This window comes from Pholis gunnellus (genome assembly GCF_910591455.1).
Source record: "Pholis gunnellus genome assembly, chromosome: 8".
Lineage (NCBI taxonomy): Eukaryota > Metazoa > Chordata > Actinopteri > Perciformes > Pholidae > Pholis > Pholis gunnellus.
In genome coordinates, this window is record NC_136534.1 from 19,324,901 (window position 1) to 19,452,697 (window position 127,797).

The 127,797-nt window shown below is 40.6% G+C and overlaps 11 protein-coding genes and 1 long non-coding RNA gene across 14 annotated transcripts in view; 9 read left to right on the plus strand and 3 right to left on the minus strand.

Moving 5' to 3' along the window:
- Nucleotides 1-15,721: 15,721 nt before the first annotated feature.
- Nucleotides 15,722-20,388, minus strand: LOC306700507 (meprin A subunit beta-like; the record flags this gene model as incomplete). The annotated part of the gene is made up of 10 exons (XM_079165538.1): nucleotides 15,722-15,759; nucleotides 15,927-16,100; nucleotides 16,203-16,256; nucleotides 16,353-16,790; nucleotides 16,900-17,130; nucleotides 17,788-17,946; nucleotides 18,969-19,187; nucleotides 19,491-19,672; nucleotides 19,957-20,074; nucleotides 20,298-20,388. The coding sequence occupies 10 exons, from the start codon at nucleotides 20,386-20,388 to the stop codon at nucleotides 15,722-15,724; spliced, it is 1,704 nt and encodes a 567-aa protein (XP_079021664.1).
- Nucleotides 20,389-27,423: 7,035 nt separating this feature from the next.
- LOC306699939 (uncharacterized protein) lies at nucleotides 27,424-28,891 on the minus strand. Its single transcript, XM_079164754.1, has 4 exons — nucleotides 28,837-28,891; nucleotides 28,680-28,731; nucleotides 28,378-28,528; nucleotides 27,424-28,266 (listed from the first exon to the last, which is right to left on the minus strand). The coding sequence occupies exons 2-4, from the start codon at nucleotides 28,717-28,719 to the stop codon at nucleotides 27,690-27,692; spliced, it is 768 nt and encodes a 255-aa protein (XP_079020880.1). The 5' UTR covers nucleotides 28,720-28,731; nucleotides 28,837-28,891; the 3' UTR covers nucleotides 27,424-27,689.
- Nucleotides 28,892-30,441: 1,550 nt separating this feature from the next.
- On the plus strand, nucleotides 30,442-31,853 carry LOC306699659 (uncharacterized protein). The gene is made up of 4 exons (XM_079164356.1): nucleotides 30,442-30,537; nucleotides 30,645-30,695; nucleotides 30,814-30,964; nucleotides 31,082-31,853. Exons 2-4 carry the CDS (start codon nucleotides 30,656-30,658, stop codon nucleotides 31,656-31,658), a joined length of 768 nt encoding a protein of 255 aa, XP_079020482.1. The 5' UTR covers nucleotides 30,442-30,537; nucleotides 30,645-30,655; the 3' UTR covers nucleotides 31,659-31,853.
- A 4,256-nt stretch (nucleotides 31,854-36,109) lies between these two features.
- On the plus strand, nucleotides 36,110-38,332 carry apoeb (apolipoprotein Eb). The gene is made up of 5 exons (XM_079165292.1): nucleotides 36,110-36,145; nucleotides 36,449-36,514; nucleotides 36,606-36,759; nucleotides 36,896-37,183; nucleotides 37,268-38,332. The coding sequence occupies exons 2-5, from the start codon at nucleotides 36,472-36,474 to the stop codon at nucleotides 37,611-37,613; spliced, it is 831 nt and encodes a 276-aa protein (XP_079021418.1). The 5' UTR covers nucleotides 36,110-36,145; nucleotides 36,449-36,471; the 3' UTR covers nucleotides 37,614-38,332.
- Nucleotides 38,333-42,876: 4,544 nt separating this feature from the next.
- Nucleotides 42,877-44,256, plus strand: LOC306700064 (uncharacterized protein). Its single transcript, XM_079164956.1, has 4 exons — nucleotides 42,877-42,900; nucleotides 43,292-43,361; nucleotides 43,476-43,851; nucleotides 43,964-44,256. The coding sequence occupies exons 2-4, from the start codon at nucleotides 43,307-43,309 to the stop codon at nucleotides 44,010-44,012; spliced, it is 480 nt and encodes a 159-aa protein (XP_079021082.1). The 5' UTR covers nucleotides 42,877-42,900; nucleotides 43,292-43,306; the 3' UTR covers nucleotides 44,013-44,256.
- A 1,467-nt stretch (nucleotides 44,257-45,723) lies between these two features.
- On the plus strand, nucleotides 45,724-49,815 carry LOC306700065 (uncharacterized protein). Of its 3 annotated transcripts, none has more exons than XM_079164957.1 (4): nucleotides 45,724-45,801; nucleotides 48,841-48,910; nucleotides 49,025-49,388; nucleotides 49,503-49,815. In XM_079164957.1, exons 2-4 carry the CDS (start codon nucleotides 48,856-48,858, stop codon nucleotides 49,549-49,551), a joined length of 468 nt encoding a protein of 155 aa, XP_079021083.1. In that variant the 5' UTR covers nucleotides 45,724-45,801; nucleotides 48,841-48,855; the 3' UTR covers nucleotides 49,552-49,815. The 3 variants fall into 3 exon arrangements, 2 of the variants coding, with proteins under 2 accessions (XP_079021083.1, XP_079021084.1); XM_079164958.1 differs by lacking the exon at nucleotides 45,724-45,801 and adding an exon at nucleotides 48,434-48,448; XR_013767190.1 differs by lacking the exons at nucleotides 48,841-48,910; nucleotides 49,025-49,388; nucleotides 49,503-49,815 and adding exons at nucleotides 46,200-46,269; nucleotides 46,384-46,452 and having other exon boundaries at nucleotides 45,740-45,801.
- A 1,460-nt stretch (nucleotides 49,816-51,275) lies between these two features.
- LOC306700548 (apolipoprotein C-I-like) lies at nucleotides 51,276-52,476 on the plus strand. The gene is made up of 4 exons (XM_079165587.1): nucleotides 51,276-51,352; nucleotides 51,766-51,835; nucleotides 51,950-52,085; nucleotides 52,194-52,476. The coding sequence occupies exons 2-4, from the start codon at nucleotides 51,781-51,783 to the stop codon at nucleotides 52,240-52,242; spliced, it is 240 nt and encodes a 79-aa protein (XP_079021713.1). The 5' UTR covers nucleotides 51,276-51,352; nucleotides 51,766-51,780; the 3' UTR covers nucleotides 52,243-52,476.
- Nucleotides 52,477-55,807: 3,331 nt separating this feature from the next.
- LOC306700325 lies at nucleotides 55,808-56,390 on the plus strand. The gene is made up of 3 exons (XR_013767203.1): nucleotides 55,808-55,855; nucleotides 55,961-56,045; nucleotides 56,195-56,390. It is a non-coding gene; the product is annotated as an uncharacterized lncRNA (long non-coding RNA).
- Nucleotides 56,391-57,537: 1,147 nt separating this feature from the next.
- On the plus strand, nucleotides 57,538-59,145 carry apoa2 (apolipoprotein A-II). The gene is made up of 4 exons (XM_079164430.1): nucleotides 57,538-57,593; nucleotides 57,821-57,865; nucleotides 58,277-58,508; nucleotides 58,715-59,145. The coding sequence occupies exons 2-4, from the start codon at nucleotides 57,823-57,825 to the stop codon at nucleotides 58,869-58,871; spliced, it is 432 nt and encodes a 143-aa protein (XP_079020556.1). The 5' UTR covers nucleotides 57,538-57,593; nucleotides 57,821-57,822; the 3' UTR covers nucleotides 58,872-59,145.
- Nucleotides 59,146-63,540: 4,395 nt separating this feature from the next.
- On the plus strand, nucleotides 63,541-65,517 carry apoc2 (apolipoprotein C-II). Its single transcript, XM_079164148.1, has 4 exons — nucleotides 63,541-63,626; nucleotides 63,928-63,990; nucleotides 64,113-64,269; nucleotides 64,360-65,517. The coding sequence occupies exons 2-4, from the start codon at nucleotides 63,942-63,944 to the stop codon at nucleotides 64,445-64,447; spliced, it is 294 nt and encodes a 97-aa protein (XP_079020274.1). The 5' UTR covers nucleotides 63,541-63,626; nucleotides 63,928-63,941; the 3' UTR covers nucleotides 64,448-65,517.
- A 1,325-nt stretch (nucleotides 65,518-66,842) lies between these two features.
- Nucleotides 66,843-70,525, plus strand: LOC306699450 (trypsinogen-like protein 3). Its single transcript, XM_079164064.1, has 5 exons — nucleotides 66,843-66,965; nucleotides 67,056-67,197; nucleotides 67,941-68,194; nucleotides 69,674-69,810; nucleotides 69,984-70,525. Exons 1-5 carry the CDS (start codon nucleotides 66,926-66,928, stop codon nucleotides 70,167-70,169), a joined length of 759 nt encoding a protein of 252 aa, XP_079020190.1. The 5' UTR covers nucleotides 66,843-66,925; the 3' UTR covers nucleotides 70,170-70,525.
- A 13,224-nt stretch (nucleotides 70,526-83,749) lies between these two features.
- bcam (basal cell adhesion molecule (Lutheran blood group)) overlaps nucleotides 83,750-127,797 on the minus strand; it is a 45,014-nt gene continuing 966 nt past the window's right edge. Inside the window, exons 2-16 of the mRNA XM_079163952.1 lie at nucleotides 98,702-98,829; nucleotides 98,244-98,457; nucleotides 96,365-96,438; nucleotides 96,139-96,235; nucleotides 95,823-96,005; nucleotides 95,021-95,142; nucleotides 94,696-94,837; nucleotides 94,028-94,143; nucleotides 92,673-92,814; nucleotides 91,832-91,956; nucleotides 90,927-91,068; nucleotides 90,054-90,077; nucleotides 87,998-88,139; nucleotides 87,108-87,207; nucleotides 83,750-85,725 (exon numbers count right to left, since the gene is read on the minus strand). Of these exons, the coding sequence (XP_079020078.1) occupies nucleotides 85,723-85,725; nucleotides 87,108-87,207; nucleotides 87,998-88,139; nucleotides 90,054-90,077; nucleotides 90,927-91,068; nucleotides 91,832-91,956; nucleotides 92,673-92,814; nucleotides 94,028-94,143; nucleotides 94,696-94,837; nucleotides 95,021-95,142; nucleotides 95,823-96,005; nucleotides 96,139-96,235; nucleotides 96,365-96,438; nucleotides 98,244-98,457; nucleotides 98,702-98,829 (1,754 nt within the window). The 3' untranslated portion in view covers nucleotides 83,750-85,722. The remainder of the gene's footprint in view (nucleotides 85,726-87,107; nucleotides 87,208-87,997; nucleotides 88,140-90,053; nucleotides 90,078-90,926; nucleotides 91,069-91,831; nucleotides 91,957-92,672; nucleotides 92,815-94,027; nucleotides 94,144-94,695; nucleotides 94,838-95,020; nucleotides 95,143-95,822; nucleotides 96,006-96,138; nucleotides 96,236-96,364; nucleotides 96,439-98,243; nucleotides 98,458-98,701; nucleotides 98,830-127,797) is intronic.

Genomic DNA, 127,797 nt, shown 5'->3' on the forward strand with positions numbered 1-127,797 from the left:
GGGCCACGAAGGGCACTGGCACAAGGGGGCTGACCTTTAAAAATGTTTTTGAAAAAACCCTTTAAAAAAATAAAAAAGAAAAGAAAAAATGGGGAAGATAAAATGGACCATAAAAAGAAGGGGGGTGGTAAGTAAAAATAAAAATCGGTTACTAAAAAAGTAAAAGATAAAAAACGAACTATAAACTGTCTTTAAAAAAAAGGAATTGTTAAAACAGCCTGGCAACAGAGCAACAAACAGCGGGACAGTCGGAGAGAAAATGTTAAAAGGGGAAAGGAGGTTCAAAAGATCAAGGTTCCATGGTTCACTCCGGGGGATACAGGTGAAGAAAATAAAATTCATAAAAACGGGCAAACAAGGAGATAAGAGAAATCAAAGCAAAATAATACATAGTGTTTCCTTAATAAATATATATAAATAAATAAATAAGACAATAAAATGGGACATGAATACACCACCTCTAAAACTTTAAAAGATAAGTGCTTTGAAAAGGTAAAAACATGCAGATAAGAGAAATAAGGAAACACTGGTTAAAGGATAAGTGCAAAAGGCATGTAAGATTATGCCCAATAACCCTATCCACGTGAGCCGTTAAAAGAGAGGGGGGGGGCCCTCGCCTGCCATCGGGGGGAGAGGGGGGCTGCCTCAGGGGAGTGTCTCCACCATGGAAGGAATTAAATAAATAAATAAAGACTCAAGATAAATATAAATATAAATAACAAACATAAATAACAATAAATAACAAATATATATATATATATATATATATATATATATATAAAGATAAATATAAATATAAATAAGAACATTAAAACAGGAATAATTAAAAAATGAAAGGCAATTAAAAGAGTTAAAGAAAGTAAGTGATAACATGCATAAAATATTAAAATCACACGTGGACAAAATTATAAATAAACATGTATATAAGAGAAATTCCATGGTGGAGATATCAGAGGATTAGAGAGGGGGTTAAGGTATGACAGGCGAGGCTCCTGGGTAAAGAAGGGAGGGGAACCTGAAAGGGTGACCCATGGAGACCAAGAATCCCTATTAAAACCTTAAAAACCCTGGAGGGGGAGGGAAGGAAATAAAAACCGACTGGGCTAATATTTCTCGTTCAGCCCATGAGGGTCTATGGTGCCCAGTCGGTGGATCCATTTCCTCTCCGCTGCTTGCCGCTGCGTCCTGCTCCACCGCCCGCAACTAAAAAAGTAACTTTAAAAGTAAAGTAACTTTAAAAGTAACTACAAAAGTAAAGTAACTAAAAAAGTAACTTTAAAAGTAAAGTAACTTTAAAAGTAACTAAAAAAGTAAAGTAACTAAAAAAGTAACTTTAAAAGTAAAGTAACTAAAAAAGTAACTAAAAAAGTAAAGTAACTAAAAAAGTAAAGTAACTTTAAAAGTAACTAAAAAAGTAAAGTAACTAAAAAAGTAACTTGAAAAGTAAAGTAACTTTAAAAGTAACTTTAAAAGTAAAGTAACTTTAAAAGTAACTAAAAAAGTAAAGTAACTAAAAAAGTAACTTTTAAAGTAAAGTAACTAAAAAAGTAACTTTAAAAGTAAAGTAACTTAAGTAAAGTTATGACTTTTCGACATGGTACACTGACTTTTTCATGACTTTTTTCGACATCCTATACTATGCTATTTATAACTCCGCAGCAACTCCCTTCATCAACATCGATTGTCTTCCTTCAGACAATAATATAAAAACAATAAAGGAAAATATTTAAATTGCAGTAATTACTATTTACAAAAGGCATTTTCTTTTAAAAGGAACTTTTACAACTTCAGTACCTAAAATAAATCAAACTATATGCAGTAGTACAAAAAGGCTTTGATATCAGGAGAGTAAGGTGACAGTTTTACAGCAGGACAGAAAGGCGGGATAAGGCCTGATGAACATTAGGTAGCCTGGAGGAGTTCACCAATGAGGAGCGAGTGCTTTTCCTCCGGTTCGTCTCTGGCCGGTCCAGGTTGCCTTCCAACCCACCTGATATCACACAGAAGTTCCAAATCATCAAGGTTGATAGGGTGAGGTCATCGCTAACGGAAATAACGAGCCTGTTGACATATAGACAAACATATCAATAGTACAAACTACTAAACTTTTTCCCCCTATCATGTCCTACAGCCCATCAACGGCCTCCCTACTGCACAGACCTGCTTCTTCCTGTTTCGCCTGCCCCCTTACACGAGCCAGGCCATCCTCGCTGAGCGTCTGCGTTACTCCATCCACAACTGCCCCTCCATCGACAACTACATGCTGACCCACAACACCGACGCAGCAGACAGCTCCGACACAGAAGCGGCCAGCTGTGGTCAACCTAATGAATGTATCTTCTCCCATGCCATGCACATTATGCACTGAACACAGACTTTTATTTGCCAAACCTGTAAGGTAGTGTACTGTACTGTTTATATGTTGGTTGAAATTAAAGATATGTGTAGTTTTGGTTTTCCAAATGTGCAAGGTGTAATTAATGCAGTATTTATTCTGAATCAACACTACAGGGATACGGAATAAGAGTTTTTCAAATAAAAATAAAGTAACTAAAAAAGTAACTTTGAAAGTAAAGTAACTTTAAAAGTAAAGTAACTAAAAAAGTAACTTTAAAAGTAAAGTAAGCAAAAAAGTAACTTTAAAAGTAAAGTAACTAAAAAAGTAACTTTAAAAGTAAAGTAACTTTAAAAGTAACTAAAAAAGTAAAGTAACTAAAAAAGTAACTTTAAAAGTAAAGTAGCTTTAAAAGTAACTAAAAAAGTAAAGTAACTAAAAAAGTAACTTTAAAAGTAAAGTAACTTTAAAAGTAACTAAAAAAGTAAAGTAACTAAAAAAGTAACTTTAAAAGTAAAGTAACTTTAAAAGTAACTAAAAAAGTAAAGTAACTAAAAAAGTAAAGTAACTAAAAAAGTAACTTGAAAAGTAAAGTAACTAAAAAAGTAACTTGAAAAGTAAAGTAACTTTAAAAGTAACTTTAAAAGTAAAGTACCTTTAAAAGTAACTAAAAAAGTAAAGTAACTAAAAAAGTAACTTTTAAAGTAAAGTAACTAAAAAAGTAACTAAAAAAGTAAAGTAACTAAAAAAGTAACTTTTAAAGTAAAGTAACTAAAAAAGTAACTTTAAAAGTAAAGTAACTTAAGTAAAGTTATGACTTTTCGACATGGTACACTGACTTTTTCATGACTTTTTTCGACATCCTATACTATGCTATTTATAACTCCGCAGCAACTCCCTTCATCAACATCGATTGTCTTCCTTCAGACAATAATATAAAAACAATAAAGGAAAATATTTAAATTGCAGTAATTACTATTTACAAAAGGCATTTTCTTTTAAAAGGAACTTTTACAACTTCAGTACCTAAAATAAATCAAACTATATGCAGTAGTACAAAAAGGCTTTGATATCAGGAGAGTAAGGTGACAGTTTTACAGCAGGACAGAAAGGCGGGATAAGGCCCGATGAACATTAGGTAGCCTGGAGGAGTTCACCAATGAGGAGCGAGTGCTTTTCCTCCGTTTCGTCTCTGGCCGGTCCAGGTTGCCTTCCAACCCAGCTGATATCACACAGAAGTTCCAAATCATCAAGGTTGATAGGGTGAGGTCATCGCTAACGGAAATAACGAGCCTGTTGACGAGGGCAAACATATCAATAGTACAAACTACTAAACTTTTTCCCCCTATCATGTCCTACAGCCCGTCAACGGCCTCCCTACTGCACAGACCTGCTTCTTCCTGTTTCGCCTGCCCCCTTACACGAGCCAGGCCATCCTCGCTGAGTGTCTGCGTTACTCCATCCACAACTGCCCCTCCATCCACAACTACATGCTGACCCACAACACCGATGCAGCAGACAGCTCCGACACAGAGGAGTGAAGCGGCCAGCTGTGGTCAACCTGGTGATGAATGTATCTTCTCCCATGCCATGCACATTATGCACTGAACACAGACTTCTATTTGCTAAACCTGTAAGGTAGTGTACTGTACTGTTTATATGTTGGTTGAAATTAAAGATATGTGTAGTTTTGGTTTTCCAAATGTGCAAGGTGTTGTAATTAATGCAGTATTTATTCTGAATCAACACTACAGGGATACGGAATAAGAGTTTTTCAAATAAAAATAAAGTAACTAAAAAAGTAACTTTAAAAGTAAAGTAACTTTAAAAGTAAAGTAACTAAAAAAGTAACTTTAAAAGTAAAGTAACTAAAAAAGTAACTTTAAAAGTAAAGTAACTTTAAAAGTAACTAAAAAAGTAACTTTAAAAGTAAAGTAACTTTAAAAGTAAAGTAACTTTAAAAGTAACTAAAAAAGTAAAGTAACTAAAAAAGTAACTTTAAAAGTAAAGTAACTTTAAAATTAACTAAAAAAGTAAAGTAACTAAAAAAGTTACTTTAAAAGTAAAGTAACTAAAAAAGTAACTAAAAAAGTAAAGTAACTAAAAAAGTAAAGTAACTTTAAAAGTAACTAAAAAAGTAAAGTAACTAAAAAAGTAACTTTAAAAGTAAAGTAACTTTAAAAGTAACTAAAAAAGTAAAGTAACTAAAAAATTAACGTTAAAAGTAAAGTAACTTTAAAAGTAACTAAAAAAGTAACTTTAAAAGTAAAGTAACTTAAGTAAAGTTATGACTTTTCGACATGGTACACTGACTTTTTCATGACTTTTATCGACATCCTATACTATGCTATTTATAACTCCGCAGCAACTCCCTTCATCAACATCGATTGTCTTCCTTCAGACAATAATATAAAAACAATAAAGGAAAATATTTAAATTGCAGTAATTACTATTTACAAAAGGCATTTTCTTTTAAAAGGAACTTTTACAACTTCAGTACCTAAAATAAATCAAACTATATGCAGTAGTACAAAAAGGCTTTGATATCAGGAGAGTAAGGTGACAGTTTTACAGCAGGACAGAAAGGCGGGATAAGGCCTGATGAACATTAGGTAGCCTGGAGGAGTTCACCAATGAGGAGCGAGTGCTTTTCCTCCGGTTCGTCTCTGGCCGGTCCAGGTTGCCTTCCAACCCAGCTGATATCACACAGAAGTTCCAAATCATCAAGGTTGATAGGGTGAGGTCATCGCTAATGGAAATAACGAGCCTGTTGACGAGGGCAAACATATCAATAGTACAAACTACTAAACTTTTTCCCCCTATCATGTCCTACAGCCCGTCAACGGCCTCCCTACTGCACAGACCTGCTTCTTCCTGTTTCGCCTGCCCCCTTACACGAGCCAGGCCATCCTCGCTGAGTGTCTGCGTTACTCCATCCACAACTGCCCCTCCATCGACAACTACATGCTGACCCACAACACCGACGCAGCAGACAGCTCCGACACAGAGGAGTGAAGCGGCCAGCTGTGGTCAACCTGGTGATGAATGTATCTTCTCCCATGCCATGCACATTATGCACTGAACACAGACTTCTATTTGCTAAACCTGTAAGGTAGCAAAACTGTACTGTTTATATGTTGGTTGAAATTAAAGATATGTGTAGTTTTGGTTTTCCAAATAAGCAAAGGTGTTGTAATTAATGCAGTGCTTACTCTGAATCAACACTACAGGGATACGGAATAAGAGTTTTTCAAATAAAAATAAAGTAACTAAAAAAGTAACTTTAAAAGTAAAGTAACTTTAAAAGTAACTAAAAAAGTAAAGTAACTTAAAAAGTAACTTTAAAAGTAAAGTAACTAAAAAAGTAACTAAAAAAGTAACTTTAAAAGTAAAGTAACTAAAAAAGTAACTTTAAAAGTAAAGTAACTTTAAAAGTAACTTTAAAAGTAAAGTAACTAAAAAAGTAACTTTAAAAGTAAAGTAACTAAAAAGTAACTTTAAAAGTAAAGTAACTAAAAAAGTAACTTTAAAAGTAAAGTAACTTTAAAAGTAACTCTAAAGGTAAAGTAACTAAAAAAGTAACTTTAAAAGTAAAGTAACTTTAAAAGTAACTAAAAAAGTAAAGTAACTAAAAAAGTAACTTTAAAAGTAAAGTAACTAAAAAATTAACTTTAAAAGTAAAGTAACTTTAAAAGTAACTAAAAAAGTAAAGTAACTAAAAAAGTAACTTTAAAAGTAAAGTAACTATTGAAGGTGTTTGATCGTAATAATACAGGAATAATCTGTAAAATAACAGTGTTTTACTGCAAAACCTTTAATGAAAATTTCCGTAAATTTATGGTTTTCGCCCTTTATTTGAATTAAGATATTTTACCTTAATTTGACGGTTTTTGTTTGGCAGCCATTGCTGCCAGTCATTTGACCTTTTTTTATGTTTTTTTTACAGTGTAGACACACGTGGGACACATATTCAACCGGTAGATTTTTGCAAGTTCTCTTTTGCATGGACCATTACATCAGACGAACAAAGTTAGCAACCAGTTGGTGAAAATGATGGAGCATTTAGTGGCTAAAAAGATTATTGGATTTATTTAGTCGGGACCAAATCCAGAGCTAAGAGTACAGTGAATGCACATCTGACTTATATTCATCAGAATGACACACTCCAAATTAATGCTAATGTCCCTCCATATCTGCTGGGTGTAGTGCTACGTTAATGCTGGTCAACTGGGATTTCTGGGATTGACTCATTGAGTGAGAAATATCCTGCGACGTAAGTCACATTTAAAAACAATATTTAACACACACCCTATGTTTCTTATTTCCCACCTTTATGTGTCAAAGAAGACTACCTTCCATCCAGGGTATCTGCATACTTCTGATACAATCCAATCCAAAATACCAATGAGCATTGTCTTATGACCACAAACAAAACCATCTTGTTAGATACATTTTCTTTATTAATCAAATATGCTATTTTGGTCAATCAAGAACCACTGTAGCTATACAATTCCACGTCATACTGTAAATCTACAGTATTATTAAAAAAATATAAGGGCTCACAGCAACCTTGCCTTTTCATTAGCCAGTTATAAAAGCAGTGATACTTTCTTTTATTTCTTCGAAAGACTGCAATACCATAAGAAATAGAAGTACATTTTTAAGATTAATGCAGAAAAGATAATCCAAATACAAAAAAATATACAGTCACGCCACCAAACACCACAGACATGTACTTAATTGTAACATATGATGATATAATTATGACTCTACAACTATTCCCAAAATACAGTATCCACCAATAGTTATTTACTTATTACACCTTTTTTGTATTAGTCGACTATATAACCACATAAACAAATAAAGAAATCTAGAATAAATTTAAGAACTGCTGAATTACTCAGCCAGTGGCAAATTTACTGGTGATATCCGAAGTGAGATGTGCGCAGGTGGAGACGTACATCAAGGTGTCAAAACCATCAATGCTAGCAGGAGGGTGAGGACAGGAGAACACACCAAACCGGCAGAGAAGCCAAAAACGCTGCAGCAGGAAGAAAGGAGTGGATTAACAAAAATATTTTTCCATTTACACTACCGTTCAAAAGTTTGGGGTCACCCAGACAATTTTGTGTCAATTTTCAGTTTCTTCACAATTTCTCGCATGGAATAGCATTCATTTCTAAGAACAAGAATAGACTGGCGAGTTTCACATGAAAGTTCTCTTTTTCTGGCCATGTTGAGAGTATAATCGAACCCACAAATGTGATGCTCCAGATACCCAACTAGCTCAAAGGAAGGCCAGTTTTATAGCTTCTCTCACCAGCATAACTGTTTTCAAGGGTTTTCTAATCATCAATTAGTCTTCTAAGGTGATTAGCAAACACAATGAACCATTAGAACACTGGAGTGATCGTTGCTGGAAATGGGCCTCTATACACCTATGTAGATATTTCATTAAAAACCAGACGTTTCCACCTAGAATAGTCATTAACCACATTAACAATGTATAGAGTGTATTTCTGATTAATTTTATGTTATCTTCATTGAAAGAAACAGTGCTTTTCTTTGAGAAATAAGGACATTTCTAAGTGACCCCAAACTTTTGAACGGTAGTGTATATATTTATGAATATACAGACCTGTATATGTAACTAGTCTATTAGCCCCAACAGCATGATATTAAGCTTTTTGAGCCAACTGTTTTTACAGCTAACAAATTAACATGCATAGTAAATTGTATTACCTTTTGTCATCTGTTGTATTAGGAGGTGGACGGGTGGTGGTTAAGATCCTAGGAATTGCATATCAAAAAGATAAATCATTAAAAAAAGTCATGGTATAGCGTGTCAAATAGTCCTACCACTGCTGCTAGAAAAATGTTGGCCAAAATGAAAGGATAAGGCAGCTGGAGTAACAATAAGCCAACAATAAGCCACATGTATTGACAGTGATGAGTAACAGAGTCCCAACAGCATGATATTAAGCTTTTTGAGCCAACTGTTTTTACAGCTAACAAATTAACATGCATAGTAAATCGTATTACCATTTGTCATCTGTTGTATTAGGAGGTGGACGGGTGGTGGGTAAGGTCCTATGAATTGCATATCAGAAAAGATAAATCATTAAAAAAAGTCATGGTACAGCTTGTCAAATAGTCCTACCACTGCCAGTATAAGTAGTGCTAGAAAAACTTTGGCCAAAATGAAAGGATAAGGCAGCTGGAGTAACAATAAGCCACATGTATTGACACTGATGAGTAACGGAGTCCCAACAGCATGATACTAAGCTTTTTGAGCCAACTGTTTTTACAGCTAACAAATTAACATGCATAGTAAATCATATTACCATTTGTCATCTGTTGTATTAGGAGGTGGACGGGTGGTGGGTAAGGTCCTATGAATTGCATATCAGAAAAGATAAATCATTAAAAAAAGTCATGGTACAGCTTGTCAAATAGTCCTACCACTGCCAGTATAAGTAGTGCTAGCAAAACTTTGGCCAAATTGAAAGGATATGGCAGCTGGAGTAACAATAAGCCACATGTATTGACAGAGTGATGAGTAACGGAGTCCCAACAGCATGATACTAAGCTTTTTGAGCTTTTTGAGCCAACTGATTTTACAGCTAACAAATTAACATGCATAGTAAATCGTATTACCATTTGTCATCTGTTGTATTAGGAGGTGGACGGGTGGTGGGTAAGGTCCTATGAATTGCATATCAGAAAAGATAAATCATTAAAAAAAGTCATGGTACAGCTTGTCAAATAGTCCTACCACTGCCAGTATAAGTAGTGCTAGCAAAACTTTGGCCAAAATGAAAGGATAAGGCAACTTTAAAAGTAAAGTAACTAAAAAAGTAACTTTAAAAGTAAAGTAACTAAAAAAGTAACTTTAAAAGTAAAGTAACTTTAAAAGTAACTAAAAAAGTAAAGTAACTAAAAAAGTAACTTTAAAAGTAAAGTAACTAAAAAAGCAACTTTAAAAATAAAGTAACTTAAGTAAAGTTATGACTTTTCGACATGGTACACTGACTTTTTCATGACTTTTCGACATCCTATACTATGCTGTTTATAACTCCGCAGCAACTCCCTTCATCAACATCGATTGTCTTCCTTCAGGATGGAGTCCAATCGCCAAAGACGTTGCACTATTCACATTTGTACAATGTGTAATAAATTATTGTGAAATTCTAATGAAGTCTCTCCTGATTGAATGACTTTTTTGACTGTTTTTCGACTTGAACCCCAGTAGAACAAACTGAAAAAACACAATTGGGTTTCATCATTAAATTCTTTTCTTTACTGCATTTGCACATAATTCACTGAACACACGGAAGTCCAGAAGCATCCAATACATAAACTGACCGATGAAAACAAGGTAAAAACAATATGTCTGTAATAAAATACACTTTCATGTTCTTATATGCATAATATAAAAACAATAAAGGAAAATATTTAAATTGCAGTAATTACTATTTACAAAAGGCATTTTCTTTTAAAAGGAACTTTTACAACTTCAGTACCTAAAATAAATCAAACTATATGCAGGTCAGGTGCAGTAGTACAAAAAGGCTTTGATATCAGGAGAGTAAGGTGACAGTTTTACAGCAGGACAGAAAGGCGGGATAAGGCCTGATGAACATTAGGTAGCCTGGAGGAGTTCACCAATGAGGAGCGAGTGCTTTTCCTCCGGTTCGTCTCTGGCCGGACCAGGTTGCCTTCCAACCCAGCTGATATCACACAGAAGTTCAAAATCATCAAGGTTGATAGGGTGAGGTCATCGCTAATGGAAATAACGAGCCTGTTGACATATAGACAAACATATCAATAGTACAAACTACTAAACTTTTTCCCCCTATCATGTCCTACAGCCCGTCAACGGCCTCCCTACTGCACAGACCTGCTTCTTCCTGTTTCGCCTGCCCCCTTACACGAGCCAGGCCATCCTCGCTGAGCGTCTGCGTTACTCCATCCACAACTGCCCCTCCATCGACAACTACATGCTGACCCACAACACCGACGCAGCAGACAGCTCCGACACAGAGGAGTGAAGCGGCCAGCTGTGGTCAACCTAATGAATGTATCTTCTCCCATGCCATGAACACAGACTTCTATTTGCCAAACCTGTAAGGTAGTGTACTGTACTGTTTATATGTTGGGTGAATTTAAAGATATGTGTAGTTTTGGTTTTCCAAATGTGCAAGGTGTTGTAATTAATGCAGTATTTATTCTGAATCAACACTACAGGGATACGGAATAAGAGTTTTTCAAATAAAAATAAAGTAACTAAAAAAGTAACTTTAAAAGTAAAGTAACTTTAAAAGTAAAGTAACTAAAAAAGTTACTTTAAAAGTAAAGTAACTAAAAAAGTAACTTTAAAAGTAAAGTAACTAAAAAAGTAACTTTAAAAGTAAAGTAACTAAAAAAGTAACTAAAAAAGTAAAGTAACTAAAAAAGTAACTTTAAAAGTAAAGTAACTAAAAAAGTAAAGTAACTTTAAAAGTAACTAAAACAGTAAAGTAACTAAAAAAGTAACTTTTTATATATACTGTTTATATGTTGGTTGAAATTAAAGATATGTGTAGTTTTGGTTTTCCAAATGTGCAAGGTGTTGTAATTAATGCAGTGCTTACTCTGAATCAACACTACAGGGATACGGAATAAGAGTTTTTCAAATAAAAATAAAGTAACTAAAAAAGTAACTTTAAAAGTAAAGTAACTTTAAAAGTAAAGTAACTAAAAAAGTAACTTTAAAAGTAAAGTAACTTTAAAAGTAAAGTAACTAAAAAAGTAACTTTAAAAGTAAAGTAACTTTAAAAGTAAAGTAACTAAAAAAGTAACTTTAAAAGTAAAGTAACTAAAAAAGTAACTTTAAAAGTAAAGTAACTTTAAAAGTAACTAAAAAAGTAACTTTAAATGTAAAGTAACTAAAAAAGCAACTTTAAAAATAAAGTAACTTAAGTAAAGTTATGACTTTTCGACATGGTACATTGACTTTTTCATGACTTTTTTCGACATCCTATACTATGCTATTTATAACTCCGCAGCAACTCCCTTCATCAACATCGATTGTCTTCCTTCAGGAGTCCAATCGCCAAAGACGTAACTATAAAAAAGTAACTATTCACATTTGTACAATGTGTGAAATTATTGTGAAATTCTAATGAAGTCTCTCCTGATTGAATGACTTTTTTGACTGTTTTTCGACTTTAACCCCAGTAGAACAAACTGAAAAAACACAATTGGGTTTCATCATTAAATTCTTTTCTTTACTGCATTTGCACATAATTCACTGAACACACGGAAGTCCAGAAGCATCCAATACATAAACTGACCGATGAAAACAAGGTAAAAACAATATGTCTGTAATAAAATACACTTTCATGTTCTTATATGCATAATATAAAAACAATAAAGGAAAATATTTAAATTGCAGTAATTACTATTTACAAAAGGCATTTTCTTTTAAAAGGAACTTTTACAACTTCAGTACCTAAAATAAATCAAACTATATGCAGTAGTACAAAAAGGCTTTGATATCAGGAGAGTAAGGTGACAGTTTTACAGCAGGACAGAAAGGTGGGATAAGGCCTGATGAACATTAGTGCTTTTCCTCCGGTTCGTCTCTGGCCGGTCCAGGTTGCCTTCCAACCCTGCTGATATCACACAGAAGTTCCAAATCATCAAGGTTGATAGGGTGAGGTCATCGCTAATGGAAATAACGAGCCTGTTGACGAGGGCAAACATATCAATAGTACAAACTACTAAACTTTTTCCCCCTATCATGTCCTACAGCCCGTCAACGGCCTCCCTACTGCACAGACCTGCTTCTTCCTGTTTCGCCTGCCCCCTTACACGAGCCAGGCCATCCTCGCTGAGCGTCTGCGTTACTCCATCCACAACTGCCCCTCCATCGACAACTACATGCTGACCCACAACACCGACGCAGCAGACAGCTCTGACACAGAGGAGTGAAGCGGCCAGCTGTGGTCAACCTGGTGATGAATGTATCTTCTCCCATGCCATGCACATTATGCACTGAACACAGACTTCTATTTGCTAAACCTGTAAGGTAGTGTACTGTACTGTTTATATGTTGGTTGAAATTAAAGATATGTGTAGTTTTGGTTTTCTAAATGTGCAAGGTGTTGTAATTAATGCAGTATTTATTCTGAATCAACACTACAGGGATACGGAATAAGAGTTTTTCAAATAAAAAGTAAAGTAACTAAAAAAGTAACTTTAAAAGTAAAGTAACTTTAAAAGTATGGTAACTAAAAAAGTAACTTTAAAAGTAAAGTAACTAAAAAGTAAAGTAACTAAAAAAGTAACTTTAAAAGTAAAGTAACTTTAAAAGTAACTAAAAAAGTAAAGTAACTAAAAAAGTAACTTTAAAAGTAAAGTAACTTTAAAAGTAACTAAAAAAGAAAAGTAACTAAAAAAGTAACTCTAAAGGTAAAGTAACTAAAAAAGTAACTTTAAAAGTAAAGTAACTTTAAAAGTAACTAAAAAAGTAAAGTAACTAAAAAAGTCACTTTAAAAGTAAAGTAACTAAAAAAGTCACTTTAAAAGTAAAGTAACTATTGAAGGTGTTTGATCGTAATAATACAGGAATAATCTGTAGAATAACAGTGTTTTACTGCAAAACCTTTAATGAAAATTTCCATAAATTTATGGTTTTCGCCCTTTATTTGAATTAAGATATTTTACCTTAATTTTACGGTTTTTGTTTGGCAGCCATTGCTGCCAGTCATTTGACCTTTTTTTACGTTTTTTTTTACAGTGTAGACACACGTGGGACACATATTCAACCGGTAGATTTTTGCAAGTTCTCTTTTGCATGGACCATTACATCAGACGAACAAAGTTAGCAACCAGTTGGTGAAAATGATGGAGCATTTAGTGGCTAAAAAGATTATTGGATTTATTTAGTCGGGACCAAATCCAGAGCTAAGAGTACAGTGAATGCACATCTGACTTATATTCATCAGAATGACACACTCCAAATTAATGCTAATGTCCCTCCATATCTGCTGGGTGTAGTGCTACGTTAATGCTGGTCAACTGGGATTTCTGGGATTGACTCATTGAGTGAGAAATATCCTGCGACGTAAGTCACATTTAAAAACAATATTTAACACACACCCTATGTTTCTTATTTCCCACCTTTATGTGTCAAAGAAGACTACCTTCCATCCAGGGTATCTGCATACTTCTGATACAATCCAATCCAAAATACCAATGAGCATTGTCTTATGACCACAAACAAAACCATCTTGTTAGATACATTTTCTTTATTAATCAAATATGCTATTTTGGTCAATCAAGAACCACTGTAGCTATACAATTCCACATCATACTGTAAATCTACAGTATTATTACAAAAATATAAGGGCTCACAGCAACCTTGCCTTTTCATTAGCCAGTTATAAAAGCAGTGATACTTTCTTTTATTTCTTCGAAAGACTGCAATACCATAAGAAATAGAAGTACATTTTTAAGATTAATGCAGAAAAGATAATCCAAATACAAAAAAATATACAGTCACCAAACACCACAGACATGTACTTAATTGTAACATATGATGATATAATTGTGACTCTACAACTATTCCCAAAATACAGTATCCACCAATAGTTATTTACTTATTACACCTTTTTTGTATTAGTCGACTATATAACCACATAAACAAATAAAGAAATATAGAATAAATTTAAGAACTGCTGAATTACTCAGCCAGTGGCAAATTTACTGGTGATATCCGAAGTGAGATGTGCGCAGGTGGAGACGTACATCAAGGTGTCAAAACCATCAACGCTAGCAGGAGGGTGAGGACAGGAGAACACACCAACCCAGCAGAGAAGCCAAAAACGCTGCAGCAGGAAGAAAGGAGTGGATTAACAAAAATATTTTTCCATTTACACTACCGTTCAAAAGTTTGGGGTCACCCAGACAATTTTGTGTCAATTTTCAGTTTCTTCACAATTTCTCGCATGGAATAGTCTTCATTTCTAAGAACAAGAATAGACTGGCGAGTTTCACATGAAAGTTCTCTTTTTCTGGCCATGTTGAGAGTATAATCGAACCCACAAATGTGATGCTCCAGATACTCAACTAGCTCAAAGGAAGGCCAGTTTTATAGCTTCTCTCACCAGCATAACTGTTTTCAAGGGTTTTCTAATCATCAATTAGTCTTCTAAGGCGATTAGCAAACACAATGAACCATTAGAACACTGGAGTGATAGTTGCTGGAAATGGGCCTCTATACACCTATGATATTTCATTAAAAACCAGACGTTTCCACCTAGAATACTCATTAACCACATTAACAATGTATTTCTGATTAATTTTATGTTATCTTCATTGAAAGAAACAGTGCTTTTCTTTGAGAAATAAGGACATTTCTAAGTGACCCCAAACATTTGAACGGTAGTGTATATATTTATGAATATACAGACCTGTATATGTAACTAGTCTATTAGCCCCAACAGCATGATATTAAGCTTTTTGAGCCAACTGTTTTTACAGCTAACAAATTAACATGCATAGTAAATCGTATTACCTTTTGTCATCTGTTGTATTAGGAGGTGGACGGGTGGTGGTTAAGATCCTATGAATTGCATATCAAAAAGATAAATCATTAAAAAAAGTCATGGTATAGCTTGTCAAATAGTCCTACCACTGCTGCTAGAAAAACGTTGGCCAAAATGAAAGGATAAGGCAGCTGGAGTAACAATAAGCCAACAATAAGCCACATGTATTGACAGTGATGAGTAACAGAGTCCCAACAGCATGATATTGAGCTTTTTGAGCCAACTGTTTTTACAGCTAACAAATTAACATGCATAGTAAATCATATTACCATTTGTCATCTGTTGTATTAGGAGGTGGACGGGTGGTGGGTAAGGTCCTATGAATTGCATATCAGAAAAGATATATCATTAAAAAAAGTCATTGTATAGCTTGTCAAATAGTCCTACCACTGCCAGTATAACTAGTGCTAGAAACACTTTGGCCAAAATGAAAGGATAAGGCAGCTGGAGTAACAATAAGCCACATGTATTGACAGAGTGATGAGTAACAGAGTCCCAACAGCATGATATTGAGCTTTTTGAGCCAACTTTTTTTACAGCTAACAAATTAATTAACATGCATAGTAAATCATATTACCATTTGTCATCTGTTGTATTAGGAGGTGGACGGGTGGTGGGTAAGATCCTATGAATTGCATATCAGAAAAGATATATTAAAATCTTAATTCTTTATTTAATTATTGTTTAACATAATAGTTGTATTCAGTGCTAAAAATGTACTTAATTGATCACATAATGTCCCACCGTGATGAGCATGGGCCATTATCCTGATATCTAGGAGGGTGTCTAATCTTCACTGGTTCCACTTTAGGACATGGTAGAGTATTTCCACTAACGAGAGGAGAGATATCTAACAAAAGAAGAAAGTTTCAGTAATCATGTACAACAAAACTTCATGTTAGGTGTAAAGAAATATTTAAAACTAATTTGTTGTAGAATTCCAAGCAGAGCAGCGATACAGTCAAGTTAAGCAGTAAAAACAGTTTTTATCAACCTACCTTGGAAGCTGAACACAAAAATTGCACTTCCTCCCTTGATGAAGTCTCTGGATTTCATATCTTCGTAATAGGCAAAGAAACGTTTGCCAAGCGGAGGTCCGACAAAAATGGTCTCATTTTTCTCATCTACGTATGGAGTTCCAATCATACGAGGATTATCCCATTGATAGCTACCTGTTTATAGAAAGCAAATAGATCATTAAGGGCAAATGGGGTGGCATTTTGAACGAGTCGTCTCTTAACCCAAAGTCTGGCAGTTCAATCCCTGGCTCCTACTGTCCGCGTGCCCCCACTCCAAATGCTTAGGATGGTCAAATGTTATGTAGGTACCTGTAAGTATGTCACAAGTCTAAAAAAGTAACATATAGTGTGCTAAAGTGGTGACTTTTCATTCAAGGATTTCTTTATGTTTTTTTTTAAACTTACCATTGATACTGGATGTGCTTAGATCACTGGTGATACTCCTTTGCTTGGACATCTGCAGCTGGATGTTAGGGTTCTGATCCAGCATTTTAAAGGTTGTCTGCCTTTGTGGGCAAGGCCACTCCAGCTTGTCATCATATTCACCAGACAAGAGTTGCACAAACAGTCCGAAAGATCGCCTGGCCAGCGCAATCCCAACCCTGTAGGCATAGCCTCCACTGGAATACTGCCGTGGACTGTATAGAGTGGTTGACCTAGTATTCTCAAAATCATCGATCTGCATGGTAACATGTGGACAATCGGTCTCGGACAGATTGATGTCGTCGATTGAGAAGCCACCTGAAGAGTTTCCTGCTCCTTTACGAACCTCAAACTCCACCTGGAAGTGCTTGGTGACATTCAGGGAAACATGCTTGAGCTGCCAGTAAGATGTTGGTGGACCTGGAGGAAAAGTTTCGGGATGACTTAATTACATTACTTCAATATTAATACGTGCAGTATGAGGTATAGCTTTCAAACATTTGAGTTTGAGTCTACAGTTTGAGATTACCAGTGATCTGTCCCATGAGGCGGCGTGTTCCTGAGAGGTCCCATTCATCTTGAAACTCTCTGATCCAGATGTTGAGGTGGTCTGACTTGTGTCCACTGTGGTAATAGTAGAACTGGAGACACTGGACATGACACTCCCTATTGTGTCTCATTTTGTGGGTCTCTAGCCAGGCTGAGTCTCCTTCTTGACCTGATGCTGTGCTGGCATGCATGAAGTAACCTGCATCATGACCTAGAACGTTGTAAATGTGTTATGATGGGCCTTCAAATGTCATATCTACATATAAGCTCAATCATTTCAATAAATGATATAACAGCAAGATTTACGTAAGACTTTCTTCAAAGCCATTTCTTTTTTTTTTGTTGGTAAAAATCTGTTTAAATGTAGGGCTGGCCATTGGTACTTAATACATTTCAGGTATCGACCGAAATAATGAAGTACCAAGTAGTATCAAAATGTCTCCAGTCACACGATACCTGTAATCGATCCTTTTTGTGTCCAGATCTAGAATAAAATGTGTATGGTTTTGTTTGCAGTCAATCATCATAAGGGTTCTTTGATTTAGTTCAACATGTATAACACTACCGCAGCAGCTACAATGTCCATGTCCATACCGATGGCTCTGAATACAGCGATGTCAAAAACGTGATTAATGCTTAGCGCATCCGCAAGAGTCGGAGTGTGTGTTTTCGCCTGTCTGTGCGTATCCAACATGTTATAACTATGCGATGGGTGGGGAACATGGAGAACTTTGAGGAGCTTTGACATACAGGAGGGGCACAGCTGGATAGGAACAGGGAATATTGTGGTTCATGGTCAATGCCTTAACGACCTGTCATGGAACCTCAACAATTGTATTGCATTAAACTTTAAATTTAGAAACCTTACCATGATCCCCTCCACTTGATAAATTGGTGTGGTCAGACCTTGGACCACCGGAAACATGTGTTACCATTTCCCAGCCACTGCCACCCTGTGAACAGCGATTCATTTGACACATGGTCCCATTAGAGAAGCCGCAGTACATCTTGAATGCAATGCTGGAGTCTGTAGAGGTAAACGAACAACACAGGATTAGTGATTATTAATTAGCTTTAGGATATCAAATAAAAATGTAAAAGATTCTGTGTCAAAGTCTGCAGAAGAAGCATCGGTTATAGTTGAATTTTAACCAGTTTTGTAGGTAGTAAGTGTTAGTGTAGTGTAGCGTTAGTTCAGGGTTGTATTGTAACAATACCAGGCTAGTGGTTTTGCCCTGTTCACTAACCAGTAACCAGTTGTAGCATTCCATTTAACGATATTGATCTTCTCATCTAATTTTTGCATTAAGCATTATATATTTTGGGCCACAGTTTCCTCAACAATTCCTGCCACTGAGGTTTTTCTATTTAGGAACTATTGTAATTGGCCGAATGTGTAATATTAGTCAAATACATGCCTTGCAACTGCTGCAAGGGCAGTAAAAAACAATAGTATTGGTTGTTTTTTGGAAATCTTGTATAAACCTGTAAAAATGACCAGTGTCTGTGCATTTCCTTGACTAGGACTTCTTGTGGCTTTTTGAATAATGGCTGTTGTCTGTCAGGTCCAAGGATGAAAAAACCTTGATGTTTTCGTGCACTGCAAAACCTCTTGGGAGTGAAGTCGGAGCGGATGGGAGTCTCTTTCGTTGGTTTTGGTTAACCGTGACCACAATCTTTCTCTAACCTTAACCAAGTAGTTTTAGTTGCCTAAACCTGCTTCAAACCTTAACCACAGAGGTGACAAATTGGAAAATGGGCATACAAATTGTCTTATTATAAAGGCAATTTTTTGCTATTTTATTAAGTACTGACAAACAATATTCAGCTGTTGATTATGGGGCCAGATCAATAAAACGTGTATATTAGTCATTTTGGAAGGCAATTTAGACTCTGACTACTCTGGTTGAAACACAGGATAAGTTCCTGAGTTGAAACAGGAGACTGTTTGCAAACAATTACTTTTCTGTGTATTACGTTCACACTGAGTTGACTGATTTTGTAGTCAGAATAAATATTGGTGGGTCCCTTTAAACTCCAAACACTTACTGCATTTGTAGAGGAGGTTCAGCTCCAGAACATCACTGGGACTCATTTCCCATCTTTGACCGATAACATCCTGAAATGTTGGGTCTTTGGTGATAATTGTTGATCCATTGCCATTATTGAATGCATTTTTTCCATAGTGCATCACTGACCAGTAGTCGTACGGGACTCCCTGGGTGGTGCTGGTTTCGTTGCTTTGTTTTCGAAAATTATTCTCAAAACCTAGATGACACATGAAAGCCAACCTTCAATGAAAGCATACAGTATTAAAAAAGACCTTGAGAGCAGCGAAGATGGTTAAAGCATAATTCACAAATCATTGATTTGACAATAAAATGAGAAGAAATTAAAACATACTTGCATTGTTAATTGTTAGTTAATTGTTGTTTTCAGGTATTTTTGGAATAATGTAAAGACTATTTTTCCTTTAATTTAATTTATTAATGTAGTTTTCACATCAAAAAACGTGTTTTGGCATGACACATATAAAGAACTGGAATGTTATATGGATAGTCTTAATACAACCTTCTTTGATGTTCTCGAATGCAATATTCACATAGTTGTCTCTGTCATATCTGGATTGTTCATGGTAGAAGCCCAACGCATGGAGGAACTCATGTTCAACGGTGGAAACCTCATCACAAAATCTCCCAATGGAAACGACCTGTCCTTTCTTCTTTTTTCTTTGCCCAACAGATGAAAAACATCTAAAACAGGAAACGGCACTCATCAACCAGGGGTCTCATTTATCAAAGCATACTGTACGAAGAGCAAGTTCAATTCACATCTGTGCGTATTAGAAAAAGAAAAAAGATTATATTCATCAAATGTGCAGAAACAATAATAAATCTCAAAAGCTCTGTTACATACTGTGAGATATGGGCAAGTATTAGCGGCACAAATGTTGAGTTGCTTGTTATGGACAAAAGTAGCAAACAAGAAAGAGAAGGACAAAAAAAACATAAAAATTAAGAAAACCTACAATACATACCCGTCTAACTTTTTGACAGAAATGTAATAGTCTTCAGAGTCCCTTGGTTTGAAGTCAATGCATGACTTCAACCTGAACTGGTCAAAGGCTTTCATGATGACTCCTTTAGCATTCATCTCTTCCAATGTGCATGGTAGTTGTGTAATAAGGAAGAACCAAAAAAATGACAATGTAAGTATGGATGAGTTATTCTTGCTCAGATCAGGTTCAATAGTTTTGTTCACGTCAATGTTCTGCTGCTATGCGGCTCCTACTCTATGTGACAAAAGCCTTCCAGTGGAAGTTTTTTTTTTAACACTGACTAATATTCGGGGTTATTATACAGGAGAAAATATATTTACCTAGGTCTTTTTCCAAAACATATGGTACTGGAGATGTCCACAGTCTGCTCTCATCAAGAATTGCACTCCTTGAGTTCGGTGACTGATTCATAAGAAATGTATTTGGTGACCCACAATAATTCAAACACGCATGTTTATCATCTTAATATTTGACCACAAAACTCACCTCCAGAATATCATCACGTAATAAATCTAAGATAAAAAAATCAATAATTAATAGTTGACGACAGTATGAGGCCACAACAAAGGTGCTCTGCCAAATATGAACTAGACAAAACAATCCCACCACAAAGCCTATTTAATGAATGAAGAGGTGTAACGTTACCCCTGTTTGCATCTGCAATGTCCTTGTCTTCACCAACATCTACAAAAACAGATGAGATGCTGCCTTATAAAGTAGCATTGATTCATTGAAAATAATTATGTTAAATTAATTCTATCAAATCAAATTAAGAATATAACTTACCCACTATCTGCACTTCATTCTGTAAAGAATCATATTTACATATAATTACATATATATACAAGGAATTTGCCTTGATGTTTTGGTGCATAACAATGACCATAGTAAAAGATGATGAAGTAAAGATAAAAAGCCAGTATGGCAAAAGTCAAGAAGTCCAAATTCCATCAGAATAAATACTTAATTATTTAATTAATTAATTAAACTTTAGGTAGTTAAACTCTTATGTCAAATGACATACATCATAATTTGACAAAAAATATAAAGATAAACTCTTACTGGGTTTTGGGAGAATGCTGATAAAACTGCCAAGTTCACAATGAGAAAAAAGTAGCCTCTCATCCTGGTAGTGTGTCTTGGACCAAACCTAAATCATCAACACACATCACAGAGATTATATGAAGAAGCATGAAAGTTTCAAAGATGTATGTACACTATAAATGAAACAGTAAAGCAGCTATACATTTCATTTTATATTTAATTAATTTGTTTAATTTGTACCTAAAGAGGATGGAAAATGCTCATCTGTGCTTACCTTCTGCGATGATCTGTTCCTCAGCTGCAGATGAGATGCTTTGGCAGCAAGAGAAGAGTTTTAAGCGAGTGTGACGTCAAAAAAACAAAGAAAAATTGTAGTCTTGCAACATACTGTAGTTTGAATTCCTTTTGTCATTGTCACATGGATTGTCAATGCCTGCACATGACAGGTCATTTATCAGTAACAAACCATCTGATGCAACAAGTTAGTTGTTTTTTTAGCATCACTCTGATAGAGGAGACAGTGCGTATTACTATGTTGTGGAGGTCCTTTTGCTTCACTTAATAAAGTTCAATGCATGAAGGAATCATGATGACAGAGACCAGGTCTGAACTTTGACTCAAAGATGATCAGTTGGCATTAAAGGAAACACAAGTTTGGTGAAGGTCTTGCTTCATTTTAGCAATGCTAAGGACTCTAGACAAGGCATTGTAGTAGGTCATAAGTGATGATTAAGAGGGATTATTTTGTATCAGTACAATATTACCTTTATTGTTGTATAGGAAATGCCTGAACATTATTCCTTTTACCCGCCAAACTAAGATGTTAAACTTGGTAAACATTATACCATGCTGAACATCAGCATGTTTATATGGCATTGTGAGCATGTTAGCAATGCTGTGCAAAAGTACAGCCCTTGTAGTCTTGTTTAAACATAGTGGACCAGTTCATGAAGAAAAGTGGAAGAGCAGGATGAAGCAAGTGTAAAAGCACGCAGGAAGGGTTTTTGAGTATCACATTTGTACATCACGCACCATGTACACAAAGAAAATAGAAAAATATATAGCTACATCCTTTAATTATATTTACTATTTCTTTTTTTAATTTGCTTCCTAGTTTTCTCAGTTTTTGAGGCGTAGTCTCAAAGCAAACAGAAATAGAAGCTGTTTAGAAAACATGTCAGAAGTTAATTTAGTTGTGGTTAAAATTGTTATGTGCAACAGTGATAAGTTTATTGTCTATATATATATGTATATGTATGTATGTTTATATACATTAGGCAACTTTAAAAAAGGGTGACCCTAAAATTATAACTGCACACAGTACTACATATCTACACAAAATGTCTTAAAGAGTTATTGTACTTATAAGCAACCGAAAAAGTTATAACCTTGTTGAGATGCAACTTCAGATATGAACAGCTTTAGTGTGACAGAAATGGAATGATGAGGATGAGGTTTCCATTATGTAATGGTTTCCATTATGTAAGAAGAGGTAAGGGGCCTTTTGTAAAACACACTTTTCACATTCTGTACATACAGTCTCCTGTGACAATGTAAATCTTTCAACATATTCATTTTGGTTTTGTTTAGTTTTTTCCACCCAGCTGGTTTAGACAGGTTCCCTTCTCATCTGTCCACATCGTCACTGGGCTCAAGTTAGATCACATCTGAAACTCAGGCAGGTCTCAGTCGTTCAGTCGAAGACTTGTTACATCTATAAATCAAAATGGTGTTTAATATTTCCAAAATTATATTTATAGGTTTTTGCTCTGGCTGCATATCATTTTATTTTTCTTTTTTTTTACAATAATCACTTGAAATGATGAAGGCACTTGCAAATCACAAGGTATTAAAAAATGTAGACCATACTTTGGTGTTTCATTTTTACCTCTTTCCTTAAGATTTTGTTAAACTTATTTTCTTTTTCTTTTTACAAAATGTACCAAAGCACACAGTAAAGTAATAATATATTTACAAAGATCAAACATTTACCAAATATCAAGGTACCAACACACTCAACTCAAATCTCACACACCTAATTGAAAGCAGAATAAGTGACATAAGAGGTTCATCACTGGCTACATTTATTTGAAATGTCTGCACCTGCAAGCCTGTTTGTTTATGCACTATTTCAGTTGTTCTTAAACTTGTTCTGTTTTTTTCACTTTAGATATATTTTTCTTTTTTTCTACTTGAATGGAAAAAAAGTATCAAAAGTTTCATCTTTCATGTCTTTGAGCAGAGGGATTTGTTGTGAACAAAAAGGAAATGTTGTATTAACAAAAAATACATTGCTTTTAAATGCAAAGAAATTAATTTACAGACAAAGAAATGTCCAGTATTATTGTTATAAATACCGCAGAGAGGTATAACGCCCTTTTAGATCTATGTTACGAACATAGTGATATAAAACTCCAATAACATGAATCTAAATAGACTAATCACAGAAATAGAGCATTTTAGTCCGTTGTGAACAAGTATATTATTTTCTATAGCCGACCTCTGAACATGTCAGAACAAAATCATGTTTACAAGCAATCACAATAAAATTAGACCCGATAAAGAGGTTTTCTCCAGGACCACACAGAACATCGAGGGCTTACCACATTCACACAAAAAAATGAACAAACTGATATATTATGCTTTTTAACTTCATTCATCTTTTCAAATTGACTGACGTGTATGAAACAAAAAGGTAAAAGGTTACGCTCACATGGAAAGGTGTGTCAGGACAAACCAGATTTTTTTAAAATCTGTGTTCCACAATCTTGTGACGTCATTCATTTGTGAAAACTTGACATTTGGTTTGTCTCAGACAATAGCCTGTTGACAGGCATGATCCTCTACCTTACACTTGCTTTGACTACTGGTTAGACTTCTCTTGTGAACACACGCGATCTTCCGTTCTTTCTGTACATATAACTGAACACTATTGTTATGTCTTTTGCAAACTGCAGTGCCATTGTTGAGAAAACTTTGAATTAAATTTTGTATGGAAGTAAAGCACAATCTTTCCTTGAAAACGAGAAACATATGCAATCAGTCTTTTTTTTTTAGATATAAAGATGCCATGCAGTCACATATTTCTCATTGTACCCTTCACGCCCTTAAAAACTTGGCATACAAGCAACAACCAAAGTAAAAGCTGAGTTATAAATACATTCGGATTGTTTATTAAGAGTTTTAAAAGAAATCTCAGCTCATCTGCTTCACCTGTTTGAGTGTGGTTTGATAAACAAGTGAAAACAACCCAGCTCACCAAAAGAGGAGTGCAGACAAAAACAAATAAAGAAATCTTTTATGTGAAATTACTAAACCGGTTCTGACATTGGCAGGTAGGACCATATCATTCATAGTAAGAAGCCGATGGGTGTTTTTAACCTTTACATCAGTGTCACGCTGTATTGTACCTTGTGTTTTGTCGGCCAAAATTCCTTTTACAGCAAGTGTGACAGAATAGAAACAGCCAAACATAAACTCAAGAGCATTTCTAATGTGAATATAACTGAATGAATGATGAACACGTGCTCTAAAGTCAAAAGTACCAAGGTAAATGAAAAGTAAATAACAGGAAACAAAGAATTATGTTATTATTGAAAAAATATGAAAATATTATCATTCGTAATCCTGACAGTGAGTGATACATTATATATAATAAAAGTCAGATTATTAATCTAACATATTAACTATATTTTTTCATGTGATCTATTTTTCTGGTCTTGTGTATAGTTTTTAGAGAGAGTACTTTACAGCATATTTTTACAAGATGGTCAAGTGGTTAGTGAGTTTGAATAGTATTAATACAGAACACAAAACCTCATACCATAAACTGTTTCTTCCCTTACTGTGAACTTTTGTGAATTCCTTTTCACATTTCTGCACAAAACGTTTTGTGCAAAAAGATTCTTTTCTATTCAATATATATTTGTGTGAATTGTTTTATATTTTATATTTTTATTTTATTTTATATATTTTTATATTTTTATTCTAATATATATATATACAGTACATTTTTTAATTACAATTCTTAATAAATGTATGTTATTTCTGTGCACCAATACACCAAAGCTAATTAATTGTATATAAAAACCTACTATAGTAAAATAAATAAATCTGATTATGAATACAAATTACAACAAATAAATCTGAAATATCGTATTCGCACTGAAGCTCTGACACTGCCCTGTCACAGTTTCACCACTGGGTGGCAGTCTAGCCTCTTCTACTGGCACAGATGACACTCACGTCCTTGTGTTGCATGAGTCAGAACTTTAACACTCATTTGGCAGAAGCTTCTGTCTTAAGGCAACTTACATTTCCCCCACACAAACACACAAAATGGGAGTTTAGTGTCTACAACCAGGTCGTGGAACTATAGTTTTAAATACTTTACTTAAGTTAAAGTAGCAATACCACCATGTAAATGTAATCCATTACAAGTACTAGACCCCTATTTAAAATATTATGTTAAAATAGTAGCAAAAATGCTCACTATGCAAAGTCCCCCTCTATTATTAATTGTATTATTATTATTATTATTGTTGTTGTTGTTGTTAGTTATAGTATTATTATTCTAAAACAATGTAACACATTTTATAAACTGATCATATATTTAGTATGTAAAACCTGAAAAGTAATTTAAGCTGTTAAATATTTTCAACACAATTAAAAAGTATTCCCCTTTGAAATGTAGTAGAATTGGAGTATAACGCATACAATGGAAGTACTAAAGTAAACTACAAAACCAAGCTGTGGAATTCACAGACACCACTCTTTATGTATGATTTACCCTTACTTTAATATGGCCACATACAAACACAGTATACTTATTTTGCAGTCCAATACAATTGCTCTCCAAAAGATACCACCTTTTTTAGACTAATAGTAGTACATTTTAGTTTGGACTGGAGCTGTTGATTATAGGTGGAACATTTTTCGGCAATGAGTGAAAAGAAAACCTCCCAGAGACCGTTTTAACAAAGTAAAAACAGTAGCTTCAAGTATTTCTTACGGGGCTGTTGGATTATATTATATCTGAGGTGTGCACCTCCCCAAGATCATCTCCACATAACAATCCTATTCTAAAATCAGTCCAGCTGATGGGGAACAACAAGGTAGAGCAGACAACACAGCCTAAGTGCATTTACAATGTCCCATGGACACAAAACAGCCATCTTTTCCTCTCCACAAGATCCGATCTACTTATCAAACCAGCAGCAACAGTCTAGTAACGACCTCGTGTCTATATCAAAACAACAGTAAACCTCTGTTTGTCACCACGGTGATTAAAGCAAGATGTGTCTTGTTCAAAGGAACTTGTGTGCGTCACAGAACACCTCCCTCTTCTCAGTGGTGTGAGTTCTAGTTTGAATGGAACAGACATGCGTCTAGCTTCCTGTATTAGAAAGTGGCCGTTGGGATCAATGCCTTAACGATGCCTTAACGATGCCTTTTGGCTGTTTTGACTGATAATGCAGTGTGGGTAGTTATTCTGGGTTCCCACACAAATGCTAATTAGGTGTTGAAACAGCATGGAGCATGAACATGTGAGATCAGACTCCCATTTGTAAAGTCTCTCAGAGCTTTGCAGTAGTTTGAAAAGCAGCCCTTTAAATAGCTGCAATTACAATAAGGAGAGATTGAATTCTACGGACTTGTAGGTGAGAAAAAAAGTACAATTTTAGGCTTTATCTTAACTATTACTCACTGCTGCCCCCCCACACAGTTTATAATTTGTGACATCAAGAATGAGTCACACTTTGTTGTTTTTGTCCAGTGCAGTGGTATTGTCATTGGACTCTGACCCTCCACGTTGGATGCTGGCACTGTCAATGGTTGGAGGGTCAGGCTATTTACAACAATGAGAGATTGTGCAATTCTAGGTTTTTATGAAATAAATAATTGTGTGGTTTTCCATCAAAACAAATCTGGAAAATAAGAATGCATCTGATTTTTAGGGCAAAACACTTTTTGGGATAAATCCACAACTGACTTGTCTGGGCCTCTCTCACATACAAATGGTCAGCCACGCGTCTCACAAACATTTCTCGATTTTAGTGTTGACACCATCAAGGTGCAGTTTTATGGCAAGCGTTGACAAGTACCCGATTAAGAACAACAGTCTGCATCTGGATTAAGAAAGAGACGAGGACATGTTGGGACACGGGATAAATACCAGTTGTCTCCTGCAAAAAAAACCACCACTTTTCCCACTGCGGTTGTTGTCCATAGTAGTCCCTCTGTATGTTTTATGTAATAATCATATTCTGTCAGTGCTGTGTACTTTCAGGATGGCTTGTCAAAACACTGTGCTCTTAAACAGATGTTGTCGAAAAAAACATTTCCTGTGATTAGATTTCTTGCAGATTCACATATTCTATGAAAGACTATTAAATACAAAAGTACATTTTCCAGATTTTTCAATTTATTTGTGTCAACTTACAGAAATTACAAAAAAAGTACATTACAGTCTCCAAGTTCATAACCCACAATAACAACTTAGTATTTACATATTTGATGAGTGCAGAGGTTTGCTTCGCACCTAGTAATAAATATGAGTTGAATTTTGTTTACAGTATAATTCAGATATTTCATGCTTTAAACAGTGGTAGACCAAACAAGGCCAGCCTCTTGATAAATTAAATGATGGAGCAGGTGTTGAGGTTGACTTAGTTTGCTTTGGCAAAGGACTCGTAGAGGGACATGAGCTGTGCCTGGAGGTCCTGAGCGTAGGGGTCCAGCTTTTCCCTCAGGTCCTCAGCATAGGGGGCTACCATCTGTTTCACCACATTAGCTCTCTGACTCAGCTCAACCTGGACCTTCTCAGTCATGGGGGCCACGCTATCCTGGAAGTCCTGCAGGTGCTGGTCCACCTTCAGCTTCAGGTCATCGGTGTACGGCCCCAGCTGAGCCTGCAGATCCTTCACACTCTGCTCCAAGTTGGTCTTAAGCTCCTCACTCTTCTGCATCAGGGTGGTCCTCAGGGTCTCAGAGTCCATGGACTCTGCAAAGGGGGCCAGCTCCTGTTTGAGCTGCTCCACTCTCTGCTGGATCTGGGTCTTCATGTCTTCAGTGTAGGGCTCCAGTTTTTCCCTGACAGTGCTCAGCTCCTGGGTCAGCACATTTCTCAGCACATCGGCCTCCGCTGTGATCTTGGTCATCAGGTCCTGGGCTGCAGGGGGAAGCTGCTCCTGCAGGGTGAATGCATACTTGCTGGCTATGTCAGTGCTGTCTGCCAGGCGGGCACTAGAAGACAGACAAAGTAATGGTTAGACCATCAGAGGTTTGTGCAATACCGTACTGATCTTAATCACCATGTGGCCAAGTCATCATGGTCCTGTGTGTCACACAACTTACTTGACTTCCTGTCCAAACTGTGATTTCCTGATCATCTGGAGGGTGTCATCAGCTGTTTGGGTGGCCTTGGCAATGTAATCCCAGAATGCATCCGTTAGCACTTCCAGCTGTGGCTTGGGTGCATCAGCATAGAAGAGGTTGGCGTGACAGCCTGAAGGATGGACACAAGCACAGCTTGAGAACAGTGCAGATTTTCAGCCATTTAATTTATTTGGACTCTTTTTAGTTGCTGAAGTAATGTCATATTGTAGCTTTGACTAGACAGAAAAGACAAGTCAAAAACAGAAAAGCTTGCAACTTACCAGACAGCGCTGCAACAACTAGTACAACAAACACCTTCATGACTGCGTCTTGCTGAAAGAAATGTATGATCCAGTTAACTCTCAAGAAGCATTAAAAACGTTGCAACAATTGTATTTGTTCCCTGAAATTTAGTTCGGAATGTAATGTGATTCTCACCTGCTTTTGGCGTGTTCGACTCTCAGAGTTAAGCAGGTTTGTGGTTCCCTCAGACTGGCACTTCCTTGTATATATACTGAAGCCACATGACAATTGTAGTCAAGAGCCCAAAGTCCAGGAGTCCCTTCCATGTTGTCACCATGGCTCTCTTCCTGTTTCTGGTGCTTCTCAGGGCTACTATCACATGACCCCTGAAACTACAATGCAGACACACTGACACAACCGCTACAGTATAAATTGGTTATGTGGCTTTTGGTAATGTTTTAACAATAAAACCTGTCTTACGCCACAATAATGATTGCCTAGTCATCCTCTGACCCCTCTCTAGAAAGCATTTAGTAAATAGCAATTAACTACCCATGCAGTCCAGTGTAAACAGCCTGCAGATAACTCCAGATAACCGTGACATGCTTACACTGGTGGACTTTGTATGAGGGTTAAGCAACATGTATAAAATAGCACAAGGCACCAAAATGTTTTGTTTATTCTCAATGTAACTCAATTTGGTAAATCTCAGTGTGCAAATTCAACTTCACAACACCGTCTGTCTAACTGCTGATTATGGCAATCCATCTTTGGAGGTCCCAGTATAGTGCTTTATAGTGTACCTACATGCATAGTCAAAGCAGAGGAGTAGGCAGAATATGTTAAGTTATGGTAATATCAATATTAATTGGTCATGCTTAGTGTTTTGGTTGTTTTATGGCAGCAGTGAATCAATTAGTGCTGTTTTTTAATACAAGTACAAGTCTATTTTGAAAACGGCTTCATATCCTTCAAACTGTTAACCTGTACAAATTATTACTGAGAGGAATAACTGGCATAAGTAGTTTGGAACAATTTGACCAAACTACATAATATAATTTAATTTGAATACACAAATAAGCAGGAGGTAAAATACATAAAGACTCTCAGGGCAGAAATGATCAAATATTTTCAATCAAATGTTCTAGTTTCAAGTCTCAGAAACTGTGTATGATCTTTTCCTCTCCATCGGATAGTAAACGACAATAAAATGTTGTTTAAGAGAAGTGGACCATGATATGTCTGGTGTGAATCAGCAGCTACTTTGTCCTTCAGGTGTATGAGTCTGCGAACCTTTGGCCAAATTGACACATAGAGTAGACACATGCTAGAACCATAAGCTACTGTGACGTAAACTGGTGCATGTCCCGCTAATAGAAACAATAAAACATTCACTGTGTATCTAATCAAATCTGAACATCAAAGAAATTAAGGAGAGGTCTGTCTTGGCAGGGAGTTATCTGTGGCTACGAAAAGCAGCTAAGTGATTACAGACACGCTTGTGAGGACAAAGTTCATCTCTGGTTAAACTTACGGATTTTGTCAGACTCTTAACACTGAAGAATTACACATACATTTAGGTTTTATACATCAAGTAAAGCAAATAAAAAATAAAATCAGGCATGCGGTCATTTACATTATTACGCTGTCGAAAATTGATTATGTACTCATCGTGTATGTGCATTGATTTAAGAGTTTGGGCTGGTGCATGTGTGCCTCATGGATTTTCTGGCACAAAGTTTCGGTGAGGACAGCAGGGTGAGTCAAGGTGACAGCAAGGCACTAGCGCCTGGACTTTGGGATCATTACAGTCTGACATGCTATAAAAGCTGTAGAACTTCATCAGCTGAGCACAAGCGCTGCTAAGTGAACTTCCAGATACACTCGCAAACTCAGGTAAGAGGATGAAGAATTGGCTCGGAGTAGCAGCTGAGCTTTTTATTTCAGAAGTACTTCTTGCTGACCGCACTGTGCTAACCAGCTTTGTATCTCCTTGTTATAAGGTCTGAGAACCATGAAGGTCCTTGCTGTGCTCGTCCTAGCCGTTTTCAGTGGTGAGTATGATAACAAATTACCTTTATTCTTTTTTTGGAGCATGAAAAAACGATTTAAATTCAAATTGAGCTGAAATACTTTGAGCTGTTCTTCAAACTGTCTGTGTCTATCCAACAGGCTGTCATGCCAACGTTTTCTATGCTGATGCACCCAAGCCACAGCTGGATGTGCTGACTGATGCCTTCTGGGACTATGTTGCCAAGGCCACCCAGACAGCTGATGACACCCTCCAGATGATCAGGAAATCTCAGCTCGGACAGGATGTCAAGTATGTCGGACAAGACCATTGTGAACATTGTTGAAATGCTCTAGGACATGCATTAACTTCTCACAATGAAATGAAGTAAAGGTAAAACTTGATCTCACTCTTCCCTCTCTTGTCTAGTGCCCGTCTGACAGAGAGTGCCGATGTGGCCAGCAAGTATGCAGTCACCCTGCAGGAGCAGCTTCCCCCTGCAGCCCAGGACCTGATCACCAAAGTTACCACAGAGGCCGATGTGCTGAGAGAGCGTGTGAACCAGGAGCTGGCCACTGTCAGGGAAAAGCTGGAGCCCTACACCGAGGACATGAAAGTCAAGATCCAGCAGAGAGTGGAGCAGCTCAAACAGGAGCTTGCCCCCTTCGCAGAATCCATGGACACCGACGCCCTGAGGACCCTCCTGATGCAGAAGAGTGAGGAGCTTAAGACCAACTTGGAGCAGAGTGTGAAGGATCTGCAGGCTCAGCTGGGGCCTTACACCGATGACCTGAAGCTGAAGGTGGACCAGCACCTGCAGGACTTCAAGGAGAGTGTGGCGCCCGCGACGGAGAAGGTCCAAAGTGAGCTGACTCAGAGAGCCCAACAGGTGAAAGAACTGGCTGCCCCCTACGTCGATGAGCTGAGGGAAAGGCTGGACCCCTACGCCCAGGACCTTCAGGCCCAGCTCACCACCCTCTACGAGTCCTTTACCAAAGCCAACTAAGTCAACCTCCACCTCATGTTAAACAGAAAAAATGCATTAAAAAAACACAATTCTCAGATCCAAAGAACTTGTTCATGTTTTAATAATACGACAACAAAAGTTTGTTAGTATTAAAGGTTGAAATGGTCTTAAACTATATATATTTAAAGTATGAAACGAAAAGATAAATAATAAATATTGAGTGTTTATCTGTGACCAGACACTGTGTTCTCTTTCTATATTGGGAAAATAAAGGCAACACATAAACTTGTGAGTCTGTTGGTTATATACAAAGTCCTGTTGAAATTTTAAAGAGTGTTAGTGAGGTCTGAGGATGCCAAATGTTTCATATTAAATGAAATAAACAAAAGCACAAGAAAAACAACAGGTAACAGGAAATAGAATAACAATATCTCCAACGTGGTTACTCATATACATGAATACATGGTTTGAACATTTTAATCAGCTTTAAAAGAAGTATATGTTGTTCATCGTTTCATACGCGAACATAAAAACAAACACTTTTGGACATTTTTGATGAGAATTAGTGCCACCTGGTGAACATATAGAGTCACTACATTATACAGTATATTGATGTGCAGATGAGGGCTACATAGCGGCCATACATTTTCAATGCAGATACTTCACTTTTGGCAGTAGTAAGAAAGCAATAAACTTTAGCTCCACATAAAAATAAGTAGTTATTCAGTTGTTCAGTTCATGTTGCAAAATCTTGCCCCCCGCTGCCCCGCCCCTGTAGGATTAAGTTGTGGGTCCTTGATAAGGCATGTTCAGGTTTGCCTTTGCGAGTCTGGAATTTCACATAAACAAGTCCTGCTTCCACCTTGTTTTTTAGTTTTCCTTTTGTGCCTCCATCCCCGCTGCCAGGTCGCTCCCACGCTGCCTTACCCAGTGGCAAACAACATTCCTCAGTTCTGCCCCCATTTGTCACTGACTATGCTCACAATTAACCCTCCAAGCGCACACACACACAGCTCTGATTTCCTATTATGTCTGATTATGTGAAGGTTTCAGGTTATATTTTGAATCTGCATGTTAAAAGTTGTAATACCTTTCCTGATTTATTAATACAAATACCGAATGGGTTTGTTGTTCTACACTATTACAGTTATTTTGTCTTGATACGAGTTTGCTCTTTGCACCTAAAGCTTTAAAAAAACTTTGATTTGGGCTTTATGAACCCAGTTATTACATAATTATTTAAGTAAATGAATGACAAAGAAAACCCCCCCCCGAAAAGCAACAACAAGATGGTATTTTCCAGCATTGTGCAATCAGACAGGAGATAGGATAGAAAAAATGAAACTGCAGATCACTTACGATTACTTTCTATGGCAAGACAGGTGATCATTTTTGGTGATTAAAGCAGACTGAGTAGTTGTGCAATGTGTATTCTCAAAGTAAGAAACCAAGAGTGGTATTAGGCTTATTATCCAACTCTCAGCGTGAAAGTGATCAAACATATTTCCTAAAATGTCAAGCTAATCCTTTAATTAGATGTAATTCACTCTGATTTAAACTAATACTCGACCAAATAAAGTATTTGTGATCATTAAGAAACATGTTGCCAACCAAGCAAGTTTCTGCTCTGCTTGAACATGAGGCTTTTTTATTCTTCAGTCTAAAAGGACAACATCAGCTTATCCTCTGACCCTGAGCATTAAAAAAAGGAATGACAGCAGGCAGCAATGTGACTCAGGGTTACTTTTGTTGATGGACACGCATGTGACCCCTTCATTACAGTGAGACGGCGCTATAAACACAGCAGCCCTGCTCAGACAATTGGCTCAGCCTGCACACGTCCCACATCAGCTGACTCTGAGATAAACGGGGGATATGCTGCAGAAAAAACACTCTATTCTGAATTTGAATGCCCAGTTTAGCAACTTTTAACCCAGAGACTTAACTGCAGTAACCTCACTGATTCGTTTCTACAGATTTTTGCCTGTTTGGAGGGGTGAGATCATCCGGACTTTAACAAAAAACCTAATTAACAGAAACCATCATCAGGCTGGGGTTACTTTTGTTCATATAAAGATGCCCTCTCACACATTTGTTCTTGGTAGACATCAATCATTGCCTCTGTTATTGTGGAACAAAAGGAGAAGCCACTGTAGTTTCGATGACTGTGGCAGATATTTTACTGTATTACCTCATGCTTCTTCTTGAATCTCTCTGTTTCACTTCCGCGCCTCTGACTCTTTATCCCGGAGGTTCAGCAAAGCCAGGCACGCCATTCTGGGTTTGTGGTGTCTGGTCTGTGACCTGTGTGTAGTTTGGTCACTGTGGTCCATCACATCTGCAGAATGCAAGCACAAAATATGTAGTTTACGTCTATTATTGCCATACTGGAAATGCATCTTAGAAGTGTAAGTGAATGTTTCACAAGAGATCAAACGTGTTCTTAAAACAAAACAAAAAAAGTAATTGCGTAACAATGTTTCAGGTGGAATTATATTATTCATCTTGATTTGTTTGTGTGTTTGAACTGGACTGGACTTGTTATCTAGCTGAACATACAGTATCTTTCTGTGTGTGACACACCTCCTGCAGCGACACACACTACACACTATTGTTGTGGAATATCAAGGTCAAAGGTTTTTAACAGAAAAGTGACGCCTAAACATACTGAGTTCAATCTTATCGTATCTTACTTCAGATTTTATCAACCGGTTCTAATCTCATTGTCGTTTGATTAGCGTTTAAACAGTGAACATTTTCATACATTACACAACAGCTGAACTATACATTTAGGCACAGTCTTCCGTTCGATCAACACACAGTTGACCCCTTTGGGTTATCACACACTAATGTTATCATGCTCTCACACTAATTATCTGACCAAGCCAACCCATTCAAACTTTGTTCCTGTGTAAAGTTGGGTTTAAAAATATTAGGTTGACAACACACAGCCCAAGTCCTAAAGGGCTAAGGTCATTAAACACAGTCATTGATAGAATCAGAGCAAAACACTTTTTTATATCATAACTAATGGCAGCAAAACACACTGATGACTCATGACAGTTATGCTCGGCCACTGAACATTTGTTGCTCAATAAGCTGAGGTAACCACCTTCTTTCTGTATCAAACATCCCCTTTTTTATCTACCAATTACAAAATCCTGTGAATTTCTTGTCCTCTGTACTAACCTACCACAGAAACAAATATCCTTTTTTCCCTCCATGGTTCCTGTATAATCGACTTCTTTGGCCCATTGTCCAGTTCACACTTAATACAAATAGTTCATGTTCTCTGTACTTTATTACCTGTAATCCTTCTTTTGTAGAGTGGTTTTACTGTACCTGAGAGGGATTGACTTGGGGGGTTGTGTGTCTGCAAGGGGTAGATAGGTGGGGTGTCAATGGTCAGCAACGGCATACCATTTAGATTGCAATGCAAGTGTGAAAGGCTTATTTGCATCCTGGTGCCAGGGGGATTTATATCATGAGAACACTTGGTGATAAGGATCAAAGAAAAACCTGCAAACTTGTGGTCACTTGACTCAAAACCAGCAAAACCCAGAAGTGGAGGAATTACTAAAATATGTAGCCTACTTGAACAAAAGTAGCAATACCATTATATAATAAAAGTAAAGGTGCATACAAATAATGGAATTAGCAACTACATATACTGAAGAATCAGAAGCACCCATTTCACTTGTTCAATTACAATTATTGGCACACACTGTTGAGATGTCGCCACATATATAACTCTTCATATACTGTTGCAGAATATATTAAATCATGCCATCATGCTTCGTAGTTCCTCTTTCTAAGTAACTAAATGAGCTGATAAATGCTTTTATTTCCGTTTTCAGTGGCGGAATTTAACGAAGTACATTTACTCAAGTATTGAACTAAAGCACAAATCTAAGGTAGATACATTTTTTATGCTTTTTTTCTATAATTAAAACTTAAACAAAACAGTATATAAATATGATTGGTATACTTCATCTCACCAGCCTTTACTTGTATTGGAGTATATTACAATATTTTACATTGTAGTGAGACTACTTGAGTAAAAGATGCAAAACGATTCCAACCTCTGAGAATAATGAAAAAAGTAAATTAGCCTCACCAAAAAACTTGTAACTTGTAATTTGCTACTTTCTACGTCTAACAGCAACACATGTGAGGTTCACTGTTGTTCAGGCTTTGTAAGCTGTGAAAAGAAGACGCGTATTTTTCACGATGATCGTGAAACTTTCACCTTGTTATTCTCGTGGCATCCAGATTGCTTAATCAACCCCTCACTCAATGCAAACCTGTGAGAACTTCGGACGCGGTGTTGGTGAAAAGTTGCGTGGAGGGAAAACAGGAATCTGTGCAGACAAATCATCATCACCACGTGAATGCTCGCGGGCATCCACCCCCCTCCGCCTCCCGACTCCCCCCTCCCTCCCCCTCGCTCGCGCAACAGTCTCCTGCCACTGTATAAAAGCCCGCAGTCACCGTACAGGGAGCACTGAGGAAGCTCAAACTCTCAGGTGAGTGGCAGGACCGCACGGCGTGCAAAGAGATCTAGTGTTCTCATTTAATACCCGTTTATAGAAACGTCTTTCTGATTATTCTATCCATGTTAGAATTGGAGTATTTCTCGTTTTAAATATTTATACTGCTCAGATATACCATATGACTATATTTATTTAAAACAGTGACTTTTTTCTTAAAAAAATAAATAAAAAAATAAATTTCCTGCTTAAATTGTAGTCTTGCTGTATTATCTAATGGCGGAATTTCTGCCTCATGCCTTTGCATTGTTGCTTATCCTTCCCCTCTTTAATTCACAGGAGTATCTATCTATCCAACAACCATGAAGGCCGTAGCTCTGATCCTTGCTCTGGCAGTCATCACTGGTAAGTGCACTGACTTGGTCTAGGATTGACAACACTAATTCTTTTATCAGATTTGTATATTTATCCAACCTTTCCACTGTGCCCATGACAGGCTGCAATGCCCGTGTTGTGCGCCAGGCTGATGCCACCACATTAAGATGGGAGGAATCTGTGGATCGTTTCTGGCAGTACGTCTCCGAACTGAACCAAAAGGCTGATGGAGTTGTGGAGGACCTCAAGGCCTCTCAGCTCACCAGGGAGCTAGAGTAAGTTAACTTTATCATTCTCTTGCCATCTTGTTTTCAATAGGCTGGGATTTGTTCACTACAACCCACAACCTTGAACTGTAGTTACAATCCTAATTTGTCCTCATGTCTGACCATCTTGTCCCTCTGCTTCCAGCACTCTGATCACCGACAGCATGGCAGAGCTGGCAGCATACAGAGACGACATCAATACCAAGCTGACCCCCTACACCGATATCTCCACCGGACAGCTGTCTCAGGACCTGCAGCTTCTGGCCAACAAACTCCAGAAGGACATGCTGGATGCCAAGGAGCGCAGCACTGTGTATCTGGGTGAGCTCAAGACCATGGTGGAGCAGAACTCCGATGATGTTCGCGGCCGCATCAGCACCTATAGCCACAAGCTGAAGAAACGCCTGAACAAGGACACTGAGGAGATTCGCAAGTAAGTGGGGTGAAGGGTTTTACACTTTATCAAACTTTTTTTCTTTGCATGAAATCTAAATGTCTCCTTCTTTTTCCCCCTAAGCACCGTGGCCACCTACCTGGGTGAGATCCAGTCCCGCACCTCCCAGAACCTCGACACCATGAAGGAGAATGTTGAGCCCTACGTCCAGCAGGCCAGTGACACCGCCAACAAGAAGCTGAGCGACCTCTCCACCATTCTGAAGACCCAGGCCGAAGGCTTGGGCCAGCAACTGGAGAGCCAGGCCGAGGGCATCAAGACCCAGCTGGAGGCCACCGTCCAGGAGCTGCGCACCTCTCTGGAAGGCAGGATCGACGATCTGACCGAGATGATCTCCCCCTATGCCACCCAGATCCGTGAGCAGATTGAGAACATCATGGAAAAGGTCAAGGCGACCGCCAGTTCTTAAAGAAAGACTCTGATTTCTTAATACCCTGGGGGAAAGGTGGGAGTTGAGAGTTACTGATGATATCTTCATACGGGTGCGCTATTGTTCAGGATAAGGGGATGATGAGATGAAGGAGGGGGATGAGATGCATCTTTTACAGAACAGATAAACGTCTGTTTGGCTTCTTGACTGCATAGTCACCCTTTCTTCTCTCATGACCTCCCTTGATCACTGAACCCAAGCACCCCAGTCAGTAACAGCATTTAATACACAAACAGGAAACAATTTTTGGTAATATGCTTTGCTTTTCTACTGGTAATTAACCGTTATAGCTGTCAACCCACCACCCAGCGTTTTGTATTGAGCTTCCTACATTTCGTTTGGTTGTACACATAACTGCTGTCCTCATAGGCAGGAATGGTATATCATTCCTAAATGCACCAAGCACAAGTGTCTTTCTTTTCACTAAATGCACTGAATAATGATTATGATCAAAAGATGAGGGGGGGGGGGGGGGGGCACTTTTAGGTGAAGTGTCCTTCTGTATTCTCTGCATTTCTTGTTGTGCTTGCACCAAAGAAGAATGTACAACTTGATGCATCAGTTATTGTAATGCTGCCTGTCTGTTCTTTAGTCTGACTTTAGTGTCCCTTGTGTGTCACATGCCCACCATGCTGCTCACTGTAAGCACACTGCCTGTGTGCTGAACAGTGCTGAGTGAATAAAGAACTTAGAAAAGATGCTCCGTTTCCACTGTTCTGTTCCACTGTTCTCTGATCAAACACAAGTGTAATCTATTATTTAAGAAGAGGTTCAGTGACACTAACAAGTGGAGACTTCACAAAGAAGTCTTAGATAAACTGAATGACTAAATAATAACAATATTATCCTGAGCAACTTCTAATACACTTTTTCATCTTTACCCATTACATTAGCAATTGCTGCATAAGGCGACAGGACTAATTATACAACTGCATTTATAGGACGTTATTGGCCTATTTGACCACACCCCTTGCTGAATTGGGTCTTTCCGTTCCCACAGAAGTCATGAATCTTAAATCATTTTTCTTTTTTTTTTACTATTCGTGCTCTCTGTACTCCACCCCAATCCTCCCCCTTTCTCCATTAGCGCTCCTCACGCAGCCAAACCCCACAACCCTCGGCCTGCACTTTTGCTCGTCCAGACTTGTAAAGATCTGTTCCCAGATTCCTTTCTCTTGATCCAAGCAGGAATTTGGGAACACACTGTGCCCTTGATTGAATTCGCATTATGTTGACACTATCATTTCTTCCTTTATCTAGGCCCATATTATATTATAAGCCATGCATCAGTGCGTTTGCATACACATCTTTGCTCAGACATGTCAATAAGAGATATTCATATTTGCACAGATGCTGTTTGTAGAGAGTGTGCCCACATGCAAGCATATGTTTGGAAACATGTGCATCCTCCTGGCGGTTAAGATGCATATCATTGAACTGCTATGTTTGTTTCTGGCAGGGGATAATTTGTTGCATGTCATGTCTCTCACCATCAGCTATTAAAGAAAGGCAAAAATGCTCCAAAGAGATCGATTACAAAATTTCAGTATGGGTCTTTCTAAATGTACTTTTCATTTTTCTGACAGGTCATACGGTGATTAAGAAACATAACTTTACGACCCCATAGCGGTTGCAAAGGACACACATCATGAGATTTTCAGCTTGCTATACATCTGGATCGCCTCAGGGGAAAAGATGGTGATGAATGCCCTAAACTCAGATCAGTCACTCCTCAAATGAAAAAAATGAAAAGTTTATGCTCAAACTCAGCAGGATTTTTCCTTTGAAGTGTAGAGCAGAGGCCAGTAGAGGACACCATTTGTCCCTTGTTCATCTCATCTCCTATCCTCTGACCCCTCTGCTTGAATCCATGCTGCACAAAGTTGCAGCTGTGTTTTCCTTTTTGGAAGATAAAGTAAACCTAATTTGCTTCATAAAGAAACACAAATGCTGTGAGTTTCAAGAGCAGAACACACATTTTTCTGAGATTCATTTTAATCAAGGAGATGGTAACTGCTTAAGAATCACTTTGAGGTGTCTGAATTAAGATAAAACAATGAAATATGAATTCATAAAGATCACATGAACTGACAATTAGATAATCAATGTAATATAATTAATGCTTGGATTATGCTATATTAGGGATTTTGAGTTGGCATGGGACTGCAACATCAACATCCATGGTTGGAATCAGACTGGACACTTGGATTGGACATGCCCCCCCCCCCCCCCCCCCCCCCTCACATTTCATTTTTAACTCTTTGTACGCTAGCAGAAATAAAGGCAAATGCCCAAAACAATAATCTTAAAGACATGTGGCTTGGAATTTTATGTTTATGTAGAGATATGCATAGTTAATTATTCTCTGAAAGTCAATTATTTGTTCATTTAAGCTTCTTTACTCTACAAGCAGCCTCATTCTGTTACAAGAAAAAACATGTTTACGCTTTTCTATCTGGGTTAAAAGGCATTGCATGTAAAATGAAAGAATGACTAACACCATGGCGGGTGTTTGTCCCCGATGATATCACTTCTTTCGGGAACCAGTGTTTATCTGGCAAATAACAGACAAGTGAAACTCCTACTTTAAACTGTCCTTTGTTGCACGGATCAGTCATGGTTGGAAAAACAGGAAAACCACAAGCATCCTGCCAGATCAGCACTTCTGCTCTGTCAGTTCCTATAGGGTGTCTGCGCTGTGAGTACTGCCCAGCAACTTAAAAAAACCGTCTAGCAAACTAGCAGGTGCTAGCTAGCCCATGACTGCAAGTAACCCTCCAAAAACACCCCATGCAGAGATTTTCCCTCTTATTGCAACCCCTTTATTCTTCCCATCCTTCCCCTCCCCTTCAGAGCTGGCACACAAAATCAGTCACCACATGAGCCCTTGGCCAAACACAAAAACAGCCCTTTTGTAGGCTTGTTATTGCCAATTGGGAGCACGCAGGACGTGCACTTTCACGCCCTATGCCTCCTACAATTATTCAAGAGGAGCTTAAATGCACGCAAGCACAGGCTCATACATAAACCCACTGGCCACTTCATGACAAAAGAGACGGCGACATAGTCTTTCAGAGGTAATATGTGGGTGTTGAGGCATGTGAAGGCTCATTGAACTCAATTGTAGGCTATTCATCATCGCGATAGCACCTTATAGATCAAGTCGTTCGCATCAAATAGGCATTCGGCCCTTTGCAGCAGACCATTTGGTGTAAACAACAGATATCAAACTATCAGACACAGACTTCTTGGTTCTTACTCAGGTCACAGGGTTACTGCAGTTCAACCAACTGTACTGTTGTTCTGTTGCATGCTAACTTACAAGATGGACCACATAGGGTTTTGTCTGACTCACTTCCCTTTTAAGAAAGGGAAGGTCTGGATAAAAGAGACATCAAGTGAGGCAATAGGGTACTTAGTAGAGAAGTAAATGGAAAATTACACCATAACAAAACAGGACATTGCAGAAAAGCAGTCTGCTTGAGAGTGAAAGCTAGTGACTTCTGCCTCATGAACAAAATACCTCAGGATACTATTCAATCAGCAGAGTTGGCCAAAAGAATAAGGAATCAATACACAATATAAAATGTTACTAAGATGGAAGTAAAAAGTTACTATATCAGAGTTAAATATTGAACATTTAACTCAATTTACTTGAAAGACATAGCTACTTTTCAAAGGGATATTTTTACAAAAGTATGATCATCAAAGAGAAACACCCCAGGTGAATAGGTTAGAATATGTAACTATGGAACCTCCCCAGTTGATTATTTACATTAAGACTATTTTTTTGCATTACAATTTTCTGAAAATGTGTATTTAAATACACAAATGGAACATTATCTTATCGAATATGTGCCAATTTGCATACATTTCTAAGAACAGCAATCTGAACATTGGATAAAGCCAGGTTAAAAAAAATCAGGTTTCAGGATACAACCATGAAAAAATAAAATGTGCTATATTTTTTGTGATAAAATGTTGTATAGATCAGGCTATGAATGACATATGAACAAACCTCTCTGTAAACGTTCTGAATACAGACAGGAATGAAACTGGTATGAGTATGAGGAAAAAAGATATTTAGGGAAAACGGCATTTAAAGATATATTGTAGGATATATATATGTATATTGATGTATTATAGGTTAAAATGAAACTTCCCCAGTTATGACTTACATCAAGACAATCTTTTTTTGGATTACAACTTTTCTAAGATTTTATTTCCAAATATGCAAATGAGGCATTGTCTAATGCTAATGTTTGTTGAATTTAGGAGAACTCTACACAGGCAAATAGACAAAGAGATGTTATGGAAGCAAAATAGCACTAAATCTCAAAATTGATCAGTGCATGAAAAACAATGTTTTTTCCTGTTGGACTTGCCTTGATGCATTGTTAATGATCAAATTAAAGTAGTTCAAGTATTTTAAAGCAGATAGAATTAGCTCCACCTCGACCAAATACAATATTAGCCTTACATGTTGAATCATCAATAACAATGATTGAATATTATAACAATATAACACTGAAACTTCTGAGTGATAATTACTTGCAGGACTTTTCTAATGCGGCTTTCCTCCATAAACATGAGTAAAGCATCTGAATATTTCTCACACTGCCACAAAGGTATGAAGTATGCAACTATGGAAGTGAAAAATGATAATTTCATCGGAAATCTACAAGTGTAATATTCTGACAAACATGATTTAAAAAAGAATCAGGCTGTTTCACACAGTGTGCTTGGCTTAGGTCCAAAGGAGCTTCCAAATATCTCAGGTTAGAGGTTATAACGTTATCAGTGCTGAACTATGCTCCTCCTGCATCACATCATACCTTATCTATTGACGCCATTGTTGCATTTTTCACAAAATGTGCAACAGGGACACATTTCTGACAGTAAATTGATCCATCTGATCTCTTTATTCACGCCCTCTTCTTTGTAAATGATGATTAGACACTGCACACTGTGGTGGATGATGACTTTTACCGAGATTCACCTCATCAGTGTGCTGCATTTACCAAAATCGTACAAAATTATGTAATTAGGCATGCACGTAACTTATTTGCTCAGTGGCTCTTTATCATAATCAGTATCTTTCAATGCATTTACATCAGTGGAGACCAACCTCAAGGTCTCCACGTGGACATGTCGACTGAAGTCTGGTGTTACATCACCCTCCTAGGGTGGGTTTATAAAGAGGAACAACTTAGACGCTCAAACACAATCTTCTTTGTCTTTCCCCCTCCTCTGAAACGGACACCAGGTATGTTTGACATTTCATTTGCATCACTCTTGGAACTGAAAAAAATATCTTTTTCATTTTCTTAATGGCGGGACACTGACATTGACACGTAGATGCTGCATGTAGCCTATTTATCCAAAATTTTGCTTTAACCTGAGGAGACTTATTTCTTAGTCATGGCGACACTTAATTCCACCACAAAGATTGCTGGATATTAAGCTTTTAGTTGTTAATCATAAAATTGTAAAGAACGGACTGAATGTAAAGGGAACTGTCCAGTCGCTGTGGTGCTGACGTACGGGGCGCTACTTATAGACTTAACATTGCTTCTCTCTTTTGACGCTTGTGCCATGTAAACGTGTTTATGTGCGACACAAATAAACCGCAACCTGTCTTTTTCCTTCCTCCTCAGACATCCACAGCAAAGATGAGACTGTACCTTGCATTTGCCGTGGTGATGCTGGCTTTTGTCGCATACACAGGTATGTATCATGTTAATAAATAACAAAATACAATATCTTCGCTGCTCCATTTTTGTTGTTCTTCTTCCATGTTGTGTAACTTTGTCCATCTCTGTCCATCGCTCTCATCTACAGAGGCTCAGGATCTGGATCACGATCAGGTTCAGGCTCAGGATCAGGCTCAGGCTCAGGATCAGGCTCAAGATCAGGTTCAGGATCACGCTCAGGATCACGATCAGGTTCAGGATCACGCTCACGAGGAGGTTCACGCTGACGCTCACGAGGAGGTTCACGCTGAGGCTCACGAGGAGGTTCATGCTGAGACTCACGAGGAGGTTCCCGCTCATGCTCATGAGGAGGTTCATGCTGAGGTTCACGAGGAGGGGCAGACCATCAAGCAGAGGTTCACTCACTTTGGCGAGCAGGTGGCTGAGGTGAGCAAGAACCTGGCTGAGAAGGCCAAGATGACCTTTGAAGACATGCAAAGCGGCAAATTCACAACAGACTCACGGTAAGCGCGCGCACACACACACACATGGGAAATAAGTAGGCACACATATATCAATCAGCATGCACACTTTGAATCTGTGTAACACGTGTTTTTTTTGTCTTCTCCTCCTCAGGGACTGGATCCAGACACAGTATGATAATCTGAAGGCCAAATTGGCGTAAATGAACCAGTAGACACGTCCCTGTCTCCAGCCTACAACCCGCCCTCCGCCCCTTCAAAGGAACCGTTGCTATGCTGACCAGATGAACGTTGCCTCTCTGTAAAGAGATGTTTTATATAATTTGAAGATAATCTTTTTGAAGAAACAAAGTGGAAAATATTATTTATTTAAATATACATCCTGTGTTTTCATCAGTATTTCTTAATGGAAGGAAAATAAGAACATCTGAATGTACTGAATAAATTAAAAAAATTTAAAAAATGAACAGTTGTGGTGTATATAAGTATGGCTCCCATATGTTACATTAATGACTGCAATTCATTTCTCTCCAAACTGTTTTTTAAATCACGCACAGAGTTCTAAAATACGGTTACATTTCATAATAAGTGATAAATACACTAATTCATGGGTTGAGATTATTTTCAAATGATCTCACTTAATTTTTTTTACAAGAAAGGTCAGTTTTCTTATAAAATGTAAACATTTTCTTAAACTTCCTTAGAAAAGGTACACTTACAGGGACGAACGCTGCAGCGAGTGACTGATTTATTTATTCATCTAAAATATTAGAGGCAGAAAAACACATTTAAATGAAAGCTGTGGTTCCATTCTTTGCATTGTTTACATTAAACACACATTTACCTTAATCAATAAATCCATATTAACAACATACATAACAAGCAAAACCTGATCCTACTTGGTTATTGGGGAACTAAATTTAAGGCCAGCATGAAAACTGTCAGAGGTTAAATATTCTAAGATTAAAAAACGCCTTTGCACTACTCAGACATAAACAGTTTCCAGGCTTGCAGTTACTCATTTCATCAAGTCTGCTCAATCAGTGTGATATTAAACCGAGGTGCATCTGTGTTTCATTATAGTGAAAATCTATTCATGATCAAGTCCTTTTACAGAGATTTTTGTTCCTCTTGAGAAAAGTACTTCAAAGCAGACCTGTAAGATATAACGGCCTTTTCGAAAAACTGACCTATGCTGTGAAGAAATTTAAAAAAAATGCGGAGGCCTTGCCTTTGCAATTTCTGTTGAGGCTGTATTTCATTGAAACATCTGGGGACATATTGGTTGAACCAGGGGTCTCTGAAAACAGCAAAAACCAGAGTGTGGGGCGAGTTTGGGGAGAATATAGACTTTCGGATGGCCTCAAGGAAGTTCTCACGAACCGTTGGAATACTCAGAAAGCGAGAAAGCTTGGCTCAGTCTTTATTCAGCAGGGGAGGAGAACTGCGGACACTGATTGAGGATATCGTGGAGCAATGTAAAGAGCACTCTGAAGGACTCCTGAACCCTAACACGTCCTTCGTGAACTAGGCAGAGACGCATATCTCTCCCTGAGTTTGCTGAGGTAGTCAAAAAGCTCCTTGCGGCGCGATACGGACGTTATTATATTGTAACTTATGTACTTTCTTATGGTCATTTATTTAATTTCAAAAGGCTCAGGCTCGTGCACACACACACGTGCGCACACACCAAAATCACACCGTTCTCCCATACACTGACTATATGTCTTGTCTCTTGTCTTGCAATAAATAAGGCACAAATAGGCATCTAACTTATTTGCTCAGTGGCTCTTTATCATAATCAGTATCTTTCAATGCAATTACATCGGTGCTAAATCAAGAGGGCAGTGATACCTCACGGTCTCCACGTGGACATGTTGACTGAAGTCTGGTGTTACGTCACCCTCCTAAAACCGAGTGGGTTTATGAAGAGGAACACACTTAGATGCTCAAACACAATCTTTTTTTTTCCTTCTCTGAAACGGACACCAGGTATGTTTGACATTTCATTTGCATCACTCTTGGAACTGAAAAAAATATCTTTTTCCTTTTCTTAACCGCAGGACACTGACGTTGACGCGTAGATGCTGTATGTAGCCTATTTATCCAAACGCTTTACTTTAACCTGAGGAGACTTATTTCTTTGTCATGGTGACACTTGCATGTCAACAAAATTGAAAAAATTCCACCACAAAGATTGCTGGATATTAAGCTTTTAGTTGATAATCATTAAATTGTAAAGAACGGCCTGAACGTAAAGAGAACTGTCCAGTCGCTGTGGTGCTGACGTACGGGGCGCTACTGCTTCTCTCTTTAGATGCTTGTGAAATGTAAACGTGTTTGTGCACGACACAAACAAACTGCAACCTGTCTTTTTCCCTCCCCCTCAGAGAGTCACAGCAAAGATGAGACTGTACCTTGCAGTTGCCGTGCTGATGCTGGCTTTTGTCGCATACACAGGTATGTATCATGTGAATAAAAAATAGAATAAAAAATCTTTGCTGCTCCATTTTTGTTGTTCTTTTTCCATGTTGTGTAACTTTGTCCTTCTCTGTCCATCGCTCTCACCTACAGAGGCTCAGGAGCAGACCATTACCGGGCACATGGCTGAGGTGGGCTAGAACCTGGCTGACAAGGTCAAGACGGCCATTGACGAGCTACAACAAAGCAAATTCGCGGCGGACCCGTGGTAGGCGCGCACAATGGAAATAAGTAGGCACATGCACACTTTGAATCTGTGTAACACGTGTTTTTTCGTCTTCTCCTCCTCAGGGACTGGATCCAGACGCAGTTTGAAAATGTAATGGCCAGAATTAACCAGTAGACACGTTCCCATCTCCAGCCTACAACCCGCACTCCGCCCCCACCTCGGACCGCTGACCTCTTCAAAAGACACATTGCTATGCTGACCAGATGAAATAGTTCCGTTGCCTCTCTGTAAAGAGATGTTTTATATAATTTGAAAATAATCTTTTTTAATAAACAAAATGGAATTTTTTTTTTATATACATCCTGTGTTTGCATCAGTATTTCATAATGGAAGGAAAATTAGAACATCTGAATAAATTAAAAAAATGAACAGTTGTGGTGTATATAAGTATGGCTCCCATATGTTACATTAATGGCTGCAATTCATTTCTCTCCAAACTGTTTTTTAAATCACGCACAGAGTTCTAAAATACTGTTACATTTCATAATAAGTGATAAATACACTAATTCATGGGTTGAGATTATTTTCAAATGATCTTACTTAATTTTTTTAGAAAGGTCAGTTTTCTTATAAGATGTAAACATTTTCTTAAACTTCCTTAGAAAAGGTACACTTACAGGGACGAACACTGCAGTGATTGACTGATTTATTTATTCATCTAAAATATTAGAGGCAGAAAAACACATTTAAATGAAAGCTGTGGTTCCATTCTTTGCATTGTTTACATTAAACACACATTTACCTTAATCAATAAATCCATATTTACAACATACATAACAAGCAAAACCTGATCCTACTTGGTTATTGGGGAACTAAATTTAAGGCCAGCATGACAACTGTCAGAGGTTAAATATTCTAAGATTAAAAAACGCCTTTGCACTACTCAGACATGAACAGTTTCCAGGCTTGCAGTTAGTCATTTCATCAAGTCTGCTCAATCAGTGTGATATTAAACCGAGGTGCATCTGTGTTTCATTATAGTGAAAATCTATTCATGATCAAGTCCTTTTAATGAGATTTTTTTTCCTCTTGAGAGAAGTACTTCAAAACAGACCTCTAAGATATAACGGCCTTTTTGAAAAACTGAACTATGATGTGAAGAAATGCAAAAGAAATGCAGAGGCCTTGCCTTTGTAATTTCTGTTGAGTCATCTCGGGACATAATGTTTTGGGCATGGTTGAACCAGGGGGCTCTGAATACAGCAAACCGGTGCCGGTTGGCCAGAACGGCTGCAGCTGCCGTGGTTGCTATAGCAAAGACCAGAGTGTGGGGCGAGTTTGGGGAGAATATAGACTTTCGGATGGCCTCAAAGAAGTTCTCACGAACCGTTGGAATACTCAGAAAGCGAGAAAGTTTGTCTCAGTCTGTATTCAGCAGGGGAGGAGAACTGCGGACCCTGATTGAGGATATCGTGGAGCAATGTAAAGAGCACTCTGAAGGACTCCTGAACCCTAACACGTCCTTCGTGTACTAGGCAGAGACGCATATCTCTCCCCGAGTTTGCTGAGGTAGTCAAAAAGCACCTTGCGGCACGTTATGGGCGTTATCATTTTGAAATTTATGTAATTTCCCCTCTCAGTTATGTACTTTCTTATGGTAATTTCTTTCATTTCTAAAGGCTCAGGCACGCACGCACACACCAAAATCACACCGTTCTCCCATACACTGACTATATGTCTTGTCTCTTGTCTTGCAATAAATAAGGCACAATTAGGCACGTAACTTATATGCTCAGTGGCTCTTTATCATAATCAGTATCTTTCAATGCATTTACATCAGTGGAGACCAACCTCAAGGTCTCCACGTGGACATGTCGACTGAAGTCTGGTGTTACATCACCCTCCTACGGTGGGTTTATAAAGAGGAACAACTTAGACGCTCAAACACAATCTTCTTTGTCTTTCCCCCTCCTCTGAAACGGACACCAGGTATGTTTGACATTTCATTTGCATCACTCTTGGAACTGAAAAAAATATCTTTTTCATTTTCTTAATGGCGGGACACTGACATTGACACGTAGATGCTGCATGTAGCCTATTTATCCAAACGTTTTGCTTTAACCTGAGGAGACTTATTTCTTAGACATGGCAACACTTAGTTCCACCACAAAGATTGCTGGATATAAAGCTTTTAGTTGTTAATCATAAAATTGTAAAGAACGGACTGAATGTAAAGGGAACTGTCCAGTCGCTGTGGTGCTGACGTACGGGGTGCTACTTATAGACTTAACATTGCTTCTCTCTTTTGACGCTTGTGCCATGTAAACGTGTTTATGCGCGACACAAATAAACCGCAACCTGTCTTTTTCCTTCCTCCTCAGACATCCACAGCAAAGATGAGACTGTACCTTGCATTTGCCGTGGTGATGCTGGCTTTTGTCGCATACACAGGTATGTATCATGTTAATAAATAACAAAATACAATATCTTCGCTGCTCCATTTTTGTTGTTCTTCTTCCATGTTGTGTAACTTTGTCCGTCTCTGTCCATCGCTCTCATCTACAGAGGCTCAGGATCTGGATCACGATCAGGTTCAGCCTCAGGCTCAGGATCAGGCTCAGGATCAGGTTCAGGATCACGCTCAGGATCACGATCAGGTTCAGGATCACGCTCACGAGGAGGTTCACGCTGACGCTCACGAGGAGGTTCATGCTGAAGCTCACGAGGAGGTTCATGCTGAGGCTCACGAGGAGGTTCCCGCTCATGCTCATGAGGAGGTTCATGCTGAGGTTCACGAGGAGGGGCAGACCATCAAGCAGAGGTTCACTCACTTTGGCGAGCAGGTGGCTGAGGTGAGCAAGAACCTGGCTGAGAAGGCCAAGATGACCTTTGAAGACATGCAAAGCGGCAAATTCACAACGGACTCACGGTAAGCGTGCACACACACACACACACATGGGAAATAAGTAGGCACACATATATCAATCAGCATGCACACTTTGAATCTGTGTAACACGTGTTATTTTTGTCTTTTCCTCCTCAGGGACTGGATCCAGACACAGTATGATAATCTGAAGGCCAAATTGGCGTAAATGAACCAGTAGACACGTCCCTGTCTCCAGCCTACAACCCGCCCTCCGCCCCTTCAAAGGAACCGTTGCTATGCTGACCAGATGAACGTTGCCTCTCTGTAAAGAGATGTTTTATATAATTTGAAGATAATCTTTTTGAAGAAACAAAGTGGAAAATATTATTTATTTAAATATACATCCTGTGTTTTCTTCAGTATTTCTTAATGGAAGGAAAATAAGAACATCTGAATGTACTGAATAAATTTAAAAAATTTAAAAAATGAACAGTTGTGGTGTATATAAGTATGGCTCCCATATGTTACATTAATGACTGCAATTCATTTCTCTCCAAACTGTTTTTTAAATCACGCACAGAGTTCTAAAATACGGTTACATTTCATAATAAGTGATAAATACACTAATTCATGGGTTGAGATTATTTTCAAATGATCTCACTTAATGTTTTTACAAGAAAGGTCAGTTTTCTTATAAGATGTAAACATTTTCTTAAACTTCCTTAGAAAAGGTACACTTACAGGGACGAACGCTGCAGCGAGTGACTGATTTATTTATTCATCTAAAATATTAGAGGCAGAAAAACACATTTAAATGAAAGCTGTGGTTCCAATCTTTGCATTGTTTACATTAAACACACATTTACCTTAATCAATAAATCCATATTTACAACATACATAACAAGCAAAACCTGATCCTACTTGGTTATTGGGGAACTAAATTTAAGGCCAGCATGAAAACTGTCAGAGGTTAAATATTCTAAGATTAAAAAACGCCTTTGCACTACTCAGACATGAACAGTTTCCAGACTTGCAGTTACTCATTTCATCAAGTCTGCTCAATCAGTGTGATATTAAACTGAGGTGCATCTGTGTTTCATTATAGTGAAAATCTATTCATGATCAAGTCCTTTTACAGAGATTTTTGTTCCTCTTGAGAAAAGTACTTCAAAGCAGACCTGTAAGATATAACGGCCTTTTCGAAAAACTGAACTATGCTGTGAAGAAATTTTAAAAAAATTCGGAGGCCTCGCCTTTGCAATTTCTGTTGAGGCTGTATTTCATTGAAACATCTGGGGACATATTGGTTGAACCAGGGGTCTCTGAAAACAGCAAACCGGTACCGGTTAGCAAAGACCAGAGTGTGGGGCGAGTTTGGGGAGAATATAGACGTTCGGATGGCCTCAAGGAAGTTCTCACGAACCGTTGGAATACTCAGAAAGCGAGAAAGTTTGGCTCAGTCTGTATTAAGCAGGGGAGGAGAACTGCGGACCCTGATTGAGCAATGTAAAGAGCACTCTGAGGGATTCCTGAACCCTAACACGTCCTTCGTGAACTAGGCAGAGACTCATATCCCTCCCTGAGTTTCCTGAGGTAATCAAAAAACTACTTGCGGCGCGTTACGGATGTTATTATATTGTAATTTATGTAATTTCCCCTCTCATTTATGTACTTTCTTATGGTCATTTCTTTCATTTCTAAAGGCTCAGGCACGCACGCACACACCAAAATCACACCGTTCTCCCATACACTGACTATATGTCTTGTCTCTTGTCTTGCAATAAATAAGGCACAAATAGGCATGTAACTTATTTGCTCAGTGGCTCTTTCTCATAATCAGTATCTTTCAATACAACTACATCGGTGCCAAATCAAGAGGGCAGTGATACCTCAAGGTCTCCACGTGGACATGTTGACTGAAGTCTGGTGTTACGTCACCCTCCTAAAACCGAGTGGGTTTATAAAGAGGAACACACTTAGATGCTCAAACACAATCGTTTTTTTTCCTTCTCTGAAACGGACACCAGGTATGTTTGACATTTCATTTGCATCACTCTTGGAACTGAAAAAAATATCTTTTTCCTTTTCTTAACTGCAGGACACTGACGTTGACGCGTAGATGCTGCATGTAGCCTATTTATCCAAACGTTTTACTTTAACCTGAGGAGACTTATTTCTTTGTCATGGCGACACTTGCATGTCAACAAAATTGAGAAAATTCCACCACAAAGATTGCTGGATATTAAGCTTTTAGTTGTTAATCATTAAATTGTCAAGAACGGACTGAATGTAAAGGGAACTGTCCAGTCGCTGTGGTGCTGACGTACGGGGCGCTACTTATAGACTTAACATTGCTTCTCTCTTTTGACGCTTGTGCCATGTAAACGTGTTTATGCGCGACACAAATAAACTGCAACCTGTCTTTTTCCTTCCTCCTCAGACATCCACAGCAAAGATGAAACTGTACCTTGCAGTTGCCGTGCTGATGCTGGCTTTTGTCGCATACACAGGTATGTATTATGTTAATAAATAACAAAATAAAATATCTTCGCTGCTCTATTGTAGTTGTTCTTCTTCCATGTTGTGTAACTTTGTCCGTCTCTGTCCATCGCTCTCACGTACAGAGGCTCAGGAGCAGACCATCGAGGAGAGGTTCAGTAACTTTGGTGATCAGGTGGCTGAGGCGAGCAAGAACCTGGCTGAGAAGGCCAAGGCGACCTTTGCAGACATACAAAACAGCAAATTCGCAACGGACTCACGGTAAGCGCGCACACACACACATGGGAAATAAGTAGGCACACATATATCAATCAGCATGCACACTTTGAATCTGTGTAACACGTGTTTTTTTTGTCTTCTCCTCCTCAGGGACTGGTTCCAGACGCAGATTGATAATCTGAAGGCCAAATTGGCGTAAATGAACCAGTAGACACGTCCCTGTCTCCAGCCTACAACCCGCCCTCCGCCCCTTCAAAGGAACCGTTGCTATGCTGACCAGATGAACGTTGCCTCTCTGTAAAGAGATGTTTTATATAATTTGAAGATACATTTTTTTTTTTAAATATACATCCTGTGTTTGCATCAGTGTTTCATAATGGAAGGAAAATTAGAACATCTGAATGTACTGAATAAATAAAAAAAATGAACAGTTGTGGTGTATATAAGTATGGCTCCCATATGTTACATAAATGACTGCAATTCATTTCTCTACAAACTGTTTTTTTAAATCACGCACAGAGTTCTAAAATACGGTTACATTTCATAATAAGTGATAAATACACTAATTCATGGGTTGAGATTATTTTCAAATGATCTCACTTAATGTTTTTACAAGAAAGGTCAGTTTTCTTATAAGATGTAAACATTTTCTTAAACTTCCTGAGAAAAGGTACACTTACAGGGACGAACACTGCAGCGAGTGACTGATTTATTTATTCATCTAAAATATTAGAGGCAGAAAAATACATTTAAATGAAAGCTGCGATTCCATTCTTTGCATTGTAAATCCATATTAACAACATACATAACAAGCAAAACCTGATCCTACTTGGTTATTGGGGAACTAAATTTAAGGCCAGCATGAAAACTGTCAGAGGTTAAATATTCTCAGATTAAAAAACACCTTTCCACTACTCAGACATAAACAGTTTCCAGGCTTGCAGTTAGTCATTTAATCAAGTCTGCTCAATCAGTGTGATATTAAACTGAGGTGCATCTGTGTTTCATTATAGTGAAACTCTATTCATAATCAAGTCCTTTTAAAGAGATGTTTTCCTCTTGAGAAAAGGACTTAACAGCAGACCTTTGATGTTATCCCTATTTCTGTTGAGGCTGTATTTTCATTCATTGAAATCTCGGGACATAAACCTTTGGGCTTGGTTGACCCAAGGATCTCTGAAAACAGCAAACCGGTAATGGTTGGCCAGAACGGCTGCTTCAGAAAGTGACCTTCAGCACGCACGGGGGCCGTTTGCAGCCGAGTGTGAAGCGGTTGGGATGAGAGTCAGTGCCTGAGGCCATGGTTCTCTGCCGGACAATGGCGGATTTAATCCTCCGGTTTGGGAGTGATTCACTGCCCCAAGGGAGGGAGGACTTCAAGTATCTTGGGGTCTTGTTCACGGGTGAGGGTCAAATGTAGTGTGAGATGGACAGTTGGGTTGGTGCAGCGACAGCAGTCATGCCGGCGTTCTACCTGAATTCTGTGGTGAAGAGGGAGCTAAGCTGTAGGGCCAAGCTCTCAATTTACAAGTTCATACGTTTTCCAACCCTCACCTGTGGCCATGAGCTTTGGTTAGCGACCGAATGAACGAGATTGAGGATACAAACGGCCAAAATGAGCTTCTTACGTAGGATGGCTGGGCTCAGTCTTCGAGATAGGGTGAGGAAACTTAGACATCCGGAGGGAGCTCAGAGTAGAGCAGCTGCTCCTTCACATCGGCCAGCTGAGGGGGTTCCGGCATCTCATCTGGAAGCCTCCTGGACGCCTCCCTTTAGAGGATTTTTGGGCATGTCCAAATGTTAACAGGCCCCAGGGAAGATCTAGAACCCACTGGAGAGATTAAACATCTCGTCTGGCCTGGGAACACCTCGGGGTCTCTAGAAAGCGTTGCTGGGGAGAGGGGACGTCTGGAATACCCTCCTCAGCCTGCTGCCACTACGGCCCAGCGCAATATAAGTATAAAAGATTTAAAACTAAAAAAAGCTAAAATTAAGTTTACCTTGATGAGTTCATTAAACAACCAACCAATGACTGATCACAATTTAATGGATTTAAAGTACTTTAACCAAATTACACTAGGGTCGATATCATATTAATCAGCACTAAAGCTGATCACTGAACAATAAAACAGCCAGCAGCATCTGGTGCATAATAGTTTATTTGTGTTAATAGCTGGTACCAAAGGGCAAGTGCCAACATGGCTACTTTTCTGGCATTTCACAACTCCTGGGCTAAAGTCAGTGTTTATGCTGGGTTAATAATCCACCAGTTGTCCCAGTTCATTGAAATCTGTTCCTGTTAAGAGAACAGAGTGACAGAGTGACAGCGGCAGCTTGTGTGCAGAGGTCACAGATTATGATTGTATTGCATCAGGTGTGTGGGCTGAAATTAGATTTAAATCCCTTTCACTTCAATTTATTTGTCATTTAGTACATCCTTTTGAGCAATTTAACTAATTAGAGAGTGCATTGTACATGTTAAAAGAAGCTTGTGCTTCAATTGTTGGATTTGGTGGAAAATCGACTTCCTGATGCTAAACTAAAAGCAACTTGACCCTAAAATCAAATATGTTAAGTTTAAAAAAGTCTCGTTTCTAACCTCCCTGACTAAAGCCATCACAAAGCTGTTAAATGACAGCAGAGAAGGGGTACTATCATTTACAAATGTATACAGTATATGCACACATACTTTTATACACAATATTTTGACCCTTAACACGATTGTATTCTAAGCAAAACACAATTGTCTATGTTTTGTATTCATATTTTGTATTTGTATTTATTAAATGTACATGTTTTACAGTAAATATAACTATTCTGATGCATACTGGCAGGCTGCAGTCATGTTAGGGACACACACACACACACACACATTTTAAACACACTACTATAGGACAGTACAGATGTGTAAAACCAAACACTATTTAAAAACAAGGAAATATCTCGATCCCATCTGTTTAGACAGCTGTGAGATCAGGTTAGTGCGTCGTCGTTATAAACTCTAATCTCGACACAAGCGTTGCATTATTCCCATTCAGAACATGCAGCAATTCTGAAGCCTAAGAACATTAAATTGATTTTGTGGTGGACTCTGCCCAGAGTCTGGCCTGTATACATAATCAGCCCCCGCCAAATGGTTTGCGATATCTGATCCAAAGGGCACCCGGACAGTTAGTGAACTCAGCTAATGTTGATCTTGAAAAGATATCGAGGGTTCAAGATCTGCAGGTCAACCATTCAAATTGTGATACAGATAACATTTAACAAGGAAATGAAAAACTAATCCCCAAACTTTGTGTAGAGTGTTTTCTTAGTATTTGTTAGAATGTCACAACAGTCTAAGAGACAATAAGAGAGTAAGAAGAACCCTACTGTGTGTTGTTTGTAACCATGTAGTCAAAGACCTGTTGCTTTGCTGTCTCTCTGATTTTCGTCAATAAAATGATGAAAAAAACCACATGATGAATGGTTATCCGATCTGGACCAATGTTCATGCTTTTGCGGTCATCTAATACAAATAAAATGGCTCAATAACACTTGCGTGATTCAGCTTCTGTTGACAAGAGCTGGAGGAAAAGGTAAAAATATCCTTTGATCCTTTGCAAATCGTATTTTGAAATCAGGGGTTTCATTCGATATTGTGATGATTTTATTATTAAAAAGGGACTTAGTTGAAAAAAAAATATGTCTCTAACATAATGTGCTATTTTACCACTGTAAAAATATATGACAAATAAACTGGTGATTGTTGTGTTTCTCATGGCAGATGCATATGAAAGAGCTTGTTTTCGGACTCGTCTTACTATTGCAAGGTATGGCTTTAAAAGTACTTATTCTACATCCTCAGCCTCAGTCCTTTCATTTCTGAGCTTGTTGTGTCTTTGCTATTCCTGACTGACAAACGTCCTCCTCCGCAGCATGTGGCCCACTTTTGGCCCAGACCCCGGCCCCAATACAACCTGACTCTCCAGGATACCTGCAGAGGCTAGCGGAGAAAACCAGGTATCATTATCAGTATCATCGTTAATGCAAGCACGTTGGAGCTCTCTGTAAATGATTGCCAGTTATCTGAATTGTTGAGATATTTTGTTTGTGTGCACATCGATGCATTTGTTATTTATTACTAATTTGTGAACTTGTGCATCTCATAGGGAATTCAAAGCTAAAGTCCAAGATATGGGGAGACCAGTGCTGAGTGTTATTGGTGATTACTATGAAGACCTCATCCAACCAGTGACTGATTACGTTGAATGGGCCTCTAACCTCAAAAGCTCTGTGTGGGAGAAGATCCAGATAACTATTGACGATTACAGGCCACTGTAGGCAACTAATATCACTGCTCTACCACCTCACAACTAAAGGAAAGCTGACAAATAAATGAATGTTCTGACCACATGGCATATCTGCAATTATTACCATTCAATGCTGAACTGATCATGTCGTAATGTTTCATCGGGCTTTGCTGGTTAAGTCAAATACAGAAAGAATCGATATTATCTGTTGCTGTATGGGTCCAGCATGTCCTGCAAGGGAGGCAAAGAGAGAGGGGGAATGTTTAATGGCAGCAATGAATATAATGTAATAATATAATGAAGTATGTGATCAGAAGGTAAATTAATCAACATACATGGTATGATTTGATGTATAATATGACAATAATCAATCTACAGTTACTTAGTATAAACGTGCACTTTACTGAATGTGATACTGAATGAGTTACATTCAATTTAGCTATTGAACAAATACATTCTTACTATTTTTAGAGGCTGCAGAAGTGTAGAAGTACCCTTTCCCAACATCTAGAAGTATAGGACAGATGGAAAAAGTAATAATAGAAAATCACAGAAGAAAAAGGAAAACGTTTAAATCATTATATTAAAAAAAAGGTGTTTTATAACCCTGCAAGGATGCTGTCTCAGGTTATGAGGGTGAGAGGTGAAAGCAGAAATCCCAGCATGCATTGCTTGCTCTGGGTACAGTACTGTGTGTCTAGACATGTCCTGGTTGGTTGACCTGCAGACCATTTGACTCTATCGCTGAGCAGACAGAATAAAATGATTCTGATTTGCTGTCGAATAAATGTTTATTAGCATGAGTTAATACACTCAAAATATATTTAATTACAGCAGGTAACAACACATGAGTTGCTTTAAAAGTTAGTTTTCCACGTGAGACGTAACAATTTTGACAGGCATGCACTAGCACTTTTTGCAAAACACACCTATGCGCAGTATTATCAGTAGGGCTCCAAGTGCATTGCCATATGAATACAGATAAACTGTCATTTGTGCAACATTGCATAAGTCTTATTTCAACATACAATATTTAAAGGGAATATCGTGTACACTGGACTTTGTTTAGGTGAACATGCATGTGTGGGAGTGTGCATGTGCACGCACGTGTGTGTAGGTGTGTGTATGCTCCTCAGATGACGTTTGTTTGCAGTCCCCCCCTATATCATCCTGTCCAGATGTGAGCTCCCAGTTACAGACAACTCACTTTCAGAGAAGACTGTCACTTTTTGGATCCGTACATCCAACACAACAGCAGGTAATCACTCTTCTTTCTGCAGCAGCGTTCGCAGCTTCTTTTCTGAAGCTACTTCTGTATAGATTTCACTAAAACAAGTTATTTGATTTTTGCATTCAGTGTTTGCAGTTGCATCTTCTTGTTTATCCTTACGCATGGGTTAAAATGTCAAAAACTGGAAAAGAATATTGAATCACCCAACAGAGAATTTAAATTGATGTTTTTTTTCTTCTTTTCTTTTGTTGCAGACATGAATACCAAATACGCCTTGGCACTGATCCTCGCTCTGCAGGGTAAGGCAACATACCAATGCATTCTGAACAATTGCAGTTTATGGATTTGATTTTGAACTGAAGCTTTATACGTGAACAAATAGAAAATATACAAAACACAGAGCCATTTGAAGCAACTTGTTTTAAATGTAAATGCTTTTAGTTTTCTTCAATCCCTTTTTATAAAAATGATCAAATCTAATATGTTTTTAATGCATTTGTTGCAATAATGTAATGCAAACTGTTGCACGGCTGGGTGGTGTATTGTAAAGATATGCAAAGTAGGTTTTCTACAAGTAATAGTAATAATTCACATCAATAGTTTTTTCAAATTAACATTTCTTGATGCTCTTTGACTGATTCCCATCTGTATTTTAGTTTTTTTTTTTACAACACTATCTTAACAATCCTACTTTTCTGATTCCATTCCAGTCTCCGTGAGCCTGTGTCAGATTCCCACACCAGCGGCGGATCTAGTTGAAAAGTATGATGCAATGAAATCTGTGTTCTACAAGAGGCTGCTGAATGCTTTCGGCAAGCTGCAGGTCGGTGCTGCTCCTTTGTTGGAGGGCGCCGGTAACAGTGAGAATGGACAGGCTGCCAAAGACTACGTTGAGGGGCTGCAGACCAAGCCTGAGTTCCAAGCCCTCGTCAAGATTGCCACGTGAGTGTTCACCGAGAACTATCCTTGCTGCAAATGTCCTGTATTACTGACCCTGAAACCAACACATCAACTACACATTTTCTCTGAAATCACAATTTATATTGAGAATACACTTACACATAAAATGTAAGGTTTTTCTAGGCAATGGATGAATCTTTTTATTATGGAGATTTCTTTAAATAATCCGTCTTCCCTGATTTGTGTAGTGGTCTGGGCCAAGAGGCGGGTCCCTTGGTGGACAAGGCCCGTACATCAGTGCTGGGTCTGTACGGACACTACGTCCGCCCCTACGTCGGCGAATCCCTGAGCAACACCATCGACGTCATCAAGGTCCATCTGGACAAATACCTGCCCGCAGAGTAAAGAAGACCAACTGGAGCAAGGCACCTTTCAGTAGCCTGTAATAGATACTAGATCATAGCAACTACACCAGTTTAGGCTGAGAAGAGTGATGCACAATGCAAATACAATCCTTTGCCTTTTCAAATAATAATTTGTGCCAAATCATGCAGAGTTAAAAGCAAAGCGAACACCAGCTATGCAAATTGTGCATGTACAGTATTATGTGTTTGATACACTAACCAAAGTCTCTGTGTGATTGTGATCGTATTTGTGTGATTGTGTTCATTAAAATGAACGGAAACTACATGAAATGTGCTTCTTCATCAAGAGATTGAAGGTTTACTTCCACAGTTGGTATCATAAAGCTTTATTTTGTGGCATAAGTCATCCTATCAATACTATTTTATCCACTAATCACTGTTTTCATCATAGCTCAAACTTATCTCAAAGTTATTTCAAAAAAGAAAAGAAAAAACATCTTAATTTGTTGCCATATACATGAAGATCTTCCATTCGAACATTATGAGGCGTTTCTCGATCAGCTGCAATTCTGATACAAAAAAAAGAAAGTGTTACACCAGTAAATACAGAAAGATCAAGTTTTTTAAAAGTATATATTTAAAATCAGAGCTCTTCTCAATCTCAGTTTGGGCCCAATAAGTTAAATGGTGAATGCCAGCGACCTGTTTATTCCTATGCTAATGTATTAATGTGCTCAGAACTGTTTATTGCCATGGTATGTTGAACATAAGGAATTTGACATGGCGGGAGGTGTATAACATTAAACAATCAACAACAGTCAACACAGTGCAAAGTAGAAACATATTAAAATGTACAGAAAAATATAAAGTAAAGTAAAATATAAAGTAAAGTGAAATATAAAATAAAGTGAAATATAAAATAAAGTGAACAAACGAACAGATAGCGGGACTATAAACAAGTGAGATGTAAGTGTAGTGTAAAAGTGTCGAGTGTATTTCATTAAGAACCTAGAAGGGATGTGCGGGGGAGTGACCGGTAGGAAATTGTCCTGGGGATGACAGAGTCAGTGGGGGACCCGGGCTCTGTTAATGATGGACCTCAGCCTCCTGCCACATGGAAGGGGCACGAACAGTTTGTGTCCAGGGTGAGAGGCGTCGGCTATAATCTGTCAATCATCAAAGTGCAAAACCACAGGGATTATTCCTCCAAGAGTCATATTTACTTGGAATGAAGGTGTCGAAGGCATCTTCTCAGTTTTGTTACAGTGAGCAATGAATCACAGCTCAATGAAGCATTTCTTTTATTTAGTGTTAATAGACGTTACCAGTTGGCCAAGCCTGAGGTCACTTTGAATGATGGCGTGCAGTGTGAGAGCAGCAGGATGTGCTATTCTTAATTTCTGCCTCATTTCAGACATTCTGGTGATTATAACTTTCTAAGCATTTCGATTAATTATAAAAAATATCCCGACTGTGTAATTACAGAGTTCTAGACGTGACACAACAAAACTGAGATATACATCTGTGTCTTTGTCATCGTAAGCACCGACAGCTCAATTACGCAGTTTAATGTCGTCTCTAGCAGACATCACAGCACTGAATCAGCTGGATTCAATGAAAACCACAAGCTGTCTGATCCCACAGCTGGCCACAGCTGTGCTTAAACTGACCCCGGGTCACAAGCAACATGACACGAGAGGTTGGATCATGTTTCGATCAACATGTAGCCATTACAGAGAAAATGACTTCTATCACTGTCGCTATTTGAACTAACGAGAAGGGTTTTCATGGAAAAAGAATCTGCTCAGTTTTTTTAAATTAACAAGATACCTCAACCATAGGTGCGAAAAGCTCTCACCTATAAGCCATTTAAGTAATTTGAATAAGTAAATAAATAATTAAATATGCCTATGATATTTTTTTAATAATTCCTGAAGAAACCAAATGAAGCAAGTAACATAAATAAAGTATAAGAATATACAGAAGTCAATAAAGGCCTGTTCTGTCACTATTTCATGACAAATGATGCAGATAATAATAGAAAAAATAGATTCTCTCAGCATGCGGACCAAAAAGGTGTCAATGCAAGCGAAGGAGGCCATAATTAGGTTGAAAAAACTTAACAAACCTATCAGAAAGATAGCAGCAACATTAGGATTCTTAAAAAGAAGGAATGCACTGGCAAGCTAACCAACACCAAAAGGCCCAGAAGACCACGGACGACATCTAAAGTGGATGATGGCAGACTTCTTTCCTTGGTGAAGAAAAACCCCTTCATAACATCTACTGAAGATAAGAACACTGGAGGAGGTAGGTGTGCTATTGTTAAAGTCTACAATCAAGAGACGCCTTCATGAATCTAAATACAGAAGGTTTACAACAAGATCCAAATAATAAATAATAAAAACAGGAAGGCCAATTAGACTTTGCCAGAAAACATCTAAAAAAGCCTGAATAGTTTGGGAACAAGATTCTTTGGACAGATGAAACCAAGATGAACTTGTACCAGAATGATGGGAAGAGAAAAGTGAGGAGAAGTAAAGGAACGGCTCATGATCTGAAACAAACCACATCCTCTGTCGAACTTGGTGGAGGCAGTGTTATGGCATGGGCATGTATGGCTGCCAATGGAACTGGGTCACTGGTGTTTATTGGTGATGTAACAGCTGATAGAAGTAGCAGGATGAGTTCTGAGATGTTTAAGGCTATACTATCTGCTCAGATTCAGCCTAATGCTACAAAACTGACTGGATGGCACCTCACAGTGCAGATGGATTATGACCCAAAAGATAATGTGAACACAACCCAAGAGCTTCTCAAGCCAAAGGAATGGAATATTCTTCAATTGGCGAAGTAAGTCACCTGATCTAAACCCAAGCGAGCAGGCTTTTCACTTTCTGAAGATACAACTGAAGACAGAAAGACCCACAAACAGGCAGAAACTGAAGGAGGCTGCAGTAAAAAGCCCGGCAAAGCATCTCCAGGGGAAAAAACTCAACGTTTCTGGTGATGTCATTGTCATTGACTGTAAAAGATTTTCCTTCAAAGTATTAAAAATAAGGATTATATTCACAATTATGTTAGTTTGTCCAATTACTTTTGAGCCTCTGAACATGTGGAGAACTATGTAACAATGGCTGTAATTCCTAAACAGTCATTGTGATATTTTAGTTTTATCCATTGAGCTGAAAGTCTACACTTCAACCACATATTGACTGCTTCATTTCAAATCCACTGGAGTCGTGTAAAGAGGCACAATTAGAAAAATGGTGTCACGGTCCAAATACTTATGGCCCTGACTGTAATTCTTGTGCTGTTGTTTTGGTCTGAATCTGTGCGATAACCACACCCCATTCATTTTAATATCGAAGATGGAAAGAAACAGGGCTAGGAAAGAAATGTGGCAATTGGAAATAAAAGTTCCCTGAAATTAACAAAAGTAGTATTTTTTTTAAATAAAAAACTATTTATTTATTTATCGAATTAAGTTCTCTCATTTATACATTTGTAATTACATTATCTTATATAATAATATATGTATTGGCTCATTAATATATTTGAGGATTTATTTCATAGGCGTATTTAATTAATTATTTATGTATTTACGCAAAATTGACTTAAAATGCGTTCCATAGGTGCAGTTTCTCACAAGATCTTAAAGGATCTCAGTAATTCCGAAAAAAAGAGGAGATTCAGATTTTTTTGTAATAAAAACCTTTCTAAGAATTCTGAGATAATAGTCTTTAATTCAGAAAAATGGAGTAAATGTTCTTTCGCCCTAATGAATGCATTACGCCTCCGCACAAATGTTCTGCCAGGGCAAACAAAAAGGTTTTTGCACTGGAGTCCAAATATTTACCAACCTCAAGGCTGAAAAGACAAAACAGTCAAAGATAAAGACAAAAAATATATTCATTAAAAAAACCCCATCAAAATAATTTTAAATGAATTAACATTAAGTATTATTACTATATAAAAATAAATAACAAGTGTATGAGCACACCACGAACAACAGAAATTTCACGAAACCAAAAGGTCTGCACTTTGTACTCCTAGTGTCAAATTGCGTAAAAACATTTGCCAACAAATCTTGTGAAACAATTGTTTCTCCATTTCTGATTAGCCCACTGATGATTGAAAAACAAGTGGAAGAGAGAACAAAAAAATAACCCCAAACAACCTTTCATAAAAAAAGAGCTGCAAGGTGTCTGTTAACTGTTGCCAAATAAATATTGACCCAATATTACCTCAATATTTCATAACCCGAATTGGCCGGATGACGTGTTCAACACACTCTAGACTTAATGCCATCTTAGTGGGACTTAGGACTATTGTAATGTGACATGAACGCATCACCAACATTGGGCAAGTAACAAGTGCCTCCTCGTGGAGGTTGTGGTCAGGGCAATGTGTAAGATCGTGCTGCTTTAATGAACTGCTAACAGAATCAATGGAAAATAATTGATCTAAGTGTATTCAAAGGTAGCGTGCAGACACAGAGTTAATGGTAAATGTACCAACATGATGCCCCCCTTCAGCCCCTTTGTTTATAATATCCAATCAATGGCTTTTGATGATGTTTCAAGCCCCTTTATTTTCAGATTCTTGTGTTTGCCATAACGTCTGTTTTATCAAGACGGAATGTCACACACTCACACAAACCGGGCAACAGTGCAGGTTTATCTTCCACAGAGTGCACTTTGGCCCTGGGAGCCACATGTCAACATATTCTCGCTCCTATATAAACAGGTTGGGCCATTGGTGCCTCTTACTCTGTTTTCTGAAGAGGAATACAGTGAGTACTGCCACTTTTACTTCAGTCTTAGAAAAGCATGACTTTTATGTTAGATATGACAAAATTTCAGGGGAAATTTATTTTTTTTACGACATAACATGTATGTTCAACATAATTCTAAATCCGAAATATGTTTTTGTTTTGAGGCTAGTAAAAAAAAGACTTAGACAGTTAATATCAACACAAATCTATTAGCACAAATCTATCAGCTATGAGTGGAGAAATGTATGACAATGTCTCACCCTAGTGGATAAAGTGAGGTAAGCTTTTAAACGTGTCTTTCTATTCTCTGTCCTCATAGATACGAGTGACAGCATGAATAAGCTGCTGGTCATTACTGTGCTGGTTGCACTCCTCGCTGTCAGTAAGTGCATTCTCAGGCCATGAAATTGAATTCCGAATAGGATAAATCAGTGATGAATTATATGTGTTGTTTTTACTGACAAAACGTGGCACCGTTTGACGCCTCTGACCTGTTTTGTGCAGGCGCCGAAAGCTTCCGTATGCCGAGGCAGGCTGAGGAGGAGCAGGGCACCCTGACCAAGATCACAGACAGCATCAGGTCCTACTATGACAGTGCCGTCAACACGGCCAGTGGATACCTGGAGAACCTCAAGGGCATGAAGCTGGAGGAGAAGGCAAAGTAAGAGATTTTAAACACAGATTCATTGACGCAGTTCTAAAAAGTGTGGATTCATAAATAAACCTTTCTCTTTCTGCGTGTCGCCCACAGGAACCTTTACGCTGATACTACCACAGTCGTGAGCACCTACGCTGGCATTGCACAGGACCAGCTGTATCACACCTTTTACCACAAATAAACTCCAATTACCTCATCTACCTTGTCTGACAGCGTGAAAACTTTCAAGCTCCACACGATAAGGCCCATTTTTGAGATTCTGAACTTGCTCGTATCTCACCTCACCCAAGCCTTAGAACCTACAAAAGGCATCTTAAAAAAAAGGTGGACCTCTTGCTCTTTGTGGCGCTTACTTGGGCCACTGCACTGGCGGTAAATAAAGACAACCCACTAACAGGGACTGTGATCTTTTGAAAAAACAACAGCTTTCACAGAGGAACAAGTTGGTGGGCAGTGGCAAAGGAGCTCACAACACCTTATCAAGTACCAACACATTTCTCCCTGGGTCTCAGAGCTTAGAAACAACCAGCCATCAAAATAATGAAAATAATTGAACGATATATCGCCACCTACTGGTGTTTTCAGTCATCCCTCATCTGGATACATTTAAATTTTTCTGTCATATTTTGAAATAAAATATTTATACAAAAAAAAGACTTCTGGTGGATAACTGTGCATTCAGTTTACAGTTTAATATAGTAAATTGTGCATATTTCTCCTGTCTAGCTGTGTAAGACCTGCATTTCCTTTTTATCTGAATGATGCCAAGGATCACATGTTTATGTCTGTATGAATCTGCAACGAGTCGCCGTGCTTTTATCAGCGGAGGCAGCATCAGAACAGAGGCTTCTGTTGCAATTAATAATGGATGAAAAGAAACAACATGTAATGTGTGAGCGCAGAGAAACCGACAGAGATGAATAAACAACAAAGACCGAGGTTTGTTTTGAGGATTCTGACAAGTAGTGATGCAAGGATGTTATGATTTTTAATTAGTTCATAAATCTACAACATGTGGCCTCTTCTTTTAAGCTACAACCAAAACAAACAAGAGAGATACATTTGCTTTCAAGCATCATCTTGTATAGTTGTTACAAAATATGTATGCGGTGGCCGACGGTGTGTTTGGTTGTTTTCTTTTAATTATAATCTTTCTTTTGTTGTGTTATTATGTGTTAATTTGATCAATTGGATGTAATTATTGATAGTTTTGGACCTTGCTTTTATGGTTGTATTAAAGTTTTATATGGATATCTTTTCTTATGTGGACCCCAGGAAGATTAGTAAGATTCTCTTTGTATACAACGACAAAAGAGAAGGAAATAATATGCAAAACATTAATAATATGGGACATTTAGGGAGGCATTTGGGGTCAAATTGACCTTTTAGTCAAATGCGTCCACAAAACGATCACGTAAAAATGTAACCAATTGTTTTTTTTGCCCGAGTACAATAAGTTGTACTGCAATTGTTAGGAAAATTCACGAGAGACCGATGGAAAATCATTAATCATAGGCCTTTTATTCGTGCAAGAAGGAGACAGAGTTGATTCACATACAGTATATATGGATCAAGGCTGCTCGGAGATCTGTCTCCGAGCCTCGGATATTTACACTAAGTAACGTTTAGTGTCACAGGCAACATATGTCACAAAAGGATAACACACACGAATTGCCTTCATTCAGCATATTCTAAGTATCCGGACACTGTAACCCTTTGTTCTAGTACAAAGGTCACTTTTAGAATCGGAAGACGCCATGAACTATTGATGCCGTCTACAACTTTATTCATCATTACAAGCAGTGCTGAGTGTTCTTTTTGGAAACAGCTGTGGCGCCTAATGAAAGAGGAAGTTCACACGAGGACAGGGTGCCATACAAATGATCTCACAAGGACACCAGACTTTGTAAGCCCACATTATCATTAGTCATTTAGATTTTGACCCCAATAGCAATCAATAAAAAAAGCTGAGCTCAGGACATTTTAATCAGCTTTGCATTGTGCCACTACCTTAGTAATAAGTCAAAAAGACATTATTTATCAACGGAAAAATATTCTTAAACTTATTTTTAGAGACTCAAAGGGGACGAGAATACTATTAGCAAATACCTTGGTTTCCCAAAAGGGCAATATGAGTTGTGCAATCTGTGATGTTTCAAGACAATCCTCTTAAAATTGCACCATGGTAAACTATTAACTTTCTAAACAGCAGTGGGCATAATGTCTCCACCCCTATCTCCTTTATTAGTACTTGTTGAGGTGCTACAAAAGCTTTGTTCATTTATCTATGACACCATTATTTATTTTACAGTGCACTTAGCACAAACTATAACACATTTTTTTACTATGAAACCAAAACACAGAAACTGTAACTGGAATTTATAATGTCTGAACATTATCTTTCATACACCATGAACAAGAGTCTTTCTTAATAAGGTGTGTCACTCTAACAGAACATACTGTTTAGCGGAGGTGTTGGAAATATCTCTGATAAGGTTATCGCAAAGGTTGGACTGGAAATGATGCTGGACAGTAATAAAGCAGTCTGTTCCTCCCACTGTCCTCAAAAAACCTTGCAGGTATAAAGACTCCAGACTAATCAAACATCACACACTATCAGAGCTACAGAGAAACATTCCAAAAACAACAGAGATACAACATGAATCTTCTCCTGCTGGTGGTTGCTTTGGGGCTCACAGGTAGCTATTTACCATGTTTTGTCTAAAATAAAACAAATTGATGTAAGAACAGCCATTTAGTTACTCTTTGATCTTGTCGCTGTGTTACAGGAGCGTCTCCCCTAAAGGACGACAAGGTGTGCCTGCCTCACTCCAGACCCTGGCACGTCCATTGGCCTACTGGACGAGTGTCCTGCAGTGGAGCTCTCATTGACAAATGGTGGCTAGTGACCTCCTTTCAATGTGCACCCACGTAGGTACTAGTGACTGTTAGTGCCAAATTAAAACTTACCGCGATGATGACTTAACATCAGCTGTCAGACGTTTTTAAGACTCTTCTAAAATATATATATATATATATATATATATTTTTAAAACACCCCAATATTGGGTTATATTGTGTTTTCATCCAAATAGCAACACTGTAATTGAATGTGCTTCCAATTTCCCCAAAGTACCAGCAGTAAAATCCTATCTGGGTTTGGTAAGACCTGGCTGAGGTGTTCGATATATTCTGCTTTGTTAAAATTCAGCAATGTCTTATTAAAATCAAGCATTTTATATTTTACCTGTAATATAGTTGCAGACGCCTTTTCAGCATAACCGTCACACTTCAGCTTCTCCAGCATCGGGCACAATTCTCCTGGAGAGATAAAAAAAACAGAAGCAGCTAGTCATAAATAGGCTAGGTCAGACATGTTTTTATAATTATGCATCACTTCACTGCTGTGCTATCGCATCTTAATAAATCATGTCTAAAGGCATCGCATAATTTGTCTTGACAAGTCAATCAGCAAGGCATGTTTTGGGTAGTCAGTGTTACAAAGACTTGATATTGTTTGCAGTACAACTGCACATTTCACTCGTGTTCCTCCTTAATTAAACCACATTCATTATCCCGCTGCTCATGTCTGATTAATGTTACTGTTCCTCAGTCATGAGTCTGTTTCTGCCTGAGTTTAATAATTGACATTCTCTCTTCCACTGTCCTTGCAGATACGGCACCCTCGTATCTCTTGGGGAACATGACGTGACTGTGGATGAGGGCACCGAGCAGCACATTTACGTGGCTGACGTAATCCGTCACAGTCCTTACTACCGCTCGCCCGAACACAGCCTGGCGATGGTCCGTCTGGCCGAACCCGCCCGCTTCACCCAGCACGTCCAGCCCATCCCTCTGCCCAGCCGCTGCCCACAGCCTGGAGAGATTTGCCATGTCAGTGGCTGGGGATCCACCATCCCGAATCACTGTAAGTGGATTTAAAAGAGCTACTGTGGCTTTAACACCTCATTAACTTGTCCCCACATTAGAGTTGAGTATAACTGAAGCAAAGCCAGTGTTCAGTAATCCACTTCAGAAGTATTCCTTGTCCCGACAAGATTTTTACTCAAGCTTTCTTACAAATATCTGCTCAAACTAAAGGCATCCTGTAAAGTTTTTCCTGTAATAGTTGTTGGTGTTTCTCATCAAAATGCATTATGTGCATCTCTGAAGCCTGAAAAACATAATGAATGCATTTGTAAAAACTTTTTTTTGTTATGTTTTCAAACCTGCTTTGAATCCCAGAGTTCTGCTAATATAATTGAGATGAAAATGTAAACAGACCTCACTGCGGACAGTTTCCTACAGCAGATATATACCCATGAGAACTGTAGACAGTCAATTCTGAGGAACATTTTGTGCATCTATTCAGCTACGTTATATCGGTTGTATCTGGAAAGAGGTGTTGAATGTTTATGCTTTTTAGGAACTGCAGTGTGCAACAAATTCAATGTCAGTCATCTACAAACTAACAAAACCTGGGCAAAAAAGCCTAACTATCTGGATGGGTATATACCACTAGAGGGTATTGAGAAAATAGTAATTTTAATAATAATTTGGGAGAACTGACCCTTTACATACCGGGAGGAGAGATGCTGCAGTGTAGTTGAGGGGCAAAAAGGTCATCTCTGTGAAGAATGAAGTCAGACACCACAATAACATCCCAAATATGCTGTCTGTGTTCTTTTATAAATTGAATTTAAGATGTTCTAAACACTGATAATCCTACCCATGTATACAACTACAGAAACCGGTCTGGCTGAAGAACAATAATGCAGTGTTATGGATGTTTGCTAGCTTGCCTTGCATGTTGAAATCTTGATAATCATTGGCCGTAATAAGTTCCTTTGTAGTTCTCTTTCAAATAAATGCACATGGAGTGACACCAGGGAACAAGTAGCACCACTCACTTTATAGCAGGGAACATTTATCATAAACGTAGGCTCAATCAAGAGACAGAAATAAAAAAAAAATACTTTTACATTCTCATCATAACTTAGCAGGTGCATTCTTGCTAAAAAGCTAATCCATATTCCGGTCATTGCAGCGCTGACAAGGCATGAACATTCTGTTTTAATAAAAATGGCTCTGTTTAATCAGAGGACTTTCTAATTGCCTGTCAAAATGCCCAGTCAGTGATCAGCGCTAATTAAAAAGGTAGGCCTTGAAAATATTTACACAAGGTTTAGACCTTAATGCTCCAGTGCAAGAAGTGCTAATGCATAATTCTGGGAAGTAATTGACCTGAAGAGGGGAAGGAAGCCTTTGTCAATGACTGACTGGCAGATTGATGAGTGATGGTCCAGAATACATCAGAATGACTAAATTGTACTTGTGTTTCAAATTAGCTACAAATGATTTTGCTTATGAATCAGTAATAACCCACCTTCTTGTTCTTGGAAAACAGATGAGCCTTCTAAACTCCTGAAGTGTATATCTGTGCCTGTTGTGGGTGACCAGGAGTGCAGGAATACGTTCCCTGACTACCTGCACTGGAGCATGGGCATGGTCTGCGCTGGACAAGCAAACACGGATAACTGCATGGTGAGCATGATCACGACACAAAGAAGCTGTGGATCACACTGCTGCATTTCTCTGCTTCCCACTGCATATTTTCCATTTCATTTTAACTCACCTGCTAACTTGCACGCATTTCCCATAAACCACCACCACAGAGTCACCTATTCTGTCCCCCCTCTCTCTCTCTCTCTCTCTAGCGTGATAGTGGCAGTGTGATGGTGTGCGATGGCCAGCTGCAGGGTGTGCAGTGGTTCAGTCAAGGCTGCAGTAACCCAGCTAACCCCAGCGTCTACACCAAGCTGTGCAGGTACAATGACTGGATCAGGGGTGTGATGGGCCGCTTCGGACCAACTACAACCTCTCCAGGGCCGGTGACACCATGAGGCCGCAGAGAGACATTTATTCACAGATTAAATGTAAACACTATGAAACACTTGTGTAAACACTGGTCCTTAATGGGAAGGTTCAATGTTATGAAAGCTATGGCTTCAACCCAACATTGAGGGGTTTCCCTTTCAGCTAATTAAGCAAGACACAGCACTATTTGTTTTTGTCAAAAGTGATACTCTAGGCAACAATAGCCGACACAGATATATCAAATTATTCATGAGCATTATGCAGCAGTCTCAAGTCATATACATTCTACCCTCAGCTACAAAGAAAAATGTGAAAAGTTATGTATGCAAACTCAAAACTGTAGATATAAACAACAAAAAATAAAATATCAAGTGTTCAGGCACTTTATGTTTTATTCATGAATTTTAGTGCACCCTGTGCGATTCCTCCTTTTCCCTAATTTGCTTCAGCAAAAGACTTTCCACAGCTGGCTAATAGCTGCTGCTAATTAGCGCAGATTTTTTTTCAGAGAACATCATGATTACACACACATGCTGCCGACTATGTGACAGTGACAGTGAATTAGACATGACGGCGGATATTTGTGTTGTTCCACATGTTGAGCACCAAAACTGCTAGTCTTGCTCCTTGATTGAAGAACCAGCAGGTTTTTCTAAATTTCTGAGACAAGTTGATGTTGATGTGACAACAAATGAGGACAATGTAAAAAAATGGCACTTAAAGTTGCTCTAATTAAGATTTGTTATATTGACAATAATAATGTAATAAGAGAGAGGTTACTCGCGGTGAGGAAGCAGCTGCAGTCTGGTTTTACAGTTCTCAACTTTAATATTTTCACTCACTCTTCCATTTGCATCGTTTTCAACTACAGCAAGCAGCTGTTTTAAGCAAAAAGCTCCACTGCAACCTATACCTGCCCAGCAAACAGCAGACGTGACTATCTCACATTCATCAGGGGACTCCAAATGAATTATAATGTCCCATTTACAGGATGAGTAAATATGCAACTGTTTGCTAACAAGTTTGTCATACTATAGCTTATTCGTCTGCCTCCAACAGGCTATAAAGATCAAACAATGCAGGTTTAATCATTTCAAATTTAATCATGTGGTCAACATAGATAATAATGTCAGTATCAGCAAACTGACCTTCATGTTTTATAAGCTTGTAATCACCATTTTTAGGGGGGGAAAAAATGAATTTGTGATTAAACATCTAATTAAATCTAAAACAATTAAATCAAATCAAGTCAAAAATAATGAACGTGGTAATTATGCGTGTCTGGGAATACTGCATATGTGAGAAAAGGGTGAGCAGCATTACTGTGAAGCACCACTAGATGGGGGTAAAGCATAATGATAACCCGTTCCAAAGAGAGACATTTTGCTCATGACAGGTGACATGAATCTTTTTCATTCTTTTTTTTTTTTGCAGCGTTTTGTTTGAACTCTGATCTGAGATCTGAGCTCTGCCATGACACCATTATGCGTGTATGAAACTATGTCATAGCAATAAACACATGAATCACACGCAACTTTACCGACACACTGAGTACAAAGGAACTGGAGAACACATTGTGGAGTTAGAGACACAGACTCTGCATACATACACAAAAACAAATACACAAATGTGCGCACACACACACACACACACACACACACACACACACACACACACACACACACACACACACACACACGTACACGCCAAGTGACTGACAGCTGTGTCCATAATCACCCAGGCAGCTGAACATAGGGGCCACTCCGCCATCTGTTCCCAGGATTTCTCTCTCGTCCCTCCTCACCCCCTGTCCCTCTCTTCTCCCACCTCTGCGGGAGACAGAGGGCACACTGAGGGGCTGACTTTAGTAACTGGGATGTCACTTTAGAGAGCAGTGTGATAATAATTGGTGTGGGTTTTAAGAGTTGCTGTTTTTCTTTTCCTTCAATTTGGATAGCCATTGTTGTATCATTCTGAGGAATTTGACTCAAAACAAACTTAGTGTAATAACTACTGTGTGAGTAATGTCTAGCTTTTGTAATAGATACAATAGATACTTTACTCATTCCCTCAGGCAGGTTACCCAACACAACAAGCCAGAAAGCCTGTGCGATAGAGGCCCCAGACTTTGGAACTCACTGCCTGAGGTGATCAGGCGGTTTGAAAATGAAAGATGATGGCAAAAGAAGAGAAATGAAGTCACCGCAAAAGTTATGATGATGCATCATGACAGGAAACATGATTGTCTGCACCAAATTTTGCAGCAACATCTGTTGAGACATTTCACTCAAAATCACACATGTCGCATTGATGGTGGTGCTGGTCATCCTCTGGGGCCCATGAATGTCTGTCGCAATTCCATTGCAATCCTTCCAATAGCTGTTTGGATATTTCAGACTGGACCAAACAAAACCAGGTCGCTAGCATTGCTCAAATCTACAATTTCTTACAGAGTTATACATTATTTTAGAAGGTAGGTCCACTCTTTTCCACAAATTTACCAAAAGATTGATTCAATGACTTCAGTAGGTATTGCCATCTGATCTACTACATCCTAGCTCAACATTTTCTCTGCTTAATGCCCCAAAAGGATGTCTCAATCTCTTTTGGAGCTCATGAAAAAAGCAAATATATACTTTAAATACAATAACCGTCTGGACAAGCAGCATAGTTGTGTGTTTCCTCTCCAAAGACACATTCATTGATTGGCCTGTGGAGGTCAGATGCATCCTCCTAAACTCTCACTCAGAATTTAATGGACCAGTTGTAAAGATAAGATGACCTATTTGGTCAGAGAGATTTTTATGCCCTGGAATAAATTCTAGCCACAAGTTCCACTGAGCCCTCTCCGTGTCTGCATATCTATTTCCCTTCAGACAAACATGCACATATACAGATTGTGGAAATCCTCTCTCAGCCTAGTTAGCCATCATATGTTTATTAATGGTTAACCATCGCTCCTTTCCTTACCACCTCACTTCCTGCCTCCAACTTACTGTAAATAATTTCCCAATTTCTAAACATCCTCCCTTCCGCCGTCTCTGCTGGCTTTCATAACTCAGGCAGGCATGCACAGCCCACATTGAAAACAAACATCATCCTCAATTGCCCAAACACCGTGGAATAAACTGATTAATGAGGGAATTAAAATGAACGATGATCCATAGGGGGGGAATCTTTTTCCTGGGGTGTGACAGTGCTTATCTGTGGTTGGTACAAAATCTGTAGAGTAAACGCGAGGCAGCTCCCTCCCTTCTTCCAGCTCCCTCCATCGCTCCGTTTCTCTGGCAAAACTGTCGCCATCACTCATCACCGGCTTACATTCCCAGCATTCCCCTGTGGCATCTGGCTCATGAGAGGGGAAAAAGTGACGAACACACACTCAAACGCACCTTCACAAACTGAGAGAAAGTGCACACCGCGCACATCCCTCCATCACATGCTTTTTTTCTTCCAAACAACTGACAGGTCTTTTCACAAAGATGGAAATTAATATGGGGGGGGGGGGGGGGGGGTGGCGGGTATATACTGTATGTGTGTCTGTTCACTGGGCTAATGGCTGATTGAGAAAAGCACAGGCCGAGTCAATCATGCCGGATCCCTCCCCGTCGTCCCATTGAGACCTGCGGCTCATCAGGGGAGATAATTAGACTGAAGAGCTTTAATGATTCTAGCCTAATAGCTACAAGAGCGCACTGTGAGGCAGCAGTGTGTACATGTGTGTATATGTGCATGTATATCGGGGATGCGGTGAGAGTAAAGGTGTGGGACGTGTCTCCTAAAGGCAGTAGTGAGCGAATAAGTGATTCAAATGATGTTTTGTTAACACATGAGTTTATGAGGGTGTGTGTGTGTGTGGTGATAATATGGAAGCTTATGGGATAATGAATATTGTGGCTATCAGCCTCCAACCCACACACACACACACACACACACAGTCTCAGAGGTTGTGTGTGTCAGGGTTAACACACAACTTGCTCAACTGTAGTACTAATGGTGGAAGGAGTGGGATAAAAGCAGAGTAAAACTGACTGAGGGATTTTGTGTGTTTGTGGGAGAGAGGGAGAGAGACAGACAAACAGGCAGAGGTGGGGGAGGCATTTTGCATTCATATTGGAAATTGCTGTGAATTTAAATGAGCATGAGCACTTTGGGGGACACAAGCTGTTTTGGTAAATGCAGTCACAAAGTGCATTGCAGTGCCATGAGTGCTTACATATAGGGGGTGGACACAATAATGAGAACATTTCACGCTACACACTAGCTTCCTGCTCATCAATATATCATATACCATTGACCCTTTCTATGACACAGTTTGAACATACAAATTAACATTAATAAAAATATGTATTATATTAGTTTGATTGTACTTTCTTATTTCCATATATATGTGAATATGTGATAAACTTGACTTAATTCAGCTTACTGTATAGCAAAGCCAGTACAACAGAACAAAAGCTATAAGGTGAGACGCATTTTTTTCCTAAATCAGTCAAATTTATCCCGCAAGGAAAACTTGATTCTACCAAGATGGAGGATACCTGTCAATTCATTTCGCCAACGCTGTACTAAAGGTGTTTCAGATTTGCCAATGCTGGAGTGAAGTTTCTTGCCTGTGCAATGAACTGTCTTTAAAGCACACTCAATGATTTCAGTGTCTCCAACATGCCAAACACATGGGATGAGGACATGCCAAACACATGGGATCAGGTTGCACTTTTGTACGGCCTTTTTGGAAAAGAAATATAAAAAAAAAAAATGTCTTTCATACATTTACTTTGGGAAAATGGGAATCAAGCCTTTGTGCCACACTGAAGGACTGAGACACACTCAAAATGTCCCACAGATACACTAACACACACACACACATTTTCAGTAATGGTTTTCACAAAAAGGGGCCACAGCTACAAAGAAGTAAACCCCACAGGGAATCCATTTGCCTTCCCTTGCAATCATCATACACTTACTCTTAAAAACACCATGGACCGGCGCCGTTGCCATGGATACACGCCGCCGTATCGCTCCCTCTTACTCTGTATTTTTTCAAATCTCTCTGTGGAAGACCTGTAATCCCAATGGATTGGTTAAAACTCCTGCAACATACCAGAACATGTTGTTTCCTGCATGTCTTAGTGTGTTTGTGTGTGAGGAATGCTGTAAGAAAGCATTACCTGAGGGCTCACTTTACTTCAGGGAGACAGAGAAATACCACCTAATGATCCCTTCACAGATACACAGTGCGTTATGCTGTTAACAGTTGCTCACTGCAGTGAACCGGCAATATGGGAAGTATACTGTGCGTCTTCTCAATACACACACACACACACACACACAACCCAAGGAGAGAGAGATGTCCCATCGCTAACACCAGGTAAGCCTGACAAACTCCCCTGAGCTAAGCCGGGACTCATTGATAGGTCTGTCACACAGGGAAAAGAAGCCAACTCATATATCACTGCAGACCTGGAAACTCCCCGCTTGCAGAAAATGTCAGCCACAGAATACTGAAAATACCACAGACAGTGTTACTTTTCTGAGAGTGAACAACAGGCATGTTGGGTTGAATGGCTGGCTGATCGTAGTTTATTTCATCTCAATGGTCCTGTTGTAGCCGAGTTTTTCCTGCTTCACGCCCGAGAAACATAGATAATAAACCATTTGGCAAGAATCTCTTCCTTCATCGAGCGATTGATCTCCACACAGAAAAACTCTTACACACGTCCGCATATAAAAGTATGAGATTGTTTTGGTCAGAATGGAGTTTTTATTCCATTTGTAATTAAATTTCAAGAACAGACACAACTTGTCAGGGCAAGTAGTCGAGCGGAGAGTCTGGGGTTTTGGGGAGTAAATATTTTATAACAACATGCTATTATAGTTGAGCAGGAGTAGTAAAGTAGAGCAGGTTTCACCTATTAAAACTGGGGAAATAGTTTGTTCAACTTTACTCCTCTAAAAAGATGTTCAATCCTGTTCCGTATTGCAGGAATGTAGGAAAAGCAAACTCAAAAGATGTATGATTAACAAACATGGACCTCCTGAAGCGGATGAAGTGGATTTGGCTGCTTTTACAATGTTCTCTTGAGTAAAAAGGAAAGAGCATTTTTGGCATGTGAACAACTAAAACCTTTATTCTAGTGGAGCAGTTATCAGTGAGAGTCTTTGAAACGTATCTAAACAATGTCCTGTCTGCCTCATGAATTGATGCTTGTGTCTTAAACATAATCAGTAGCACATTAACACTCGGTAAGATGGCTTTTTCTGTTTTTTGTTTTCCTTTTTGTAGTTACAAGTTTGTCTGAGCAGCCGACTTCTTCTATGTCTGTATTTTAAACAAACTCCTGCTGCTGCCACACGGATGAATGCCTCATTTCCGGTGCAGCAAAAGGATTTCTACTTGAAAAGAGACACATTCCCCTGAGGGCTAAAACCGGCAAATGTAAAAATCGTTCATGAGCGGGGCAGAGATTGAATCAATGTTGCGTTACAATTTTTCCCAAGAAAGCAAATGTAGCAAAATTAGCACTGATTCATAAGAGCAGTGTCACAGATTATTATTTTGAAATGTATATTCTTACAAGACACAGAAAGCACCATGAAGCAGAATCACGGTTGGCCAAATGTCCCCCGATATGACCCCTGACCTCGTTCTTACTGTAGCGCAACAGCTAACCTTTGAAACACAAAACCTAACCCCGTCTCTCACCCTGTGGGGCAAAGGTCGACTTTACAAATGCGTGTCTTGGCGGCAATTTTCCAAACTATTCTGCACCACGACGCATAAACACAGACGTAACACACACACACGCACACACACACAACACACCGAGGGACGGTAGGGAGGAGGAACACACACACAATTAGTAAGGAATGTTTGCTCCTCTTGCCCCACCCGTGCTGCCCCTTCCCTTCAGCATGTGGCTCAGAAAAGAAGCACGCCCTCAGCCAGCCTTTCATACAGTACAGGTCAGGACCAGAGGACCCGAAACCTGTCTTGCGATTCTGTAAAAGTATCACAGTTAAGGGAGCTTTGTACATTTGTACAGAGGTCAAAGTTTGTGGAGAATGGGTATAGGACATGTATATACGTATTTGTATACACACATATATATATCTATATGGTAGATATATGGTGTGTGTACGGACATAGCAGAGGGGTAAGAGACAGACACGGCTAGGCGGTGTAAGGAAGAGGGAGTATGGCAGTTTTGGAAGTAAATTATTTACACTGACACACACACAAACACACACAGACACACACTTAAAGTAGTTGATCAACTGCAAAACATCTCACACAAAAACACTTCCTCTCTCTCTCACTCTTTCACACACATACCTTTTTTTTTCCTGCCATGTGTGTGTGAGGTTATGCAGAGCTATTTCCCCTGATCCAGCATCAAATAAAGTGGACAGGTCTGATAAGCAGATAAGGACGCAACTGAGAGAAATGCCAGGGCCTTCTCACTCACACTCGTGCAAACAGGCGATGCAGGAGAAGGAAAAGCTTGACACAGGTAGACACACCGGCACAGCAGCTGTCAGCGACTAAACACCGTGTAGTGTTTTCTATTACTGCACAGAGCAGCTTGATAAGACCCCTCTGGCTCTGTAATAAGCAGGGCTCTCTCATCACTAGATAGCTGGTAGTTTTTTTTTTCCATTAAGGTAAAGGAAGTGGGGAAGGTCACAAGAGCGAATGAATGGAATAAAATAGAAACTGAGGTCCAAGGGGGAGATTGAAAATGGGAAAAAAAAGAGTATAAATGAAGGGAAAAAAGAAGCCCTACCCAGGTTGTTCCACACACTCTCGCCCCTTGTTCAACACAACAAGCGATACACACAAGATCCTGTTTATTCCATCAGCAGATGAGAAAGAAAAAAAGGAGGACAGGGTGGGATATAATTGGGATATAATAGCAAATCTCCATTAGTAAGTCAGTGAAGCATGTGATAGTAATTACCAGGTGTTCTCTTGGGATGCCTTAAGTTGCTCTCAGTGTCACCGCTATTACTGTTACAACACACGAGGGAAACAAACACTTTTCACAGCATGTGTGCGCGCATATGCATGTGTGATGGAAATCATAAGAAGAGATAGAGGAGAGTGAAGGAGCGATGTGAGCTGGCTGGATGAGGTAAATGCGACCACTGTTTTTCTTGGCTCTGTGTGTGTTTGCCCTCAGGCAGGTGTGTGTGTGTGTGTGTGTTTCAAGGTATATTCTCAGTTGGGCAACAAGGTCAAGTGCAAAGAATGTGTTACTCTTTCATTATGCTACGCAACTCAACATGCTTCAAGGTATTTCAGCAGCCTTGGTTTAACACACACACACACACACACACACACACACACACACACACACAAGTACACATTCAAGATGAGAGTTATGTGTGTGCGTAACTTTAGTTTCTGTGTGTCGTTGTGGGGATGCCGCGTTTCTGGGTGTATATCATCCCGAAAAACACAAGTGTGTGTGTGAGTGTTTTATTCTCCAGACAGCTGCTGTGCTGTAATGTTAGCCGATGGGAGGAGCCTGTAGCATGTACAGAAGTTCTCCAAGGAGCAGCTCTCAACAGCTGCTCTTGAGCTCCTACAGGCCGTCTCTCTCTTCTTCTTCTTTTAACATGACTTTCTTCTCTGATCCTCTCTCTCTCTCGCTCTCTCTCTCTCTATTTGGCCTCAGGGGATTTTTCTTTGCCTATTGCAGTATATCTATTGTTTTAATGGTGTGTGACTATGTGCAAGCACAGATGCCTCTACAACATACAGTATTCTGTCATATCTATTATGCAGATCAAGAAATCCTAGTTCATCACAAGCTTTTACAGTAAAGGTAATCTGATCGATGGTCTAGTTCTCATGCTGTTTTGTTCTTTCACAGGCTCGTTCCATTAGTCTATAGTTCGTATTTCTTGAGTTGGGGTTGTATGAGTTACTTATCCATAGTCAGTGTATTACATAGAGTAGATGGCGATCGGCGCGCCCCAAGCTTGAAAAAGAAAGGCCCACTTAGAAAAAAAAGATCAATATCAGTGAGCAACGCTATATTTAGAATATCTCACTGCTTTACCCTTGCCGTCAGAGTCAGACAGCCCTTTCCTATGGGGAACTGAAGCCGTTATCCACGCTTTCTTTAAAGACTCCTTTTAACAAAAACACCTTGCAGAACAGAGAAGTTGCTGGACTGCTGCTGACTCGATCGGTTAGTTTGTTTCAAAGGATTAGTTCAGATTCACCAAAGTAAAATAAATTGTTTGTTTTAAATCAATAAACAGTTGTGATGAAAAAGGGCAAAAAGCCTAACAGGATGTATTACACTTTTAGTATTACTGTTACTTCCTGACTGTTTTAAAGGTAGGGAGAATCCATTTGTTGTACATCTGGATAATTATTACAACGGGGACCAAAAATACAGAATTATACAGTTTGTATTCCTGTAATTTTTCATAGTAGCAGGTCTTGAAACTATTGAAAATAGATGTGGTGGTAACTTGAGTAGTCGGTGGTTATAAGAGTTCATCCCGATTTCACCAGAAAGGAAAACTACTATGTGACAAATTGGCATTTCTCCATGACTCGTGAGATTACTACAAAATGCATAACATACTTTAGAACTTGAAAACATCCAATCAATGCTCTTGATGATTAGATTAATGCTTAAGAGTGGTATTATAAAGATTGCAAAATATGTAGAGAAAAAATAAGGAAGTTCATGATTTAATATCTCTAAAACAAATATTACAATCTCTACAACTTGTGTTATTTACCAGAAGCTTCTGTGACTTTCTGTTCTACTAAAAAATAACATAATCAGTTTGTATTTCCTCTTCTATGACGGATTTCCTCCTGTGTAAACATTGATGGCAGCAGTTGATGGACTCGGGATTTTGACAACCTATACCAAAGCTTGGTTATCCCTAATGCTTAAACAAATACAAATCTAATAAATTCATGAAAAATTCATTAAATTAAGAAATTTCAAAATAATGTCATGGATCCACAAAATGAAAGCACATCCCCAGCCAGCATTTTGGACTGACATGTTTGAACGGTTTGAACGGAAATGGTCCTGACCTTAATGGTTTAACTAAATCTTGGAGTTGACCTCAGCCTGTTATGGACAATCTAAGTGACCTTTGACCCTTGCGAATTAACCCAGACACCACATGATGCCATTAACTTAGATTAACTGAAAGGGAGTGAAGCACTTATTCAAAGCTCTCAGTCTCCCATAACATTCCTGCTTTTACACATCAATGCTAGGTATTCATAGTTTTTACACTCTTATCTCGCTCTGTATTTGCCTCTCATTCCCTCGAACATAAAGTAGCCTAACCAATTCAAATCAAAGCACACTGTGCCTTAAAAACCAAACATCTCACAAGTGGCCTGTCGCTCCTGAGTGACACGTGCTCACATACTCGCTGAAGCTCGGGCGGCGGGGATCGGCCGCCACTCGGTTTTAATAGCACACTCACAGATACAATCAATGCAAGAAATCCTTCGTGCTGGGAGACAGATATCAGAAATTCAGCAAATAAAAGCAGTCTCGCACAGGAAGGTGTAACACACACACACACACACACACACACACACAAACTTACTTACTTACTGAGTACACATCTCTCTGTTCTGTCTCTCATAATCACACCCAAATAGTAAACCCATTCGAGCCACACAGGATATTAAACCATAGGACTGGGGGGGAGATAAACACATTCATCACACAAGCGCTCTTTCATTATTAATCTCGGCCCACCTCTCTGCTGTACACCTCCACTCTTTACCTCCCTTCCTCTTCTTTCCACCCTCCTGTTTTATCGCAGAGCCCATGCAGATTTATGACCTCTTAACAAGGCATCTTCTGTTTCGGCCATCGTCACCAATCACTACTTTCATTTCCTCTCATCCTGACGGTAACTCCTACTATACTACACCATCTCCTCCTCCATTTTGCTCACCTACCCCTGAACGCCGCCTAGATTTTTCCCTCCTCTGCCTTTTTAAGTCTCTTTATCGATTATCTTCTTCCTTCCTTTCCTCCCTTGACACAACCAGTCCTCTCTACTAATCTCTACATCCATGGTGAACGTCTTCTTGCCTCATTGCTTTTGGGGTCATGTGTGCAAACTGCATGAACACTGATTGTGTATGATGGAGCACATATTGTCAGCGAAGCTGCCACCAGAGCCTTGTTGATCCAGCTCAACAGCGCTGCATACAGAGTAGTGTGTCTATTTCTGTGTGTGTGTGTGTGTGTATACTGGGCTGAATCTGAGCCAAGTGCCACTGAGTAGCCATCAGATCCGGGTCGAGCAGGCCGAGGGGACAGACAGCGGTTGTCATCCCTCAATAGGCTGACACTAAATGGCTAAATCAGTTTAAAGCTACTGTAACTAAACCCAGCAGGGAAACTCACAGTGGGTAAGAGGGAGGGAGGAGGAAGGAAGGACACTGGGAGGGATGACAGTAATCCCTCTCATTGTTAGTAAGACTGAAAAGCACTGATCCTCTCAGAATCTCTCTCTCTCTCACATACACACACACTCAACAAACTCTCAATCCATATCACACACTTAAAGCCTACTATTCTGTGCTCATGATTACATTTCTTACAGTCACTAATCACTATTTCCAACATCCCAAAGAGCAAGTTTTAAAAAGTTGTAAAAGACGAAATAACACAATATTTCCACTTTAAATAAAAAGTGAAACATTGATCAATAAGACACCACACTTTGTCAATTCAGTTCACTCTGCTACAGCCTTTCGTGGCTTGGTATGACTGGCAGCTTACAGTGGCTAATGTTACAGTAAAGAAACGCAACATCCGGTTACTCAAAAGTTGTTTTTTTTGTGATATTTTCTTTTGCTAACATTATCCATTGGCCTACATTCAGGAACCACCTGGTTTTGTTCAACGTTGTACGCATAGGATGTACGGTGTAGGAACCCTGTAATCCCTGTGAGGACGGGGCTTCTGTAGTATGCAGTGCTAAGTGCTAAGCTAACAGGTGATGGTCAGTCAATACCTTCAAAATGGCTGCTTGTAAAACCACAATGTCCCCTTTTCTGTTTCAACACTAAAAGTGAGCAGTCTAATGAGTGATGTAACTAATTCATGTTGTTGTTGAGTAATTAGTAAAGTAGTGCAATTACATTTTTAGTGGATTATAGTGCATTTTTCAAGTAACTCGCACAACAGGTCACCATACATTTTAATGGTTTAATCATAAAAGTAAACACATCTTACCTCGTTGTTCTCTAGTTTGTGGCATGTCTTCACGTCGTCAGGTGTCTTTATGGCAACTGTCCACAGAAAATCTTGGGAAATTAAGGTAAATTAGATTAGAATTGTGTTTGTGTGTGTTAACAGTACTGAATCAGTTATTATTCTTTACCTTTTTTTCATATTGATGCTAGAGACATTCTACTATTCTTACATAAGAATTTAGTGTATGTTTTTTTTGTTTTTCCTTTGTGGAAAAGCATCTGAAACAGCAAATATTTGAAGGTTTCACTGCAGGTTTTACAGTCTGAAACCCCTGGAGATGCTAACATGTGTATCCTCACGTCGATCACATTAGCAGGGGCTGACATTGATACCGTTATTTACAATTTCCATAAACTCCCCTTTTCTGCCAACGCGCTCTTACAGCTTCTGTCTTTGCTGCTTTGTATTCAGAGCTTTCGACCGATTTCTCCAGGTCACATTGATGGGAGACATTTAATTTTCTAATGGAAGAGCCAGCAGAGCAGGGGGTGTGTCAGGACGATAGCGCTGGTTGGCCCGTAACCAGAGAGCTTGTGTATGCATGGTGTTGGGCAAAATTGTTACAAATTGGTACAAGGTTAACGCACTGTTATGCAAGCTTTCTGTTGGAGGGAGGGGAGCTTCTTGCTGTGGAGAATGAACGAGCCTTTGTTTAGATTTTCAGAGGAATCCTTTCATCCTCTCGTCTTGATGAATATTTGGTTTTGATATATGCATTTTCAAATAGTCAATTATGATTATAGCTGCTATTGAGTAAGAGTCATCCTACTAACTGTTACGTATCAATGTACAAGGCTGCACTGCAATTTGCAGATGATTGATGGCTTCAGTTCAAGTAATTTCTTAACATGAGAGCAAGTGGAGAGAACGCTACGTCATGAAGTCGATGCAAAAACATGAGCTTCCTTCATTTTTCTGTTCTGTCACAACAAATCATGGGATCAATCAATGTGGGCGTACATTTACATAATGCCGGTTACATCAAAGAGATTTAACTTTGGTGCAAGCTAGGAATCAATTTAGATGTCATCTTCTGGGAAGTGTAAAAAAAATAAAATACGGATGAATTACATCAAAAGCTATTTGATTTTTTGATTGCTTTTGGTCTGGTGTGTCAAGATTTGACAGACGATGTTCAACGGTGTGTAACTGTAACCAAATGTTATCAAATGGCCAGGCACTGTTTCTAGCTTCCATTCTACGTTGTGCATCTAAGCATACACAGTGAATTTAGTCCCATTTGTGTTCACAATAAAAAAAATAATTAAATCAAAACACAGTATTCACAAACTGCCTGTTGCAGAGATGGGAATAAAAACACGGAGAATATAGAATTGTGATCGTTTTTTCTTGAGTTTTGTTTCTTTATAAATTCTACACAGCTGGAACCAAATAAAAAAAGATACATCAACACACCACAGAGGTCACAACAGCGTACCACAAAATATACAGTATACAGTACAGAGAGAGAGAAGTAAAGCACTGAGAATATCTCCTAAAAAAAGAATCCTCCTAAATAAAAAACCAACATTTCTCTCTTCTCTCAGAGCGAGTGGAAAAGCATGGGAAAAACTAAAACTCAGTAGTTCCAAAATAAAGAATCCCCCTTTCTAAAAAAAACAACTTTTATACCACATTATTTTTATATAAAACATTACAAATCAAAAAAGGATGCTCCACGTTCACTTATCTATCTTCGCCTGCCATCACAGGTTTGCTAACAGTCAATATGGCGAGATCAGTAGACAGACATTACAAAATAAAAGATAGTTGTTTGAGGTGACTTTCTTTTAAAAATCAAGGCCATTGGTTCCAGTGTACAACAAAGTAAAATGGCACGTCAACCAGCTACCAAACCTCTCTGGCCTGCCGACAGTGTAAGGGAGGAACAGAAATGCCAGTATTGCATACCTAAACATAGAAACACTCCTGCTGTGACACTCAAAAACTCTTCCAATTGGTAAAAATAAAAGGTACATCACATACTCCAGCAACAACCCCCGATCCCTCCCACACCTTCCCTGCTTGTAACAAACTACAATGAACCTGTGCCAGTGATTTCTATTAGCAGGTGAATCTGTGACCACTGCAGCCCGTGAAAATGTCCCATTTTGTTGACAACACAGCAGGCCACAGTATGAGATTGTCGACCATTTCGCCAAATTCCTCCAATTTTACAGTGAAAATGAAAGCTGATGATAATTGGGTTTTTGGAGCAGAAATGGTAGCAATTACCGTCCCGGGCCAGCAGCTTAGTAACCACAGACACTTTGAACTCCACATCATGCACAGTAGCCTACACCTCCTGCTTAATAGACAGGGTAATAGTAGTATTTGAATTTACAGAGAAAACAGGAGAGCAAAGTGAACGATTGACGTACTAACATAATATACAAGAATGCTGGAAATGGCAAGAACAAATTTGTACAACCTCATAGCTTGCTTATTCGGTGGCGTTGCAGCTGAATTTAAAAAGGCAAGCTATTTAAGAGAGACGATCGGCATCATTAAATGCTTGAGCTGCTTCTATGGAAAGCTAATTAGTGGTATTGGGTAAAAAACACATACAAACATTCACAGGTGGCAAAAAAGGCAATTAAACAAACAGCGCTAGAGCACAAACACAGAGCTTCTTTGAGCGGAAATGTTACAGCTGCATGTGCCAAACAGTGGGCAGAGGGATTTATTGTTGTGAGAATAAAAGCAGAAATAAAAGCAGAAATGGTACCGTGTGATAATTCTTCCCAATATACCCAGCAGAGAGCAGAGAAATTTAAGTGCAGACTCCAGGGCAGAATAGACGTTGAGGGTTACACTCGCAGGCAGATGCACACTCCAGAAAATCACAGTGGCTTATTAGCATGTATTTGGGGAAGAAAAGAAAGATCGTGCCACTGTGTTTGGATTGTGTCAGCCATGTTCAACTCTATTCTGCAGAGGAGTAAACCGAAGATGTGATTGGTGAGGAAGAATCGAAAGAAGCCGTGATAATAATGTCATCCAGTGATGTCACATTGTGATTTTGCACACGTATGGTTTTAAACCTGTGGTAGCAGAAATGGATGGAGTCTCTACAAAGACAAAAAAAGGAAGAAACTCCATCCAAAAAGGTCTACTCCAGGTTATAAAACAAGCATAACCAATGCATGTGCCTCCCGAGGTCCCCAAAACAAACCATTGTCCATATTCCACCTCTTGTTGTTCCCCACAATCTTGTGTAGTGACTAAAAAGTAGCCTTGTTGTCTTCATAACTGTTCTCCTCCTTCCCTTCATCCCTCTGTCGGTGACATCCATGGTCTTGTTTCATCACTGTGAGAGAAAAACACACAAAGAACAATGAAAATATGACCATGGCCCATTTGCATTGAATAAAGAATATTCTTTAACTTAACATTGCTGTAGCATTATACAACCTCTACATATTTATTCACACAATGAATATCTTAATTGGTCAGGGTATCTTAATTGCTGTTCGTGTACAATGTATTTTCCTTCTTTAACACATGTAGTACAATGGGTATTCACATTCCTGGTTGATATGTGAAATCTAAATTGGTAACTGACCCAATGCATCTTGACATCATTTCTATGATATAATCTTTGACATTTTATTTCACATCTTACATATACAACTTATATATTGGGGGGAATTGTATGCCTTTATAATGCTGACGTGGAACAAGGGGAGATGTAGAAATTATAGAACATTTGATAACAGAATAGTATTTCCGAACAGTGTTCTGCAGCTGGCATTACAAGCTAGTTGTGTACTTGGTATAGCAAGACATTCTCCGAAATAAATATGCGCGAGGCTGGGGCTGCAGCCTTTTCGAAGACAGCTTACCGGGGTTATAATTTTTTAATGACATCTCGGGAATGGAAAATCTCTTGATAGCATATGGAGAGAGACACTTTTGCATCTTCTCGTAATATCCATTTCAAAAGCAAAGAAAGTGTGTCTGCAATCTCTGTGCAGTTGTGAAATGTCACGCAGTTTGGCTGTCAGTAGGTTCAAAAATCTCATAAAACAAGACTTGCTTAAACTGGCTTTTACATCCCCGTCAAATGTGCCACTACCATAAACTTCGTGATGAAATGTTTTACATTTATGATGACATTTTCAGAGGATTCTGTACAGCTGTCACACTCCATCAATTGGGATGCAGGGACAGCTTTCTCAAACCTGCTTGCTTTGAACTAAAACTGACTTTAGACTCTCAATCGCCAGGACTGATGTGTCTGAAGGTATTTCTGCTGACTGTAAAGCTTGTCTTTATGCCAAACGGATCGCATTTGCTATGACGGATCTTGTCGGCACGTTAATGTCGACATGACCATTGCGATATATATCCAAATAGGATTTCTGTCTATTCTACGGCTTTTACGTTGCTATTGCTTGCTTCTCCAGATAATTAGAATGCACTTTAAAACATTTACCAGCGAACAAATTCCCAACGGAACATGATTACAGGTTTTAACACTTCTTCTTGTCTTCTGTGATAAGTCTAAGTCTTCATCCAATGCACTGTCCTTACTGGCAGAAGTGTCCTTCGCTTGTCCCCGCATACCGTTAGTTTACAGCATCAGGAGTTCATGCATTCATGAATGCAGAAGTAATTAAGCTCACTGTTCACCAAAATCCAGGTCCACCCCCCTTAAACCCCTTGATGCCTGTAATCCGTTGGCCTGACCTGTTCTGTGGAGGGTCTCTTGTTGAGGAGACCGGCTTCTTCGTTAGCCTTGTCTGTCTTCATCTCCACCACAATGTCATTGTTCACCTGTCCACTGGCCCTGCGGAGAGAGCGGGTGAGAACAATGAAAAAAAAGGTGGGAAATGGGAATTATTTGCCTTGAACAACTAATGGATGTAGACATGACCAAAGCATGTTGATTGCTGCTGTAGAGACCATTTGGTTTACAGTTTTTCAAATTTCTCTGCAGTGATTGGTGTATACTGTAACGATTACAAATCAAAAATACGATAAAACCCTCTTCCAGCCAATCAAGATATCCTAACTAAAATAAAACAATATCTTTTTGAGGATTATTTCCCAGTAGAGACATCCAGATTTTCAGACTGTAATCTGCACACTGATGTGAAAATGTGGGGAAACCCAGCATGTTGCTCAGCATAATGCGAAGCAGTGGAGCAATCAGGTCTATTAGCAGCTCTGTTGTACATCATTTTACTGTGATGCTGGTAGAGAAACCGGCATTTTCTCATCCAAGACACTCCTAATTTCTCAGAAAGGGCACACTTCTTACTTTTATCATTTTGATGTATTCATCCATTTATTCATTACATTATAGCAATTTCTCTATTTATTGAATTAATCTATTTTGTAAAAAAAAGGTGCATAAAGTGGAACATGCTTTACTTCTTTTATCATCACTGTTTTAATTGCAGAGACCTTATTGAATTTACTTTCGAAGAGTTTGTTACAAAGAACAACAAGCTTCATAGTGTAGTTTGCCTTCAGTGAGTATTGAGTCACATGAGGTAATAACTACCAGCGTCAATGCTCATTAACGTCCCCCCTATTGCTTCCCTCCCTCCCCCACTCCCCTCTTGTGTACTCACACTTCCTTCTTGTCCTTCTTGCTGCAGGGCAGCTTGCTCTTCTTGTTCAGGAAGTAGATGAGAGCCACCAGCAGCAGGAGCAGCAGAACACACACCACCACGGCAATCACCACCCCGCTGGAGCCTCCCTGCTGCTTGTCAGCTACAGCACCGCAATGGAGGGACACATGGAGGGAGGGATGGAGGGACACATGGAGGGAGGGATGGAGGGGGGGGGAGAGAGGTGGGAGGAAGGCGTGGGGGGGTTGATCACAGTGGAGGAGGTAGGAGAAGGATGGGGGAGTTTTTGATTTTGGAGGGGGCAGTGTTAGGGAGAGGGTAATCGTGAGTGTAGGTGATGTTTGATTCGTGGGGTAGAAGAGAGGGAGGCAAGGGGAGGAGAGTCATTTAATTTGGGGTACCACGGGAGGGAGACGGGATGGAAAGGGGAGGAAGGAGAGAGGGAGAGGATGAGTGTCCAGATGAAGACAATGGATGGATGGACGGGTGGAGAGGAGGAGGAACGGGGAGTGGGATGTGGGGTTAGTCTAACTTTTGAATGAGACGACTGAAAAGTGATGGGACCCAAAAAATGGGGCCTGTATACTCACAGATAACGACGAGACAGCTGACCAGAGGCAGAAAACAACACTGAGCATACTCACCCATTCACCTACACTTGTATTACTATACTTGTGAGGACATGACACTACATTTATCAGATGTTATGTTGTTCTACTTAAAATGTAACATTATAATATATTTAGCAAGTGTTTTGAAGGCCTGTGTTGAACAACGGCTTTTAATTAAGAATACTTGTTTTTGGATTGGCTGCCTAGTGTCACTTAAAGGAATAGTTCAACATTTTGGGAAATACGCTTGTTTGCTTTCTTGCCGAGAGTTTAATGAGAAGATCAATGGATTTGCAGGGGGCTTATGTGATGGACTTATGTGATGGATTTATTTGATGGGGAGCAGTGACTTCCTAGAGTCTCCGCTGGTTGCCTGGCAATTTCACAGCAATGAAAAGACTCCAGGAAATGTTAAACTGTTCCACTAGAGTTGAACCACAGACACAGTTCTGGTAAACAGTTACCATTCAAAATCCACCACAAGGTGTATTTAACTGAGGGTTACTGTACGGCTGCTTTTCTGTGCGGCTAAACTGGCCACAACATGAATTAAATTAACTGCAAACAAACTTGAATAAACATGCCGTTATATGCTGTGGCTTACTGATACACAAAATAAAGAACAAAGTGGAGGAATGTTCTTTGCCTCTGCAAATCTTCCTCCCTTATCTAATATCTGTCCTCTCAGCTACGGCAATACAAGTATGGATACACAAACGCATTAGCTCTTGTAAACACAAATACATTAATGCTGTGTGCACACATACATAAATACACAGTGACTTACAGGTCTAGACGAACGCCAAACACAAGTAAATAGGGTTAGCGATACAGACCTGACGTAAGCACAGGGTTTCCAGAGAGCAGCACTTTGAGAGAAAGAGAGTTTCTCAGTCCCATAGCATAGCAAAGCAACAACCACAGAACACACACACCACTGAGAGCATACGGACACAAAAGCTAAAGGTTACTAAATCCCACACACAGCACCGCGGCGAGTTGAAACGGCCAAAAGGAAAAGCGAGAAATAAGAGGGCAGTCGGAAAGAAGAGGTGACCAAAAAGGAGACACAGTGAAGAAACAAAGAGAGGAAAGGAAGGAATAGAATAGATTCCTTTATTGTCCCCAAGGGGCCACACAAAGTTGTAGTAGCATCCACAAAATATAGGACAGACATCATACAAAGGTGACAAGAGAAGAAGAATAACAATATACAATATCCACAGTGTTCGGTAGCAAGAGGGGAAATATACAAGATTACAGTACAGTGGAGGGAGTTGTGTGTGTGTGTGTGTGTGTGTGTGTGTGTGTGTGTGTGATGGAGGGGCCGGGGCAAGAGGAGAGGGGTGAAGGTGGGGGAGGGTTTCTAAATTACAGGGTCTGTACAACACAGAGTCCTGACAGAAGGAGGGAGGAGAGGAGGAGGAGAAGGGAGAAGGCTCTACCTCTGTCGGCCGAGTTGTCAATTGCTGCGAGACAAGAGGAGGAAAAGAAGAAAGGGTTTAGATTGCAGGATGTGGTGCGGGTAAAAGAGCAAAAGAAACCTGGATTCGCTTGCACCAGCTATTTGTAAAACCATTACTAAAATTGCGTATGAAGTCCCTCCTGAGTTCTTCGCAATTGGTTGCTAAGAAACATCTACAGCACCATACAGTGAAAAGCAATCATCTATGGAGCAGCCTAACAGGAAGTCTCTGTAGCGTCACAAACCGAAGCGTAACCTAATTACAGTTTTAGGAGGCAAACAACATATTGAATTGAATTGCCAGGTATCATAAATTTGTGAAAAGAGAATATCTACTTACATGGATAAATGTGGGATTCAAAGTTAGCAGTATTCATGTAGTTTTATAGAGGGCCGAAATATCTGATTTTGCTAACCTACATTTTGTTATTTAGTCTATTATTGGCATACATTTTGGATGAATACAATTTCAAATCCCTATCTTCATAATTAAACAGCATTTTGTCATTTAGCTCAGACAATTAACCTCTACATAATAACTGTGTGGTGCCACTCGTTTTATTCCGTGATGCATTAATCTCCATTTAGTAAACACTAGAAACACCGACGCACTACTACGAAGTAAATGTAACTCGGCTCACTGAGTTTGAACTTATAAAAGAGCTCAAAATCTGCTAAATCAAATTTGACTAAAAATGATTGCGCAAAAACCTGTTGTCAAATAAAATGTTTATCACTTGTTAATCTCTTTATCACAGCTGATCAGTAAAAGCCTTAAGTGAAGAAGGTATGAAGGGGAAGGAGGGAGGGAGGTAAGTTAGCATCATCGGCGCCGTCATCTCTTGACACTGACCTCTTTTGACAGATACCAGGAAGGTCTTGCTATCTGTTCCGTGCTCGTTAGAGACCTCGCAGGTCACCCCGTCCTTCATGACCTCGGCTGTGGCTTGCAGGGTCACGGTGCTCACCACCTTGTTACCTTCCACTGATACTGACTGGCAACGGATGAAGGGGAGAGAGATGGAAGAAGGACAACGTTCATTTTTACATATTCCCTCGTCGTGTCTAGCAAATATTTTGCACTAATTCTTTCTAATAAGCCTGGTTCCTATTATTTTGCACACTGTAGTGATACTTTATTAGCCGTTTCCTCCACTGATTCTCACTTAAACATCAAGATCTGATCTTAAAAACAGTCACTTGTGAAAGCTTCATTATCTCCTCCCTTTGATCTTACATAAATCCCTATTTGCTTCTAAAATGATCAAATCTTTCAGAAGGATCATGAAAGTTTGATTTCACATCATTTAAAGTAATATTTCAATCATGAAGCTGTATTCCCCCTGTAAGCTTCTTTAAAGTTGCTGCACATAGGATTTTCTTTTCAACTATATCACATCAATATGAAATATGAGAATGAAATATTACTTTCCCATAGTCCCGCAAGATGGTTCTGTCCCTCCTTTTTATATTGCTTTTGAAGTTGAACAACCAGCCTACCAAGATCTTCAGATGTTATGAAAACTCATGCCTCACATTTCACATATTGACCCCGCCCCCCCCAAAAAAACGCCGATAGCAATAGCTGTTTATTTGAAATACATTTTTACCTCTGTATTTATAGTTTTACTCTTGCAATCCCTTCCAGGAAAGCAGCAATTACATCTGCTTACTGAGTGATTCGTGTTAATTGCACACAGGAAAAACAATGTTGTATTTTCCTCTCCGTTTGTCTTGACTGTGTTTTTACATTCGTACCTCTTTCACTGAGGGCTTCCAAGTGAACTGAGGGGCAGGGGAGCCGTAGGCCGAGCACTTCAGAGTCACCATGTCTCCTTCCTTCCCCACCGTTCCAACAGCAGGAGTCTCGATCATTGGCTTTCCTGGAAAGGGTGTGAGAGCCAGTGAACTCGGGAACTTTTGGTGTAAACAACACAGCAAACGCTCATACACACATACACACATGTATGCGTGTATGCCGGGACTGAATTCAATACTAAACTTTATTGTGGTTTACATTGTTTTAATTACTTATGATCATTTTTGGACTTCAAACTCCAAAAAGGACCTCTGGAGAGTTTAACCCTCGTTCAACTGAATGAAATATTTATGCTTGTCTTAAATTAAGGACAAAAATAAGTTGATTCCACTAAACTCCTATTTGGCGTTTTTTAACAGTGCACTAATGGTTTCAACCCATACTAAAACTACATTATCAACAGAGTAGGAAGCCACACCTGTTCTCAGTCGCATCCATGAACTATACAACTTCCTTCCTCTGACTGAAACAATACCAAGCACACCCTAACACCAACCATTGTTATTATTGTGTGTGTGTGTGTGTGTGATTGTGAGTGTGAGTGTGTGTGGTTGTGGCAAAGGGTGGGTAGTTTGGAAAGAAATGATTACCCTTTGTTGACAATTGAGTATAAAGTGCTATTTCATTTGCAGCTCCTAAGCAGTAGGCCTACAGTATTTCTGTGTGTATTAAAATATGATAATACAGATGCTGATGTGATTGACATCTTTACTTAAGTCGCGTCCAAACACAGTTTTGTTGGTTTTCCTGTGCATGTGTATGTTTATGCAGGGGTGTTACCTTTGACAGTGAGGTTGACACTAGCCTGGGCTGTCAGTCCTGGCACAGATGGCACGGCTCCAACACACATGTACTCTCCAGCTTTATCATAGGAAACATCTTGTATTGACAGCATGCCGTCCTGTGAGAGCACCTCAGAGCCCTGGGGAAACACACACACACACACAGATACAGAACTAAAACCAACTACAGTCACCCCATCAGCTCGCAAGTCTTTCTTTTCATTCGCTTCGCGTGAATACGGGAGTAAAACAGCATTGTGAATATCTAGTGTGAAGGCGCGCAGCTATGCTGGGAAAGCAGAAGAAGAACATTCACACACACTGTTCCAAAGCGCAGTGATAACAGATCAAAGTCCGTCCTCCACGATGAACCTGCCTCTTGCAATTCCTCTCGACTTCTTCTCGTAGGACTCCCTTCTTACGGTGAACAAACACGTTCTCTACTCAGAAAACCAGCAGTCTGGGAGTTTCTATCACACCCAGGAGACACAACAATAGATACACAGGCTCCAACAAACAGGCTCAGAATGGGAGGAACAGTGTGCCCATAACAAGTGGAGAAGAGGAGATGAATACCAGAATACCAAAAATATCACCGCTGTCACGCTGATTAGTGGTTTTCCAGTGTAACAAATTGTCTTTTCTTTGGTATTTTAAATGTCGAAAATGCATTTAGAGCAAACATTTTGTTAACTGTTACCTTTAACCTGCTACACAAACTCCAAACTGTATTAATTGTCTATAACTAGCATGTCTACATTTTCAGTGGCATGTCATGAAAGTATCTGGCTGCTACTGTAACACTGAAATCATACATAACATAAACTAAGCTTCCCTGTTCAGTTGAGGATCTGTGATGAATTATATAATATATCATGAGCATATGATACAATAGTTAATAGTGTATACTATTTATTGACACCAGATGGAACAAACACCAGTGTCTGCACTCCAGTTGCTGCAATTGGACACAACACAATGCAGCTTGTGTAGCAGAGCCACAACTGTCCTTTAAAGGGAGCGCTGCTCTTGTGTTCGGTGCCAGCTGCACACCAAGTAAGTTCTGTATGTGTCACATTACGAACTATGTCCAATCCAATGATGAAAGGTAGCGTTGTTGAGAACATTGCATCGAAAATGAACCAGAATGTCCAAATATGGATTCCCAGGAAGACATGAGTTCTTGTTTAACATTCAGTCAGTGCTGTTAACAGATTTGTGTTTTTAAACTCTTATCTAGGAATGCTCAGAAATAATTCTGTTGACACATGAGGAAAAGAGCAAAGCTCTGTAATTCCTAGAAATACATCATGAGTGAGACTAAAAGGAGAAGGGAAAAGAAATGGAGCGCACCTTTTTCCACTGAACAGTGTGGCCAGCAGAGGCCTTGGTCTTACACTGCCACTCCACCTTGTCTCCGAGCATGACGACTTGAGGTTCGGCAGGGATCACACTCATTGGGTCGATGTCTGGCAGAGAGGAAATGGAAAGAGAGGGAGGAAAACACATGAAACCTGAGGCCTACTAGACATTTTAAGGAGTTAAAGAAGTGCCACTTGAAATCAAAAAGCTTCTCATCACTTAAAGAGGCATGCGATAATATAAAACGACCGTACGCAGCAGAATATAATTTTTTTTTTTAAAGTACAAAGCTAGAGCAATTACTCTGATGTTAAGCTCATATTATTTCGTGGCCAAAGTTAAGCCTATTCCATGCTATTTCTGGGCTATCTCCGCTTAATAAGTGCGATAAGATCAAATTACAGAGTGTAGTTGGGATAACATTAAAGTAACAGATGAACTGTGAAAAATTGAATTGGATATCGGCCCCCTGAAAGAATTCCATTAAAGCTCTTTCCATTGCAACCCTTTTAATTATATGACTAACTGATGAAAAGAAAGGCTTACTACAAAGGCGAAACTGCACAAACAGGAGGGAAATTGTTCTTTATGTGCGTTTACTTAAATCTGCAGTTGGGTGTGTCTCTGTCTGTGTGTGTGTGTGTCTTTGGCTCACTCACAGTTGACAGTGAGGGTGATGGTTCCACTCAGGTCAGCATCCAGGTTATCGAAATCTGTGGCTGTGCACTTGTACACACCACCTTCTGTGCGCTTGATAGATTTCAGCAACAGGACACCATTCTGACCAGCGATGACTTTTCCCTGAGGTTGGAAGGACGGGGATTGTCAGAGAGAGAGAGAGAGAGAGAGAGAGAGACAAATAGAGATCGAGTGAGAGAGTAACTACACATTTTTATGAAAAGTTGGTATATACAGAGCAAAAGCAGAAAACAACAACAACAAAAAAGCTCTTTCTCTTCCAAACAAACTGAAAAGCACGCGTACATCTTTAGTGAAGTCAATCTCAGGCTGAGGGTTTCCATCAGTCTCACACTTCATGGTAACAGTATCGCCCTCTTTGATTGGATCCGTGTTGAGAAGGGAAAAGGTCGCTTTCTCAGAGGGATCTACATGAACAAGAAGAGACATGAAACAGGTGTAAATTCCTTCTTTGGATACATTTACACTACAGTAAGTCATCAATCAGAGATGTGAAAGGCATTCCAGAGGGGATGTTTTACTTTCCCAGTACCTCCTCTTTCCCTATAGCTGATTATTAAATTCCATGACAGTGTTTAGCAGGAGGAATTAAATGCATCCAATGCAGATAACACTAATAGCTGTTTGTTGACAATGTTTAATTTCAAAGAGCGCACGTTTTTTGTTAAAGTAAAATAGTAACATGAGGATGGAGGTCAGGGAGAGGCTTAAAGATAAAGCATAAATAAATAGATTCATTTTCTTGAATTGGTCCACCACTTTGGTCCACACTAAAATATCTGGATAACTTTGGTGGGATGGATTGCCATGACATTTTGTACAAACATTTATGGTCCCCAGAGGTTAAATCCTAATAACTCGATGATCCCCTGACTTTTCTTCTATCGCCACCAGCATGTTGACATTTTGGGCTTTTAGTGAAACAAAACTATTGCCATGAAATTTTGTATCGACATTCATGTTCCTCTGAGGATCACTGGCTTTAAGTATAGCGCCATCATAAGGTCAAATATCAATTTGACAAATACTTCGGTCTAAATACCTGCAGACCTAATGGCATAATTAAAACTATTGTCCCTCCACTCACAGTTGAGGTTGATGGTGATGGTGTCAGACATCTTCTGTTTGATCTGGTCTGCTGGCATGCTGTACTCCACGGTGCACTGAAACACAGAGTCCTTGTCTGCCTTTTTGGGCTGCATGTGCAGGGTGTTCCTGACAGTGTAGAGACCCGAGGCCTCCTTCACCACCGACGAAATCATGTAGGTCTCTGACAGAGAGGAGGGGAGGGAGCACACAGATTACCTTCTGGTTGGCACGTGGACGTGATTATTAGATTATTTTGTCTATTAATGTATTTGATTTGTTCAGAATATTCGAACAAACAGCCCGATGACACATACTCTCTTTCCTGTCCTTGACCTCGGGTAGGGGCTGGTCATCTTTGAACCAGATAATTCTTGGCTGGGGATGTCCGTTCATCGTCACACAGGTACCAATCTGATACGCATGGAGAAACGCAGGAGGGACAAAAGAAAGTCGACTGAAAATGTGTGTCTTCAGTGTTGACATGAAATCTGAAACTCACACACAGGATGCATCATACAGTCATAGAAATTGCTCACACACCTCAGAGCTGGTAGTCTCTCCCACAGAAATGGCCTGACTTGACGGCTTTGTGAGTTCTGGCTTCTCAGGAGCAACTGAGGCAGAAGAAAGTAGAGGGGGGGGTTATTTTCATCTCATTATAATTCACTAGAAGGGAAACATTTAATGTAAAGACACACACACACACACACACACTCACTCCACTTCCGTGCATGCAGTCTCACCCACATGCCTGCTGACCTTGTTAATTAAGTGGAGCAGTAAATATCCTGCCTCACATTATTACAGTGCGACATGGTTCACATGCGCCGATAAGAGTCAAATAACAAAAACAGCACTCCTCCTCTCACTGACTCACCCACATACAACCACAGGTGTAAGTATTCCCTCTAGCTGCTCACTTGTTCACATGCAAGGTCATCTTATCACTGCCTGCAGCTGTTGACTGCTTATAAAAATAAACAGTGGATGGGTATTCCTCTCTCTTGTCTCACTCACACTCGAGTCTTTGTGTTTGGTCCTTTTTGTTACACTGCTCCGAAAACTGCTGGTGTATTTCAATAACCTCTCCCCCTCCATATGCTGTGCAATGCAGGCAGCCAAATGTACGCACAGTAATTTAGCTGTACAATGAGGACTAAAACTCTCTTTGCAGCCTCTTACATTGAGCCGAATAAAGGTTTTTATCGTACAATAAGTCATTTAAATGTTAACAGTTTGGAGGGCACAATACACAGAGACACATGGGCAGGGTCATTTTTATCATGTTTTTGCTTAGCAGACATACTGTTTCCTCTCTTTATTGTAGGCCTCCCGAGAGACAGAGAAACCAGGCTATCACAGCGCTAACCCACTCAGTCCTATTAAGTTAAGGCAGGAAAGACGCAATATAATTCATCCCACAATGAGTCAAGGGGTCAAATGTTTGACACAGAATAATTGCTGGTTTGTGAGACGGTTACTTAAAACTGTGGGCATTAAGTACATCTAAAAGGCCCTTTGTCAAATAGCACCGCATTGAGGTATTGTCTAGCACTGACTGGTCCATTCACAATTAATAGCTTATTTTATGAGAGTGCTTTAAACCTCAGAGTCTCTTAGTGCATAAATGTTAATGGTTAACTTGGAAGTTCTTTTTTTTTCCAAGTGGGAGCTTGACTAAAGAAAGGGTTGCTTTGCTATTCTCCCGACACAAATCCTCCCTCTTTAGGGTGATTGATCAGTCCAATCAAAAATGCAAATGAATTGTATTTATTTTGGTTATGCCACTAAATGCTAAGTATGATTGATGTCTGCTCAGGGGTTTGCTGAGGGAGGGGAAAAGGACACCGCGGCCTGCAGAAAGGGTCAGCCCTTGGCGATAAATCTGGACCGTTATTAAGGTGAGATATGAGACATGACAGGTGTGATTGAACTATTCATCAATTGTGTCAAGAGTGATTAGATTGTAGTTAATTGACCTCTGGGGAACTCATCAAAGGAAATAGGTAACCCCGGGCTTTGAAAAAGGGTTCTTAAGTCTTCCACACAGAAGGAAAATATTAGCTGAAGCCTGCTCCTTTTCTGACACATGTGGACAATTGTGACAAATCATACTTTACGATATCCGACTATATATAGAGGTTCTATACAGAGGTTTTTCACGGAGTGACTTAGAGTACGGTATGTGTGAAAAGCAATCTGCAAAATGAATTACATGCATTAGGTACAATTAAGCCAGTTCTAAATGAAAGTCTGCATGAATACACACGCAGATCTGATTAAAGCCATAAACCTTTGGTGGCAGTGACAGTAACAAACCAAGTCATGGATTCCACTCATTAAAGGCTGATGTGTTAGTAAAGGGGGATCCTTTTTTTGAAAAGGTCTCTTTGAGGTGAAACGACACTGGCAGACTCACAGAAGACTTTGAGCATAGTGGTGGCCTCTCCAACCCCAGCGGTGCCAGCGGTGACCTGGCAGTAGAAGTCCAGCTGGTCAGAGGGTTGAACCGAGGAGATGGTCAAGGAGAAGTCTTCTTCGATAGCGACCCGCCCAGTCAGAGGGGTGCCGTCATCGCTTTTTCCCTCGCCACCCTGAGAGAAAGCCACGCGCTTCCTGGTCCCATGCTCCTCCTGGATGTTACGGACGGGTAGAGGGAGGTATAGGAAGAGGGTGGATGAAACATGAGGAGTAATGAAAGAAGGAGAAATAAGACAAAGAAACAGCAATCAGTAAGAGAAAATGCAAATAATTTGTTTTACAGTGCAGCCATTTATGAAGCATTTCTAACACTTGGATCTGACAAGCTTTGACGGCCCAAAAATGTTTTTTTTCCAGCCGATGGATAGAGAACATCATTATCTGGAAATTACTTACAATGTACCACTCCACGACGGTGTTGCTTGGTGTTGGTAAGCCAGTATATGTGCAGGGCAGTTTGGCAGTCTCTCCTTTCAACACTTCCACTTTAGGAGTCACGTTCACGGTCACACCACCACTACAAACTGCAGAGAAAAACACACAAAGACAGAGAGAAAGAATAAGATTATTAATGCCTCAAGCATAGAAAGCCACATAGAATGGTGGCAATGTGTTAACGTGTTGCATTGATACCAGACATGACAGGCCGGGACACAAAAAGTCTGCATCCGAACAGTCGACAGCAGCCGTTCGCTGCAAAGGATAGCGAGCTACAGGTATCAGTATTCCCTTGAAGGTCTATGAACAGCAGTAAAAGCTGTTGAGGGACCCAGAGGGAAGCTAGAGGGCCCTCGTCACTGTCGGCGTTCTCCATTTAATAGAGACATTAGGATGCACAAATTGTCCCACATAACAATGGGAGCGAGTAGCAGCTAAGGCACAAGATGGACCCAAACTGGTTCCAGCGGGGATAGGGAACACTATAGCTCTCTTAACGCTCTATACAACCTAGCTATGGAGAAACAACGTGACAAGGAGATTGCATTACACAGGGGAAAGGCGGGGGAAAGAGGAAGGGGAAGGACGGAGAGCTATAGAGGAAGGGAAGGAGCTCCATTTCTGCTAATGAAGTCACTGCAGCACATACAGTGTCATAAATCCTGGTACACATGAAGTCCACTGTGTGGTGAGCGGGAGGCTCTAATGTTGGGAAAGAAAGGACAATTTCGTAGGTGAAGTTGTTTCAATCTTTAACCATCAAATCAAAAAAAGTAAGCCCTCATGATATGGACGGCATATTTCATAGTCTATGCAGTTTGAAATGCACGGCCACTTGGCAGGCTTGTATGACAACCTCTCTTTATAAAGAAAATAATGGATGCATCGGGAAAGCAACAGTTAAACACTGCAAACTGTTAAAAAAAAAACATAGATCTACACTCAATTCAATATTTATATTCTGGACACATGTGTAGCTAATGAACAACCCAGCCCCACACTAAATTAATCATGTCATCAATTTCTGGACTACAAAATCTACACGTAAATAATTGATTTGTTGTGCAAAACTTGCCAGAGTGGGGAGGATGGACTTCTGGGAATCCTATAGCTGTTTGACGGGGTAGTTTTAATAACAGGGCAGAGAAATGCAGAAGGGAGAGATGAAAGAGTGTTTGCTCAAAATGTCTAAAGCGAGACGAGAGGAGCTGAGGGACGGCCACCTTGTTATCACTTCACTGTGAGGAAGAAAGAAGGCGAAGGATGGAAGGAAAAGAGAGAAGGCTGAGAGTTCATAAAGAGGAGATAACAGGGAGTGCTGTCAAAAATACACACTGTCGGTGTTAGTGAGACACATTCCACCAGGGTCAGATGAGATTCACCGTGACCCACAAACCACACAGAGGTCAAGGGTCAGTCAAGTGTTGACATTTGATTGAAAGATCTCATGTCTCTTTTTAATTTTTCACTTCCCTTCTCTATTTTCATCCTGCCTCTCATTTGCCTTTTTCATCTACTCTCTTTAAATATTTGGTTCCATAAGCTCAGCTCTCAAGTGAAACATTAGTTTTGCAAACCAAGTCTCATGTTCCGAGGCTGCAAGAGGGATGTAGCCCAGAAGAAAATCCTGCTCTGTTTCCACGCCAACACAAACACAAGCGAGCCAGACAAGCAAACGTGCGAATGTGTGAGTAAACCAAGAGCTGCGCTTTCAGGCAGGCACTCAGGATTTAAGAGTCCTGTTAAGTGGTGCATGGGAAAAATAGACACACACACACACATACACACACACACACACACACACACACACACACACACACACACATACCACATTAAATCAAGTGACTTACAGGCACATACACAGAAAGCCCAAATCTCAACTCAGTTACTCCAGTAATTTGGTTTTGGGAAAACACATGTTTACACGAATCTCCAAATTAAAAGTGACAGTTCAGCACAAAATAAAAAAATACATATCTTTCCTCTCAACTCTAGAGATTTTTATCAACGTAATTGTTTTGGTGCGAGTTGCCTAATTTTGTATACAATGGGACTATATGTCGCTTTACTGTATGTGTGATGCTCAAAGCACCAAAAAAAGAAAACATTTTAAGATCTCAGCATCAAAGCCTTTTGCCAGAAAAACAATCTAGATTGATATGTGATATGAAAAATATGTTGTTTTTTGTATTTTGAGGTGAACTGTCCCTTTAAGGTTGGACAGCGTTTGTGAGAAATTTAGTTTACTGAAATATCATTAACTGGCAATTACCTTTTCATCTGCTGGGTGCACATTTTTTAGCTGTTACTTGCAAGTAATACAAAACGCATCACATTCACTTCCTGTGAAATAACAGCATTATTCTCGGGTCATATTTTATGCACATTTTTCAGTCTTTGCCAGACATAATGGAATATGATTAAAATAGCTGAATCCTCACATTTAGATCAGCTTCCTCTTTCATGGGATAATAATAGTCCCCTACTAGTGTCAGCAACACAGAACAAACAACCCACCGAGGATGTTTGGATGGTTTGGATGTCTATGTTTTAATTGCTTCGACATAAGCTAGACGTGTTTGTTTTTTTTGTTAACTGGGTTTGCTCAGTTGCTGGATTGCATGCGGGTAAAAAAAAAAAAGCTACCGAGAGGCAGTTAAAGCAATGATATGTGCTGAAAATGTAGATCAACAGAGTCCATCTGCACCTCTTCCTCTCCCCCTCCCTATCTCTCATTTGATTTTATTGTCTGTCTCACTCTCACCCTTGGGGTGTCATTCACAATATGCTTTGGTCCAGAGTGATCAGTCAGGCTGCTGCTCTGTGTTTTACACATGGGGCAGATGGACAGACAGAGACAGACAATTAAAGCATAATTAGGGAAGTCCTCTGTCCAATCTGAGTTTAGAGCAGTGTGTTTGTGTATTTAGAGACACATGCTGTTGGGTGTCACTGTGTGTGTGTGTGTGTGTGAAAGAGGGAGAGGAAGAGAGTGGCCGGGGCTGTTGGGGGTGTGTGGGGGGGGCTGCTAGCTTCATGGGGGTCTCATTAGCTGGCGCAGGCCAGATAATCGGATTTAGCCAAAGAGAGGGAAAGTGTGTGTGTGAGGTGGTGTGTGATGGGGTGCGTGACCGGGTAGAAAGACAGATGGGAACGAGACGGTCAGACTGTGACCTGTGTACACACACACACACACACACACACACACAAACATACACTCTTACAGTATATCTATAATGCATGTGATATTTATGAGTAACTGAATGAATCACCCCAAAAAGCTACGGTTAAGTACAGTGTGTGTCGGGGAAAAAAAAGACCCAAGTCTGCAGTCAAAGCGGCGTGGCAGAGTGAAGACCCAGAGAGCCGTGTCGGTCCCACATCTACTGAAAAGTTAATGTGAAACCATCTTTAATACTCTCTCTGTGTCTCTTTCTGCCTTTTTTCTCTCTGCCTGCATCTCTTTCACCCTCTCTCTTTCTCTTTCATACACACACACACTGACACACACGAGGCGAGCGCCCCTCATTATGAAAAGAACCAGCTGGATCCTCTCTCCTGTCCTCTTTTCCTCTCTTGTTCTCCCCTCACCTACTGTCGTATTCTGGACATCAAACCAGGAGCCTCTTTCTCTCTCCGACTCTCCTCTTTTTATCCCGTATTCTCAAAGAGCATTCTTTAATACCCAGCGCACAAACTCACTTCTGTGTCTGGTCTGCGCATGTGCGTGTTTGAAAGACGGAAAGGCAATGCAAGATAACAGAAATGCACAAAGGAAATAAGAAAAAAGAGGGAGAATGAAAGGGTGAGAGAATAACAACAGTGTGCGTGGAAACTCAGTCTTACCTACATGACTGTCACCCACCTACAGCCTATTTATGAAGCCACCATGAACCTCATTTCACTGATAGTGCCATGTTTGTCTCCCTGTGAACCCAAACACCCCTCCGCATTAAAGTAATGGCTGTTCTGGGTAACTCAGCTTTATTTAATTCTACTGTATACACGAGATGACGGTGCTAGGGGTGCGAGGAAAGTTTGTTAGATCACAGTCAGCAGGCGTTACGGAGATAAAGCGTACACATCTGCATCAGTGCCAACACTGTGACGAGAGTACGGAAGAATTAATCCATTCTGTGAGTCTATAAAGTTCAAGAGGAGTATGTGACCCGACAGACGAGGAATGTCAGAAGGTGTGTGTACCTGTGTCCATGTGTTAGTGTGTGTGTTTGTGTGTGTGTGTGGCCTCTAATAGGATTAGTGTGTTCGACTGTTGGCAAAGCAAACAGCGTCCTGTCGCTTCAATGTCACGAGAGCTGAGTCACCTTCAGCACGCGGTCATTGAAATAAACGACACAACAATAACTTCCTCATTTTTATCCATCACTTTCCACTGATCAGCCCCTCTTATGATGATATCTCAAAGTCAATAGCTACATCCGTACTTAATCATTAAGGGCTTACAGAGCCTGCATGCATAGGCTGTGCATTCCCTGATTCCATTTGTCAGTTTCTTCACTCTGTGATGAAAATCTTTGATTGTAAAACATAACATTTATTTTAAGTCCAATGTGATGCCATCAATTTGCTTGTTTTGTCTGATCATCACTCCAAAACCGAAAGATATTATGGAAGCCACAGCAAATCCTCACAATTGAGGAAGGAGACCCATGCAAGTTTCTATATTATCAAAAATAGTTGCTAGTGGCGTAACCAATGACTGAACTGAAATGCTGAGCTATAAAAGCATACCCGCAAGTATAAATGTGGCTTCACTCCCACCACATGTTGTGATGGTTACTATCACCACACACACAACGTGACTGACTCACTGTCACCACGAGCCAGAGGCTCAGTGCATGTATAGTATAGGTGTGGCAGCGGGGCGTGGCAGGTTGCCCTCAGCTCTCACACAGACAATGACCTAGTAATATTGCGGACTGGACCCGATTCAAATCTCGTGTTTACGGGCCTTTCACATTCGCTCAGCGCTCACTTTGGTCCGCCGGCCCTGCTAGATTGGAAGACTCCTCAGGAAATTCAGTTTGTTCAGTGAGTTTCATTTTAAAACTAAAAATCTCAGAGCTGTGCCCAAGAGGGGCCAGCCGTGAGGCGGAAAAATAAACAGAAAGAGGCTCTTCGCTGGGTGCTCACTTCTGAAGAAGGTGGTGTTTGCTGATGTTGTTAAAACTACTGGATGTTGCTGGCATTTGCAAACAATACGGTTGTGGTCGGACACTGCAGAGACATGAAAACGGTTCAGTTCGGTTTGTGCACTTCTGTTGAAGCATTGAAAGGAAAACTATGTTCCCTTGCATAGTTTGAATAGCAGTATACTGTATGATAAATATGTGTGTCTGTGTGTGTGTGTGGTGTGTGTGGGGGGGGGGTGGGCAGGGGCAGGCTGGGCCAGACTACCAGTGTTGGGGTGGGTCCATGTAAGGCCTGGAGTCCGTCAACGCCTGACTGATGAGACACAAACAGGTGCAGTGTAGGAACAGCAGCTGCAAAACACGTATACACACACACACACACACACACACACACACACACACACACACACACACACACACACACACACACACACACACACACACACACACACACACACACACACACACACACACTCACCAACAATGAATGCCACATGTAGAAGGCAAGGGAGGGAGGGAGGGAGGGAGGGAGTGAGGGAGGGAGACAGGCACAGTGAGACACAAAGATGATGGACAGGGAGGGAGAGAGAGAGAGAAAGAGGAAGTTTCCCAACTCTCTAGACTCAAAACGTTTGTGGAGTCAGAAGTTTTTGCAACCAAGGAGACAAAAAATAAAAACACGCACACATACAATGAGAACCAGACCGAAATAGATACACTGTCTGTCTCCTTGGATACTTCTAATGGGCAAGTGTATCCATACAAGGGCCATGCATAGCATACTAAGTGCTGTAAGTGATGACCTGTCGTGTCCTGCTAAGTGTTGACCTTTGAGAGGGAAGCACTGATATGTTTCTTATGCTAATTAGAAACACACCGACATATGATTAGTATAACAGGGAGAAATGGCCAGAAAAAAAGAGAAGACAGCAAAGGGTAGAGAAAAAAAGACAATGCAAGGACAGGGAATTATGTGCCAAGAAGAGCAATAAAATACTGCAAAGGCCATGAAAAAGCTGCACCACCTAAGCCTCGTTGCCACTGCAAACATTGCTTGCAGTGTGACAAAGCATGCAATATCCTGTTGCACTGGAAGTCTGACCGCGTACATGTACATGTGGTGCTTGTGTACCCAGATATGAATACGTCTATTCAAATGTCAAAATTGTCCCGAACAATGCAAATCACCATTCGGCAGAGAAAATGATTCAGTAATGAGTTTGTTTCTTCACAAACCATGCGCTAATAATCATAAAGGATTTGTAGCTGACCTTTTTACAGAGCTATGTGCTTATGTATGCAGAGAGCCTGCTGCTGGCTCTTTGTATGCATCTTTTGTGTGCTACTGTGTCTAGATGTGCTTATGATGTTCCATGCAAAAGGAAATTACCCCAAGTGGGACCGATAAAGTAGTTATAACAAGAGTCTCCATTGAACTGCTCCCAAGACAAATTCCTGTTTATTGCTATATGCCTGCTAATTCTGATATGAGGGGGGGAGGGGGGGGGGGTCTGTTAAGACATCTTAATCAAAGAGAATTTTAAGTGAAAGGGAACTCTTGCAAGTTTCCAACAACTCCCACTGTCACATGCTTCACAAGAAACCCTCGACAAACCTTTAAGTTTTTGTTTTATTTGAATGGCGGAACTCTGAAGTAGCAATTACAGCAATCAGAGAATCATCCTCAGTCTTGTGAATCTCATCTGACCCTTCACGAGCCAGTCAAAAGCTTCTGCAGTCAGGACTCCCAAAGCAGACAGTCGACAGTCTATTGTGCTTCAAAGATGGTATCTGGGCTTCTAATTGCCGTCAAACACAATAACATCTTTGGTGCTCGAATTCTAGGTGCTAGGTGAAACAGGGTGCCCTCATTTAATCATGTTTTTATGTGCGGTGTCTGTATGTCGGGAAAGGGCGGAGGGGTGTCTTGATTAAAAGGTGAGATAGACCGATGCCGGATGTTCAGATGCCCCATGCTAAGCCCTTGCACCGCAATCACAGGATATGAAGGGGGTTGTCTGTCTTCTTGTCAGGGCTTGTACCGATGTACCACCTGAGTAGAAGTAAAATTCACACCTGGGACCCTGCAGCAACACACACACACACACACACACACACACACACACACACACGTACGTTCAGGCTGCAGCTGGTTGTTTAGGTCATGTGAGTCTAGCACAGGAGGCTGTGTTTTACCACTTTGGTTATTTACTGGTAATAAAACCACCAGCTAAGTGCGTCAGCTTGAGATGGAAGGGGCGAAGGAGAGACTCTGAGGGGAAAACAGATTTTATCATTGGTTTTATAAGAATCTTGTAAATCCTTTTTATTGTTCTGTTTTCAGTTTTCTGCAGTTTTTGTATTAGCTCCACTTGTCCCTTCAGTCAGGTTCTGATATCAGCCTTCCTGCTTTAGATCCGTTTCCTGATGTTTAAAGTTATGCGATTAGCACTTGAATCACGTTGTAACTTCATTGGGATTCACAAGTTGAACTTCACGTAAAATGACTGAGGAGAGACAGAGGACGACGGCAGAAGAACAAGGACACGAGTTCAGAAGAGGGCCGATGTTCCCGGGGATTTCACGTTGACGTAATGCAGCTGAGTCAAACGTAAGGCCACTTTCAATTAGCCTGGGCACGCATCAGTCTTCCACACCATGTTAGCATCTGCATCCTACTCAATGCAATAAAATGCGGAGCCGCAAGTCATCGCAAAGTTCAATGAGTCGGCAAATGATGTCACGCAGCGGGAGTGTGGATTTCTTTGTGTATTAAAGTGTCTGTTGTATTAGAGCCGAGGGCAGAGAGGTAACATCACAGTTGCGACAGATAAATCACAGCTCTCCTGGTGTGTGTGTGTGTGTGTGTGTGTGTGTGTGTGTCATCTCACGGCAGTTTATGGGCTCAAGACAAACAGTGTGAAGTGGGGCTACAAGGTCGGCCCCTCACACACTCTTTTGTCTAACAGGAGATTCCCCCTCGCTGGTCCTGTCGTCTTGACAACTGGGCGAGAAGTCAAGCCCATTCAAACAGGCGAGTTTAGAGCTGTGTGGTCATTGAGTGTGTGTGTGTGTGTGTGTGTGTGGGGGGGGGGGGGGGGGGGGGGGGGGTGTTGGGATGGGATGGGAGAGGTGGGTGTGTTTGTCTTCGAACATGGGCCAGTAAGTCGGGATAAGAAAATGAGGACAAGGATAGATGGTAGGAGCGAGGAGGAGAAAAACAAAAAAGGAAAAAGCGGAGACAGTGTGCATGAGTAGAATTTGTTGTGCTGACATTGCGGTCCTGCGCCCCGCTCTGGTTGAAAAAATAAACTAAAACACAGCCAAGACGTCTTATAAAGAGATTATAAATAGAGCTATGAATGCATGAGTCGTGTGAGTTTTAGTGCTGTGTAAGTGCTTCTGCAAAAGTAGCTTTGATATATCGTCTCACTGATAAACCAAAGTATTCTCCAAGTGTCCTTCCCCATTAGAGTTAGCTGAGTAAAATTGAAATCATCCCTCACATAGAATATCTGGGCCATTTGTAAAGCTAATATCTTTAAGCCGACACAATCTGGTGCCATTATATGTGACTCCATTAACAGTGAGTTAGCAAGACAATGGCGACAGTCTTGCTCCTATTAGAGCTCACTTTTGGGTCTTAACACAGTGGGCGTAACAAAGAGAGAGAGAGAAAAAAAAAAGAAAAAAGCAAGGCCATAGCGGTGAACGACATGCAGGATCGGATAAAAAATATCAAGAGGAATTTCATTATTTTTCAAATCAAAGGGCACAAACCAGAGTGGGTTGGCCAATTACCGCACCAAGTCTCTTCCTCCATGCCTTTCATTTTCAGAGGGAACTCAATTTGGTGAAAGAGAGAAAGGACTGTGTGTGTGTGTGTGTGTGTGTGTGTGCGTGTGTACATGTGTCTTGATCGACTGAGAGAGAGAACCCAATCAGTAGATGTCACTAAGGGGGCAGAGATGAGAAAAGGTGTTAATATTTAATGTTTCTGGGCCCCTGAATCTGGGCCTCCTTTTCCCTCTTCCTTCCACCCCTCTCGCCTCAGGCTCTCCAATTAACACAGCCTGTCCTTTCCTCCACCCTCTCTCTCCCAGTCTTTCTCGCTATTCCCCCTCCTTCCTTGAAACAGCCCATGGCGAAAAATAAAATGTAGAAACGGAGTGGAGGCAGGAATGAAGGGATAGGCAGGCCAAAAAAAGAAAAAAAAAGAAAGGAGAGTTGGACTGGGGTAGTGTTAAGCAGATGCGATGAAAAGTTTGGTTGAGTTGAGAAGACCAGAGGGTCTCGCGGAAGAGAAGCAGCAGACACAAGAGGATGCTGATGCAAAATGCCGGAGCATGAGCATCAAGCCAGAGAAAGGAAACTTGTGCACAGAAGCTGCCGTGGATGCAGTGGTTCAAATTGGGGCAAGGAGAAAGATGAAGTGAGGGAGGTAGAGGGTCCCCTGCGTTTATTTTCAATTCCCCTCTGCCTCTGCCCATTTACCAAGGTAAATGACTCGCTTTAATGGGCCAGAATGATATGCAATGTTTGGCAGAGGCAATCTGCTTGCGTATGTTGACGCTAATGTCGCTGGCGTCCATAATGGGGTATCCTAATGAGGTGCCTTCAGTGATGAGAGCAGCAGTAAAGATTATATATTCCTCTCAGGGAAGGAGCAGGCCGGAAAAGAGGCTGGATGGATGGATGGAGGGATGGATGGAGGGATGGATGGAGGGATGGATGGATGGATGGAGGGATGGATGGATGGATGGAGGGATGGATGGAGGGATGGATGGATGGCAAACTGGGAGTTTTTAGACACTCACTGTCTCACTGTTGCCCTCCAACATTTTTTTATTTTATTCATCGGATGACTGTCAAGAGCTCCAAAAGCACTGAATCTGCCATTTTTTCTAAAGATCTTCATACTTCCATGCACTCAGACATCATTGGGTGCATTTTCTCAGAATTCACCAAGGGCACCAGAACGAATGCTAAAACAGTTGTCACTGGTACGGCAGTATGCCGGTAACATTAGTATCAACCAGTGGTTTCTCAAAATGCAGCGGAAACTTAATCTCTTAACTGTCGTCATGGAGGATATTCCACATTTTGCGAATGTCGAGCATGTTAGGTTACGTACTTCAGTATTTATTACTGAGAAGTGGCACCTCAAGGATTTTAAAAGTCCTTTACTTTTCAGTGTGAAAAAAAGGGAAGTCATTGATGAATAGACAGAAAAAAGTAAGCCTGTTTTTTCGAGGGAGGACATCCTCAGGATTCACTGTCCTTCCCTTCTGTTTTTATCAAACCCAACGTCACTGCTGCAGCAGGACAGTCCGTGCTCAATTCGCTGCCTGTTTCTTACTGTAATGGTTTTAAATTTTCTAAATGAAAACTTATTGACGCCTGTTTCCTACCGTCAGGACAGATTGTCAGAGGGAGGGCGAGGAGAAAGGCTGACTCAGAGTATAAATAAAGGGAGAGACATTAAGGCTACAGCTAATCTCACTAAAAGGGTTAGGACAAAGTGCTGCCGCCCCTGCCGTCTCTCTCGCTTCCCCTCTCCCTCCATCCTTAAATCAATTCATTCTGCAAGTCATTTCCTAGCTCACAGTGCGGATAAATACTCAGCGTAAGGTAGCTCTTATGTCCAATTTACTGTAATAAACAACCCACTGGAGTGTGTACATTACAGTGTTTGTGTAGGTGTGTGTCTTTGAGTATACAATGGCACACGGTGTGTTTGGTTAAGATAAAATAAATATGCCCGGACAATTTTGTTTCCGGAGAGGGAAATACGATATGAGATAAGTTGTAAGGTGAGGAAAAAGGTGAAAGCAGGCCAACATGTGCATCTGCGGGTCTCAAATATCTGCTCTGAAACCTTACTACGAAAAACACACACACACAGACACAAATACCCACACACACATATTTAGTGAAGGGTGAAACAAGCTGTCCTGCCAACTTGCGTGTATTTTAATACTGATGAGTCCGGGGATGGATGTCTCAAGTTCTATTTACAGTAGTCTATTTACAGTATGATTACTCTTACAGTAACAAACGGAGAGAAACACACGCACACACACACACACACACACACCTGCCTGCCCTTCATATCTCAACAGCTCAATTCCTCAAACGCACAGCCTCCCACTGTCGCTGTTTTTTTTTTTTTCCAGCAGTCATCTCAAACTGCATTGTAGCACCCAGGTGTTTGGTTGGCCTGACAAAAAGCCTGTTCCTGTGTGGACGGGTTATCCACACACTGCAAAAGCTGAGGTCAACAAAGGGAGGTAACAGAGGGACTATGGGTAAATAACACCAAGATGCCGCTGTAGCTTGCATCCGGATCTTGCCCCTTTTTAAGATTACTTAGATATTTGAGATTAAATCACTATATGAACAGATGGAAAACAGACCCTCACTTGTAGCCGGCTACACAGATCTTTTTCTCTCTGTTATAGATTTCTGTCCACAGAATGAGGCTGTTTCAAATCTGAGCTTTTTCTTTTTTTTAAAAGGGTCATTTTACATGAGAATGCAGCTGATGTCGTTCAAAAGGGCGAGGCTGTATTTCTGTTTTTACATCGTTGATTGACTTGGTGAAAGTAAATTAATCATTTGATCCATATGTCAGTGCAGCTGCACAGGAATGACTGTTCGCTTGGTTATCAGGTAGTATATGTAACCGCAATCAAATCGCGAATTTGTCTGAATTAAAAAAAAGAGGGGTTATGGAGATCAACAGGCGAAAAAGGGAGATTTAATAAGCTGAGACAGTTTGCTAATTCAGTGGATCTTTACGAAATGCCACAAAATGTTAGCATAACTGGTCATTTTCACATGAAATTTCCACACTGAGCTTTACAATCGGACTTATGCACCATTGCTTTTAACTGATACATTAATCAAAATAAAAGCTCTTCTTGCTTGTATGTAGTCTTATCCTATGTTTTGCTCCACTTGAGCAAAATCACTCTGCATTGTCTCTCTCGGCTGTGTCCTCTTTCACTGTCTTTCTCTCATTCTCTCTCTGTAGGAGTGCTGAGTAGCACTCTGCCCATCTCGTTTAGAACCGGCCCTCCCTTCACTTCTAATGAGCCTTCATTTTGGCAGAAGAGGGAGAAAAGCCAGAGAGGGGAACACCATTTCCACTACTTCAGCTGACAGCAGTTGCCTCTTCAAGCCCTCCTCTGATACCCACGTGGGACGACACAAGAGGCCTGGAATAGGCAGAAAATGGTGGAGCAAATGGATATCCACTCTTCCTATTAGCCTCCATTATCCGCAAGCATCATTTCATAACTAGCAACTAACAAGGCTTCTGTGTATGTGGCCGTGCCCCTTTTGTATATTCGACCGTGTGCCTCGCCTGAGCTATAGGATACACAAATCTGGTGTGGACAGCTCAGAAACCAGAGAGAATTGCCCTTCTTTGTGCCCAATCTGAAATACGAGAGCGCTTGCTGAATAAAGGGGGTCTTATAAGGGGGTGAGGGCGCTCCTTAGGGGGCCAGTCAGCCGGGCGTGACAAGCCGGTGCCGCTGTAATGAGATAACAGGCCACTGGAGTACGGGTTGATTTGCCCCTCCATTCTTTCCTTTCTCTACATCCCTTATCCCTTTTGCAGTTTTCTTATCCATCCGTTGCTCCATTTTTTTTAAAAACAGGCCCTCGTGCTCAGCAGAATGGTAAAGCCCGTGTGTGAGGGACAGATAGAGGGATAGAGAGGAAGGCGTGAGCACACTGGCAGAGCGATAGGGAAAAGCAGAAAGAAAAGGGCACGAGAGCGTGGAAATGAGAGCTTGAAAAGGAGCGTGTCTCTTTTTGTGCGCGCGTTCCTGAAAACATATTCAATTCCGTGTTGTTAACAGGATCTTGGAAATCTTGAATTCAAGGAAGGCCGCAGAGTAAATAACTAAACAAAACCACAAAAGAAATGGCACAGTTAAAAAGTTAAGGGAGAGAGATATAGATCAAGAGATACAAGACACTGTGTACATACAGAACGGGTCACTGGCTCCGGATAAAACCTAACTCGACTCCTCCGCCATCACAAAATTACCCCTGCACCTGCCCTCCGGCCCTACTGCCACCCTTTCCCTCCCCCTAACCCCTCTTGTCTTGGGCAAACAGTCTTATACAGTGTTGACAGTGGCAACACTCAGTGGGAGGTTAAGAGATACGGGAAACCCTGACTAAAAGGTGAACTCATTCATTGTGTACTGGGAATATATGACTAACGCCTCACCATGTTTTTTGTTTTTTCTTTCCATAACTTGTGCTAATTCATTGCCACCATTGACCTCCATGTGTTAGTTAAACCACTAGATTCCAACTTCATACTCCACCACTGATTCATTGGTTAAAAAAAAAAAAAAAAAAAAAGTTTGCTTCCCGTCTCCCTCTTAAATCAGTGTTTCCTTATCGTGTTTGGGTGGATTTATAATGGCGATGGTGAGGCGCTCAAAGCCATGATTTCATCTGAACGACATGAGCTGTCTGCCTGCCTGGGCTATCAACACTCGCTGTCCCAAAACAGCGTATAAGCCGGAGATTTAGAACGGTCTGTCTGGCCCTAAATCTGTAGTCTCCTGCCTGGAATACCTCACACACGGCCGACTGTTACTCTCACTACCTTTTGATGCCCCCCCCCCCCCTCTCTCCCCCTGTTCCTTCTCCCCCTACCTTACTCTCTCCCCCACTTTCTGTCTTTTTTTGCCTATTATGGCGGATTAACTCATAATGCTTGGATGAACTTCAGTAAGTGGGGGGTACAAAGTCACACATCAATACACACAAAAATCACTGGCTGGCTGGCTGGCAGATACGGTCACAAGCCCACTGGCACAGACACATGGAGCCTTCTGGAGTACAGTGAGACACATGCGGTACACACACACACACACACACGTTTACATAGAGGGACCAGACTCCCATGCTGAAACAGAGCAAAAGGTGCAGAATCCAAACCAAAGCCTCTATTAATCCCCCTGATCCCTCAGAGATAGAATAATTCAGAGTTAATTACTATTCTCCTGCATTCCTCTCTTTTCTTCCTCTTGATTTCTAAATCCACTAAACTCCCTCTACTCCCTCAGTCCAACAACCATTTGAATAAATCGTCTACTGTAGATCCGTCTTTGTCTCCGCTCTCACATTTCTATTTGTTTTTTCCCTGCTGCTCCTCTTGTGCCTTGGCAGACTCGTCTACACTATTACTTGAGGGAGTGAAATGAGAGGTAAATGTGGTTATGAGCCCTCTCAATTTTCTCTCTCCCTCGCTGACGCTGACACACACACACACACACACACACACACACAAACCAATGTACAGGTCTTGGCAGCAGCTGACACAGAGTCTGGCACCGAGGTTGTGTCTTTCTGGTTGGAGCTTGGAACCACAGTGAGTTTAATTAGAGTGGAGAGGGACCACATGGCTGGCTGGCTGACTGGCTGAGAGGCCGGGTACTGGAAAGACCCAATAACAGCCACACTGTGCGACGCTAGCTGTAAGGAGAAACACATACACATGCTGATATATTTATAGATATAGATACAGTGGCACCACACTCATTTGTATGCGGACAGCTTCCTCAAATGTCTCTCTGCCTCAAACTGATGCCAACAGTTTTCTCATGCAGATAGCTCATTATGGAGAGATAAAACACCCTCGTGGTAGCCAGTTAAAAGCATCCTACATCATTTTTCCGTGTCACGCTACATTATCTTTTGTGTCTTGCGGTATTTTGTTGAATGTTGAATGTTGAATGGGACATATTTCACACAGGGGAGAGGAATAGAGAACGCGTTCTCACAAAGTAGTTTCTATTTTCTGCATCAACACTTCGAGACAGTCCGGCAGATAAGCCGGAGACGAGGAGATAGTGAGAGGCTGACGCTCGCCCATACATGGGAAGGGCAAGGAGACGGCAGAAAGCTACGTCTGCACACACACACACACACACCCACACCCAGTGAGCATATTTCAAATATCATTCAGCATATGGATAGACCAAGCACACATATCATGAGTGGCATGCAGATCACGTATTATGCACACATATTTTATCGTAAACCCGAGGGAATATGAGCTCGCAAGCGCACACAAATATGCACTGGAGTTAGCCAACTCCCGTCTGTGTTAACCTTCCAGCATTCCTCGCTAATCTGCGCTATAATGGCACACCTGTCCTCTCCCATTCTCCATTACGTCCACAGACATACAGCGGTGGTTTGAGGGGGAGCGAAGAAGAGGGCCCACTAAACATATTCATGAACAAACAGCTGATCCGTCTAATTCTCTCTTTCTTTATGCATCCCTCTATCTTTAACACGTCCTCTTTTGATCTGCTTCCATACAGGGAGCAGTTTTTTTGTTGTTTTTTTTAAATGAAAGGAGTAGTGGTTGGTCTATGCTTTAAGGGGGGCTGTATGTTACCACGGTAACAGACAGAGCTGATTGTCATAGCTAGACATTATTGTTAAAAGTGGGAGGAAAGGCCAGGAGAGGGCTTTTTTATTTAGGGGCAGGTCAGAGATTGGAACAGTGCAGGCCAGGGGGCGAATAACTAAAGCAGTGGGCAGGCGGGGTAGATAGGTAGGTCACATTATTATTGATTGCCTGACATTATGTGGACAGCAGGGGAGTCCGCAGAGACAGACAAATAAATTGTGGCTTGACATCAAAGTCCGGCTGCTGACATTGAGCCCGCAGAGAACAGAAGCAGCCCGAGGCTGGATTAGACGTGGATAGATACACGCGCAGACGCAGAAATAAACAATGAGAACACTGTCCTCGAGTTACCTGATAAAACGAAGGTTGGAAAAAAAAAAAAAGGAGAGCTTGAAAATGACAGAGCGTAACTACAGGAAACGTCAACCATGAATAATTTCAGTTCCGAGCTCGGATTTGTTTTTTATGAAGCCATCTTCACATTTTTCCGAGTAACACACCAAAAATGTCTAACTCGTTTACACATCAAGGCTCACCAGGGACTTTCAGAAGGAGCATTACTCCAATCCTCATAAAATTACAATCTGCTACCCAGTGGGCTGCACATTCATTCATGCTTCATTAAATTATTATTCATTGCCCGGATTGTTTTGTGATTAGAAAATGATGGGAGACCACAGATGAAATAATAAGTGAAATGAAGCTGAGATTTAAATATTCAACATTCATTTAGACTCAATTCCAGTGACACTCTGCTGGTGACTCCGCAAAGCAACATAGAAAAATACAACTGGCCTGAGAACAAAGTCGTCCATCATGACATACGTATAATGCTGTTAAGGCCACGCCTGGCACAGACCTTTCGTCTGTGGGCACCAGGCTTGACAGAGCTCACATCCGTCATTGTCTGCTAAGTGATTGACTTCCCCCCCCCCTGCAGATGGGTATCAGCTAAGCTAACCGGAGCCAGGTGATAATATCTGGAATGTGTGAAACCTGAGAGAGACAAAACAACACGCGTCTCAACCTGCACGGACCTGCAGCTCCAGGTGGAAGGTAGAGACACTGCGGGGCTGATGAAGATGGAGGAGGGGAGGGGAGGGGAGGAAGGGAGGGGGGGGGGAGGCAGGTAAGGGTTAGTGGGTTTGCTTGAAGAGACAGCAAAGTCAAAAACAAACAGACAAAAACAGTGGGACGTCGTCACGGAGGGGGGAAAGAGACAAAGACAAGTAATGGGAGGGGGGCGAGAGGAAGAGGATGAGGGGAGAGAGGGGGGAAAGGTCAGACATAGTAGTAGAGTGAAAAATGCCTCGGCCACATTCTACTCCCTGACCAAACCTCATGAACCACCAAGCACTCACTCACTCATTCTCTCTCTACACAGATTTTAAGGCTCACACAGTGCCCATGCCCGGCTCTTCAGGAAAACACACAGGACAGAAATACCATCAACTCCTCCTCTCCTTTGAAGTGTACATAGCCAAGGTCATAAGCTGCCGTCAGTGCCGTGTGGTGCTGTTGGCCTCCCATGAGATCTCACACCAGATGGGCCCGTGACCCTGCGGGCGGTTTGGCATCCACACACAGTCACACACACAATTATTCACCCTGATTTAAATAAAGCACATTTACACTTCTATAAGGTCTATGTTTCCCCACTGACATTTCATCAATATTGTGGCCCCTTCAAGTTACTGACGCCTATCCCTCTTTTACTGGCTACTGAAAGCCAAGGGACCAAGTGAAGAGTGTGGTAATGAGAACATGACAGTTCCTCTAGAAGGAAGGACAGAGCAGTTCAGAGAGGGTTGAAGCAAACTAAAGCGGCTGTTCATTTTAGTGCCGACAAGACTGAAAACTGAAAATCCCTTCTCCCCATTGCCACTGGCCACAAACTCGCCTCAAATACTGTGCCTCCCTGCCTCCATTCTCATGTAAACGCACAAACCACGTGTCCAGCCAAGATACCGTATCAAGAAAAACAGTCAGAATAACTCAGAAAACAAAACAAGTGATGACAAGAAGATTGAGTCTGACAGGCAGAGATTACAAGGATGACAGACGCTGATAGGAAGAGCGGGAGGGAAAAGAAGAAAAAAAAAGTGGCAAAACTGGCACTGCTTTGCAACTGAAGATGCAATGTTGATGGCCAGCATACCAGAATCAAAGGGGGGGAAATGAAGCGTACGAAAGGAGTGTGTCAGGCTGTCCTCCATTGAATTGCTTTAATCATGGCTACTGCATACCACAGAGTATGGAGAGAGGTTGGTTCCCCTTTTAATTAGAGTGTATCCTAAGATAAGGAACCTCTGATGTTTTGTACATGTCTATGCATTTACAGCAGCTTTAAAACATAAGTTTAGGGTTAATCTAGTCCTGGCTTACATAGAAATAAGTGTAACACAGTAAAGTGTTTACCAAGCTTTAGCCTCAAGCAAAACTCTGGTTTCTGTCCAAGTACATACTGTATGTGTTGTTGCAGGTGTTTACAGGAGCAGATGGTCCAGGTAGGCGTTGCAAAGTGCTGGTTGTTTACGATAATGGACAAAATAAAACATCATATGGTGGGAAGCTAAGCAGGATGATTGAGTGTGTGTATATCTTTGTGCATGTGTGCAAGAAGGAGGCTTCTGGAAGTTCGTAGGTGCATCGAAGCTTAGCCATCAACACCTCCACTACCCTGGCACCAGCTCATCCACCTCCTCCATCTCCAGGCATCTGGTAATAATGTAGAGACGTTTGAGCATACGAAGGTAGAGGGAGGCAGAAAGCATGGCTGAGTGGTTAGAGAAGAAAAGGGAGGAGGAGGAGGAGGAGGAGGAGGTATGGGGGTGAGGACAGAAGGGTGGGGTTAGATAGAGGGTAGTGGGCAGGAGACCATTCTGAGCAAGATACAGATGGAAAAGATCAAAAACCTGCCTAGCAGCGTTCTTGTAAGTGACACAAGAAAAGGAAATCGTGAAAAATATGTCACTTGAACTTAACGAAAGTGGATAGAAAGAGAGAGAGAGAAATGAAATGGGGGAAAAAAAATGCAAAGAGAAGGGTGAAATGAAACGCATCCGGTATATTATGTCTGTGATCATATGACTAGATATTCATAGCCATCAGCCGTGCTTTTCATTATAAGAGAGGGGGATGGAAAGACAAAGGAAACAAGATGGAGATAAAAGCAGACATGATACTATTGAACTTGTTTCAATTAGATGAACTCAAAGGCGGCGGCGGTGGCGGAGGTGCGTAGCTGGACCTCCCATCAGCATCATTCATTCATTATTCATAACACTGTGTCCAAAATCACAGGCCTGTTCATGAAAGAGTTTTTTTTGTTTTTCTTTTATCAAAGGCCCAGTTGATTTGAGCATGAGTAAGCTATTCAATTTACATTTCCAGAATTTGTTTCCGCTGTTGTGATGCGAGTCACCGATGTGAGTTCTTCTCAAAGACTGTCCGCTGAGTCTCTGTGTCACCAAATGTCATTGAGAGCAGCGTGCTCTTGTGTTGCCTGGCTTAGAATTACACACATTCTGCGGTTGGGTTGGGGGCCCTTGGGCGAATTTTGACATTCATGGTGGGGAAGGTGTTTCGAGAAGGGTTTGCAGAGGCAGGCAGACATGTCCTTACAGGTATATGAGGGGAAGGGGGAGACTGAGGGAAGAGAGGAAAGGACAGGAAGGAGAATGGAGGGGGGGGGGGGGGGGGGGGGGGCGCTGGGGCTGTCAAATCCAAGAAGAGGTGAGAAGGACTGAAGAAGTGTGAGCTGAGGAATGTGGAAGAGAAGTAAGCCAAGTGACAGGAGACGTGGAAGCTGACAATCATCGGCAGGGCTCCAGAATTTTTCATGACTTCATGGACAAGCAGAAAGTTAGCTGGGGGGGGGGGGGGGGGGGGGGAGCCAGCCCTGTATCTCCATTTCTCTATAATGACCTGTGAACCACAAGCGAGGCAGGGAGACACAGGGAGGTAACACATGGAGGTAACACTTGGAGGAAACACTCCAGCTTGAGTTTCAGCCGCGCACAAGTGAAGGCAGATGGGAAAGGAAGACCCAGTGGATCGGGGGAAAATGTGTTCCACAGATTGGAGAGGCAACGTATATATTTAGCGCACGAGAACCACAGATGCTCACCACTCTCTGTTGTCATAAATCACACCAAGTGGTTGCTTCATTCATAACATTTTGAGAATAAGTGGCCATATATGGGAGCTATGCCCCAAAATGTGCACTCGGCAAGATTTATATTAAAAAAAAAACACCACCATCTCTACAGCAGGGAACGGCCTTGACTGAGCTCACGGTTTTATACATTTATATGTTTCTGGTGAATACAGATGCAGGAAATTGAGACTCAAAACTTGAGCAAAAACCAAACTTTCTGAACTCACTGATGACCGAACATGCCCTCACCCGCTACCAAGTAAAAAAACACATTTGATTTCTGCAATTTAAACTCCTCTTCCCACCCACATTCATAATAACTGTCATGTGAAAACAGCCGATAGCAGCTTCTGTATTTATCTGATAAATTGTTCCATTTTGGATTGCAGCATTACATCCAAAGCAGCTGTCATAAACAAACAGAAGCACTGCAGTGTGTCAGTGTTACTGGCTAATATGGTTTATGGGCAGACCTGTGGACCGAGCCTGGCTCAAGCTGATATGGGGGCTTGTTTCTGTAGTCCGGAGCCAATCAGCCAATCATTTGGATATTGTCTCATGTTTGTACTGGAGGCTTTGGCTGCCCTCTGTGAGTCAACTGACTGATAATCCACCGCAGGGGCTCTGACCACATAGTCGAGTGGGAACGGACTCACACAAACAAGACAAAAGAAACAGTAGAGAGAGAGAGCGAGAGAGCGAGAGAGAGAGAGAGAGAGAGAGAGAGAGACAGTGGGATGCGGCATAAGATATGGAATGATCGAAAGGGAGAATTGTGAGAACAGAAACCAAGAACACAAGAGGAACTGGAAGAAGGGGAATGTGTCAAAAGACAGGGAAGGGTGAGGAGACAGTGAAAGGAAGAAATGAGGCCACCGAGAGAAAGAGGTGCAGACTGTGTTGTAAGTGAACACATGCAACACGATCTCGAGTCCATGACCGTCCAGCTGTCTCTCTTCTTTCGCTGTCACTGCCACCATTTCCTTTGTCCTGCAAAAAATGCTAACCCTCCCCAATGGGAGAAGCCAAGGAAAAAGAAAGACGGACTGTGTGGGTGGGGGAAGGAGAAAGTGTTGGATGAAGGACAGGAGGTCCTGTTCGGATACTTGGACACAGCCGAAGCGAGGGAGGAGAGAACAGGTGGCCAGCCACAGGAAGACAAGTATGCCATTGTTTGGCTGCCGCCGATGTAAGCATAAGGCCCACGACTGCTCAAGCTGCACCATAGCATGTAGCATCTCTCACCGATCTACCCATGGAGTTAGCATTAGCAAGGGGTCACTGCTGCATACTGAGCTTTGACTTTGTTTGCACCGTCATGCCGATGGTGGGCCGGGCTTTGATGCTCTCTTGAACCGTTACACCAACTGCCCCTAAAACGGCGCCAAATGGAGTCACACACACACACACACACACAAACAGATGGGGCGAGGTGGGGAGTGTGTGTGGGTGAGCCGAGGGACTACTGAAAAGGGTGTAGGCAGTGGATGGTAGATTTCTTTTGGCTGGCTTTAACTTGACAACTTCCTTGCCAAGGAGAGCAGGCTCTCCAATTCTGACAGCCTGGATCAAATACCACCAGCTGGTGAACCAGAGGCCACAACCACGGCAGCACAATATGACACGACGCAAACAGGGAAAGAAACTACCACCAATTTATGACAACGCAAGAAATAGAGGATGAGAACAATCGAGAAATAAATAGCAAAGCTCAAACAAAAGCTTGACCTCCAATTCTTTTGCCAAATGTATTAATCCGGTAGACATCAGTTTAACATAAAGAGAGGTGGTACAAGGCATGTGAATGTGAGGCCCCCCGAGAGTAGTGCTGGGCTCCACCACGTCCCATCCCCAGCTGGTACTGCCATCGATGTGGGATTACACACACACACACACACACACACACACACACACACACAACTATTTATAACCTCCGTTAAGTCCGGATTCCAGTTCATGCTGGGGTTGAAGTAAATGTTCACATGCTCCTAACAGCCCTGACTGCTTCAATTGACGGGTGCCCACACACATAGTCGGGTCCTGCCCCACACACGCAGCTAGCTCTTTAGTTTGTCTCTCACACACACACACACACACACACACATACACACACACACACACACACACACACACACTGCAGTGTTAGTTCAGTTAATAAGGTTTTGCATTCCAGACACACATTCAAATACCCAGACACCCCTTCTCATTCTTAAGCACCTGCTTACATACATGTATTCATGCACCATCATACACACGGTTTAAACGTCGAAGAGTACCACCGAGAGTTCGTCAAGCTCTCCCTTTTTTTGCGCCTCAACGTGCTGCTCTCCTTCACTCCCTTCACTCTACACCTTGTCTCCATTCCTCTCTCCTTCCTTTCCTTCCTTCCCTCTCTCTCTCTCTCTCTCTCTGCCATGTGGATAATCAGCCCAGCATTAATACTTGCATTCCAACAGCCTACAACATCTCAACAATGTAGCCTTGTTCAGTTGCACAAAGAGAAAGAACTCACTGAAAAATACATGTATAAAATGCCGCAGTGAGGAGTCCCACGGCTACAGCATGTATGAAGTGAGGCACTTATTGATGCGAGATGAACACAGTGGAGTGGAATTCACTTGGCTCTCGCGCTGCCTCCAACACTCAAAGCCAGTCCATAAAGAAAATAGATGATATCAGTCAAGTATAGCACTTATTAACTCTTAGTCTATAAGGCCAGGATGCACAGGATCAATTGCCATGCAGCTGAGCCATGCTGCTCTAACGGTGAGTGATACTTCAGCATTATAGTTCATTGATTTTCAATGGTAACATATTATGTTGTCTTACAAAGTGGTCCAAATTATAGGTGCAACGAGTAGTCTATTAATCAACAGTCAACAGAAAAAATGAACTGGTGACAATTTTTATAGTCGATTAATTGTAAAAGTAATTTCTTGGCTCATGTGTCTCAACTGTGATGCATTATGTTTTGCATAAACAAATTAATTTAATAACAAATGAATAAATGAATGTCTTGGGGCTTTGGACTGTTGGTTGGACAACAAAAGACATTTGAAAACTTATTTTTTTATCGACCAAACAATCGACTTAAAGGATAAAATATTAAAGCAAACTAATCTATAAAAACGAATCATTAGTTGCAGCCGAAGTCAAAAGTAATTATGACAAGCTAACCGAAATTCATTACTTATTTATGTGACTGGCCGTGTTGTGATACATTTCAATTTGGTCAAATATTCCTATTAATGAAATAGATTTCCAGCCGTAAGTAGGAGTGAGACATAATGAAAAGCAGTGACATATACTGAGAGCTCCATCACCCTGCCTCCATCCCTCCCCTCTGCCTGTCCCCCTTTGTCAGGCCTTATTATTGAACATGTGTCCTCTCTGCCCCTGCCATTAACCAACCCCACCCTCACACACTGCTTTCAATGCGCAGGCACACACACACACACACACACACATACATAGACACACAGGGCAGCGCACACTCCCAAACTGCTAATTGACATGTGGAGTCGGCGCATCTTTCATCATTCTCCACAGAGACAAATCTTGAAGTGTGTTTGTGTGTGATGTGGGTGAGGATCGGGATCAAAGGGGGGTCCTCCAAGCTGCCTGTCCAAGACCTCTCAGCCTCTCTGAGCACCCCCCCGAATCTCTAACGTAGTCGCTCTTCACAAGCACCGCATGTTCAGTTGGCTTCTGCTTCATAGTCATTCTGTACCAATAATTGTTAACTAAATTTAGTCTTGCTGCTGCGACATGCCCAGGGCAGAATGCAAGATGCTCTCGAGGCGAAACACTGGGGTTATAATTACTTTATCCCTTAATAACAAGAGGCTAAATCAGTTAGGCACTCTGTAAGTCTAACATTATCCCCACAATAACTATCCATCACGTTTGTTGTTCTGCAGATTGCAAAGACATGTAATTGGGAATCATTTAGCCTGATGCAGTCATAACCCAATTGAAAGGCATTGATTTTGGATTAAATATTCATATGGACCGGGAGCAAGCTTGTACTTTCTTTCTGCCCGGCTGAATAAAAAATGAAGCTATGAAACTTGACTCTCCTCGCATTACCGGAATATGGACACAACTGATGAACAACGCAGGAGATTCAGCGTTGAATTTCCCAATAAAAACAAATATAAAGAAAGGCACTCTACTTATTGGATCGGCAAAGTCAAGTGCCTTACGCTGCTGCAACACTGTACAGATGCAGCTGCATTAATATTGTTAGAAGGAATTCACTTCCCCTACTGCTCAGAATCAGCAGGGATTTGAGACACCCTGCTACCAGTGGCTACCTTCTGTTCAGGCTGATGATTAGACAACACATGGTCCGTAGGACGCATGTATTTTGGGTCTGTCCCTGGCAGGGACGAGAGACAGATGACGGATGGAGGGTGAGAGATGTGAGAGGAAGGGGAGAGACAGATGAGTGCGAGAGATGTAGAGAAAAAAAAAAAACCCCACAGTGATAAAAGGGATGATTTACAGAGCTGGGCGTAAAGCAGGGTGCGGTAAAGAGACCGACGAGCGAATTCCAGGGAGAAATGTAACTTAAAGAGGAAAAAAAAGACTCAAACTAAAGTTATGAAGAGAATGTGACTTGGGAAGAACATTAACAGTCAGAGCATGAGTAACTTTACTCCTCTACTCTCTTTCAAAGTCAAGTTCACACAGGCAGAGAGGAGAGATGGGAACTTTAGGGCTGCGGTCGTTGTTTCAGAGGGGGCTCAGGTAAGCGAAACCTCAACAAAACAAAGACGAGTTATGTCCTTGGGCGAGCCCTGGAAACTGACACTGGATCTGTTCAGCGATGACACTCTGGCCTTGTTCTCAGGTAACGTGGGGAACCCCCTTTCCTCACACAAGCAGACATGGAGTCGTAGTGAACAACCAACACACAGAATACTGACATAAGCTGAAAAGTATCTATGGTACCACCTCGCGCACAAACACCTCCCTTCTCTTCTACCGTCTGCTCCTCCTCCTCCTCCTCTTCCCTTCATGGAAGATTAATGTTCCCACTCCTGTCTTCCAGGTCCCCACGGTTCAGTTAAAGCAATAAGATCTCATTGTCAAGCAGTGCCCAGCCTCACTGGAGAGGTTAACCACCGCTGCTTAACCATTAACTAGATTAAATTCGGGGGGGGGGGGGTGCAGGAATGTTCTCTGACAGATGGAAAAGGGAGATTGGACATGAAAGGTGGTTTAAAAGAGAGAAGAGTTACGGCAGTGGTTTTTGGCCAACCTCTGCGGCGGCCGTTTGAGTACATTTACGCACACACACGCGTGTACACACATGTCAACACAGAACGTTATGTAGGCGAGTTAACTTCACGTCACCCTCATCTTCTGGTTATCATTATACGATCCAGATATGGGAGGAAAAGAATCCCATGAGGCTCCGCCGTCATATTTCTGAAGCCACTCCTTCAGAAGAAGGAGTTACTGGGTCAGAGATGCATTCAAATATCAGTCCACAGGCTTGAAATCCTGACTCAGTAGCATGGGAAGTGATTCAAATCATGTACAGTCATTTTGAAGAAGCGTGACAAATAAATACTCAAAAATCAACGAGACAAGCAAGTTAAATTAGGGTTGATTTCACAGCAAACATACAGTTTTACTCTCTCCTTTCCCCACAAAGTAAGTGGTGTGGAAAGACACCGTAATGAAACCCAAGTGTGTGTGTGTGTATGTGTGTGTGTGTGTGTGTGTGGCTTCTTTGGAGGGATGCATTCAACAACTGCTGCTGAGGCAACTGTTGATGTCTGAAAAGCAACAGCTTGCGGGGCTCCCAGAGGACGCCTCGCCAGCCAACAGTCAGATGGAGGGTTTAGGGTTGGAGGGGCGCAGGGGTTAGGATTTCCTCTCTACTGCCAGGAAAATGATCTCCTTGGCCACAGATCCAGGCTTTTCTATGACATTCCCCATTCCTAATTGGCATCCGTCAATCCCGACGTACTCCCGCCTGTCTGATCCTCACTGCTGCTATCTCTGCCTGTATCGCTTTTGTTCGTTTCATCCCCCACAGTCGCACGCTACACGTCTGATTAAAACAGTTGGTCACAAGAGGGTGTAGTAGTATAAATGCCATTTTCTGCGGCAGGCGCAAAACATGTAGGCCATCGTATTTTCCTTGACGTTTTATGACACAGATCTGTACAACGCGTGGCTAAAAAAAAACTCCGGCCAATCCTGCTGCTTTATCTATTCCTACAACAACACGCTGAGGAATGGAGGCTCTTATCCGCGTCTTGCTACAGCACTCTCCTGCTAAATGGATTGGCAGCACTTAACCTCGTCTCCCGAAAGAGCTTTGTGAATTTTCAATTTTGCTCCAACCCTGATTTGCCCCCCCCCCCCCCCCCCTCCCCCCACCATCCCATACACAGAGGTAGAGACAAGGACACCCATACAGACACATGTAGACTCTTTTCAAGGCTGCATTTGAAATTACCCATCACCGTCATCTTCCTCCCTCGAGACGAGAACAACACGACTGCTCGGTGGCTTCACAACAGTCAGCTGTAATCATCTCTCATCCCATCCCTTGATCTCTCTTTGTCTGCCCCTTCCTCTCTGCTTCCTTCCTTTCCTCCCTACAACTCCCACTAATTACAAGACAGCATCCTCCAAGCAACAGATGAAACCAAAACAACTTCTAGGCAGCTTCTTTTACACCTTATTCTAAATATTCATGAGAGTGTGTACGTGGGTTTTTCACAACAATCAAACTTAAAGTCGAGACTCAAAGAGACAGACACCATACTGGAATGCGTTCTATGCAAAGTGAGAAACAGTGAACATGCCAAGCGGGGGAGGAGGGGCCTTTCTTATTTAAAAATCATCAATAGTGGCCATAAATCTGCAGAGGAGCGTCTCTAGGGATGGGCGTGAATGCAAACAGAGCCTTCTCCCACTGAAACACAGCAAGGCAATCTTCCTGATGCTATGCAGGGTTATTAACTGTGCAGCATGCACAAAAGCGCAGAGGTCAACAAAGGCAAAGACAACAAGGTAAATCACAGCGAGCAAACACAAACTCTACTCTGAAGTGTGATTGACGGCGGAGCGAAAGAGAGGCGGACAGACAGACGAAGATGGGGGGAAAAAGCCGAAGCTAATCTGGTGAAATGCACCTTTTGTTTTATGCATGCGTAGCTGTGGAAGTGTGTGTAATCGCAGCTTTGGCTGCAGCTCTTTTGAAGTTCTTGCGGGGGATTTGAGGACGAAAAAGCCGGGGTTGGATAAACTTTTCCCGTCTCCGCTGTGAACCACAGCATTCTTACTAACTTGACTTCAAACCGAGATTAACCGCGTGAATGCAACCTATCATCTGCTGATGCCCGGGTGCTGATTGCCAACTCATCAGCCAACATCAGTGTGCTATCACACCGCTGTAATTGACTTTAATGTGTCATTCACTGCAAATAATAAACACCAGTGGGCATGTGTGAAAAGCCTGGCGAGCTCCAATCCCCTTAGCAGAGCTCAATGATTACTAAATGGACTTCCTGACATAAGCCAACCACAACATGGTATTTACCTTAACTGACTAATGTTTAACTGGTGCCCCCCCCCCCGAGTGAAACCCAGTCAAACCACAAGAATGCACCCCGGCTGTGTGCGGACTCCAGCTTTGCACCTATAACACACTGCCTCTTGACGGTGAGATGGAGGCCGCATTGTGGCCACTTGTTTGTACATGGATTACCGCCTGCGACTTGTGGTGAGAGTGGGGGGCTTTAAAGCAAGAAAGGAAGCCCTTGCCCATAGAATTTGAAGTGATGACAAACAAACACACATTACAGAGCGAGCTCCGACGTGTCCGGAGGAATGCCACTCATTCCGTCTCAGTGCTCTGTTCCGTCACTGTCACGCACAAATGTAGAAGCACGCGGAGGGGAATGAACCACCCCAATAATTACAGCCCTTCCATTCCAAGGCCCACTCCCCCAGAGGCCTAAATAACAAGGGGGGCAAACATGGACTTGCTCTCCCAAAGCAGTCACTATCAATCTGTCACTCACTGCTATACGAGCTTCCAGTGTTGCCCAACACCAGAATCCTGCAGTTAGGGGCTCTACATGTGTGTGCTTCCGGGTGTGGTGGCATATTATGCGTGCAGGTGTGTTAATAATTTGAGGTTTGTGCGAGTGCACCCTTCCTGGTCAGTGAATGCATGCTGTATGTGCACGCCTGTTACTATTTGCCATCCGTGCATTTAGGAATGCACACGTGTGTATGCTTGCAAGAGACTAAAGCCAAGTGCCCCCAGGACAGTTGTGAAAAGAGGTCCCCTGGCTTTTATCTCCTCATGGATAAATGGCTCTTTTTCTGGCCTAATACCATAATAATTACACACGTCTCCAGGGGGTGCACTTTTGATGTGGCGCTGGCGGGGGGGGGGGGGGGGGGGGGGGGGGGGGCACAGAAATTAAAAGTGAGGAAATGACTGTGGGAATTAAGGTGGCGATAGACAAAGAGACTGACGCTGCGTGTTAGACTTTAACACCTTGAACTCAGCTGATGCTTGTCGCTGCGATTCTTTCCGCCGGTTCCTGACCACTTTGGAGTCTCTACAGTTTAGCGCAAACTCATCTGACCATTGACTCTCCTTTTGTCACTTTGTTCTTCTTACCCCCCCCAAAAGAAAGTGAAGCAGTGCCAGAAGTTATTGCTTTGAAAAGAAATAAAAAATACCTCAACTACCTCATGTCTCTTTGTAGTTTTGTGAGGCTTTAATGTATTTTCCTCAACATCCGCTCAGAGAAAAGTGTTTGAGAGGCTGTGGTTCAACAAACTTCAGACAGCTGAAATGAAGTTATATTTCAGCATGGCTCCGCCGTCGATGCTTGTCCCGCCAGGGAAAAGGAAATGGCATCTCAGGCGCGTATAGAAGAGGAGCCATTCACCAACATGTCTGGGTGAGCGGGTCAAAGGGTCAGCGGCGATCCAGGGCACCGGCATGCTGAGCCCTTTGGGGCGCCCCCGTCATGCATCACATATGTGTCACAACTACAAACATAAATACAGGCTCAAGAGATGACATGAGTGTTACGTGTCCCGTGGTTCGAATTTAGTGCCCTTCTATGCTCAGAACTGACTACATAGTTTGAATTTGGCAGTGCGTGTGACCAGTAATTGTGAGAACGTGGGTCTGTGCGACAGAATCCCAGTGAGATCCAACAAGAGCTGCTATTATTAGACAAAACTATGAGAAAGAGAGAGAGAGAGAGAGAGAGAGAGAGAGAGAGAGAGAGAGAGA

Coding starts and splice junctions, on each gene's coding strand:
- LOC306699939 (XM_079164754.1), bottom strand. CDS start 28,719: ATGAAGGTGTTTGTTGTACTAGTTGTTGCAGCGCTGTCTG. Junction 28,529..28,679: donor AGTTGTTGCAGCGCTGTCTG/GTAAGTTGCAAG, acceptor TCCATCCTTCAG/GCTGTCACGCCAACCTCTTC. Junction 28,267..28,377: donor CAGTTTGGACAGGAAGTCAA/GTAAGTTGTGTG, acceptor TCTGTCTTCTAG/TGCCCGCCTGGCAGACAGCA.
- LOC306699659 (XM_079164356.1), top strand. CDS start 30,656: ATGAAGGTCCTTGCTGTGCTCGTCCTAGCCGTTTTCAGTG. Junction 30,696..30,813: donor CGTCCTAGCCGTTTTCAGTG/GTGAGTATGATA, acceptor TCTATCCAACAG/GCTGTCATGCCAACGTTTTC. Junction 30,965..31,081: donor CAGCTCGGACAGGATGTCAA/GTATGTCGGACA, acceptor TCTCTTGTCTAG/TGCCCGTCTGACAGAGAGTG.
- apoeb (XM_079165292.1), top strand. CDS start 36,472: ATGAAGGCCGTAGCTCTGATCCTTGCTCTGGCAGTCATCACTG. Junction 36,515..36,605: donor TGCTCTGGCAGTCATCACTG/GTAAGTGCACTG, acceptor TGCCCATGACAG/GCTGCAATGCCCGTGTTGTG. Junction 37,184..37,267: donor GACACTGAGGAGATTCGCAA/GTAAGTGGGGTG, acceptor TTTCCCCCTAAG/CACCGTGGCCACCTACCTGG.
- LOC306700064 (XM_079164956.1), top strand. CDS start 43,307: ATGAGACTGTACCTTGCATTTGCCGTGGTGATGCTGGCTTTTGTCGCA. Junction 43,362..43,475: donor GGCTTTTGTCGCATACACAG/GTATGTATCATG, acceptor TCTCATCTACAG/AGGCTCAGGATCTGGATCAC. Junction 43,852..43,963: donor AAATTCACAACAGACTCACG/GTAAGCGCGCGC, acceptor TCTCCTCCTCAG/GGACTGGATCCAGACACAGT.
- LOC306700065 (XM_079164957.1), top strand. CDS start 48,856: ATGAGACTGTACCTTGCATTTGCCGTGGTGATGCTGGCTTTTGTCGCA. Junction 48,911..49,024: donor GGCTTTTGTCGCATACACAG/GTATGTATCATG, acceptor TCTCATCTACAG/AGGCTCAGGATCTGGATCAC. Junction 49,389..49,502: donor AAATTCACAACGGACTCACG/GTAAGCGTGCAC, acceptor TTTCCTCCTCAG/GGACTGGATCCAGACACAGT.
- LOC306700548 (XM_079165587.1), top strand. CDS start 51,781: ATGAAACTGTACCTTGCAGTTGCCGTGCTGATGCTGGCTTTTGTCGCA. Junction 51,836..51,949: donor GGCTTTTGTCGCATACACAG/GTATGTATTATG, acceptor TCTCACGTACAG/AGGCTCAGGAGCAGACCATC. Junction 52,086..52,193: donor AAATTCGCAACGGACTCACG/GTAAGCGCGCAC, acceptor TCTCCTCCTCAG/GGACTGGTTCCAGACGCAGA.
- apoa2 (XM_079164430.1), top strand. CDS start 57,823: ATGAATACCAAATACGCCTTGGCACTGATCCTCGCTCTGCAGG. Junction 57,866..58,276: donor ACTGATCCTCGCTCTGCAGG/GTAAGGCAACAT, acceptor ATTCCATTCCAG/TCTCCGTGAGCCTGTGTCAG. Junction 58,509..58,714: donor GCCCTCGTCAAGATTGCCAC/GTGAGTGTTCAC, acceptor TGATTTGTGTAG/TGGTCTGGGCCAAGAGGCGG.
- apoc2 (XM_079164148.1), top strand. CDS start 63,942: ATGAATAAGCTGCTGGTCATTACTGTGCTGGTTGCACTCCTCGCTGTC. Junction 63,991..64,112: donor GGTTGCACTCCTCGCTGTCA/GTAAGTGCATTC, acceptor TGTTTTGTGCAG/GCGCCGAAAGCTTCCGTATG. Junction 64,270..64,359: donor AAGCTGGAGGAGAAGGCAAA/GTAAGAGATTTT, acceptor TGTCGCCCACAG/GAACCTTTACGCTGATACTA.
- LOC306699450 (XM_079164064.1), top strand. CDS start 66,926: ATGAATCTTCTCCTGCTGGTGGTTGCTTTGGGGCTCACAG. Junction 66,966..67,055: donor GGTTGCTTTGGGGCTCACAG/GTAGCTATTTAC, acceptor GCTGTGTTACAG/GAGCGTCTCCCCTAAAGGAC. Junction 67,198..67,940: donor TCCTTTCAATGTGCACCCAC/GTAGGTACTAGT, acceptor CTGTCCTTGCAG/ATACGGCACCCTCGTATCTC.